The following is a 142,361-nucleotide window of genomic DNA, read 5'->3' on the forward strand; positions in this document are numbered from 1 at the left end:
AGCAGTATTACTCTAGCTGCTGTACAGTTGAGTGATTTTACTATAATAGTTTCTCATCATAATGTTTTTTATCTGTAGCACATAGGGGATGGAGAGACTGACAGAGCTGTAATCTTTCTTTCAGAAGCACGGTGTTAGATGAGCAGGGGCCAAATGAAAATACAACTCTGAAAGGAAGATAAAGCTGGCCTTTATAAGACTAAAGTAAGACATGTCAGCCTTTCAAATGAAAGATAGGCGCTCTGAAAATAACACCGTGTATTAAGAAGAGATATTACACGGGGTAAAATTTGAGTTTACAGGACAAGGCCTGGAGTTTATTTGTTCCTGGCAAAATGCTGCACACAGTTGTGTGAGCTCTGTGTGAGCCTACGGTTGTCTCTGCTGTTTCTTCTTGGTGCAGCCCCGTGCGCGCTGTGTTGAACGTGTTCATGAAGGCTAGCGCCCTGCCCCAAAAAACTCGCCGTTTATTAGACCACATAACGAACAAACATGTTCTCCTGGTTTCACAGCTGCCTGCGTGTACCTGCAAAGCTCCTTCAAGCGTATCGGGGCAAACTAAGCCTGGAACAGCTTCAGCACGGATGGTGGCTACCACTGGAGCTGCCAGCACTCGCCAGGATGCCCTGGAAGGAGCGCTTTCTTCCATTGCCCTCCCCAAGCACCAGAGCTGTCTTTTCTGTGATCTGCAAACGTTTTATGGGCCCTGTGCCTTCCAGCCCAATATCTGCCCAGCCGTGCTGCGTGGTTGCAGTGAAGGGAAGGGAAATACTCCGGTGTCTCCGAGCTATAGCCAGATCCACCACTGCTACCACACGGGCCATCAGAATTTTAACAAGGCGATGAGATTGCCTCGTCCTTGACAGGACGAGGGGGAATGGGCTTAAGTTGAGCCAGGGGAGTTTTAGGCTAGATGTTAGGAAGAACTTCTTTACTGAAAGGGTTGTTAGGCACTGGAACAGGCTGCCCAGGGAGGTGGTGGAGTCACCATCCCTGGAAGTCTTTAAAAGACATTTAGATGTAGAGCTTAGGGATATGGTTTAGTGGGGACTGTTAGTGTTAGGTCAGAGGTTGGACTCGATGATCTTGAGGTCTCTTCCAACCTAGAGATTCTGTGATTCTGAGATTTTTTACACCGCAGTGGATCATCACCAGGTTTCGTGACCCCAGCTATAGTTTTACGTCAGGCCATCACATCAGATCAAAGCGGGGTCTTTGACAATTTTGTCTTTACCAGGTCCATCCGTGGGACCACACGTTGTGCCACCGGGGCGAAACAACCTCAGGAACCGCTGCTGGCGGTGGTTTAGGATGCACTGAGGGGTTATGTGGCAGTTTATGGCGGGGGGATGGATGTGGAGGGCTATGGCGTGAGGTGACGGGATCCTGCTGGGGGTTAGTTAGCAGGGACAGGGGGTCTCGAGGCGTGCCGTGAGGTGACACCGTGGGTTGTGCTCCCCAAACCCTTTGGGGTCCCCGCTCCCCTCACCCCCAGCCCCATGAGGAGCGGGGCGCGGCGCCCACGGGGCTCGGGCTCCATTTTGAGCCTCCCCACGCCCACAGCGGGCACAACGCGCGGCTCCCCCGGGGCTCTTTATTGAGGGGTCGCGGCCGGGGAGCGCCGTTTGGCCGCGGCTTTGTGGTGCTTGTGCGGACACAGGGGGCGGGGGGCGGCCGCCATTGCCCGCGGCGGCCCCCTCAGGGCGCGGAGCCCCTCGCGCCTCGGGCCCCGCGGGAGCGGCCGGCGGCCGCGGCCCCTTTAAGGCGCGGGGGCGCGCGTCACGTGGTGCTCGCCGGCTGCTGGGCGGCGGTGTAGTCCCTTGACCGGGGTGGCAACGGCGGCCGGCGGGGCTAACGGCGGCGGGCGGGACTACAACTCCCAGCGCGCCCCGCGGCGGCGGGGGCCGTCTGCGGCCGCGTCCAACCCGCTCGCGCGGTGCACGCCGGGACTTGTAGTCCTTCACCGGTAGGGATAGATGGAAACGGCGGGCGTGCGAACTCGCCCTCCCAGCGTGCCCCGCGGGGCGGGTTCCCGTCAGCGCCAGGGGGAGCCCCGCGACGTACAGGGGGATCACTTTCCCCTTGTGTCCGCCATATTGGACGGGAACTCCGCTCCGCGGCGCCGGGGCCGAGGCAGCCCCGTGGCCGTGACAGGCGCCGCGCCCCGCTCCTCGCCGCCCTCCCCCCTCCTCCTCCTCCTCCTTCTTCTTCTCCTTCCTCCTCCTCCTCCTCGCCGCCAGGCGCCATGAGCCCGGCCGACGCCAAGCGCGGAGCCAAGCGGCGGAAGAACAAGCGGGGCGGCGGCCTCGGCAGCACCGGCGGGCCGGGGCCGGGCGGCGGCGGGGGAGCGGGCGGCTTGGCCAAGGCCGGGGCCGCGGCCTCAGCGCCGGCAGCGGGAGGAGGAGGAGCGGCGGCGGTGGCGGTGGCAGCAGCAGCAGCGGCGGCAGCACCGGGAGCGGCCCCCGGGAGGGCCCCCGGGCAGGCGGCGGCCGCCCCAGCGAGCCCCGGGGGCGGCCTCCTGCAGGCACCGCCCGCCGCTAACGGAGCCCCCGGGGGCGAGGTGAGGAGGGGGAGGACGTGGGGAGAGGATTGGGGGGTGGTGTGGGGGTGTGGGGAGCCGCCCCCCGCCCCAATTCGGGGGATTTGGGGGATTTGGGAGGTGGGCGGTGGTCCCGAGGGGTTTGGGGTTGGGGGCGGTGCCCGCTGCCCTCCCCCCCCGTTTTCCTTTTTTCTCCCTTTTTTCTTCATTTTTTTCTTCCTTCTCCCCCCTCCCCAGCCGCGGGGGGCTTCGCCTCAGGCCCCTCCTTCGTGGGGGAGAGGCGGCGGCGGGGGGCACGGCCCCTCCTGCGGCGGGCAGCACAGCCCAGCCCCCTCACAGCCCCCTCACAGCTCCCTCACAGCCCCCAACGGGGGAAAAAAAAAAACAGGAGCAGCGCCTGGGCGGGTCGCCGGGCCTTTCTGCCATGGCACTGCCAGAGGATGAAGCCTTAGCAAGGTGTCCTGCTAGCCCGAGTGACAAAGGAGTGGATAAGTTGGTGCTCTGTTCTCCCATGAAGGTTACCTCGTTCTTTTATTATTTTATTTTTTTTTTTACCCGCACAAAGGTTGCGTTTAGGTGTCGTGTTTGCACAAGGATTTCCTGCTGACAGCATCTTCAGGCTTCCCTGCGTGTCGCACAGCCTGCCCGGCTTCCTCTTGTTCTCACAAACTTGTGGTGCACATGAGGGGGGCAGAAGAAATGGCTCCTGTGTCACGGGGCGGTTAAAGCACCGTGATAATGAATGCTTTTTTTTTCATGTCAGTGTTATTTTGTGTTTTGCTGGTCGATAAACGATTTGGTATTTGTAGATTAACTCGTTTTTTCTATATGGTAGCACAAAAAGCCAAGAATTATTTAGTTACCTGAAGCCCACGGCAGCTTAGAGTAACCATTTTTCTCTGTCTGTTCTAACCCGACGCTTATTTCAGGTGTGATTTCTGGTTGGGACAGTGCCGCTTGTATGCCTTAGGTATCCAGCAGAATGATGGACATAATGGTGAAGAGATGTGCAAGCTGTGTGTAACTTCACAAATCATCACTTCTGGTTAAACCTCTTGTAGGAAGGTGCATCCTGTGTTGTTTTAAGTCTTAGATTGCAAGTTCTTGCAGGCCCAAGTTCCTAGGAATAAAGAAGGGGAGTACAATGAGCAGCGGGGCGATGGGCAGGATGCTTCACCGCTGTGATTCAGAAAGGCTCCGCTGTCCCTGCTGGTTGGATCTCTTGTATCTTGTGCTTAGGTGCAGCCCAGGACTTTGGTTGGAGAAACTGTACTGGATCAGGTCTTTTTCTGAAATTCATCCTCTAAGGGCAGCATCACTTCTAAATGTTCTGCTTCTTATTTCTTCCTCCTTTTAGACTGGGTACTTCTTAATCACATTTCTTAGTCGTCAGCAGTCTTTGCTTGGAGAGTGAGTCTCCCAAGTTAGATGCAGTATTGCAGCGCTAGATTTCTAGGAAAATACATTGATATATTATTACTTGTACCAATACGTTATTTGTACTCTTTCAAATATGCACAACATGTTATTTTGAATGCATTGTGAGTTTGTCTTAGTTGAATTTTCTTTGCCTGTACTCTTAGATGTGTATGTAATTGATCAGATGTTTGTGTTTTACTTGTCAGTATGGCACAAGTGACCCAGAAGGCTGATGGACAGACAGGGACTTAACAAATCTATCAGATCAATTAGTTAAGCTTAGAATAAACTAGTGACAGATTTCTTATTTAATGAAACAGTAAACACTAGAAATGGATTATAATGAGGGTAGATAAATCCCAGTGCTCAGTTTCCAAAAGGCAAATGCTTAACCTCAGAGGTACTCCTTTCAAGCTGGTGCTGCTTCCTCCGTGCTGGATTTCGTGACCTCTTCCTTGACATTTTCAATGTCTTTCAGTGGTTGTGGCAAGAATTTGCCAGCAGTGAACAAGATGAAGGTTTTGTCTCTGAAAAAGTTGAATGATAAAGCATCATGAAATGGCTGTGAGGTACTTGAAAACGTGCTGCCCTTAATGGCCAGTAATTTGCTAGTTAGGGGTACGTGGTCAAAACAAGGCCGCGTTCTGTGACTGAAAGCCTACCATATGTTGCTTCTGGATGGAGTTGAGAAAGAAAACTGTGTATTTTACATGACTGATCACTTCTAAATTAGGTGCAATGTTTGTTTTGGCTGCGTGGAGAGTAAGCAACGCGCCAATAGCTGTAAGTAGTACCCAGACTTGCTCTACTTTCACCTTGCTCAGAATATTCTCAAGTTCCTGTTAGTGGGTAAGAGAAATCAGCAGCCAGTTCTCTGCTGGACAAATGTCTTAGGAATTATACATATATATAAAAATATTAATAAAAAGGCACAATTTCTAATTTCCAGTGGTGTTTGCTAGTTGTTAGCATGCTTTGTTTCCATCTTTCATCACTTCCCTGACATAAGGGCATCCATGCTGGATGTTCTGGGCACGTTCTTCTGTTGAAGTTTCATTAAATGCTTCTTCCAAAACTTGTCTGAAGTACAGAATGAAATGAGGGGTAGGAGAAATAATGCTCTGTGTGTTTTGCCTTCTTGTCTGTCAATAACTTTCAGGATAAGGTTTGCATTCGGTACATTTTATGGAAGGGCTTGAACAGAGTTATAAAATGGCTTTATTTATGGCTGGAACTAAAAGCGCATGTGCCACTATTAAAATTCGAGCTGAGACTGTTAGAGCTAACAAATATATTTTAATTGAGGCTTTTATGTGCCTTATCTGGAATATTATTTTTAAGACTGTAGGCTACATTCTGCGTTACAGTTACGTGCTATGTCTTGTTCTGGGCTGCAAGTGGGCAACTCCTAATGGAATCTTCCTGGAAGCGATGTTGCCCCGTGCACATGCTTTAAAGCATCAGAATTCATCCTGTGCAGCGCTCTCAGATGTTTGGAGTGATAGGGAGGTTCAGGATGCTACAGCAGTGTTTTCAGTGCAAGGGAGTATCTCCGCTTTGGAAACCTGTAGCTGTGTCTAATTAACTTGGAATTGAAACTGAAGTTGTTTGTTTCTGTGTGGTGCTCCTGCAAAACTTCCATAGGAGAGAAAAATGAAATATTTGGGGAGTTTGTGTGTCTTTAAATAGACCACTGCCCGTTTTTGTTCTTAATTCTGTAATGCATCACACTGGGCCTTCTGAGCTTGCCCCTTTAGCTCTTTGACTGGCGGTTGGGTCATAACCAACTGCATCTCACAGCATCAGTCTTCAGCAGCAGCTGCACACCCAAGGTTACTCCGTAGAGACCTGCCTGGTCCTCAGCTTGCTCAGGGACTTGGGAGCGAAGGGCTGGAGGTCCCTGGCTGACCAGTCGCTGGAGGTCACCGAGGTGAATAATTCAGTAGCCATTTTACAGTGCTCTCGCTTCTGTTTCTCCAAGTATCATTTCCATCAGTAAACTGCAGCAATGCGTTAAACCTTCTTGCGCTGGAGAGCTGTCGAGTTTTAGAATTTCCATGAGATATTTCACTGGACTCTTCCTTTATTTATAAGATGGTTCCTAAATAGACATTCTGTTCACGGCAGACCATACGTTGCCACCCCATAGACCATTTTTTCCCAACAGCTTTGTAGCTCAGTGCTCCAGTTGATTGCACTTCACTGATATCCGTGCTTGATTTGCTGGAGGTTTTTCTTCTTCTCTCTTCGTCCCTCCGTGAGTCAAACATTCAAAAGAAATAGTGTATAAAAGATGAGCTTTGTCTCCAGCTCAGGAGTTCAACAAATACCCAGCTTTTGTACATAGGTAACAAAAAAGGCAAGTGTATTTTGATCAATTTTTATCAGTGCTCAGGTAAACTTGATAATTCTAATAAAATAATCTTGTAACCTCAAGTTGAGGAAATCGGTACTTCAAAAAAAATCATGATATTTCATGAAAAATAAGTCTTTTGATGGTCCAAGAGCACACTTCTTCCTCTGACTAAATACAATTCACTCCTTTTTTTTTTCCCCTGTACATGGAGGTGTGGTCCCTGCCTCGAAGAGCTTATGCTCTGCTTGGTTTTTAATAGAAGGAGATGTAACAGAACGGGCTGAAGCCATTAAGGCTGATTTTAGGTGGAACGGTTGAGTTACCTTGCTAATTTAGAAAGGGAATCGTATTGCGACTTAGGTTGAAGTGTTCTAGTTAGCTTCATTTAAAACAAGCTTAGTGGTTGCATAACGCTCACATTAATAGCTCTTCCTTAGCATCTTCCCGTGATCACTGAAGGTATTTTTCAGCTAAGAGGTCGGGGACCACAGGCCCACCTTGTGCCCCTCCGTTCGGACCCGGTAACACCGCCCCTGGGCAGCGTGTGCCTGCGTACTCCTGACCTTGACAGATCTCCGATCCCCAATGGCTCCGTTTCTCCCCCACCTCCTGCACCTGCTGCATCATGGTCAATTGATAACGAGAATAATCGCTTGCGAATTGTTAAATGAAACATGTGCAAAGTGTGGCCAAAATTGCGTCTGGTTCAGCGGTGCCTAATCGGGACTGGCTAAGTAGCCTACTACGGCTTTGTTAGCAAGGAGGTGGGGTTCGTTCTTGCTGGATTGGTTGCAAAATGGTTGAAAGAGATTAAAAAGATATTTTTAACTATTATAAAAAAAAAAAAAGAAAAAAGACTGACTCCATTCCCTTCCAAACTTTGGTTTCCTGTCTGAAAATGAAACCTTGCTGATTTCATTCAGAGGTAGGTTAACATGAAATGAGGTTACTTGTCAAGTGGTGGGTATTGATGGCAACAGCCAGGGTTCTGACCAGTCACTGTCCTGCAGGTTTTTGATACAAAACAGCACCTGAAGTGTCAATTTTGTGTGTGTAACACTAGATTTTGTTTGTTACAGTGGGTATCCTTTTGTAGTGGTATCCTGCCATGAGGGGAACCCTTGGATCCCAGTCCCTGCTATGTTTTTTGTAGGGATGCTCCTCAAGAAACATAGGTTTGCTGAAGATGTATTGTTAAGAAGTTATTAGGAGAAATAATTGGAAATGAGCTTGCTTTTGCTTAGGATGGACGGGGCTTCATGGATGTGCGAGGCAGGGTTCCAGCACTCGTATGGGTACAGGTAATCAAAGAAGATTGAATATTTGTTAAGGCTTCTTCAATGTTGGGGAGAGGTCACTTCACTTTTATTCAAGTGATGAGAGCAGCTCCTACATCTTCCTTTCTTGTGCTAAGTTTTTGTTTGAATAGTGACCAAGGCAGCTTTGGACTGCTCTGTTTTGAGGAAGAGTACGTCATATGTGAAGTTTTCCTGGGATAATGGAAAGAAGGAAATACTGAAGTTAAATAGACAGACAATGCTGCAGTTTAACGCTCTCTCTGTTAATAACTCAATCCACAAGTTCAAGTTTCTTCTGTTGCAGATGAGGAGTTCAAATGGGAAATGACATCTGTAATGCTGCTCTTAATGTTATTATGGGAACTGCCACAGTTGAGGCTTGTCAGAGGATGCAATAAAATAAATATGCCATTATTTCTTTGGCATGAGCGTTACTTGATGATTTTCTATTATTAAAATTCAAGGCAGCCTCTGACATTGCTGACCTTCACCTCGTAGCCGTGTGAGCAAACACACCAGGAACTGGATGAAAGCTCAGAGCAGCGCCGTAATTCTCCTGAAGTATATCCTTGGAGCAAATAACTCGGCTGTAGCACGTGCAGCTGCTGTGGTGGTGCAGAGGTCGGTGTGAGCACCGCGCTGCACAGCGGCTTTCGGGGGAATAAATTCCTGGGGTTGCCTCGCGAGGCTGCTGGATGAAGCTGTTCCTGCTGGACTGGTGATGGAGCTGGAGAGAGGCGTTCAGGGAGCACGTGTGCTTATGTAATTAACTGAGCTTCTGCTGGACAGGCTGCATGACTTAGGGAAAATGTGCTTCTTTCCGTCACAGAATTCCTAGTAATGACAGGGGGTGCTCGGGAAGGAGGCATTCCTGCTCTGAATCACGCTGCAGCAGAGAGGTCTCCCTCCACCCTGTATTATTGGCAGCCTGAGGGGACTTGGGTACGAGCTGGGCACCCAAACGTGGGGATAGTAAGGAAGTCTCCGTGAGAGGCCCTATTTATCCTTGGCCTGCTTACTCAGTTATGGCTTCTTCACTTTAAAAAAATAAAACTTGAGGCTCAGAAAGGTTGAAATGAGTGAGCTTCATCACAACCTCGGTCGCTTCTTAAAATTGAAAAAATAGCTTGGCTTGTTTATTGGAAGGAAAGAGTGACTCTACTACGCGGTTCTTGGAAGAAAAGCTCGGGCTACTTCCAAGAAATCCTGCGGTGTGTAGCCTCTCTTCAGACCCAGACAAAGAAAATCAAATGGGCTGCGGATGCTTCTATAGATCTGTCATATGGTGGAACACCACAAAGCAGCACCTCTTGCATGAGTGATCTTTACAGCAGTGACCCTTTAACACCTTGGACTGGGTTATAGGAGCTTCCTCAAGTGTGTGTCTGCAGGAACTTCAGAAACACGAAGCCGCAGCCATCCAGCTAAATAACCAAGTCCTCCCAGGGTTACAGAAATCATCGCTTCAGGACACAGAGCCTTGGACTTCGTTGATGTAGAAAACACATCGGTAATGGCACCTGGGCTTTAGGACTGCTCTTCTCCTGCTGGGCCTGGAGTGTGGCTGCGGGAGGTGACGTCCTGCTGCAGGAGGGGCCGGGAGCTGTAACAAGGAGTGAGGACCGAGCGTGCACGGCTGGCAGTTGCTCTGAGAAAAAGCTGCTGGATTTCTGTAACTGCTTTGGCAGCAGCTCAGTGGTCTGCGTGGAGCTGCGAACAGATGGAGGATGTGATCAGCTGTTGGGGCAGTGTGTGTTGCTCGAAATAGCTCCTCCTTGTCTTCTCCAGGGAAAGGTGGCAGCACGGGTAGAAGTGTCCAGCAGCCCGGGCTACTTCGCTGTTGTGGAGCTGGATCTTTAATACCTGTCTGCGTTTTTCTAGACGCTGTTATGCCAGCGCTGTCAGGGTGTTAGTGAAATCACAGCTCGCATCACAGTGTCAGCTTTGTTCACTTCCATCCCCAGGTCGTTGCTCACTTTGGAAATAGCAGCTTCTCCGCTTAAAAGTTAAAGCAAAGCCAAGCAGTGCAGAGGCAGCGGCTGGTTTATTTCCCATCTGTGCATGTGCTGAAAAGGTGGGTTCCCTACACGTTGTGTGCGGCTCTGTGCATCGCTCCCGTATTAAACACCGTTGAGTGATAGCAGTTTACTATGTGGTGTGAGGCTGGTGTGTTACCTGGAGTAAATAAATCCAGTAGCTGCCCTGTGAATCTGGAAAGGGCCCCGTGGACCTGTAACTATCTGTAGCTTCTTTAATTAGGGATGTAAACACTGGCAGCTGAAGTCTAGAGCAGTGAAATAATTGCTGGGTGCTGGTGGTGAGGTGTTCCTTTTCCCTCCCCCTTAAGGTCTGCTCTCTCTGCATCTTTAGGAGATCCCAGGTGTGGCAGGAGTGACCATGGAGGTTATTCCCCAAGAGTGAAGGGTACCGGGGGCACATTCCCCTACAGAAGCTGGAGAACACTCACAGTCCCACACAATTCAGCTTTCAGAAAGCTTCTGGGGAGAGGCGTAAACCAGGTGCAGCAGGTTGCGTGAGGACCATCCATCTCATCAGCCAGCTTTCGTCTCAGATCGGCCATCTAGGCTAATAAACGATCTGATTCATGGTAATAATCTGCCTCGGAGGTGGACTTTGCACTCTTTGGTGCTAACGTGGCTGGCTGGTGCGCAACCCAGAGCTGGTGTTCAGCCTTGCCCATCAAATGGGCTCTGTGTGCCACGAGGAGCTGGGATCCCAGGTACCTGCCAGCTAGACCAAGGTGTGAACATGACCCAGAAACAGCATCTTCATCCAATTTGGATGTAGCCCCTTTCTCAGGGTCTGCTCTTTTCTTTTGGTCTTCTTGTCTCTTCCCCATCTGTCAGCAGCAGCAGCAGGTGCCAGTCACAGGTTGGCAAGCTGAGAGCAGGGTCAGTCTGGTTTGTGGTTAGTGAGTGGGGATGGGGCCTTTGGAAGGACAGAGTAAGACATGGCATTCTGATTCCTCTTGGATGATGTGGCAGAAGAGTTGGTTTGGATGAGGAGAAAACTGCAAAAGCATGAAATCGGTTGATGTTAGGTGAAAAGAAGCTCAGCCTCGTGAGATAGGTGAGTGAGTTGGTGAAGACTCAAACCTCCGCTGAGCATGACGTTATGTAACCTGCTTTAATTGAACTTGACTAGTAAGCTTTCTACGTGCATCACCTAATGACAGCCTCCAAACCTCTGAAGGACAGGGCTGGAACTTGGTCATGTTGGTGATGTAAGGAAAAGAAGAGAAGGCAGTCCCCAAAATCCCACTTGTTTGCATTAACAGGCTTCTTCCCGGAGTCCTGAAAACCTGTGTATTATGTCATTAGGATTTTTCTCACTGTATGTAGCACTGAAATTTGCTGGAACTTGAATTGGATGTAATGTTCTGGAAAGTGCAGTGAGGCTCTGCCTTGACTCCTGGTCTGCTTTAAGCTCTGTGCTGCCTCAATGCCCATTCCTCCAGAGCCAAAGAGGCAGTTTTAGGCTGGGATGCCACACTGGGATGTGATCTGCCTCCTGCTTCTCCTCTTCGATGCCTCTCTCGCAGGCAGAGCAGTGCAAGCAGCTGTGTTGGTGCAGCTGGAGGCAGGGCACGAACTGGGGGCATTGCGAACTTCTGGCTTTCTGCTGTATTTTGGGACTGAAGTGATTTTGCTTTTAAACCAAGGTGTTTTTGAAAGCCAAAACTGCTGGTTTTCTGTTTTCTAGGTGCAGGAATAGTGGCTTTTGCTCCTAGAGCAGGACCCTTCCAAAGCAAGGAAGGTGGTGCTACCACTGAGCTGTACACAGGCACAGCTCAGGTTTTTTTTGAGTACTACCTGGTCTTTTTCTCCTTCTCCTTGCTCTGGACGCAGCAAGCTAACAGCAGTCATGCGGTGTGAAGGCACTGGGAGTTAACAGTCCTCACAGCAAACTTGGGCCAGTTTGTGACCCTCAAGGAGCTAAGGAGCCTCTTCCAAATTGTGTAGCTGTGTTAACCCCAGTAGTGGGCTGTTCCAAACTTGTAGGGAGTTCATCCCCAAGATGGATGTGAGGCTCTGAATTTGGGTAACACTGCTGGTGACACAAGCCCAGCGGCTCCTATGGACAGATGTGAGTGTGTACTCACGTTCATACACGTGTGTGCGTGGATCCAAGTGGTTTTAAGCATGGCATTCTTCAATGGGGATCAGTGGTGGTGTTGTATGAGTTGCTATGAAGTACCTTGTGGGCATGTGAATGTTTTTGGAACATGTGCTCACCGTGTTAGTGCTGCTCCTAGCCAGACGAGTGCCCAAGCAATGGTTTTATCACTGGGTTGCACGGTGAAGCCAGTCACTGGGAGCACACCAGTTCGCCTTAAACAGCAGATCTGAGCCACAGCCCAATTTTGCCAGCCTTTAGTGTTTAATTGGTGTGGAGTTAATGACCAAAAGATTTCTTAATTGCTGTAATGCTTCCAGGCTGCTTATCTTCAGTAAGCTGCTAGCACAACAGATGGCAAGTCAGTGGCTTAGCTGAGGTGGGCTACAAGTTCTTCATCACTCTGTTTGAACGGCCGTAACTTCCCGATGTGGCTGCAGATGATGGGTAGTCAAAAACAAAATCTCCCCTGGAATAGGCATCAGGTGAATTCAGGTTCTGTTCCATCTCTCAGCAAGGCACAGAGCACTTCTTTACACTCAGAAGACTTTGCAGTTACACCTGTGTGATCATCTTTATTTCATCTTTATTTCATCTCAGCTCCTTTTTCCCTGCTACTCCCAAGACTCATCTCCAGGAGCTGTCACTCTCCGCTCCTGTTCAGGGCGTCCGTGGGGAATTGTCCTGGTGGCTGCTGTGATGGGAGACAGATTGGCACAGCAGGGCTGGAGCTGGGCTTTGTGGCAGCGCAGTGCCTGGCTACAAGGCTGCAACACGTCAGTAAGAACAGACAAAATTAAATGCCCATGGTTTTCAGATGGGCATTGCTTTAAATAACAACAACTGATGTTTCAATGGAAAAAAATGCACAGGATTCTTTTTTCTGTCCTGAATCCAGGCTACCGTACATGCACACTGTTCTCCCCTAGCTTTAATTTTGAAGCATTATGTAGGAGAGGGAGGAACTTTGTACTGAGGAACACTGCAAAGTGACGAAGTTAAATATTAATTACTATTTAATGTTTTCAGAAGTGCTGTCACTGGCCACCCAGCTTACTTGTTCTCAGAACTGTGGGGAAATCATGACACTTAATCATCAGTATTTTGGGATATTATGCTTACTGTGGTTTTAAAACTTGGCTGACACACGTATTCATTACAGAAATGAAGAGGAGAAGTGTTATTTTTTTGGTGCTATAAGTTGTTCTGAACATTTGTTTCCATTTTTTCATCAGGTGAAAAACGTGGTGGTTGTATAGGGTTTGCTTTGGTCCCTAGGAGTTGATCAAAACATCACTAGCGATGGTCTACGGAAATGTATTCCTTAAGTGGAGTTTTCAAATAGGAATTTGAACGAGTGCTTGCCTTTTGTGGCTTCTGCCTTAGGGACAGAGTATGTATATTTATCTCTATTTCCTATTTCAAGTATACATCAAAGTCTGAGGCCAGCTGTGAAGCTCAGAAGTCAGCGGGGTGCTGCTGTTACCTAGTAGTGAGCTCGTCCTCTGGCAGTAAGGTGCTGCTGAAAGCTGGGCAGAAATTGAGGTAGGTTAGTGTGTGGTGGTCCGTGCCTGGGTTCTCTTAAAGCCTAGAGGATATGGACCAATGTTAGTCCTCTCTTTTACTGAAAATAGTATAAAAGAAATCCATTAAAGGAGGTTGTTTCCAACCCTGTTAACGTGTGTGAGCTTTTGTGTTGACAAAATGACTGATAGGTGCAGTGTAATAGTACCAGAGTACTTGAGTTATTGCCCTAATAGTAAAAGTTGCCTTCCAAATAATTGTGTTTTTATTCTTTGTTATCTCAAGTTAAGAATGAGCTCTTCTGATGAGATAATTTTCAATGGTTTCTTTGTGGCCCGTGTGTTTCCTCTTTTTTAATAATAGGAATTTTTTCTTCAGGGTTTTATTTTGTCTTGTCCCATCTCAGACACTTCTGCCACAAGTGTGCTCTTTCATATAGTTTGCCCAAGTAATATAATGTGTAAAAATTAATTTTTTTTTTTAGTGTTTATATTAGCTGATGATCAGAAAAAAAAAACTCAAAGGAATTTGCGTTGTGTCCCCTTTCCTGGGATTTAGCAGAGCGGGAATCCCTTTGGTTAAACCACAAGAGGGTCACTGGAGGAAGATGTCTTTCGGGCACTTGTTGCACCTGCCCCTGCAATTTGTTGTGATTCTTCCTTTTCTCTTAAAATTAATAAATAAATCAAAGCTCACTTTTCTGGAGAGCCAGCCCTCTGTGCTCTGCTGTCCTGTCCTGTGTAGTTGGTCTACCTGCAGGGAAACTCATTGGGAAACTCCAACTCCTACAGGTGCATTAAAATGCTAGAAAACAGTGGTGGGAACAGCAGAAAGGATGGCTCCGTGTCCCAGGGCTACTCTCTGTATTTATCCTTCTCATTAGCTTGTCTCTTCTCCACCTTCCAGGCCTGCCTGCAGGAGGGAGGGCACACAGGTGGGTGAGCAGCACGCAGCTGATGGCCCCATTTCTTCCCCTGGGGAACTTTGTGGAGACCTCACTTACTCTAGAGCTTTGTCACTTTTTAAAGTACCAGTGGACACCAGGATTGGTAAATATTTACCTTGATACAAACTCAAAAAGTGGGTGATTAATCTCAGAAATGCCATTCATTGACTCGAAGATTGATTTTTATTATTATCATCATAATTCTGCTCCTGGAAGCAGACCGAAATCCAAGCAACCACACGTTACAGTGCTGCTTATAACCATGCTAATTGAATTATCATGCTTTACCTTTTAAACCTTGTGCTAGCCGAATAGCCAGCCTTGCTGCTAGTCTCAAATAGACTCTTACTTTGTGAAAAATGCCTTGCTACAGTCTTATTGAAATCCTTGTCTTTAATGCTGGTCTCTAACAAAGATGCTGTTGCTGAATAGCTGGGCAGTAGGTCTCCGAGGCTTTTTTTGTAAGAAGCTGACACTTCATTCTTGTGAAGGTATTTGTGTATTGTAACAGGATTTCCCCTCAAATTCCTCTTTCATAACCTACAATGAGGCTCTCAGGTACTGGCAGCGTGTGCTCTGGCAGCTGGGTAGTGCTTGGGTTCCTTCTGCACATTTTAAACTGTCCTAGAGCTGGATGCGATGTTCCAGAGCCTCCTGTCAGTGCTATAAAACCTGAATTTGAAGCTTCATTCCACCCCTGTTTTTATTTTGCTCATTTCTCCCTCTCCTGGCTGATGGAGACAGCCGTGGTGGTGCTGCTCTTCTGCTGACCTCAGTGCTGGAGACTCCCCAGCCGCACCGAGCAGCCTGTTTTTGTCCTTAAATACATCCTCTGCTGCTAATTTGAGTCAATTTGAGCCAATGTGAGCCTGCCTTGCTGCAATTCCAGCACTTTATTGCTCCTCCTGTTTGGGGGAACTGCCTGTTCCTCCCAGCAGTTGTCTGACCCCCGAGCCTGGTGTCCCTGCTTCCTACACCCCTCCCAGGCAGGCTCCTGTCTCTGGATGTGGTCTCCCTTCTCTCACAGCATTTCTCCCTGCTGTTTGTGCCCAGCTCCGAGCACCGTGCTGGGCAGGAGGTGCACTTCTCCATGGCAGACTTAGCGGAGCGGCATTAGGTGGGAGGATTATGTCATGTGTCACATAAGCTAGGTGGCCCACTGGAGCATTAGCCTTCTTTCCAGCAGGCTGACCTTGTTAACTCTTCTGCATACTGTCCTTCACTTGCTTTTCTCTTGTTTCTTTTTTTTCTATTTATTTAGGGGTCGTGTTGTGTATTTGCTTTAAAGAGAAAGCCAACGTTCACCTTTCTCCAAGCTTCTGATATCTTGGGTGTCTCCTTGAGTTTTCAAAGATAGGATTAGGGATTTCAAGATGGTTCAGGGGGCTTCCTGAACAAATGAGTCAATGTTACCAGATAAAGCCAACTTAATATTTTTTTCTGCTTCAGTGTAGCTGTTTCCAATCACCCTGTGACTCTGGAAAGGTGTTTTTACTCATTAGTTGGTGCTAATTGTGCTCGTCACCTACTTGTAGCTGATCTCTGTAGTAAGGACTAAAGCTGTTTTCCCTCTTCATTCAGCACTGGGCAGATTCTCTCTTGTTATTAGCAGCGTACTTATAGAATGATTTTTCTTAGTAGCCTCAAGCTGCGAATTGTTTCATTCTGTGTCTTTAGCCTTTTTGATTTGTCCCCTCTATTCTCTTGCCATTGTTATGCATGTTATTCATTTTCTGTATGCTTTTTCTGAGTCATTATTCTCTTGCTATGTTTTCTGCTCTCTTGCTGTGCTTGGTTTTCTTGAATTTGTTTGTGTCCTTTGTGTCATTTGAGAATTAGCTCTTCCTTGCCTTCGACTTGCCTTCTCTGAGCTCCTATTTAACGATATTAAATCTGTCTCGGTCTGTCTCTTGCTGTTCTTCTTTCCTTTCCCTCTTCAATAACCATTGACTTTATGGCTGCATCCAGTGAAACTGTCTCACTGTTTACTGGCAGCCCCTTCTTTATTGCTGGCTGAAGAAGGGTTCTCTGGTTGCTTTATTTTTTTAAGAAGTCAAGTTCTTGAACTCGTGCTGGAGTTCAGTGTCCAGCAGATGCCTAGGTTCTTAGGATCTCCTTGTAACAAGACGTCCCGTGCTTTTCTTCATTCCCCTACCTGCTCAGAGAAGGTGTTATCCATCCATCGACCACTTCTCCTGGCAGTAAGCTTGCAGCTTTCGAGTGCTCCTGTGCTTGGTGATGTTTATATCCTTCAGCAGTCAGGCACGACACCCCTGGGCTTTTGGGGATGAGGCAGCTTTTGTTGGTGAGTTTTTTTCTTTTCTGTACTGGCTGTATCCTCTCTTCATTGGTCTCCCAGCTGGGAATACACTTTTAGGCAGTAGATGATAGTCTTGCTCATGTGTAAAGAATTCTAGCTGCTTTTTTCCTGCGTCCTCCAGTTGAATGCACATGGCTAACCCTGATGGATTGGTTGCTGCTTTCACATGAACTTTGAGTGAGTAACTCTTTTCACTAACTTAGAGGCTCTTATTCAGGTTCCTCTGGCTTATCTTTGGACTGTTTTGCTTGTAGCAGTGTCACTGGTACCTGCATGGATGGGCAGCCGTGAAGGGTAGTTGGTGTGATGAGTGAGCACTGAGCACACCTTCAGGGTGCTGCACAGCTGCCTGTAGGTTAGCTGTGATGGCTGAGATTGCTGCTCCTCTTAGGAGCTGTTGCAGGCAGCCACTTGAGGTTTTTTGGGGGCTGAGGGCAGGCAGAGGACAAGGTGAGAAGGGTGCCTGGCTTGTCCTCTCCTCCCTCCTGCAGCTGGAGGTGAAGCACGCCCTGTGTTGGGCTTCAGCAGCGTGCTTCTCATGGCTGCAGGACATTTCAGAAGTGATTTGATGTATGCATGTACAGCAACCAGCTAGAACTGGGCAGTTTGGGGAGGATGAAGTGCAGGGACTGAGATAATTTGAGATAGATGTTGGCTTAATTTGTAGCTGAGCAGCTCGGTGTCCAAAGGTATGCTTCTAACAGATCACAAATCTTATGTTAAAGCTTACTTGCTGCCTTCTCCAGTAATTTTGCTGATTGCTCTGAAATCCAGCTATTAAGTAGAGCTCTACTTCTTATCGATGCTCATTTTGCAGAATTGAAGAGGCTTAGAACCGGGGAATTATTTTCTGCCTTGATTGTCAGTGTCACGTCCACGTACAGCGTGTGATTCACCTGCCAATTCCATCTCTGTTTTGTGGGGACAGAAAACCACATAACTGGATTGAGATACTGCATTTGGTTGGTCCTTCGGGTAATGCCTTTCCCCTTGCAGGGCTTTACTTAATATCCCAGGAGATTTTGCTGTCAGGAGTGAGTCAGATGAACCCTTCACCAGTTTGCCTGATTAACCAGATAAGGGCAGTTTCTTACAACATCATTCCTGTAGGAGGGCATCTACGGTTAGATCAGCGAGGCTCCGTGTAATTCATTCCTAAATGCTTGTCTGCAGCATCCCAAACTCGCCTTGGAAGGAATGCAGCTTGTTCGTAGGCATGTTCTTGGGATTTTTGTTTTGCAGCAGTCCCATTGATGTTCTGTGTTTCTGTTCGGGATTATTGAGGTGTAAACAACAGATTAGATCTCTGACAACTCCGTACTAGGAAAAAAAAAAAGCGTTTGCGCGGTTGTTACTTGCCAGGGCTGGTTGAAAGACCTTTGGGGTGTTTGAACTACCTGCTCGGAGCACTTCTGGTGTTGTACGGGGGGGGAATTGCTTGAATCACCTTCGTTGTTAGCTCTTGGTATTTCTTCAGCACACGCTGCTGCCTAATTGCTGGAGAAGCGTTGAACTTCTTTCTAGTACAGGAAGGGCAGGAACCCGGGAGGGGATGGATCGGCTCTGCTGTGCTGTGTCATGCTTGGCTACGGAGAAGGGAAGGATTGCACGGGGGATACGAGCTCCTCAAGAGCTTGTGGTGTGTCATCAAAAAGAAATCCCCCTGCCTGCGTGGCCCTCGGAAGAGCCTGGGTTCTGGTGGCTGCACGGCTGGGTAGCGCAGACCCAGATCTCGTTCATTCAGGTCTAAGCTTGTCTGCTCTTAAATTAGTTTGGTTGTTTCGTGTATCTGCTCCCATTTCGCTTGTGAGCTGGGGAAGAGCACTTAATGGTGTGCGGAAAACTCTTTACAAGGTAATTATTGTACTTAAATGAGGGGAAGGCACGGTTTCTTCCTCCTCCTCCCATTTGGGCTTAATATTAAATTTGATTTTATTTCAGGTTCAGGATTGATCTTGGAAATTTTCAGTGCTTTTACACTCAGCTTGGAATACTAAATTCTGCTTTAATTGCATAGTTAAGTCGTGTAAGAGCTTTAAAACTATCAGCCCCAATAATAGTTTGTTTTAAGTATCAGGAAGACAAAGATAAGTCACGCTGCAACTCAGGTACAGATATCTGTGCCACTACAAAGCCTTTTGATATCAGTGGGGATAAAACATGATGGGATCTGGGCAACTTTTTTTGGTCCTGTCCATCTGTAGAGATAACAAAATCCCTTCTGGTTAAACCTCCTTTGCAATAGACTTTCACTACCCTGGTTTTCGGTTCTTTCACATGCTTCGTGCTGGGGTTGGTGGTGTTTTACTTCAGGCTGAGTGTATTCCAGGACCTGGTACGTGGCTTTCCCCATCCTCAGCTTAATTCTCGTCTTCCTCCCACCCCTGGTGCACCCACAGGGAGGACTTTGTCACAGGTCTCTCATTGCTGGCCCTGCATGGCTGTCCCTGTGCCTGTTCCAGTTTGTCATCGCTTGAAGCTGGCTGCCCAAATGAAGCCGCTCTGAGGGCCGTGAAGCAGCACTGAGACTTCCCAGTGTCTTCTGAAAATGCAGCGTGGTGCATCTTGGAATTGTCTGCTTTTAGCAGCCTTAAGGTTGGGAACAAGCCGTTGGTAAACCCGAATCCTTTTCGCTATTCATTTCCGAATCTTGGTAGAAAATCGATCTCTGAGACGATGTTTGGTTGCAAATGCAGCAGGAGACACTCATTAAGCCCTGGACTCTTGTGGCTTTTTTTAACGTTTCCTTAAGATGTGAAACTTCTTGATTTGGAGCTGGTGGTTGTAAAATCCTGAGGATCAGAAATGTGAAGTGTAGAAGACAGGGATGAATTTAAGATGAAAGAGAAGACATTCCACAATTATCAGCACAAATCACTAGATGTGTGCACAGTGATGCTTTTAAACTGCCCAATTTCTAATACCCATTTTTCAATTTACGTGCAGTACCTCGGATGCAGTACAGAATACAGAGATGATAAGGGTGTTAATTGCTGCTGGTTTTATTCTGCAAAAATGGTCTTCTTGGGCCAAGTAATGGGTTGCACAAGTATGGGCACGCTGTACTTCCTTGGTTACACGCAGTTCAAGAGCCGAGAGCCCCATGCTTAATGCAATAATTTGGGTTTTGTTCAAAAACATTTCTTTAGGAAAAGAATTAAGATAGCATCACAAACAGGATGAGCATAGGCTTATGTCACGCTTTGCAGCCGTGGTTTATCTGATTTGTATCTGATTTCTGCAAAATGTAGGGATTTGATTCTTCCTGTCCTTACCTTCGCCATTCCTTCCTCCTGATGTCATCGCTTTGTTAAACTAAGTAAGCCCTCGTATTTTTGTGCTAAATCCTGTTTCCACTTGTTCCGCCTCCTTTCAAGTTAAACAGATTTGTATGACCAAAATTAATGATTTTTTTTTTATTCTGGAGGGGAGTTTTTCTTGTACTTCTGATGCTGTGAGGAAACGGCTCATCCAGTGAAGCTGTGATGTGCACGAGCAGCGGTGCTGTGGTTTGCAAAGCAGAGCTTGTCAGTCAGATAAATCCACCTTTTCCCCCCAAGGGCAGTATCCTTCACTTACTGCAGTACAGTATGGATTTCAGCACATTTCTCTAGTACATGTTTATGTACTTAAACACGATGTAAATTGTGATTCTGAGACTTTGTGTGTGTGTGAGTGAGACAGATGGCTTTTGGCTCAGAGGAGGAGAAGGGCAAGATCAGGCTCGCCAGCACAGGCACTCCTCGCGGCTTCGGGGATCTGGCTCTTTCTCCTGCAGCCATCCTTCTCCTCGGAAGGGCAATTAACCATTAACCACAGGAGACTTCGTCAGCAGAGGCTGGCCACGGCCGTCAGCGTTGCTTGGAAGCGTGCGTCTTCCTTCGGGAAGAACGTCTGCGGGGCCGGGCAGCGAGCTCTGCCCGCGGGCTCTGGGCAGTGCCACTTCTGGGAAAAGCAAGGCTGGCTTCAGCTCGTTTCCTTCTGAAGGCAAGGGTACGTTCTCCCCAGGTAACACGAGTCTTCAGGCTTGTTGTCCTGGAAAACCATCAGTTGTTAATTAGCATGGTGGCTGTAAAGGTGTGTACTTCTCTGCGGGTCTAGGGAGCTGTGTAAGTGCTGCGACTCTTCTTGCTGTTGCCTTGGAAGAAAATGTGGAATTTTACTGATAAAATGGCTTGGAAGAGAATAAAAAAGAGCTCTCGGTTGTTAGAGGAGAGCCTGTATTTGCTCATTATGCTACAAATAACCAATATTTGTGCAAGTGTGACCAAATTTCATCTGACCTAGCTAGCCTGACCTTTGTGGCTGCTGTGCTGATGCCATGTACGCAGCTGCACAGTATTTAACATATTAAAACAAAATCCTAACCTGGGCCTTGAATCTATTGACAATGTTATCAAATGGAGGAGTGGGGGGGTTAGTTTGTATCTGGCACTGTATTCCTACCAAATACCCTCTGCTACCTAGCAGGCAGGATCACCGTAACTGTGTTCCTGACTTCCAAGGGCCTGTTCTCTAACCCTTTCCAGTTCCTCAGAAGGCAAGAAATCATCTGTTCATCAGATACAAGTGTCTGAAGATGTAATGAAAGAAGAGCAGTGATTGAGAGTAAACAAATATAATGAAATTTGCTAATTGCTTTTGAGCCTGGATGAATTCTGGTTTAGGTGATTTGCTACTTGCATAAACCCTACTTAAAGATTGCTAGATGGTATCTATCAGGTTGAAAAGGCATCCAAACAGGAAGGTCTTTTGGCCTTTGTTATACAAATTTCATGTGACAGGCAGTACTTAAACATGTTTCTTAAGTACAGCTTTTACAGGATTGGTTTTAGCAGTGGAATTCAACTTGGTGCCTGCAGAGGTAGGTAGCACTGCTGGTAGCATCTGGGTATTTCATTCCAAAAAACAACTGTGTTCATATATATGCATATTTCTTTTTTCCCTTAGGACAGTTTTTGATAGAGATTAGTTGTCACATCAGACTTTTTTTCTAAAAAAAAGAGGAGGGGGCAGGGAGAGAGTTATTGCTAAGCTTGACGTAGGAATGAATATTCTCACCGGTAAGTTTCATGGAATTAGTAGTTCAAGTCTGCATCATTCAAATTAATGTCCAAAGAAGGCATTTGTCCTTGTTCAGTAAATGAAAACAGATGAAAAACTCCTCTTCAGTATCACCTTTCCTTTAAATTGGAAGTTAAACAATTGTAGATCGTTGTCCAATTATCTTTTTAATTTTTCTTTTTGAATGCCTCCAATTTCTTGTCGAGATCCCAGCTGTTTTTCCTGTGTGCTAACATTTTCGTGCTGTTGGCACTATGACCTGTGAACTCCGTATTTCCTAACAGGTGCTCGTTTCCTGGAGGATGTATTTCAGGTTGATTCAGCCAAAAGAAAAAAAAACGTGTGCCGTTGAATAATGTACGGGAGGAAGGGCTCAGAATATATGGGCACTGCTCTCTTAAAAATCATTACAGGATAACAATGTCAGCGTTCTTTTGAAAGTGCTACTTCAAAGATGTCGTTTGTAGGTAGGATTAAAAACCAAAAACTTCTCTGGGATACTTTCAGGCACCTTTATTTGCGGTGTAGCTCAGCTCACTCGAGACGGCTGTTTCTGAGCACAGCTTTTTGTCAATCAAGGTTTGATGGATTGGTGGTTTGTGAATTGAAGTGGCTGTTTGGAGTCGAGTCGGTTTTGATTACTGTGTTAGAGCAGAATTGTTATATCCTCTCTGAGGGCCCAAAGGCAAGAAGATGCAGCTGGCTAATAAACAATTCTGTGTAAATTCACAGGAAGTGTTGCTTTTACCTGTTTTCAGAGGACTCGCATCCTTTAAAGATTTAACATTGCAAGAAGATTGTTGGTTTTTTTCTCTTCTTCTTTGTTCAATGCTGTCTGATTTCCTTCCTGCTCTATTTCTGAGGTTTTTGTGTGTCATCAGGTTAAAAACAAAACAAAACCTTGACTATGTATAACTTTCCAGGGTGACTTTTTTCAACCTATTTATGTATTTGGTCTGGCAGATGCTAACAGTGCATGGCCAGCACTTTTGCAGACAATGGAAGAACACGTGCCTTCAGACTTCTCCAGCTATGAATCCTCATGCCTGATGCTGAACAGCAGGACTGTGTACAGGTCACTCGGCCCTGTGATGGGCATGTAAATGGTTAAGTCATGTTTTCAGAACAAACACCAAAAAAAAAAAAAAAAAAACACTTTTGGCACATGGTTTTGTTGGCCGAGTAACTCGGGCTTGAGTTTTCGCAGGAGGTGGCAGAGGCTTGTCATCTGGGCTTTGGTTTTGGATATCTTCCAAAAAGGGTGAGCCAGGGACAGCCTCCCGACCCAGCTTCACTCCGAACTTGTAACTTTGGCAAAACTGGGAAGTATTGGTCTCCTAGAGCAAGTCCAGTAAAGTCCAGTATACACCTCAGCCTTGCAGTTCCTTGTTTATATCATTCTTCTCCATAGGTTGGACGGTAATTATGGTAGATACTTATTCTGGGAAAAAGTATTTGCTTGGAAATAATATGAGCTTCTGTTGCAAACTCTATTGCCATTTTGCCTTAATATCAGAGGTCCCATTTTACTGTTGGAGAAGAAGCAAATCATATTTGGGATCTCAAGACATCATTTTGTAGGGGCTTTGAGTCATAGTCAGTCAGCTTACTTCGTTATCTATATGCAAGGGTAAATCAAGTTTTCTACATAAAGCCTCCCGGCCCTCAGCTTGTCAGCCCGTTTGACATCCCTTATCCTTGACAATTTTTTTTTATGAATGCTTTTTCCTAAGCTATGGAGATAGTGTTCTGTTTACATCTGTCCCAGTGATGAGTTTTCAGTAATGTGACTTGCTGAAGATGGGAAGCCTTCAAAGAAATTGTCTCGTGGGTTAGTCAAATTCAGTAATGGTGCGGCTTGACTTCGTAGAGAAAATACTCCAAGTCTGTGTTTCTGCATTAACAAGATGAGAATTGCAATCAAATGTCACCAAAATGACCCAACTCTTCCAGAGGATGAATAATGAGCATCTTCCAGGAAATTGCGAACAAGAAGCCTGTTTGGTGAGCTCGAAATAAGTTGACCTGGGATCTCATGAACTTAATAGCAGCACGAGTTAACCTGGAGAGAACAGGTCCTAGGTGTTTTCTGTGGAGGTGCTTGGGTAGAGAATATCACATTTTCGATTTATGTGATGATTGCGTATTGCCAGGTATACCTCCAACTCAGAATAGGCTTAAAATGTTGTTCCTAACATGCTGGAGTAGTATTGTGCCTTACCTTTTGGAGGGCTAAAGGAGTGACCTACTTGGCAGCAGCCTCGCTGGCTCCTTCAGCAAGCGTTTGGTTCTGTAATTGAGAGCAGCACTCGAGCTCTCTGCTCGGCATTTCCCCATCTCTGCTCGTCTTCACAGACAAAACAAGAACAAATTCTCTCAAGTCTGATGAATCATCTTTTTGTGGTGCCAGCATTGTCTCTCTTCTTCCTTCCCCCGTTATAGATTATTTCCTGTATTTAGCCCTTGGGTACGTAAATCCCACCGCCTGGGCCTGATGGAGGGAACGTTCTTTACAGGCAGTTTTTCCAACCTGCTGGATCCACGTGGAGATACACACAGGAGCTTACTTAAATGGGTTCTGGTGGCATACTGCTGGTTATTGTAGCCAGCTGAGGTATCTCTCAGTGACGTGGTTGTCTGCAGCAGCTCTGGTTTCAGTTCCTCCTGTTCCCCAAAAGTCATCTGCGACCTGGAGAGGGTTGGTGATGCGGTTGCTTTGTGCCCAGCTCCGTGGCTGTCAGGTGGAGATTTGGCTATTTCCACTTCGGAACAGCATGGTAAGATGAAAATGGTTTGAGCACGCTCATATGCTGTATTAATGATTTCTTTTAAGTACTGTAGCTATTGAACATAAACGTGCTGTATGTTAGGCAGCGGCACAGCGAAGGATTGACGCGACACATGAGCCGTGTGGATGCGGAGTGCTTCTGCCATCTGGAACCCGTGCCAGATTTCTCACTAACTCTTTACGCCTGGCAGCCGTTCAACTTCTGGCAACTTCTGCTTCTCCTGCGACTTGATTATTTCAGAGCTAAAAGGTGGCTGATCTGTATTTGAGGGTAGCATTCAGATTCTGTATTTCAAATTTTGGGTGTAGCAGGAGTCACAGAAGCCTCGTAACATCCTCTGGAAAGCTTCCACAGACTTCAGCAGAGATTTAAAGGCTTTCTGAAACTGCAAGCACTCCAGTGGCTCTTGAAGGAGTCCCAGGGGACCAACTTCCTACATCACTGACTGATTCATGGATGTGTTTTTATGCATTGAAAAGTTTTCCCATCTCAGTTGTTCGGGCTATGCTAGAATAATTCAAGGTAGGCTGGGAAAAGAGAGCCTAGGAGTTTGTGTTAGAGCCCAAAATAGCAGGCTTGGTGAAATGGATTAATAGCCTGCAAAATGAATCAAGTGGCTGACTTGTTGTGGGTACGCTGATTTTGATGATAATCACCTTATCTCTGCTTTCTCTGCTTTCTGTTTGGAACTCCGAGATCTTTAGTAGAACCAAGATCTGTTCCTGTAGGACAGCTTCCCGACCTTCCCTACTGGCGGCCTTCAGCTGGTGACTTGGGCAGCTGATCAGTGCCCTCCCTGCCTCCTCTCTGTGTCAGCTCACACACTGAGACTCCCTGGCAAGCAGGCATCTGTTAGCAAGTACAAGTGTGTTCTGTTCAGAGTCACTAAAGATGTGCAATTATCACCTAAACATTGGGTGTTCATGGTGTCAATTTCCTAAGCAGAAAACACAACTGCTTCTAAATCAGTGTTGGGCACTAGGATGTTTTGTTTTTATCCCCATGATTACTAAAACTATTTGGAGGTCCTTGTCCACATCCAACCCTCCCCTGAAAATTAAGTTCAGTCTGGTTTCACTGCTGCATCACATTAAATCGTGATTATGCCTGTAGGTAGGAACCTCCAACCTCTTTGCTGCTGCCAGTCCAATATTTACCAATTTACAATTACTGCTTAGAAGCTGTTTGGAATTAAATCAGGATTTATTTTTGTCTAAAACAATAACAAACTCTGGTAGGTTCCTGAGTTCTGTGAGCAGTGCTGTGCCACTGATCCTAAAAGTCTGGGACACGCTGCTGATCACTTTCCTGCTTGGCTTTGGGCATGGCCACTTTATTTTCTGCATACTCCAGTGCTAGGAAGAAAACGAAAACTCTTGTATTGAACCTTTTAAAAATATGGCTACACCCAGAAAATCTGTAGGAGCCTGTGTTCGTGTCACCAAAATTCCCCAGTCCAAGGTCAGTCTGGGCTGGGAGTTTCAAGACCATGGACAGGGACGGCTGCGGCAGGCGGAGGTGGGCTGTGTCACTGCAGCCTCTGCAGCTCCTGGCCCTGGCTGGAGTGCCAGTAAATATTCCCGACAGCTTCCCCTGGCCGTGGCAGTGGTGCTGGCATCTTCTCCCAGGGGATTCCTAAGTGCAGTCCTGGTTGACGGCTTGGCTGATTCCAGGACCTCCGTGCCCTGCTTCTTTCAGGTTCAGACCTTCCTCAATAACTTGGCTAAAATAAAGGCTGAATACACTGCCCCTTGTAGCCCACACCGTGTTGTGCTTTATCAGGCTTGGGCGTTGTTTTGCTTTGGTTTTGCTCTGGGTGGGATCTAGAAGGGCTTTTATGGTGTGCATGGAGGGGATCTGTCCAGGTTTTGGCAAAGAGCTTCTTCAGCGAGAAATCAGACTGTGCTTCACTTTGTCTCGTGGATGGGTACTTTCAGTATGAAAAAAAATGATCCAAATACCAAAATACATGAAAGCACCTAGGGCAGAGTGATGGGGCTGCCCAGTAGATGTGTTTCAGCCCTCGCATCCTCTGGAAAACTGCTCTACCAGCTAGGCGTCACGTGGGCTTGGAAAAAGACTACCAAAGGGAGAAGTGTTGATGGTTGGATGTTCAGGAGCAATGGTTAAAACAATCAAACACACAAAGAAACAAAACTCTTGCTGTCCTAGAGGCCAACGTGCTGCCCTGTCCCACAGGGCTTGGTACTGGGCAAGTGGGGAAGAGAACGATGGAGCATGTGTGGAGTGATCCTTCTGGAAAGGTACCATGAAAACTCTCAATAGCCCGGATAAACGGTATGAGGCAGGCTCTCTCCTGCTGAACCTATTCCTCCTGGTGATTTTTTTATAATCATTCTTCGAGTTTCGACTTCCCTAGTGCCCTATCCTTAAATCAGCTGTGGGCACGGGGGCAGGAGCCTGAACGTCCACCTCCTGAAACCGCTGTCTTCTATCCCTTGGACCGACGGCACAAAGGCATCTTTCTTCATCTCCAGGACTCACGAAGGACTCCGGCAGCTTCATTCATCTGCCAGCAGCAGCAGCCCCGTGCCAGATTGAGCTGCGGCTGGCAGAGGAGCGCCGTGGCTCAGCCGCTGCCTGGAGAGCACCCAAGGAAGAAGCCGGAGCGGCATCGGGCTGCCGGAGGGAGCGAGGGAGGGAGGGAGCTCTGCGGGTGGCTACACGTGGGGCTGCTCCCTCCCCGAGCTGGGAGGTGATACAGAGCATCCCCACGAGCTGGGGCAGGGGGGTTTGGCACAGCAGGTACAGGCGGGGGTGTAGGTAGCGTTGACCAGACCTCCCGAAGGTGTTTTTGGGGAGGGAGATGAGCAGGGTTAAGAGTGGTGGTTGTTTTTTTTAGTATTATGGCACATACAGAAAAATATGGGAATTAATTCAAGTGCTGTGGAGTCACCTTTGAGCATTGTGGAATAAAGTACAGCCTTCGCCTAACCTTCCTCTAGTCTGTGTCTTCCCTCTTGGGCTTGAGAAAGTCCATGTGACGGTGTCAGTGGGATGCTTTCTGTTTTCCCACAGGATAAACGTGATTAAATACGTTGCTTTTCCTGCATCACGTCTCTGGACTGCTGAGGGTTCAGTGATGATGACTTAAATTCAAGTCTGTTTCCCGTGCCTTTATTTTTCCTGAGGTTTTCCTGAGACTCTTTCATCCCTCGCTTTCTTGGTGCTGCCATGTGACATAACCAGGCTTCCATCGCGGGGCAGCTGGCTGTGTTTCCATCTCCTAACTCATCCCTCAGCCCGCTGCAGCTCCCGTGTTGATTGTGACAGACCATTAGAGCAGCTCCTGACAGGCTTTGTTCGAGTGTGTGTGTCAGAATTGCTCGGCTGGGTCTTCAAGGTCATTCAGGTGACTTGAGAGCAGTGCTTGCAGCGAGGCTTCCCTCCTCCTTCGTGCTTTCTGGTGTGAATTACCCTGTGCTGAGGTAGTGTGCCTGCTTTCCAGAAAACTGGGGTTTTAAGGAGGCTGAATTAGTGTGGCAGCAGCTTGCAAGATCTCTTTTTTCAGTGTAAATAACATCTATGGAAAGAATAGACGATGATTTTTTCTAATTAACCTTCCGGTGCAGAGGGCATGCGCGGTTCCTCTTCTAGGGATCGTGACGGTCTGTTGCTGGCACTCACCTTCACAAAATAGTCTTTAAAAACCCCTGAAAATAGGTGTTCAGGACTGTTTAAAAAAAAAAACACCTTGGGGTTGTCCAGCAGTGACAGCTGCCTAGTTTGTCTCTTGCTTCACATTTACCCAGGGAATGGCAGCTGCTGACACACGGCCCAGTAACCAGATCCTGGGCGGCCCTCCTGCCTTTCCGCAGGCTCTTCAGGATGATGATGAACGTGGTGCTGCTGGCGAGCTGCAGCAGCTTGGGCGCTTCCTTGCTCCAAACTTCACACGGGGACAGTTTCCTTCATCTGCTTTGAGAATTTAAACAATACTAAAAAATAAACCAAACCCACCTCCTGCTCCTCTGGTGGCGGTGAGGTATAAAGCAAGCATTTACACCCCGTTAGTGCAGCTCTTCCATCACTGAGCTGCTTTATCCTGAACGTGACCCACTCCTGGTGGTTGGTTTGAGTTACCCATATGCTTACATGCCACCTTTTAGCAGAGCTTTGCTGTGAAACCTCCTCTGCTGCTTCCTCCATAAAGAAAGTTTTCACTGGGAGGATATCTGGAAGCTCTTCTGTAGTGAACACGAAGGAAAATAAATCTGGTGCTTGTGCCATGACCTTAGCTTGTTGGACCTTTATTTTAATGAGAATATTTTTCATTTAATTCAAACCTCACAGGTTCTCAGAGGCTGCCTACTCCTCTTCACAACCCCTGTGCCTTGAAAAAAAGATGTAGCTCAAGTTTTTAGATCTTCCCCTCATTTCCTTAAATTTTGTGAGACCATCTCATTGTATTTTTTTTCCTGTTTAAAACCAGGCAGTTTGCAGTTTGCTATTGTTTGGGCCCCATTTGGACTGCTCCTACGAGATTCCTCTAATTTTTCTCTGCTGTGCTGTTTGGCCATCTCCTTCCCTTGCCTGTCGTGTCAGTGGTGCCTTCCTCCCTGTTCCTGTCTCTTCAGTTCTTTTTTTGCATTTACGTCTCACATGGTGCCTTAAATTTTATTGCCTACAGGCATTTTACTCTTGATGATTCCCTCTGCTTGTTTCTTCTCTTTTTAGCTCCTTGATGTTTGTTCCTGTTGAGATATTATGGTCACTGCTAAGTGTTGGGGGGTTTATACTAATATTTTGAACGAAACAGTGCAGAGTGCCTAGGATCAAGAGATGTAATGCTACTGACAAAATAAAAGGCACCTTATTCTATGAAGCAGTCACTCCTGATAAGCAGTATTTCGTTGTGAAATGTTCTGGATAACAGAAACTTCCCAATAGTTTTATTTTCTTGACGAATTTTTGAGTACCTTAGGTGTGGTCGCTCAGCGTCAGCATGTGAAAATACTGTGGGTGATGCTTTTCTTATAATCAGTGTCTTGAATATAAGGCAGATAAATGTATTTCCTTAATGAAAACGTTTTTGAGAGACTTGTCTTTTTTGAATTTTCTCAAAAAAGATTTTTAGAGCTGCAGCTACTGATTTCATTCTAAACTTCATAACTGGTTTCTTTCTTCTTGAAGGCACACACATCCCTCTGCCCAGTCAGCCTCCAGTACTGGAAGCCCGTTAATTGATGAAGAAGAGTTTTTGTTCAAAAAAATGTGGTTTTCCCCCTTTTTGGAAAGGCGGAAAAAATAAAGCAAACTTGATTCGATTTTTTTGCTCCCATTGTTCTAGATCTGAGGTGTCTGACTTGCATATCAGGGGGGTGTTTCTTCAATGCCCACTCTCCAAAGTTAGTTTTCTTATTTGTGTCTTCTATAATAATTATTTGAAGCTTGTTTTATCCTCTACTTTGCCTTTGGAAAGTCCATCTGTAGACAGTAGCTTTGCAATGATGGGTCTGTAAACCAAGCAGCAGGAGCGGGTAGTCTGTGGATGAGTAGAGCTGAAGGATGCTCCTCTGTGCTGGGGGAGGCTTCATTTTGAGTTTCTGGTTTGTTATCAGGGCAAAAATGTTTTCTGAAATCTGTAAATCTGACATGCAAGATATGTTGTTTGTTTTTAAGGTAAATGGGCTAGTTGTTGTAGTCTTTAAAGCGGTCTTAAAAATATTAATATCAGACAGTAGGTAGAAAATTGGAGAAGAAACAGAGATTAGCACAAACAGAAGAGGTAGAATGAAGGTGGGAGCTCCATTATATCTGAAATTCAAGCGAGAAACCAGTGCTCAAGAACAGGGAGGATGGGGAATAAAAACACTTCCTCCCCCTCCCCTTTTTTTTGCTCAAGTGTGTTTACTTTAGAATCATAGAATCATAGAATATCCTGAGTTGGAAGGGACCCTTAAGGATCATCAAGTCCAACTCTTGACACCGCACAGGTCTACCCAAAAGTTCAGACCATGTGACTAAGTGCACAGTCCAATCTCTTCTTAAATTCAGTCAGGCTCGGTGCAGTGACCACTTCCCTGGGGAGCCTGTTCCAGTGTGCAGCCACTCTCTCTGTCTTATTCTTCGAGGCAGTGTGGTGTCGGATTCTTTGCCACTGTCGACTTCAATTCACACGCTTTCTTAACTTTACTCCTGTTCTAGTGTCGTCAAATAATACTGGATGAAAACACTTGGGGCTTGTGGAAGGTACTTCATCAGAGTCTGGTGTGGTTTCTGTAACACTTGTGGAAAAACAGGGTGCAGAAAAGGTCTTTGAGAGGTTTCTGTGTGAATCAAAGCTGGCCCAAATCACGGCCCAGCGGTGGGATAGCTGACTGCAGCTCCATGGCTTGCTGTGGAAGAGTTCCTGGTTAACACAGCATGCGTCCCTCAGCAGTATTGTATTCAGCTTTCTGAAGGAAGGGATCTTTGGTAATTGTCCCAAGTCACAATAGATGCTTAAAAGCAAAATGCAAGCAACCAAATACAGAAGGAAAAACTTTGTTTTGCTTATGGCTGATTTTCTGTATCAAGTCACTCTGATCAGAGCTGCACTGCTAATAAAACAGCTGTACTACAAAGGGTTAAAATACATAAATTGTTATTTTTTTGCATCTGTAGAACGTTATTGTCGAAGAAATGGGTTTTCCCATGTCTGCAATCAAACAATCATGGAAATTTTAAAAGCTGTTTTATCAACCCTTAGCTTCAGGGGAAAGGTTCTGTTGTTTCTATTTCTATCTTTAATGCAGTTTTTAGCACAAAACTTGACCAGTGTCTTGTTATTTTTTTTCCAGGTTTCGCTAAATGGTACACAGTTTACAGACAATTCTGTTGGATCAGAGTTCACAGGTGTTTCCCAGGTACGTGCAGTCAGATTTTGTGGGTATTATGGAAGCAGTCATAGTATGGGAGAAGGAATTACAGTGACATATAGAGGAAGAATCAATAACAAGATCTAGGTTTTTTGTTTGCGTGAAGGATTTGGCTAACTGAAGCCAGTTCCTTATAACTTCACTATTCGAGCTTTAAAAAGCAGTGCAAGTTACTATTTCTAAAGTGAAATTATATTATAATAAGCTTGAAATTGGACATGGATGTGAAAAAAGCTATGCAGTTTCATGGTAATAAAGTTATTCTTGGAAATAAATCTAAATACATAGCAGAGAGGCAGTTATTTCTGTTCCAGCTTGTCCTAGTTCCAACTTTCTTTTATGAATGTTATATCTGAACATGTTTCAGAGGGAAAAAGTGAGACTGGATGTTTTCTTGCAGAGATCCATCACACTTCTTTTGAAGCTTGACTAGTCAAAACTTCTTTTTTCAAAATGTACACTTTAACTCTGATTTTGCTAGAGACAAATACGTTTATATGACTTTAAGTGATTTCTGGGTTGGATTGGATTCAATTTCTGTTGTAACGAATGTTTGCTGCGTTCTTAATCTCATAAATAAGAAATGGCAATCCATAACTTAATTTTAGCACGACAGAGCTACAATAGACAGCTGTGATTCTTATCGTCTAGATCTTGTCGAGGTTCTAACTACCCTGTTTGAAATAAACTGCCTAGAGACAGCAGCTACATAGGTGACCCCCTCGGTTTTCAGTCTTGAAGTCTGTGTTAAATATAGGCCCAGTTAGGAGACTGTGAGGATTTCCCTGAGGTGTTCCTGCTTTATTTGCCATTCTGTGTTTTGTTTGTTTAATGATGAAGTTCTAGAAGTCCTCACGATGTGGTTGGTGTTATGTGCTGAACTTTGCCTTTGCAAAAGAGCATGAGGTTGTTTTTTGTGAACTTGGACGTTCTTGTCCTCCACTTTGCTTCCTTGTTGGAAGATGTTCTGCAGCTGATGATGGTTATAAGGATTTGCCTTCAGAAAGGTTGGAAACATGTCTTCATTATACCAGCAAAGACTTGATCCTGGCATCAAAAGCATCCTTCAGGAAGGAAATGTTCAGGGCTAAGGGGGTGAACAGCCATGGTGGTCTGCTGTGTTTTGCAGACAGGGTTTAGGTGTCAGTATGAGGCATCAGCTCAGCCAGGAGCTGTGTCTAGCTTGAGAAATGTGTTCCTGCTTGTAGAGCCATTCTGCCTTTAAGGAGGCAGAGCAAGTCTTGCCTTTTAAATGATGGACCTGAAAACCTTGAGTGACACCTGGAGAAGGTGTTTGTCTTGCCCTAGTGCTTAAATGTGAATACTTGAAACGGCATCAGTGAGGGAGGAGATCAGCTTTTCTTACCAGATCTCTGACATTTCTCATGAATTTCTGAAAGATAAGATATCTGGGGAGATGATTTCAGTGTGTCTGTTATTAGTCCGGAGTTCTCAGTTCTTTCCATATTATTGAGTCAGTTTTAGAAACACAAACCACAAATCAACTTCATAACGCTGTGCTGGTTCTCTTCAGATGTCAACAATAGGGAATTCATTTGTTCTTCCTGTGAAGACACGAGGACAGTCAATTGTGTTACAGCTCGACTTAGTTCCTTGCCCTAGAGAACTGGTTTGATATGTGCTTGTGCAATATATGCCTACAGGATCTTTAAAGCAGTGTTGTGTTGGTGTTGAGCAGTATTTAGATGGATGCTTGAATGACTAAAATAAAATTTAAATATTTTGCCTTTCCTTTGAGAAAGAATGTGGCTGTTTTCTAATACCTAGTAAGAGGCCTACAGGAAAGCTGGAGGGGTGTTCCTTATCGGGTAGCATAGTGATAGGACAAGGAGTAATGGCTTTAAACTAAAAGAGGGTAGGTTTAGATTAGATATAAGGAAGAAACTCTTTCTTCAGAGGGTGGTGAGGCCCTGGAGCAGGCTGCCCAAAGGAGCTGTGGCTGCCCCATACCTGGAGGCCAGGCTGGATGGGGCTTTGGGCAGCCTGGGCTGGTGGGAGGTGTCCCTGCCCATGGCAGGGGGCTAGAACTAGATGATTTTTAAGGTCCCTTCCAACCCAAACCATTTTACAACATTGAGGCTTGCAGAGAGGATATTAATCATTTAGGCAGGGCTAGTAGCTGTAGCATCAAACACATCTGAAATTCTGCCATTAAAAGATGTTTTGTTCCTTCAGTTACAACTTTGACTTCCTGTGAAGTTGTTCTTGCTTGGCTTGTGCTGCTTGACCTATTTTAGAGCATCAGTCATGGTGAACAATCAGCATTTTGTGTCTAAACCATGATTTCATGCACAGTAGCATGAGAAGAGAAGTGAGATGAGAGATTTTTAATTGCCTTGGTCCTCATAAGTCAACAAGTTTGCTTTATTCAATAGCTGATTGTGGATTTAAGGCCTCACTGATTTATTTTTTTTTGTTAAAAGCAAGCTAAGTTTCTGTTTTGCAACAAGCTTAGCTGAGAGTGTCTTTGTTTCAAGAAATACTGAACAGGAAGGTGACGGCAGACTTCAGAGCTGTTATTTGCCTGTTCACTTCTGAGAATGACAACAACAAAAGGAATTGTAAGATTCCTTTTTTACTTGATAGATTTTTTGCACTTAGGTTCCCCCTCTAAAATAATGCAACCTGTAGTTCATGTCCATTAAAAGCATTGCTCTCTTTAAATGGAATTTATTCATAATACCAATTTGGCAAACAATTGTTATTAAGACTGCAGTCTTTGATCTTGAGATACTTGAAATGTTTACCATTTACTAATGACTTAGATTTTCAGTTTGTTTTTAAATCTCAGAGTAACTTTTTCTGTTGTGTTCTCTGAATAACCAGTATGCTCTCAAAACCTTTTTTTGTAGACACCATTTACCTTTGGCTTGGGCCAAAGGGCACCATATACAACTGGCGAGCATTGTCTTCTTTGTAGAAGTGAACGAAAAGATACTTCGCTTTCAGAGAGCGGGATAAAAAATTCTAGCAAAACAGCACTTTCCACATCTCCAAAAGCAAACAATGTGCTGCATCTTCCACTGTGGGTGTGTCCAGACTGTAGACGAACAGTCGAAAAGGAGGAGAGGCATGCTACAATAGAGCAATCTCTTGTGGTGAGTTGAAGTAATTCATTTTGGTACACTAAGATGTTGTGCTACAATGCGCTGAATGCTGCTCTGTGCTTTGGAGCCACTTAAATTGTGAGTGCTTGGGAAGTATTTTAGGTGATCTCGAGTTAAACTGAACAGGCAGGTTGTTCCTTGCATTTGAAAAATGAGGAGGTCTGTTTGGGATTTTTGAATACAGAAGGGTCTGTTGCTGTTCTTTTGCCCTTTGAATTTAGTGGATCTCATGCTTGGTCCTTTCCCCCTTCTTGAATTTGGTTTCTTCAACTCGTACCAGTGCTACTTCATTCAATCCAGTGTTTTCCTATTCTGCCTGCTCACATGTACTTCCTCCCCTCTGTGGTCTATGAAGTAGACCAAGTTTTCCTTGTGCTTCCAGTGTGCTTCCTCTGTTCTTTCACGGTGCTTAGAGTCTCTGTTCTGTCACTGTCCCTTTCCTTTTTAATAAAGAAGCACTTTGCATAGTGTGTGTGTAACAATCACTCATTTTTGTATCACTGCAGGCACTGATTAATGCGCGGTGTTAATATTCAAGCAATGGTTTTGTTGTTCTTTTTTCAATTAAGTGTGAAAAAGTATTTTCAAATGAGAACTCAACCTCAGTAAGAGCAGCGCTCATCCTAACAAACAAAGTTCTATGTCAGGTCCAGCCAGGCCCCATCAGAAGTGAACTGTAAGGCTCTGCTGAAGAACCAAATAATCACAACCGATCTGGGCAGCCTCAAACTTCCAATAATTGGAAGCGTTATAGATTCCAGCTGACATCTCTGTGTAGAGAGCTAACAGACTGTTCGCAAGCCTGCAGGCACATGCAGATCTTATTTCAGTAAACAATTCAGTGTGAAAAAATGATTGGCTTTGTATAGCATAGGTTGTGAAACTCATGCTAGCGGCTCAGTTAATCCTTGTTTTAATAAGGACGGTTTAAGAGCATATCGCTTCTACTTAGTTATTGTTTACTGATATTCTTGCTATTAACAAGGGTTAACGAAATTAATCCAAAAAGATAACATTGAAGGGGATTATATCAACAGCCTGATGGTGAACATGTTCTAGAGATGTCAAAATACAGCAATCCTGAAGCACGTAATTGTTCAACTGAGTCAAAAGTTTTGACACATTGCATTAAAACTGAGCTCAGATAGTAAAGACATCATCCTAGGAAGGCAGGCAGGATTGGCTTCCTAAAATTCTTAAGTTATAAATACACCAGATCAAATCAAAATAGATGGTGTTTAGCAACTGTTGCCTTGTTTCAAGAGTGATTTTTCACAGCAAATAAAGTATCCAAGTCTGCAAATTTAACTTAAAGCGGCTAAATGGATTAGGTGGCTAGTCAAATTGGGGAAAAAATGGGGGGAGGAGGTCAAAAATTCATTATCAGTCACTGCAAACCAGTGTGTAAGTGGCTTTGTACAGATGTTTTTGTGCTCTTTCTTCTGTTGCTGTCATTACCTGGATGTTCTGACACTTGCATTGCTTGAGCACCATCCCCAGAAACTGCTCTTGTTGGCAGTAGGTGCAGGCAGGTTTGGTGTAACATCTGCCTGCATCCCGCTCCAGGATGTGGAGCAAAGCACAAAAAGCCCTCTGTCATTCTGCTGCTGTGGGAGAGGTTTCTGCCTGGCATTACAAACAACTGGTGGCAGCCCTGGGAGGTGCAGGAGGGGCAGCGTGCTGTACTAGGGTTGGAGCACAGAGGAGAAAGAAACTGGAGCCCAGAATACCAGCAGGCTGCAGAGAGGGGTCTGTCATCTGCTAGGGCTGAGCAGCACTGCACGCAGGAGGTGGGAAGCTGCTGGTACTGGGGTTTGGTGCTGACATCCATCATGGCACAGCACTGCGCCTTGCTGTTATAAACAAGGAGCCTGCATGCTTTCTGCTGGAATGGCTTGTTAAACTGCAGAAGTCAAACACACTGTCAAGGAAGAGACGGAAGAGAGATGACTAGTTTATATGGTTAATCGTGGATGATGCAAGCTTCCCCTGAGCTTAGTTCATTGTTTATGCTGGAGAGCATAAAAGTGATAATTATAACCAACGTGCATCCATTATTAGAAATGGAACTCTATTTACATTACTGGCTTTCTCAGTCCATCTCATGCATTTATTGGTCTTTTCAAAGATAAATTCTCTGTGCCTGGTGGTCTTCTCCCAAAATATATTCAGCACTAAGAATTGTCATATTATTTGCCTATCTATTAACATTCTACACTTGTACCTTACAAACCAAAGTTGCTACCAGTGTTTTTTTCCTTTCAGAGCCAAGACTTCCTTTTGCACATGCCTCTTGGAAACAGTGGATCACAGCAGGAATCTGTAGGAGGAGGAAGGATAACTGTTGGTGCGCAGACGGTGCCTGCTGCAGATCTTAGCAATTCCTCTCCTTCAGACATAGCGTGCAACTGTGAGGCCTGTAATGAGCGCAGGTAGGAACTGAATTGAAACTCAGTAGCATAATGCCTGTAGCCAGACCTTCAGCAGTATTGTGTTTTTTATGTTTGTGAGCAGATGAGATGCGTGAACTACTCATCTGACAATAGTAGTGACTCTTATCTAGTTTTGTGCTGTATTTTCACCACGTACTCTAGTTTTAGACATTTTTAGACACTTGAGGCTTTTCTTGAAGAGCATCTTCAGAATAGTAGGGATCGATACACCTATGTGATGTACACATTGACAGTAACTATTTTTGTCGTGATTTGCAGAGAAATTTCAGCAGAGACTGAACGTGAATCTCAGCAGCTTCAAAATTACTGGTCAGAAGTAAGATACATGGTTCGATGTATATATCGCCAAGCTGGGACCCCTTTGGCAGATGACCAAGACCAATCTTTGGTACCAGATAAAGAAGGAATGAAAGAGCTGGTGGATAGGTATGGCACTTTGAAAACTATATATTAATTACTGAGAGGATATTTTTTAATGAGTTCCAAGTAACTTGGAGCACTGCTTTTTTTAATAAAATGTTATTTACCATCTCTAAGTCAGTTGATTTAGAATGGTTGCCTGTCCATTAGAATTAAAAGTCAGAAGAGTTTGCTGTACTTCACATGGGATTTTAAAATGCTAGACTGAATGTATGGAAAAATATTACTTCTGTATGCTATTTGCAATAGGGATATTAATGGATAATCATGGAAGAATTCCAAGAATCTTATTCCTCAAAAGATATTGAGATGATTACTGTTAATAATAAGACCCTGTTTAGCTTTCCTCACATGAGGATCTTACCTTGTTGAACAGACTTGATTTTATAATAGTCATAGCATGTTATAATGGTTGTAACATCTAGAAGATGTTTTTGAGCTTTTCTAGGTATGAAGTCACAGATGTGCTTCATGAGCTTGCTGGTTATTTTTTTTTCCTTGTCAGAATATTATCGTTGTCCTTGAACATGCTGGAGCACTTCATTGTAGCTTCTATCCAGCTGAAAATGTGGGCAGAGAATAGGTTCTCTCAGTGTATGTACTTAATACATGAAGGTCTGACTGATCTAAACTGTAGCTTTTTAGCTTCAACAAGAAACTGCTTAATTCTGGCAAGGTAGAGAAACTTTTGAAAGGTAGTCACATAAAGCTATATTAGAAGGCTATAGTTCTGAATCAGTCTTAACAAGTAATTAAATGATTTTTTTGCACTTCTGTTATATAAAAAATGAGTGTTTAGTTTTGAACGTGTTGTGTAACTGCGGAGTAATATAGTATGCCTTATTAGTCACACTTTGTTTATTCAAATTAAATGATCAAAACACACAACATAGGTTTTGAAATCAAAGATTCTTAAATACAGTCATGCTTTATTTAAATTAAGTGATCAAAGCATACAATATAGGTTTTGAAATCAAAGATTCTTAAATGTAGTGTGTAGGTAATTAAAACTGAATCACAGCTAAAATGATTGTTTATTTCTATACAGTTTCCCTTTAATGGAAAAACTTTGGAAATTTTAACACAAGCTGGACAGCTTTCTTACATATGAGCCTTTCTCAAGAACTGTTCCTCACTGTTGAGAGATTATGAAAATGAAAAGGCAGAAACAGTGAAGGAAATGTTCAGTGTTAACATGATTTTGCATTCTTTGTGGTCTCCAAAATATGAAATAAAATTAGTATACTAGGTTTGTACAAACTGGATTTGTGCACACACGCGTGACTTCAGTCTATGGTACTAAAATTTAACAGAACTAGTCAAAGTAGGTACTGAAAGGTATTTTTTCTTCCTTTCTAGAAAGGAAAAGGAAGAAAGAATGTCGGTAGTGTGCCAAGTATCATGCTGTGGCCAAGTAAATCTTTTTTTGAAAAGGCAAACTCTTTATTACTAACTTCACACTCAGCTCTGTTAGAGAGCGCTGGCAAGAAAAAAACCTGATCTGCTTTTTCTTGAAAAGAAGTAGTGGTGCCAAGTAGTGTCCCTATTGTATGCTGGTCACTTCATGACAGTGTGATAGCGCTCTGTACTGAGGGAAGAGCAGGGACTAGGGACTAGTGGACTTGCACAAAGCTGTAAGTACTTAACTAATGACTTTCTTCTTCCCCACTCCTCTGAGACAAATGCTTCAAGTCCATGCACAGGGCTTTGAATTGTACAGTTTCACTGTGAAGTGCTTCAAAGCAGCCGTCATGTTTTGGTAGAAAGCAGTGATGATGGCTGACTGAAACCCTGTTCTTGGGACTGAAGTGCCCACTGAGACTGAGTTATGAAGCCCTGCTGGGGGCTGGTGCCTAAACCATTCTGTTAGGTATTTGAGAGCTCTCAGTATACAGCTGGGAAAGAGTGGTGATGGTGATGCTGATTTTGCTCTGTATGCCAGCTCAGGCTCATGCGTTGCCTTCTCCCACCAAGGAGCTGTATCCCGATGCACACATCGCAGAAGGCAGCCCTGATTTGTTGGGCAGTGTTCAGACACTGCTTGGAGCTGCAGCAAAAGATTCTGGTGTGTGGGAACTCCACGTGCAGCAACCACAGCACCTGCCCAGGATCCACAGAAGAGTTTTTCCTTTTCTGTGAGGTGGTTCAAACCCACTTTTCATTTCCAGAAGAGTATTAGACCTAGCCAGCTCTACACTGTCCTTCCCAGGAAGCCCTGACCCTCTCAGAAGCTGTGACTTTGAGTAGCTGCAACACTCACTGCTGCGTGGCTAAAAGGATGTGTAGAGGGCAGTATGTATCTGCAGCCTGAAGGTTAAACTGCTTCCCTCAGACAAATGACTACCAAATTCCGGTCTAGATTTTTAGTCTAGATTTAAAACAAGACCCAAGAAAGTCACCACTCACTTCTGATGATTGTGGCTTAGGTGCTACTGAAGTAGTACCCTAAGCTGTGTTCTTAGAAGGACTCTTAAAATGGCCTTGTGAATCCCACACCCCTCTCTTCACTGACACAGCTTTAATAAAAAGTGCAGTCATTGTAGAGAAGACCCCCAGCTTGGGGTAAGAAACTCTCAATGAAAGTGAGAATGATTTTGAGTGAGTGCCTTAAAAAATTGGGATTTGTGTGAAATGCCATTCTTTCAGTTGAATTTAACAACAGAAGGGTCCCTCAAAGCAGTCACAGAGCCCAGTCTGGTTAGTATGTGTTTACACATGGGCTGACTGCCTGATGAGTCAAGCTCCTCCAGTGGCTTGAAGTAAAGGACTGTCCTTCTGCATGTGTTAATTGAGCCCAGGTCTGGTTATTCCAAATAGACACTTATTAGGGTCGTATGTAAGAGAAAGAATGAAGAAGTGGGAAAGAAGCATGTCTTTAGAATCTAGGTGCTTGTTGGGTTGTATACCAGATGAGTAAGGGTTTTTAGGCATGCCAGATGAGTAAGGGGTTTTAGTTCACAAGTTGCAGTGAAGTCCTGAGGTCCTAAATTAGTTTGCTCAGGGGCAAACATCCTTTGCTAGTCCTAGTCTGAAAGCTACACAGCAGCTGAGTTCCAGAGCAGTAGGGAACTGGGCTGTTCTCCCAAATCCAAGGTAGTTGTGTAAATCTTAATCACTGCTCCTTTTCAATAACAATAATAATTATCTATAACTGCTAAGTATTTTTAGGAGAGTGAAAATTGTTGCTTATTTTCGTGTAATTTTTTTTGTCGCAATTCTTCTAAAAATACAGGCTTTGTGAAAGAGATCCATATCAGCTTTACCAACGGTTGGAACAGCAAGCTAGAGAATATGTACTTGAAATGAAGGTTCGTCTGCTCAGACACTTGTCGCTGGGGTCTAAAGTTGCATCAACATTAGCAATACAAGGGCCACCCCAGGCACATCAGTTCATCTCACTCCTACTTGAAGAATACAGTGCACTCTGTCAGGCAGCATGCACAATCAGCGCCTTCCTAGTTACTCTGGTAAGATTGAAAAAACAACCAATATGCTCCAGCTTGCTAGGGGTAATGACAGTAGAGATGTTCTGGGTTCTTTAAGAAATCAGCTGTGATTTGTAAAAATACTTGGATGTGGGGATATTCTGAAAATGTGGCTTTTGCTTTTCAGAAGTGTAGGTTAGGCATCTCTTACAGTGAATCAATGAAATTAGCCTCTGTGAAAGAAGAGGTGCATTGCTGTTTGTGGTACTTATTCTGAAGCTAGCCTTTAAGGCAATCTTCTACAAAATCTTAGGTAATTTCTTGGAAAATGGGTGAAACATTTGTTTCTCTTCAGTGATGTCTTGAAAAACACATTTGAAGGACACAGACTTGTGTGTAGCACTAACATATTGTTCTCATGTTCAATGTTTCTTTTCCTTTATAAACAAGAATGGATACTGGAAAAGATTATCTCTTCCCAGGAATTAATATGCAGCCTAATTGTTTCTAAAGTTTTTGTTCTCAAATCCCTTTTTTTGTCAGCTGATCATGCTGTCAGGTTTGGAATTGAATTGGCAAGTAGAAAATGAGCAATAGCCTTAAACCTGTTCTTGAGTAACTGTCCATCATGTGTGAGTCATACAGGAAACAAACTTGGTAGTTGTTTAAGGACTGAGGTTATTAATCCTGTTGTGTTCAGAACCTTTTTCTGTTCATCCTTTTCCATGACCATTTTCCTTTTTCTTCTTGTGTAAACTTTACGCAAGCACAAACTTAGTCAAACTGGTCAATTTTTTTATTGCTGATTAGCTAAAATGACTGCCTGGGTACGTTAAGAAAGGGAAAGAGTGGGCAGTAACAAGATGACCACAGGTGAGAAAGATAAGATGGAATGGAAACTGAATGTCATCACTGAGGTGGAGGCTGTTAGTGTGCAGAAAGTCAGGCATATCTGGTACTTTTCCTGTTGTCAGTAGTCTGTATTTGTTGTTGTCCATATCATCTTAGCAAGCTTTATCACCTAGATACAGATAAGAGGTCACTATATAACAACAGTGACAGATAAACTGCCACCTCCATTTTTTTGGCTGCTTTTAAGTCATCAGCCGTAGGTGTTTGAGAGAAATACAAAGTAAAATACAATTCCTGTTGTGTTTAAAAAATAAATAAATGGCAAATAAGAAAACTCAAAGTGCCCTAGACTACTCTTAACCTTTTCTTCCTGCAGCCCAGTAAGTACTGAAAGCTTCATTTCTACTAAGCTATGACATTGAGAAGTTGAAATGTGAGACTTGGAAGTATAAGATACTTTTCTCTTGTCATACATTTGGTAGATTTATTAAGTGACCTTTTCATTAAATAGACTGGTATGTCACAGATTTCAGTACAGATAGCAGGGTGACTAGCCCTTTCAGTGTGCATGGTCATTTTCTCTGCAGATGCTAGCGCACTATGGAAGAATGAATCTTTTCACTTGAAATACACAAAAGGCAGTCAAGATCTTAAAACGTTTTTTACTGCAGCCTTCCTTTTAAAGGTTAAAACCTTTGCAAGTTGCTTGCTGTACAAAGACTTACAGTGCCTTGAATTTCTACCTACAAGGAGATAATTTCTCTGTGAAGTTATGACTGTCCCACCTTCCAAAGGAATCCAGCAAATGTGCAAAGTGAGGAGCAGGAACTAAAGCCTTTTGCCTTACCGAGGAAGGAAAGACTTTGCTGAAAGCAAGCTGGAGAGACTGGGAGCGGTATAGAAAAGCCCTTGAGTGTAGAGACCTCAGTATAATGGTCTAGAAGGGAGAATTTACCTAGTATTTTTTGTGAGAAATACTGTTCTCTTCATAACCAGATACACAAGATTTTGTAGGTAACTGTTGACCGTCTTGTTCACAGCATAATATAGAAATTGCGTTGGTTATTCACCTTTTTCATTGTTGACCCTTGAGAAAGTATTAGCAATTCATAGAAATTCATTAGCAATTCATTAAGTATTTTGAAGACGTAGCATTCAAAGTGAAAGAGTGCGTGTCTCTTGTGCAACTGAGAAAAAAATGCCAATTCTACACAGTAACAATAAACCAAGTCCTTGATTATTTTTGAATACTGATATTCTACTATTTATGTCTGATGAATATGTATTAATTTTTAACTCACTATGTTTAACAAAACTTTGAAATTCTAAAATATTTCTGGTTACTCAAGGTTATGGTGCGTAGGCTTCATCTCCTGGTCTGATGGTCAGAATGCTTGCATTTAATTTTGCTGTTTGAGGGAAACTGCTGTAGAAAACCTGTTTACTCCTGTTGATACGGAAAAACCTAAGAACTCAGAAAAAACACATTGTGCTTATCTTTGATTCTGATGTTTTGATAATAGACTTACTTTTTAGGCCTTGAAATTAAATACATTTGTATGTTAAGTAATCCTAAATAGAAGAACATTCTGCTTTTTAGAGAAGTGAGCAGTTGGTCTCTTGGCTATTTAGAAAACTTGCATTTTTCAAAAAAGAAGTTGCACTTTGAAAAACCTCTCTACTTGATTAATGTCAATTTTGATGGCAAGCTATAATTTTTATTCCTATGTGTCTGTTACTGGATAAGTTCAAAGAACTGAAAAACAATCACAAATGAGACAACTTGACAAGAGAACCTGAGAATAACTGGTTCAGATCATAAGATACATATTTCAGTGCAGAGAGAAATAGGAGCTTTCAACAACACAGTCTTTCTTTTTTTCATAATCCATGCTAATTTAGAAAAACAGAAAATGAAGCTGCATCTATTAAGCCATTAAATAACTGTTTCATAGTACGAATATTAAAACTGAGTAATGTGTGAGCTGAATAATGAAGCCTGTAGGCAGGTGGGTTTAATAGAAACTAGACTTAAAAGATTTTGTCTTGAGACAAAAGTATTCTTTCTTTGTTTTATGACCTGAGCTTATTTCTGTTTATTTTTTTTATTATAGGAAAATGAACATTTGAAGAAATTTCAGGTGACGTGGGAATTGCACAATAAGCATCTGTTTGAAAATCTGGTATTTTCTGAGCCACTCCTGCAGAATAGCTTGCCAACGTTAGTGTCACAGCTAAGGTAGAGACTTCAACTTTTCTCCTTTAAATAAGAAAAGAGAGCAAAATCCTTGTTTGCAACCACTGTGTTTAAAAATAAAAAATTGTTCTGGTTGTCCAATTAAATAGGTAAAAAGTCTTGTCAATATGTTTGGAAAAGGGTCTTGTTGATGGAGCAGGCTGCTGTCATCACTTGCTTGTCAGAATTACAACTTCAGTCTGCTTACTTGTGGGTTATCTAGTAAAATGTCAGTGCCCTGTGAAAATGCTGATGTCTTGATTGGAACAGTAGTCTCCTCATCAGGCACTGGTACTGTATTCACACCTCTGCAATTAAAGCCTGAGCACCTTCCTGCTTCTAGTGGTATACAAATAACTTTTTTTTTCACTTTCTTCAATGAACAGATTGCTTAAAGAAAACCCCACACCCTTGTTGTATGTTTGTAGATCTGATGGCATGTTGCATTCTGTAGATCTGATGGCATATTTCCTGGGGCTTTAGAATATGTATTTTGTTAGTAAAATTGTTCTGCTTGTGGTTTGTGTGCCTGAAAGGGCTTTTTTTTTTTTTTTTTTTTTTTTTTACAGAAAAGGTGTTGTATTTATTCACAGAAATTTAATTCTTAATCTTACAACCTTAATTTCTGATCTTCTTAGAGTACAGCCATGCATGGCTCACGTTGACCTCTCACACTTATTTCTGATGAAACCGTTAGTGCTCTGCATGTGCTTGTCCTAAAGGCAGTGTCTTGGATATTTTTTTCCCTGCTACAAGAGCAATATGATTAAATGTCTCAGTTGCAAGCAGTGTTGCTCACAGCAAAAAAAAAAAAAAAAAAAAAAGAAACTTCGGTGTTCTCCCTTTGCTAGCTGATACTCAAAAGGAAAGCAGGAAAAAGCAGGAAAAGATGCTTGCCACTGGGCTCAGCACTGGGTTGGTACTGAGACCCCTTTTCAGACAGGTCTTTCTGTTCCTGTGTTCTACAGCATGTTGTTCAGTTGCATGCTTGTCCTTTGATCTCTTGATTTGTGCTTGACTTCCCAGTGCTGCTTTCACTGACTGTCCTCAGGCATCTTGCAAGTTTCCTACAAAGGTTTCCCCCCACCTCTTACTACATCAGTCCTGGTTGTATCGAGGCTATTTATATTGTCATTCTCTATAGAGATAAGACTGTTAAGAAGTGACCTTAAGTTTCCCTTAAGTCCAAAAATGTTGGATCGTTTGCCTTTACCTGTTGTTCTCAAGTGCTACTGGAATTCAGATCAAAGCTGTGTTTCTCTGAGGAGCTTCACTGTAGTGACAGCTACTTCCAAGGCTTAAAGTCAGAATCTATTCCTGCAGGAGCTGCTTTACCAGTACATCAGTGCTCCCTGTATAACGTTTGGGTTTTTCACTTAAATTGTGGTTTTGCCTAGATTGAGTGTTCTTTGAAAGCAGAGGTTCAGCACAAGCTTTTCCTGTTCCATGGTTTCTAGTTTATAGACTCTTTCTTCAGAAAGCATAAGCTTCTGCCGTTACTTTTCACGTAATCAGATTTTTTTTTCTTACGAGATCTCTGGGCCTTAACCATCCCTAAAGAAATGTGAATAATCCTACCTTCCATTGGGAATTTGGTACCATATGGAGTGGAGGAACATTGCAGCAGAGGCCTCGCATGGGGGAGCATAAGCATCAACCTAGTCTCCTGATGATTTCATCTTGAATAGTAAATGAGGATTGGCTTTTTGCACTCTTCACTGTTGATTTCAAGCCCTTGAGGGCTTCTCTTTGAAGGAATACTGAACACTTTACAAATGGTCATTGTATAAATGCACACCAGTTTGTGAAGCGTAAATTCTAGTAGAAATTCTCAAGGATCTGAGAAGCAAAACCATCTCTGAGAGGGAGGATCTCTGAATGGTCTGTCTCCAGCAGATAGAAATACAGGTTGTGGTAGATCTTATGGCTAAAGTCCTTGGTTATAAGTTTTTTTTGTGAGCACTGAGGTTCCTCAGTGTGATCATTGGTCTTATCTCTAGGTGTTGCATCTGTTGATGCTTGAAGAACCCTGGTCTTGCTGTTCTGCTGGTTTGCAAAAGGAGAAAACTACTTGGTTGTACTTGGTTGAGAGTGAGCTCTAGAATAAGTCTTTTCACCTAGTACAGGACTATCATTAAGCTCAGACATTAGGAATAGTAGTTTAGGGAGGTCTATTTGACATGCTACAAGATTTACAAGACACTCAACTTTTAATTGTTTCTGTAGTTGCCATGAAGAGAATATAGTCTCTGAAATTTTCAAAAGTTTGTGATTTACCTGAGTTTCTTATTAAAGCTCAGCTTATGGAGCCTTTAGAAATGCATAGTCCAGTTTAACTGCACAGCAGTAAAAGAGCCTTTGAAGGATACAAAAGTATTGTGTTGTCTGTAACTTCTGAAAAAAAATCTTGGCTGTATATATAACTTTCTAACCAAAAGCCTATTCCTTGTTTCAGTTGTAAGAGTAAGCACCTGGTTTTCTTCCAATTCCTTGAAGGAAAGGCAGCCTTCTGGTTCAGGATACAGAGCTGACTTTTTTGCAACAGTCAAGACTCCTCTGTAGGCAGACCCTTTCACTTCTTCTTCCCACCCCCCAAAAATAACAAATGGCCACAAATTGATATGGAAGGGATGTTCTGTTGGGTGGTTATCTTCATTGATACTTATCTCTTGTCCAGTTTTGCCTTACTGTTGTTAGCCTTGCTTACAAGCAGTAGAGAAGGTACTGCTGGAGTTCTGTGACAGAAGATCATTGGTCTCATTGTTTTCCGTACCTGAAACGTGAAATATTTCATATTTCCTTCCTGAAATGTGAATATTGAGGCATCCCAGCTTCACTTGGGGTTTGAGTGTTCACCCTTTCTGTCATCCCTCATCTAAATGACTACACCTTTTGTACATCTTGGGCTGTTTCAGAATGCGTAGTTTGTGTGCTGTGGTTAACTCTGAGGATATTTATCAAATGTCTGACTGTAAAAGATGCTTGCTTAGTGATGATGCTCAACCACAGCAAGCTTGAGGGGAGGTAGGATAATGAGCTGATACAGGTGGTCAGCTGTGCCAGGTCTGGTCCTCTTCTCAGGGTAGACTAGAGGGCCTTAATGGGCTGCAGCTTGTTCTGTTACCCTGGGTTTCTTTCAGAGGTACATTTTGTACAATCTGCAGACCAGCTATAAGAGCTGTTCATGTGCTTGCAAACAATTATTTAATCAGCAGGGCTTCTAGATCAGACTCTACAATTCATAAGGGTTTATTTTCATAATCAGTATTTAAGGAAATCCTGTCAGCCGTTGCTTTACAGTTGCCTCGGGGTAACAGTATATTTGCTAGTAGCATGTAAATACTTGTTAATCTGTACTCAAGAACACAGTAGAAATTGAAAGTATAAATGCTGCTGTGTTGTTAATTGAAAATTTAAAAAATGAAGTTTACTTCTAACTTGAAAGCATATTTTGAAAGGATGTTTGAGCACAACTAGTGCTTCTAAGTGTACTTCTATTCAGCTGCAGCTGTGAGAAATTCTTGACTTCTGTGTGGTAAGAACCAGAAATTCACATCATTGCATCATACCAAAAACACAAGCTTTAGGGAAAGTGATTGTGATCTAGTGACTGGAACTGACAGTGCTGAAGTCTTTTTTTGTACCCTACCAAAAAAGGACTTCCCAGGTTTCTAATGAGCATAATTGCTTACGTAGCCTTCTAAGGTGTTTGTGTTGCAAGTTCTCATCAAAAAAAGACATGAAACTCAAGTTCATTGGGAAATGGATACTAATGACTATAACTTGATGCTTACTCTTGTCAGTTGACTCTTTGCTCAGCTCTTGTTTATGCTTAATTGCCATCTTAAAATCAATGGCTCAGTTCTTTGGCAGATCATAGACAGGGCTATGTAGTTGTTGGTTTGGGTTAGTATCCTGGGGCAATGGAAATCTGTAGCAAACCTTCAGAAACGCTGTGCCTGGGCTTTAATGTCAAGTGTTAAGATGTTCGGATTTTGGTTTTGTCACAAGCTTGTTGAGCCTTTGACCAGCCACACAAACTTTGTGCTTAACCACGCAACCTTTATGCTAAATGAAGTATCAGCCACTTTTCTCTTAATTACTGAGCAGGAAAAATGTTGAAAACCTTTAGTCTATTTGTGTCAATTCACAGGTCATTACAATTCAGTGTGCTTTAAACTCACAATTTCTAAGAATTCTGTTGTTTCACTGTTTTTGAAGTCAGGATTTAGGGAGCTTGCTTATTTTCTTAAGAGTCATTGTGATGATGTGGTCTTATGAATCCTTTTTTAAGGCATTTGCCGTACAAAAACGTAGTAGTAGAAAGGAAATTAAGTCTTTATCCTATTTCTGGGGCTCCTTACGGAGACAGTCATCGGTGAATGGCATAAACACATTTTGAAGTTGATGTTGCTGCTCAAGCGATAGTAGATTACTGCATGCAACCAAATTCTCTCACTTGTGTCATTCCGTAGCATTTTCCCAAACTGGAGGTAGTGTAGTAATCTTTTTAGCATTGATCATGAGGGTTCTGATTAACAAGCTTCTAGCTTTATTTTTACCATTTTAGCTCGTCAGTGAATAGTCAACTTGTATATTTACCCTTTAGAATTTGGAAGGATAAATATATCAAGCAATAAAATTGGAATAAACATGGCTCAGTAGGGTTGACATCTGGTTGCCCGTGGGAAAGAGGCTCTAGAAATGTTGCACTTCCCACATTCTTGCTATTATTGGTTACAGAGCACTGGAACAAGCAGTTGTTGGTTACTTTTTTTTTGAAAAATGACTAAAAATACTCATTTTGGGATACAGACAGCTATGTGGGCCTAGGTATATCGATAATGTCACTTGAACAACATTTTACAGGCTGGCAGAACTCGGTGTGATTTTCAATCGAATGTCTCTTCTGTAACAAGCACTGTTTGAACTTCCAGGGTCGGAACAACACACGATTCCTGTAGTGAAGATATGTATAGTACCTTGCTACAAAGGTATCATCAGCTGGAACAGGAAATGGGTCAAGTTGCTGAAGCATGGCTTGAATGCCAGAAAAGAATAGATGACTATGTCGATGAACAGGTAAGAACTGTGTAAACAGTTTCATGACTAATCATACAAGGGAGCAGCTCGTGCAAGGCTGTGCCTCCGGTGAAGAGTTCCTTTGGTATTTTTATCTGGAGCTTTGAAGCTACACAATGATACTTTTTTCGGTTTTCAGTGATGTCAGTCTTCTGGAAAAGAGAAAAGAATCCTAACATAATAAAACATAATGGTGATTGTGCAGAAATATCTTCAAATTGTTGCAGCAGATTGTTATGCCCTGTTTTAGAGATGGTCTTTGAATATTTTGCAATGAATTCAATGTGTGAATTACCCATAGTGCATTAACGTTGAACTTTCTTCCCTAGACATTGCTGGTTGGGGGAGGAATCCCCAAAAACTAGGCTTCCAAAATAATTGTATTAAATGAAATTCATGGCGAGAGATTGCCTTGAAATGATTTTTAACTTCTTTATACGTGTTGCGTATTGTGATAGGAACTTTGTCATATCACATTCAAAACCAGAACTTGCAAGTCTCGCTACGTAAATATTTGTGTAGATGTACAGTGACATCTGTAGCTACCTGCTTTATAATTGTGTGTTCTAACTGCTGATTCTTCTGGGTCTACAAAAAACTGTGTTGTTATACTGTCTTCATTGTCAAGAGCTTACTTTTAAGAAATGCTGGCTATTTGTTTTGAAAGTGGTAGTTTATGCTCTCCCAAAACGACTCCCTTGCTTTTTGTCTGCAGTTCAAAGATCTCAAATTGTTATAACACCTTAAGGATAAGGCTTTGGATAGTGTTCAGTTCAATCAAGGATAAGAGAAGAAAGAATTTATCTTGAACTTAAAGTTTTATAGAACATGTATTTTAAAGTTCTGTGAGCATTACGAGTATAGAGATCTCATTTGAAACTTAGTAATGCTACTTTAGTCTTACAGATAACAGGGTATTTTAAGTGTTACAGTACAGTGTAAATGTCCCTCCAGAGGATCTTTCCTGCGATGAAGATTTAACTAATTTTTTACCATTAATTCCTGTACCTTCAATTGGGAAGTTTAGGAAGCTTTTCTCTTGGTCAGGCTGCTTTTTTGCACCTGAATAATGGATGACATCTCAGTGAAATTTCAATTATCTCACTTGGTGTTACTAGAATCCATTTTCTCCATGGTGTCTGATGCTGCCTCTCCAGTAAGAAAAGGAAGTCAGGTCCCTTCTCATCATGCACTAATTTTGCCAAAAGATGGAATTTGTGTAGAGTTGCATCCATATTGAGCTTATTTGATCTGTATGCCCCTCAATATTTACTCTTAACTGATTTCCTGTTTCTCTGTATCAGGTGACCATGCAGTTACCACAAGTGCTTTTTAGAACATTTTTCATCAAAATCCTGTACCCTGATGCAGACAGAAACCCTTTGTCCATTTGGGGAAATGTAGCATGACATTATTGTTAGTGAATTAAAAAACCTTGCAAAGGGCTTACGGGGGACAACAATTTTTAAAGTAACCAAATTTTATAGGATGTATTGATAATTATACATAGAAAAGCATTTCATAGTCCCACCTTAAAGTCTATGGTGATGTTACCTATGACTATTCTTGATCAAAATCACATCGTACCTAAAATTGCAGTGATATTTTTGTCAACAAGGTAAAAATCATAAAGCCCAGCTACTATGGAAACTGTGGATCTGAACAGTGAGTGCATGTTGATTATTTGTTGCTTCTTGGCTTAACAAAATTATGTGGTTTTGTTGCTGGTATATCAATGGTCAGAGCATGCAGACCAGCAGCTAGTAGAATTTAAGAATGGTCCTCCCTTGTCTGCTGTGAAACTACACCCAAAAGTTCAGACAGGACATGAGTGGGCAAAATTAATGGACCTCTCCTACAGTGTGTGGAGTTACTTGCTCTTGGGTTGAAAAATGAACAGCTTTTGCAAGCAATACCAATAATGCATTTTTTCTGAAGACAGTAAGACAGCTGTGTCATGCACAGGCTTGTAACAGTGACACACTCTTATATTGTGCGTACACCAATAAAACTCAGGAAAAGCATTCATTCATATCAACACCTTTATCAGTGACATGTTAAGATGACGTGAGGAAGATGCTCAGGGTATCTGTAATACAGCAGAGTTTCAGTACGTACAGTCTGTACCTTCAGGTCCTACTGTTTACCAAATTTAGACAGCATTTAACTTGGGAGGTTGTAAATGTATTTCAATCATTTCCGGCAGTGAAGGCTAGATAATCATATGTACTTTGTGGGTGTTTCCTTTTTTTTAATTCTGCTGGCTCCCACAGAAGAAAGGAATATGGAAATGCCTCTGCCCAGTTCCACAAGAGTGCAGGGAGAGCTTCTTGCTCACCTCTTCCTATTCACAGGTGATTTGTTGCAGTCCTGGCCAGCACAGTAGAAGACAGACTTCATAGTATTTTATGGGCATAGTTGTTCTCTTGGCTTTGTGGCACCTACATATCTAAGCATATCTTTTGCTATGTTTTGGTGCTGAGAATTTGCGATAAGAGGATTTTTTTTCTAGTGAAACAGGCTAGGGAAACAGCTTAGATTCACAGGTAAAATTTGGGATGCTCAAAGGTATTATACGCATCCAATAGAATTTAAAACTTGGAAACAGCAAGCATCCTGTGATACACGTTCAAGCATCAGAGTTTCTTACAGGTGGTCTACTGTAATGTGTCAGTTGTGACCAAACTGTTGTTTTGCTTCGTGTTTAAATCTGTTTGAATTCACGTGGCTGTCTCAGTTCAAGATATCTTGTCTGATAGATCTCAAACAGTTTTTAGCCTTAGATTAGAAAAAAGAAAGGCAGAAGTTAGTCATAGTAGACATCTCTTCTCAGCTGGGCAGCAGTGCTAGCATATTCATTGCAGATGCATGAGGCTGGAGTGTAAATTTCTCATTCTGACGGCATCTCAGTTTCTGTATACCACTTCCCAAAAGATTTCTTAGGCATGAATCGTGAGGTTTGTGTTGAAGATGCTTTGCTCTGCTGAAATAGCAAATATTTGGGGGTGGGGCGTGGGGATGGATGGACTGATTCCCTATTATTTATGGAATTAGTAAGTTAAGATACTTGCGGACGTGGTATAGGAAAGGCTGCTAAGGTGGAAGTAGGGAAACTAACTTCAGCCCATTAATACTTAAGAGTACCAGGATTTAAGCCATGCTATTTTCCTTGATAGTTTCTTGGCAGACTTGAGTAGGTAGCTCCCAGTTAATGCACTGGCTGTTTTTAAACTTTAATTCTTTGGCATCAAAATCTTCTTTCATAATGTATAGCAAACGTAGGTGCTCAGTTTTAGTGGTGAGTCTTCAGCTAAGTGTCTGGACACCTAAAGCAGTGAGTGCTGCTGTTTTTAATTGTACCTTAAGGATACTCAGAATCTGATAGTATAGCTGAGATGAAATCTTCAACGTTTTTGGCTTTAGGCTCTGCAGTGCTCATTAGTGTGCCTAGGAAGTGGTACAAATGGTTCAAGAATGTTTCATGCGTGCTGTTTAAGAACACATGATAAACTCCTTTTTTGTTGCTATTGTAACCTCCCTGGAGTAAGGGGAATAAAAATGCACAGTAGCAATTAGAATTATATGCTGCTAATTGCGTCAAAAATCCATTAGGCAGAACTTTACCACTTAATGCAGTTTCAAATCCCCAGCTTTAGATTTTCAGTTTCCCTAGTTAAATAATGGTAATAGCAATAACATGCTTAAATTAATATTAAGGCTTATAACTTTAGATCAAGGGATAAATATTTGGAGGCACAATTTTAAAGAAAAAAGATTGCTAGTGGCATAACCTACTGCACTTTGGTTTGTTAACATGTTTTTATGAAGGAGTTTGGTATATTCTGTTGCTGCAATTCTTTTTATTAGCCAGGTAAATCAAAAAGTAAAAGAACCTAGATAATTGTTTTTCCTTGCTGATGAATTAGTGTTCTTAAAAAGCTGTAAGGTACAGTAGGAGAAGCTTTGTTCCTGTGTTTTGCTATGTTAAAGTTCATGGAAGCTTTGGGGTTCTGTCAGTAAGTTTGTTTGCTAAATCAGAATAAGATGATTTGTCTACAAAACATTAGGAGCTCTGTGCACTTTGTACAGTGTCATTCAAGGTCAAGTAATTATAAAATTTTTTCCAGCCTTAAATAAATCATGGGAATGAAATCGATTGAGATAAAAGCAGTAAATAGTGTTAGTCTAGGTTGCTACTTAATCTTATGTTTGCTCTTCTAATTTTTTCACTCAGATTAGATGGCTAGTTCCACGTGTGGTACAGGAGTTTGCTCTGCGCCTATACTGAGGCCTTGCTAAAACTTCTGGCCCTAGATTCTGATGGATTTCAGTGTATCTGGGATGTTAAAGGTTTAATGACAAAAATTCTATGAAATTATGTAGCTGGAGGAAAAAAAAAATAAGTAACAATAGTGGAAAAATCTTACTTAAGAGTAGTGTAAATGAATATAAAATCTTTTACTTAAGGGACCCAAATCAAAGGATTAACAAATAAACTAAACATTATGTTGACTGAGTATGCAAGTACTTTCAAAATGGTGTAGATGAGTTAGATTTCATGATACTTTGATAGACCGACTGACCACAGCCTACAATTTCTATGATTAAACCAATGAGTTTTCCTTAAATTCTGTTTTAGATGGCAATGAAAACAAAGCAACGCATGCTAAAGGAAGACTGGGAATTTTTTAAACAAAGGCGTTTTATTGAAGAGCAGGTAGGATTTGTTTATACCATACTAAGTTATATTAATGTTTCCTGTATATTTTTAAGATGCAAACATCCAAGTGTAGAATATTGTGCTAGTTTTCTATGACCTAATTCTGTGACTTTGCCAGGCTTGAAACTTGGTCAGCTAAAGTACAGAAAGCAAGATCCAAGACAAGTATGTAAACTTAGTAACTAAAAGGTAAAAGATAAGCGCTGTAGTCTAAAAATTGAATACGTGATGTTAAAATTCCCTATGAAATCAGAGGAATTTCTGATGCCTCAGGATGGGATCCAAAACAGCCAATACATTAAGTGTGGAGCTGCCGTGACACACGGGGTAGGGAATATTGTGTTCAAGAGCGTGTTAAATTCCCTTGTGTGTGCAGAGCTGGGGAGTGTGAGCCGCAGCAGCAGGGTGACTGACTGCATCTGTTAGGGCTCTGGAGATGGCTTGTGCATCTGTTCTGTGGGGTCAAGCCTGAGCAGAGGTACCTGCTTGTTTTTAAGGTGTAGCCGAAGAGGGGCCACTAGCAGATACCACTTCAGTATAAATTATCTGCTATTTAAGACACACCACTCTTTTCTCTAGCCTGGAAGTGTTCAAGCACATATTGTGCTTTCTGTAAGAGTATAGAGTGACTAGGCCAGAGTCGACACTGGATGGGGAACCTGTCCACTCCTGTACCACTATACAGGAAAAAATGCTAGTCTTGAGCCAGACAGAGTATGATTGTACATTTTTATAAACTTAAGTTTAAATTGGCAATGTCTCAAAACAGTCACCAGTACTTTTTTCTTTAAGGAACATAAGCCTGTGTTAACCACAAGTTTGGAACGTCTGTTAAACCAGGCCCCTCAGAGGGACTTGAGGGAGAATCCTCTTTTTACTTGATCCTAATTGGGCTTAAGTGAGCTTGTAAGCCCATGGCTGCTTAGGTAAGGGTCAGGTCTTGGCATCTACAGAAGGGGAAGCTTAGGCACATCCTTGTTTAACCTAAGGTTTGTGGGTATCTAATGAAATTAGGTGCTTTCAGGATTAGGCCTCTGCCAGTTGGAGGTTATTTAGATTGTTTTTTCACTAATGTGGTGAAGTCCTGTTTTGGGCAGCTGCTTTGTTTCTTGAGTCTATCCCATTGTGACTGCAGAATTAGTCCTAATTATTTTTTGCAAGCTAAAAGTGAGTTTGCATTCTTTCTCCATTTGTCAGCAGTGTCCTTTTGTGCATACCATGAAACATGACAAGAACTGCTCAAGTTGAGTGTGTGTCAGCAGAAATACCATGCGGGGTGTATTTACAAATGAGGTGGACTTGTCTGTTTTACTGTTTCAGTGGAGAAACATACTTTCTTTGAAGAGCTTCAGTGCCAAAAATTTGTCTGTAACTTAGTACCTTTTTAGTTGCGATCAAAACATCACTTTCATAAAACTGTATCTTGTAAAATACTTCTCCTAATGAACCCTTTTTGATTATGCAATATGTTGACATGATGTGCCATTGAATTGTTAATGGAAAGATTTGCACTACTAAAACATTGCCTTTATAATTTACTTCAGCTTAATAACAAGAAAGCACTAGCTGGGGAGAACAACTTCACAGACACAATGAGACACATGCTGTCATCACGTTTGAGCATGCCTGACTGTCCCAACTGTAATTATAGAAGAAGGTGAGATGATGTTTTTAACTTGAAATCATAATACATGATTAATTTCTTGTGTTAGATGAAAAAAGGACTTATATTGCTGTAAGAAAGAGTCTGGTTACTTTAAATGAATGCTTCTCAAACAAGGTCATAAATATCTGTAACTTTAATTCTTGAACAGATGTACTTGTGATGACTGCAGCCTTTCACACATTTTAACGTGTGGCATCATGGATTCTCCTATAACGGATGATATCCACATTAACCAGTTACCACTACAAATCGATTCTGCTCCAGATTATCTGTCTGAGATCCGCCCACCTAGTATGTCTTCAGCAAGTTCAGGATCAGGTTCCAGCTCGCCTATTACCATTCAGCAACATCCAAGGCTGATCCTCGCAGACAATGGTTCTGCACCAACTTTGTAAGTTCTTCTGTTTTAAAAATTTGAAGCAGTGAATTGAACTTAATAAGGCAAGTTACACAGGCTAACCATCATTAGGTAATGCTATTTTTGCATCAAAGTAATTAATCCTGATACTGTATTCAGAAGATCACAAGTCCAGTGCTGTATGCTGTGCAAACGCCTGAAGAAAAGCTTTTAAAAACTTCCAGAGATGTTGACTTAATACTGCTCGAAATGTGTTGTTCTCCCTGTCAGAAGTATCTGCCACCCTTTTTCTTCATGGAGATCACAGTGATCCTTAGATTTGAGGCCTTAGGCTAATGGTAGGCTTTTGCCTCTTCCATAATTCTGAGGGGATAAAACTGGTTGGCTGACTTCTGTATGTGGTTTGGGTGGATCTAGCCAGCAGTCTTCTGTCATGTGACATTCTAAAAGAATATTTTAAAGAAGGAAAACAAAACAAAAAGAAACCTCAGTACCAGTGGGAATATTAATTAAGTACTTAATATCAGTCGAGTCAAGGAATTGTCATCAGGATTCTGTGTTAATATCATGTGGTGAATGAAGAAGGTGCAAATGCATGGGATGTTTCTGAATATTACTTCACTGAGTTCAGTTTTCTTTAAATGTTTACTATTTAACACTATGATCACTATGATCCGTGGTTTAATCTTTAATAGTGGGACTTTGGGTCATGTTTGAAAACAGGCTATATGATAGTATGGTTAGCTACATAAATATGTGTTTTGTAATTTCTGTAAACTAGATTTGGTGCTGAAATGTCCAGAATTGGTAAATTTGTCTCTTCAGAAGCTAATGAAGTTAAACTCAAGTATTACTTGCTGTAAAAAGCCCCTTTTTTTAGGGAAAAGCTACTGCTTCTTGGGGAAGAGTCATTTTATTTCTTGTATCGGACCTAAGTCTACTTTTTAGATTTGCTCTTTGCACATTTTAAGTGTGCCTAGTGGTGCCATCACATAATTCAAATTCTGGTGAAGTGTCTCATGGAATGCAAAAAGATACGGTGCACAGTCTAAAAGCTCTTAAGAGCTCGGGGTCGGTTATTTCATGTTTTTACAGCAATCTTTGCAACACTTGCCTGGAGTGGGGAATAAAACATGCCTGTTTTAGCTGTCTGTAAGAAGACGTTCATTAAGCATTTTAGAGGAGACTTTGAAAAGCACACAGGTGTGGGGTCATCTAGCAATTGAGAAACTTAAGATTTATTATGACACGTCGAATATTCAGTACTTATACTGACTGGTTTGGAACTTAATGATGGAAAAAGTTAAGTTCTACACTGTGCTCTTTGCCACTTCACACTTTCTGTAAATGAAATAATTGGCACAAGAAGGCCTTTTCATCAAATTCAAGGTCATTTGTATCCTGTCATTTTTAAGATAACAAATTTCTTGGTCGTAAGACATTGTTGGAAAACATTTTACATGGAAAAAGCAGAGAATCTTATTTTCAGTATAGATCTTGTGTTCAGGCATGCACTTACTGCATTCAGTAGGGCTATACAGCAGATTATTTGGTTTTGCTTGCTTGAAAAAAATACGGTCAGTTAAACAAGTCGAAAGAAAATGCTTTGACTCCCAATTGGGATTTTAATGTAAGTGATATTCCATCTTATTTCATTTTGGTAACTGCTTTCACAATAACCGAGGTTCCTGAGCGCTGTGATTTACCTAAGCCTCTCTTCCCCTCAGTGGTAGTGATGATGAAGATGTTGCACCATTATCAGCAAAATTTGCTGATATCTACCCACTAAATAATTATGATGATGCAGAGGTGGTAGCCAACATGAATGGAATTCACAATGAGCTAAATGGCGGAGGTGAAAACATGGCATTGAAAGATGAGGTACAACATTTACATTGTCCTACTTTTTTCTGGCAGTTGGACTTTTTTTGCTAGAGAAAGGCTTGTCCTTCCCTTGGATGTTAATAAGTTGATGTTGTCTAGTCTCCTCAGGTGAGCAGTACTAGCAGCAGTTCCTCAGAAGCAGACGATGAAGAAGCAGATGGGGAGAGCAGTGGTGAACCACCAGGGACTCAAAAGGAGGAAATGTCTCTAGGAAAAAGGGCATTAAGGAAAGATGAAGCAAAAATGGATAGTCCACCACCTTCCTACCCTAGTCAGCAGGTATAGTAATCTACAAAAAAATCTTCCAGTAAATGGACTTCTGAAATGTGGCTGCTTGAATGATAATAGTTGTCTTCAATTTTAATTATATATTTAAGGCTAAATGCATTAAGTTACCTGTGGTTACCTATGATATCTAAAGTAAGTTTCAGTTGATTGTATACTGTCATGGTTACTGTCTTCCTTTCTCACAAACGGATGTTACTTATTTTGAAGGTGTTTTCAGTAGAAGGGAAAAGAGTTTCTTCCTGCCTTGTATGAGTGAGAAACTCAAACGTTTCTTCTTGGAAACTTGGTCTTTGCTACGTGTGAATGTTGTTTGAAATTACTGTTGTGGGGCATCCAGTGAGAGTGCATGGTTAATGAGCGTATTATAATCCTATATCTGAGGACTAATTTGCCTTGTTGAAACCTCATGTAGGGTCTGTTGCATACAGCATGACGTGTGGTTTGTTGTTTGGGTGGTTTGTTGTGTTTTTTTTTTTTTTGGTTTAAGATTGAGCTCTTTACTGTAAGGTCACTAAACCACCCAGAGTATTTGCTCAGCGGGTAGCAGTGTCTGGTTTAACAGCTGAACAAATAGTTCCATGAGCACCAAAGCAAAGCATCCCCTGGACTTGTCTTTGTGTGGCTTTCAATCTGAGTTATCCTGCAGCTCTAACATGGGTTCACTGCTTCGAGAGGGAAAATATCAGTCACTCTTATTGCTTATTGTACAAAAGACTCTGCACTGGAGGGGGCAGCTTTGAGGGCTTAGATGATAGTCAGGTGGGAACTCCCATTCGATGTTCCCCTGTGGTTCAGATGTTTGTAAGGCCCTCTGGTGAAAGGATTTTCTCCTGTGTTATGGGTATTAAGCTACAACGTCTCAACATGCTCACTGAAAGAAAAATCTTTTTTTTCTGTGTGTGGCTGACCAATGCCATAATGCTTAAATGGGTTGAGACATCTGTCAAGCTAGCTTGAAACTGGCAAACAGATCCAGCTTTTGTTGTGGAAAATCAAGTGCTGCTGAGATTATATAAGGTTGCTTGCCTTGGGGAGGTAAACTAAAATGCAAGGTGAAAGGGAGCATTTAACCTTTCTCTTTTTGTTTTCTTGGAGGAAAAAATAATTAGGTACTCTGAAGAGCTCTGACTTCTTTTTAGCCTGATAATCAGGGCTGAGTGTTTACCTTGTAATGCTACATGCATATGATTAATTTCACACATGTATTTGAGATCTTTTGGCATTAATCTACTGGAGTTTCTCATTTTGCTAGATCAAGAGAGGTGATCCTTCCCCTCTACTTGGCATTGCTGAGGCCACCCTTGTAGCAGTTCTGGGCCCCCCAGTAGAGGAGAGACACGGACATCCTGGAAAGAGCCCAACAGAGGGCCACCACGGTGCTGATGGGCCTGGAGCAGCACTGCTGTGAGGAGAGGCTGAGAGAGCTGGGGCTGCTCCACCTGGAGAAGAGAGGGCTCGGGGGGATCTTGTCAATGCCTGTAAATACCCAAAGGGAGAGTGCGAAGAAGATGGAGCCAGGCTGTTCTCAGTGAGAGCCAGGACAAAAGGCAGTGAGCACAAACTGGAGCACAGGGGGTTCCCTCTGAGCATCAGGCAGCACTTCTGTGCTCTGCAGTTGATGGAGCCCTGGCTCAGGTTGCCCAAAATACCTTGTGGCAAAGGCTGTAATGCTGTTAAGTGAGCATGAGGTGTTATTTCTTCCTGAGAGGAAGGTATACTGGAGAAAGATACCACCTGTCAATTCTTTTCTAGAAAGCTAAGATGGTAATGTTGTTTCCTGGGGGAAAAAAATCTCAACTATCATATTGCTGGGAAGAAATCACCACTGGGAAGTGTTCCTGGTATTGCTTCCAGTAAAACTATCTTCCAGTAAAATGCCAAATGAAAGTGGTAGGAAAAAACACTAATTTAAAGAGGGAAATGGAGCTGCGCTTTCCTGGGCTTTTTCTCCTCCAGAGTATTTGAATCCTTTTAAGACAGAAGAATGATACATTGAGGTCAGTTAAAGGGTCCAGTAAGACACAGGTGTTACAATGATAAAAATGACTTGTTGTAAGAAATGTCCACATTACACAACTGCATGGTGGTTGAGTTTGGAAGGGACCTCTGCAGATAGTCTAGTGTGACCTTCCTGCTCAGAGCAGGGCTGCCCAGGCAGGGTTGCTCAGCCCTGTATCCAGGTGGGTATCACTAAGGATGGAGGTTTCAAAACTGCTGTGAGTAACATGTTCCAACGTTTAGCCATCCTCACAATAAAATCAGTATGTAAACACTTGGAGTAGAATTTTGAGCCTGCATTTCAGTCTATGCCCATTTTTTCATGGGATACCACTGAGAGGAGTCTGGCCCTGCTGTCTTTACCCACCTTCCACCCCTGCAGTCAGGTATTTATACACACTGGTAAGATCCCCCTGAGCCTTCTCAGTTGAGGCTGAACAGTCTTAGCTTGCTCAGCCTCTCCTGGACAGATGCCTCAAGGCCTGAATCATCTTTGTGGCCCTTTGGGGGACTTGCTGTAGTACATTCACATCCGTCTTGCACTGAGGAGCCCAGCACTCGACCCAGTAATCCCGCTGTGCCCAGCCAGTTTTTAGCAGAGGGAAAGGATCCCGTCCTTTAGCAAGCTGGCAATGCTCTGCCTAACGTTGCTCAGGACTTCTTCCAACTTTATCAGCTAATCAACCCTTATTACTACTTTCAGTGCATACTGTTTTTCCATATACTTGGGAAATTATGGAAAATAAACATCTAATCCCATTTACCTAATGGAGTAATTACCTAGCAATTGCCTAATGTTGTCAAGGTTCCTGTTCCTGTCTCTCCTTGACAATTCTTATCAGTGTTTTGCTTGTTGTCACTGATAGTAGACATTCAAAATTTGGTATCAAATTGTGTTAATCTTTAGGATGTTCCATGCTTAACTGAGATAAAGATCCTTTATTAGTGCTTTTACTTAATAGTTTCCCATAATGAAAGAATTCAATGGATGCTCTGAATTTATTAATTATGTATGCAAAAGTAATCGTTTATAATTATGAAGAAAAAATCATGGAGGGAGCTGTCTGACTGTATTATAAAATACATTGATTTTGTTTTTTTTATTTTGCACTTACAGGCTGACCAAGGCCCAAACGCTTGTGAATGTCACGTTTGCAAACAAGAAGCTTCAGGTCTTACAGCCTCTGCACTTGCAACTGGACGCCTGCCTGCTGGCCATCAGTTCATGAATCCTGAAAAACCTGCACATCCCGCACTTCATCTTTATCCTCACATCCATGGACATATACCTTTGCATACAATCCCACACCTTCCTCGTCCACTTATCCACCCTACCTTGTATACAGCTTCCCCCTTCACACACAATAAGGTAAGCCTGCCGAAGCAGCCACGTTCTGGTCCCAGGAGAAATGCTGTACACCTGTGTAAATTACTAGGTGACAAAGTGTCAAGAAAACCGTAAAAATCGCTTTAGTGTGTGGTCTGTTTGTAGGAGTTTTTTGGAAGAAATAGTGTGAGGGGTAGGGAATAGAACAGATTCAGAAATGGTGAAAGGTTCGTACAGCAGAGCTAAGAGCAGCTATCATCAGGAAGACTTGACAATTTCCTTGCTGTGAATAGGAAGAATGTAGAATCAAATGAGTCTTGAATGGTAGAAGAGTAATGGGGCTTTAGTCAGTGTAATAGGACTAATTAAATCTTCATTTAATATATACTGGAGGTTAAAATTTAATATTCCATTTTGGTGATAATATCCTGAGGTTTCTAGTTCAGTATTAGTAATTTTTTGAGAAAAATGAGGTATTAAAAATTCTCGCTTTTCTCTGCTTTGAGAGAACTTGATTTTTTTGCAGGTTCTGCAAAGTTCTTTTGACCCAAGGCTTTTAAGTAATGAATGAGAGAGATGCAGAACAGATTGAGACCAGGTGACTGCTTTTAGAATTGAGTCAGAAGCAAGAGCTAACATTTTTGTGGTGCAGTTTCACGTAATATTTCATTGAGTCAAAACGGGTCCTGCTGAAAGGGGCAAAGACTGTCATTAGCATGACGTGTTCCTGTCATCTCCCGTCTGGTCCGGAGGTCCTGTGGTTGCAAGTAGAGTAGATTAGCTCACTGAGACGATCATTAATGAACTCTTGCCATTCTCCTTAATATCCTCATTGTTTTTCCTGTCGTATTGGTGTCCTTTCCTTAGTTCTGTTGTGATGCAACAGTTCCTTTTGTCATGCTCCAGCCTGACATTTCTCAACACCCACTGGTGATCTTCTGAAATCCTTAACTGTTGTAATCTCCACCTTTTCCATCCTTCTAGCACTTGTCCCCCATCCCTTTGTAGCAAGTCCACTCAAGTTCTCATCCGTGCAGTACCCTGATCTCTGCTCTCTTTCCTTTCAAAAGACCTTTGCATAGTGAAACATCTGCAGCGTATTGTCAAGGCTCCACCAGAAGCCCCATGCAGAGTGGCAGGCTGCTAGCACTGAGTGGCTTTATTATGCTGGCCAGATCTATTAGTTTTGGCACAGCACCTGAACCAGCTGGGCTCCATGTATTTATGTTGTGCGGGAGCTAGAAAGGCATATGTGGAAGCTGAAGCTTTAGGGAGTTTTCACGTTTGAAGAGCCAGATGAATTCAGCAGAGCTGGTAGTGAAGGAGCTAATAAGCCCGACTGCATCAGGCTTGTTTCATCGTGGAAAGGCTGTTCTGTCTCTGTGATGTTTTTTCTACCCACATGTGCAAGTTTTCTTTTATGGAGGGTATTCCTGCTGCTCTGGCTTTCACCATTAGTCAGATAATGAAAATCTGTCTGGATTTAAAAAAATAAAAATAAAAAGTCCAGGTATACAAGTTCTCTTGGTTGGGAGTGTTTAGGCATTAGTTCCTGAAATTACTGGACTCAGGTGACATTTTTAATATTTAGATCTACACCTGTATAGCCTTTCATTGCATGAAATGTGGAGGAATAGGATGATCACTTGGAAAAAGCCAAAGAAAAGGTGACAGTAATTGAACGTAATGCTGGAATTGCACAAGGTTTCTGGAAGAAAGTTACATTTTAGAATGTGAATAAACAATTTCAGCTAGAAGAAATGGGGTGCGCCAGAACAACTTGCCTCTATAAAACAGGAAAAAGTATTTTATTGGGCTTATTTTAAGATGATTTTTGGAATAAAAGGGTGCATTCATTGCCTGTTAAGTTTCAAGCTGGGAACCTTTTAGTACTGGAGGTGAAAAGAGTAGACAAATACAATCAAGCTTTTAAAAGATGTTTTCAAATAGTAAGTGTTTAATTCTTCTATTGTGCTATTTCCAATCCTGAAGTTTGTAATCCTTTATCACAATTGTTTTATGTGGTAATGGTTATAATGTCAGAGAAATGTTTTTGGCAGCCTAGGCTTTGAAAGGTAGTAATTCCTAACAAGTTCTACATTGAAATAAATATTTTTTAATGAAAAATGGTGACCCACTGATCATATATATTTACCACAGTGTTTTTGGAGAAGGCTTCTTGGTATTCATCTTCTATCTAAATCCAAAGGAAATGTTTGTGATTATAAAATATATACATAAAATCTGTGTAATAAGTTATGTACATTTAAAAAAAAAAAATAAAACCCATCTTTTTATCATTCTGGGAAATACTGTTTATTACCCTTAGCTTTTCACAATGCCTTTCATAATTGAAACAGTTTATGATTTGAATGTTGCTGTTGGAGTGACTGTGTAAGCAAACAGAATATTAATGAGGAAAATACTCTTTATTTTTGTAGGCATTACCGCCAGCTCCAGTTCAGAATCATTCAAACAAGCATCAAGTATTCAATGCATCTCTCCAAGATCATATTTATCCAAGCTGTTTTGGGAGCACTCCAGATTGGAATAGCTCTAAATTTATAAGTCTCTGGGGATCAGAGATGATGAATGACAAGAACTGGAATCCTGCTACATTCTTGCCTGATACAATTCCTGGTGAGGTTTTGGTATTATTTCACACTGACTAGTTAAGTCTTATATTTTGAGTGGAATGTGGCACTTTTTTTCTGGGAATGGTAGGCTTTATCATCCCGTTTCTATAAGATGGGTTGCTGGCAGAGACTTGCTGCCATTTGTACTTCAGTGGGGCTGAAAATTGGAAAATAAGTTCCTATGCATTGGTGCTAGGACTCTAAAGGCAGAAGAATAGCTTACCATTTTTCACCTATGGTCATTGTAGAGGAATTTTTGTCTTTGGATGCTTAGGGTTGCAAAGAAATTGGAATTCAGGGGAAGCTTAAGGTATTTTTATTCTTCTGTTGTGAAGGCCTGCTCATTTTCTACAGGGTCGTAAAAGCACTGGTAGCATGGTACTACAACCTCCTTACAGTGCACAGAGATAATGCCATTCAAACAGAGACATAAATCTAGCAAGTGATTTATTTAAGCCTGGAAGCCTTTGGAGATGTTAAGCGTTAAAGTGAAATAGAACAGGCTAATAAATAAATAACGTGTATATCTTCCATTCACATGATAGCAAATATAAAAATGCCCTTTTAAAGTAATTTGTATAAAAAAGGAAGCTTGGTTTTGTGTTTTGGCGTTTTTTTTTTCCAGACTGATCTGCTGCTAACTTGGGTCAAGCTACTAAAGTGATACTTGAAAGGGAAGACCTTAAAAACTTCCAGAAAACTTCCCCAGTAGCATAGTTCATCTCCATACAAGCGTAGTTATGAGTAGCTGTTCCAACAGATGATTAGTGGCAAGCTTGTGTCAAAGGTCTGATCACAAAGGGGTTACCGTAGTTGTCTGGAATTACCAATAAGTAAAGATAAGGTTTATAACACCACACTGATAGGATGTGGTGTTCCTGCCTATGTTGTAATTGTTGCATGGACAACCTGGACTTCCAATGTTGAAGCTTTTATACTTAGGATGTAAAAAGGTATCCAATTTTAATTTTTCAAGTATAAATGGCTATAGGTATCTGTAGCATCTTTGCTACTTGTTAACACATTTGGCATGTAACTTACAGGGTTTTTTTACTTCTGCTCTGGGACTTCTTAACACTTTCACTACAGCTGTATTTGGGGGGGAGGGAAAGGGAGTGGTACTGGGGAGGAGAGGATCAGTTCACTAATCTGACCAAGCCAATACTCACAGCATATCCTTGTTCATCTTGCAGCACTACGTCTAAATTATGAAATGTTGAGTTCTAAATACCATAAAGACAATTCTGTAATTCTATGATTCTTAATTACTGTGTGTGTTTCAATTGAAGGGAGTGATATATTAACACCAGCACTCTCAGAAATAAGACCTGAAGCACTTCCTACTACATCTAGCAATGAAGCATCAGCAGTTACTGACAGCAAAGAGAAGAAAAATGCTGCAAAGAAGAAATGTCTGTACAATTTCCAGGATGCCTTTATGGAAGCTAATAAAGTTGTCATGGCAACCTCTTCTGCCACTTCTTCTGTCTCTTGCACAGCTACAACAGTGCAGTCAAGCAGCAACCAATTCAAAGTATCGTCCAAGAGACCTTCATCAATAGGTAAGGAGTTGTAATTCACAGCTTAGTAACTGACTCAAATATATTTAATCATAAAGATCTAAATGTTTATTTAAGTAATGTTTTGTGTCTTGAGATTATCTTTAATCAGTGTGCTTACTACTCTTGAGTTGTGTTCTCTGTACTCATTCTATAATTTGGTTAAAGACCTTGGTATTTGGGCTTGGGGACTGGTAATTTTGTTGAAATACCCAGTTTTTACAGAAACTGAGAACATCTACCTCTGAGTGATTTTTTTGGGTGGTTAAATGGAAACTTATCTCTTTTTAATTGTAAGCAGTATCTTTCTTTCCCCTCAATTTAGGTGAAGTGTTCCACAATATTAATAAAGAGGACCATAGACATTCTGCACCAGTTGCACCACGAAATAGTCCTACCAGTTTAGCATCCCTTCCTTCACTGTCTCCTGCTGCACTGTCTCCAGCTTCTACACCCCATCTTCCAAATCTTGCTGCTCCTTCTTTCCCCAAAACTGCTGCAACAGCCCCTGGATTTGTGGATCCTCATTCAGGTCTTTGTCCTGCTACGGTTGCACCTCCTACTTCTACCACAGACAGCTCTGTAAGTGCCCCGCCAAGTGTCTGCAGGTAAGTCTAGCAGCTGAGTGACAGAACTAACGAAGCTTTGATTTCTACAGAGCTGTATCTGTTATTTCCTAGCACACTATCCCACTGTTTGGCTGGGCACTGCAGTGCTAACTCTCAACAGGGAAGAAACAGCAGTACTAGGATTGCTCAGATAGACTTGCCAGAATGTTTGTGCTGTCAGGTACCTACTGTTACATGTAATGGTTGTGCATACCTTTTCCTTAACTAGGATACTGAATTTTGAGCATTTTTTCTTTTGCCTTGCTCCCTAATTTTTGATAAAGGTACTTTTTTTTTTTTTTTGTGGGAGGGCAGGGGGTGAGTGAGGAGTGAGCTTCAGAAGGAAGATTCACATATGTTTTGCAGATAGGACAGATGATGGTATGTTTTCACTTTTTTAACATAAGAACAAATGCTAGATGAGTTTTATTAAATATTTTCTACAGTTAAAGGAAAACCACATCACAGTTCCAGAAGAAATGAGCAATAGATGTGTTGGGCATGTATTTAAGCTGTCCTTTGGAGGGAATAAACTGCTGTGTTGCTGCTTATTGGAGAGACATACCATGTTTTCTCCTTTAAAAAATTAAGGTACAAACAGGGTAATGGCAACATCTTGTTTTTTGCTGATGCCGAATTTTTTAAGTGAGGGACTTGAAAATCTGTCTACAACCAAGGGGATTTTAGAAATAAGCTTGGCATTTTACAACTGCATAGTTGTCTTCAGACCACAAGCAATGAGATGGCAGCTATTTCAAAACCATTCCAAATTAAAGCTAAAAGTTTCTGCTTCTGAAGTTATTTTACCCGTTTTAAAAACAAGGAGGAACACTTCCACAGCTCACTCTGTTGGCTACTTATTCAGTGAGTCACCTACTGAGTTTTTCATAAATCACTTTGCCATGCATCATCAAGTCTCTCTTTTTGGTTTTGAGCATCTCCATTTGAAAGCTACTGTAAGAATGCCTTAGGATTTGATGCATCACTGGTGGCTGAAATCCCAGTTAGAGAGGTGTTCCTGGTGGATGTACATACAGCTGTACATGTTTTTTTCAGTGTTACTTGTATTATAATTTAGAGTTTGTAAAAACTTTTTCTCACTTTAACACAGTGATCCTGATTGTGAGGGCCATCGCTGTGAGAACAGTAACACATATGATCATCAACAGTATGATGGAGAGGAGAGCCAAGATGAAGACAGCTGTTCAGAGCATAGCTCAAGTACCTCAACATCCACAAATCAGAAGGAAGGAAAATACTGTGACTGCTGTTACTGTGAGTTCTTCGGCCATGGCGGAGTAAGTTGCTGGATTTCCAGTTTTATTTTTTCTTTGTCATGAATTCATCAATTGCATGTGACATTAATGCCACCCCCTTAGCTGCAGTGTAGAGCTTGCTGAAGAGATGAGTAGTAAAAGGAAGTTCAAAGCATGGGTAGCAAATAATTTTCCTCTTTGAAATGAAGAATTGAAACAAGCCTTTCCAGTTGAAAGCAGTTCAAGGGTAATAAAAATGGCTAAAAGATTTAGGAAGCAACTGACTTGGATAATAGATACCATGTTTGACTATGACATTGCAAATGGGCATTCAGCCATGTAAGTAACTTCACAAGATTCATGCGTTCATCTATAGTAGTGTAATTATAAATATTGTGGTGAGTTTGGGTTAAAATGAACTTAATGTGGGATGTTTAAAAAAGAGAGTTGGCGGCAATTTATGAACCGTTCTTCTGTCCACAAATCTTAGTTCTCCAAGTACCTATTTTAATGTGATACTAAAAAAAAAAACCTCACCTGGAACTCAAGCAGAGTTAGTTTAAATTATATTTTCATAAAAGGAAAACCCAAGCTGCATTTTGCCTATTTTCAGTATTACAAACAATTTTCTTTGCTGGTACCTTTTGATAGGTGCTGACTTGAATTTGCCTTTATAAGGTGCTTTGAAGTATAGAGTTTATACAAAATCATTTTTCCCTATTGTTTTTTTTTACTCCTTAAGGATTTGGTTGGAGCACCTTGAAGTTTTCTTTATACCCCTAACATAGCTAGTGATTCTCCTAATGGCCTTTTCATTTTCACAAGCGAAATGGCAGGAGCTGTTAAGTTACCACATCAATTTTTTTTTAATTTTTTATTTTGTGCTGGCCTTACTTGTACATCTGTGCATATAGTCTGTTTTAATAATCAGATTGCTAGTGGGATTTGAGTCTCTGGCTCTCTTTTTCCTATTTGATGGTCAGCTGCAGCTTCATCCTCAAGCCTGAAGTGAATTTGTAGCCCCTGCCCTGTGTCTGGAAGAGGCAGAGGGGGCATCCTGTGTCTTGCGTGTTCCCACGATGCCTGTGACTCCTCTGTTATTGTCAGTAGTAGGATGGCACAGTGAACTATTTGTTGTGCTGAAGAGACTGAACACTATAGGAGTTTTAGAAGTTAATAGGCTTTGCTTTGTTGGTTTAGGGAGTTGAACTGGTGCAGCTGCAAACAGGTGGGCACCAGATCTGCTGCAGGAGGGGAGCGGGGAAGGCAGGCAGGAGGACCAAAGAGGAGTTGAGAGGCTGGAGCTGAGGTTGGAAATGCAAATACGAAACATGGTTCAGGAGTTCATCTTACAGCAGTATTAACATGTTATTGATGTTCTGGGAATACGCTGGTGTGCTTTGGTGCAGGGTATCAGCCCTTCACAGTGATGGCCCTCAGGCCTGTGTAGCCCAAACCCTGGAAGAGACTTGATAGATCATGGAAATGGCAGCAAGGGTCTGCTCTCTTAAATCTTCAGATGTAGCATGCTGTGCACAAGGAAATATGAAAGTCTCCTTTCTTGCTTTTAAAGGCCTCTGTCTTCTCACTTGCACATTCTTCTGCAAAATTGGTCATTCTTCCAATTGGAAAATAAAGCTCGTGAGCTAGCAACAAGCCTGAGAGATCTGTTCCCTGTTAAATATCCACTCAGATGCACCTACACATGAAGAGTTCAGTATGCAGGTTTTGACCTTCAGTTTGGACCTTGAAGGTCTCTAAAACTTCAAAATCTCAAGAGGATTAGGTCAGTGAAACTTTTAGTCACTAAATTTTTGTCTGATGTCCATTAGCCGCCAGCTGCACCAACCAGTAGAAATTATGCAGAGATGCGAGAAAAGCTTCGTTTGCGTCTAACAAAAAGGAAGGAGGAGCAGCCGAAGAAACCGGATCAGATCTCCGAAAGGGAAAGTGTTGTTGATCATCGAAAGGTGGAGGACTTGCTACAATTCATAAACAGCTCTGAAACCAAACCAGTAAGCAGTTCTCGGGCAGCCAAGCGAGCCAGACATAAGCAAAGAAAGGTAAGATCTGAAAGTGTGCTTATCCTAGAACCTTACATTTGCATCTAAGTGTGTTTTGTGCTCAATCTTTAAGTATTATGGCTCTGTACTGATTTTATAATAATGACCTAGCTATTTTCTATGTAGTTTGTGGTATTTTGCCTGTTTGTGCATACAAAGCTTATTTATCCATTTTGATGCTTAGAAGTTACATAGAACAGGAGGATTTGTCACAATGTCCTTATTGTGTATTTTGCTGCAAGTCAGCTTTATAGTGGAATTCCCTCACTTCAGAAAGTTATTTCTAAGTGTCAACAACAAGAATTTGATAGCTGTATAGATCGGACAGCTTGAAATTGGAGGAAATTAGAAAGCTCATGTTTCTTCATTGGAATAATGGTTATGAAAGGTGACTATAAGAAGCCAGGAAACACATGGTCAGTGCTTTCATGAGGGTGGAGAAGTTAAGTTTTGAGTTTTGACATGTAGAATGATTGTGCTGGGCACCTTGCTGTTCCAATTGAAAGAGGTAGAGTGCTGTGCTGTGTGAAGGCCTATCTGAAGTCAGAGTGAAGTGGCAAGCTGCAGAGAAGAAAATAAAAATTAAAGGTTGCTTTCAAGCAAATAGGCAGAGACATTTCAAACAAAAACATCTTCAAAGTGTAATACAGAAAATATTTTTTTGAAGATGACAAAAACAACACTTGCTGAGTTAATAGAGGAAAATGATTTTTCTAAGTTAAATAAGCAGAAAAATTGCTTTATTATTGCAGTTTAAGTATTAACCTTAACATACTGCAAGCTCAAATTGTAATGAGATTGATTGCTGAATGTTTTTGAATTCTGGTAAGCGCATTGTGTGACATCACTGTAAATATTTCATGTTTGTGGATTTGTTTGCTGGCATGCAGTCTGTGTGCTTTAAATGCTTCCATGGGTTTGGAAAACCTGATGTTCATGTTACAGGGTTATGGGTTTTTTGCATGACTTCTGTAACTGTGAAAAGGGAATCCTTTATAGACACTTGTAAATGTGCAGGAAAATAACTACATGGACAGGATTGTTCTCAGTGTACAAATCCCATTTTGCTTGTTACAAAAGAATAGTACTGCACAGTTTTAGTTACTTTCAGTAACAGCTGGAAAAAAAAGTCCTATGTCTTTGTTTTACATGGTTATGGACTTAGGGCTAACTGAAAATTTCACCATCCTTAATATTTTTGACAGTTTGGAATGTGTCTTAAATGTGCTCAGTGTTTTGCTTTTAGTGACTGCTCCTCCTAATGTTAATAAACACTGAAAAGAACGTCTACCAGAAGGAAAGAACGTGTAAATGATGCAACATGCCACAAGCATGAGTTACCTTTGTAATTCACAGGCAGTTGAGAGAATGAAGCTGAATATTTTATTTTCAATGGGGCTTGGTGATTATAGTGAACTTTGATATGAAGTTAAGCTTAGCATTAGTTTAAAAAAAAAAAAAAGAAAAAAAAGATGATGAATGGTGGTTGGTAGTGACAATAGTCAAATGGGGGTCAGATAAGCTGGTAGGCTAACGCCTTAAGACTTAAGCTGTTCACACATACAACCAACAAGGATACTTAAAACTAATTTCCAAAATTTGTGTCACTTCCAATAATCCAACTGTTCTTTTGTAGCTTGAAGAAAAGGCTCGACTTGAAGCAGAAGCCAGGGAAAGGGAGCATCACCAGTTGCTTGAAGAACAGAGGCGGCGAGAAGAAGAGGAGGAGGAGAGGCTGAAACAAGAGCTACAGCGGCTTCAAGAACTTCAGCAGCTGAGGGCTGTAAAGAAAAAGAAGAAAGAACGAACAAGTAAAGACTGTCAGAAGGTGGACATGCTTACTCGAAACTGCGAGACAGTGAAGGAATCTGTCCCAAATGCACCTGAAGACATTCAGAATGGTACACTTGAGCAATCAGAAAAGATAGAAACCTCCTCTGGTTCACTGTCAAGACATGTGAATCACACAGAACAGAGGCCGGTTTCAGAGGCAGGCTGTGAACTATCTAACCCCGTAAACACTAGAGACTCAAAGCTGCTTTATCAGAAGGAGGGGAGTGTAAAGCAGCATGAGCCCCTCTCTTTTCTGCTTGATATTATGCATCAACATAAAGAAGGAAACAGCAAACAGAAACTAAAACAAATAAATAATAAACCATGTGCTGAACAAGTGAAAAAGCCTGTTGAATCCCCCAAAGCAGCTGAGATTCAGACGAAAACCAGAAACCAAATAGAAGCCAAAGCAAAAGCAGCAGAGCTCCCAACACTTGCAGAACCTAAAAAAGAGGAGAAGAAATTAAACAACAACAACAAAAAACAGTTGAACCACATAAAGGAAGAGAAAGCCCCTGTACCAAGTGAATCCCCTTCACCAAATGAGCAGCAACAAAATAATAAGCTAATACTTGCAGATTCTCCTCAACCAAAAGGCAAGAACAAGAAAAACAAGAAGAAAAAAGGGGACAAAGTCAACAACTCCATTGGTAAGTGCATAAGAAAGATGAAGAAATCATGGTTCTTTATTTTGTTTTTTTACTACTACCACTTAAGTCCAGAAGTTTATCCTTAGTCAGCCCTGCTAATGTAAATTAGAGAAACAGAAAAATAGGTTTTGGGAAAACTCAAGCCCCCGTAATTATAAATTCAGTTTGTTTTCTGGGATGCTCAGTGGTGTGATGTACGATCTTAAGTTACTTGTGTGCTTTTAGTAAACACATATACTTTTAGTAGAAATGTGGAAGAATAAACTAGCACATGCCACTGTTTTTGTGTGTTTTTTATCAGTAGAGAATGAGTTTATTTTTTGTAGTCTGTCTCTTTACTGTTTAAGAATATTTAGAATACTTGAGCAGTATGTGGAATTCCATTTTGAACTTGTTTGAAAGCAAAGCTGTTTCTCATACAGCGTTGAGCACAGTCTAAAATTGGTCTTACCCTTTGTGCAAGGGAAACCAGGGGATTCTGCAGCCAAAGAAAAATTGTTCATGCATATTCATTTTTTCAGTGGAAAATATTTTCTTGCGTTTACATTGACAGGTGTAGTAAATACAAACTAATTCACTGGTTTTTATTTGTCATTGTGAAAATTTAGTGGGATTATGTAACTTAATAATATGGAGTGTTTTTACTACATGAATACCAGTTTGTGCTAGTAAATAGATTTATCTGATAGAATTAATAAAACAACAGAAGTTGGAGGTGACTCAAACAAGTTGCACTTGCATAGTTTTCTTGCCATTGAATTTTTTGCTTTATTTCGTTTTCCTGAAAGCATCTCATGCTTAATATCAAAGCTGATGAATGCTTGCAGTGCGAGCTGGTTTGCTCTGTCAACATGCTCATCCATGCGCTCTTCTCAGGCACCAGTTTGCTCCTGTGTGTGCTTGGTCCCTCCTGGGGCTGCCTGTTGGGGTGGCAGTTTGTGGTGCAGACATCTGTCTGCTCAGAGCACCCGGTCACTCCCCAGTGATCGCACAGGAGCTGAGCAGCAGCAGTGCAGAAATTAAATGTCTGTTCTCTAGAATGATTTAGCACAGCAGTGTGAACTGCAATATTCTCGGATAAGCACATACACCTGCCCCATCCTTCTGTGGCAGTCTGTGCTTGAAGACACATGTTTCAGTATACTTCTATTTCTTAAGCTTTATAGACATACAAACCAAGCCTCTGGTTGTTGTAAGCCAGAAATGGAGCCTCGCTTTGTTTTTGTGGTTTCATGGCCAGCTTGAGTCAGCCCACCATTCTTTCTTTTAATTCGTATTTTCTCTGTTTCAATTTTGTGTCAATCTGACCGTGATACAGCCCTGAATATTTTTCTCTGAGACCTTAGTTCTTGTGTACACGGTGTTGTGGTGCAGTCTTAATTCCAGTCACTGGAAAAACACAAAACTCCAGTCCGGTTTCTTCTCCTGGTCCTACAGACCTGTGAAGGAAACCCTTGAATAGGAGTGGGTGTGTAGGTTGCTGCGGCTGCTTGCGTTTAGGTACTTCCCGCATCTCTCCTTCTCCACGTATCCACACTTACGCACACCCCCATGCTTCTTTTCTGCTACTCTAATAAGTACACTTACAGGTTCTGAAAGCTAATGTTCAAACGTGAGGAAGTACAAGGACGTTATCTCTTTATAAATTCAGAGGCATTGTGCTGCTCTCCGAAGGATCTGGACGAGGCAGTCCCTTTGCTTTGAGTCGTTCTGACTTTAGAACTAAAAGATGATGTAATACAATTTGCATTTGGTTGCAATTTCTTAAAGACATAGGATTGATGTATTAAATTAGCAAAGGCACAAAAAATGAACTAAGGAAAAATAATTGTAAAAAATGAAGTGTTAAGGCAGTGAACACTGCTTCTCTTGTGATCTGTTTCTTCAACTTATTCTGGCAGGATTTTCCAACTCTTCATTATAAAGAGGCTGAAGAAAATAGGGTACAGGGAGCCCTGTTTTACAAGGCTTTCTGGTTCTTCTGAAGTAAGTTGCAAGGCCAAGGCACACAGTTTTTGAACCGTCAGGAGTGCCTTTAGAGAAGTCATCTGTTCTCTTAGATCCAGGGGTTCTGGAAAGCTGCCCTGTGTGCTAGGTGATTTCAGTTGTGTTCTGAGTTTCATGGTTTTTGGAACACTTTCTGAGGCTGCTTCAGAGGTGAGAATGGAGTATACATGAGGTGAGAATGGAGTACACGTCAAGTCAGAAGAGGCTTTGTGAAGAAAATTCTCAAATTTCTTTCTACAAAAAGCTTTACATTTCCTGAAGCGTGTGTTTATTTCAGCAAGTACAAGAGGATCATATACTGAGACAGTATAATACACCAACGTGGTTACAGTGGCTGATGCCTAAATTCCTGCCATGTTAAAATATTAGAAAAATGTTAAATAAAAAAAAAATAAAAAAAAACAAACTAATTGCACATGGCATGACTTGCAGACAGAGCCTGATAACAGTGTCCAGGAGGAGTACAGCGTCTCTACAAAGAATTCTTGAAATTCTTTCTTTATGAATACTACTCTTAAAATGCTTCTAGAGCTGTTTAGTTAATAGCCAGGCCAACAAATTCCAAGCAAACAGTGTTCTTTTGCTGCCGAATTTGTCAATGCCCTTGTATAATTTGACCTTTCTCATTGGTGTTCCAGGTTTATCAGATCTTTTGCAATCCCTATGATCAGTACATTTACTGTTGATTTGTCTCCTCCTTACTCCTGTCTAATTCCTTCTAAAGGCTGAGCTGAGAAATACTGGTATAATGTTTTTAAGAAGTGGCTTTTCTATTATAAATTGCTATTAATTCAGCCTAAATACAAATAATGAGTAGTCCACAAGGTTCAGACAGTTCTTTAAAAGTGTCTTTAATGCAGCTTGTTCAAGCTTCTTCCTTTCTCTGTCCCTCCTCCCCATGGAACCTAACTTAGTGTAATCCTTTTCCCTTTGCAGATGATGTTTTTCTACCCAAAGACATTGATCTAGACAGTGTGGAAATGGACGAAACAGAGCGAGAAGTGGAATATTTTAAAAGGTAAAGTGCTGTAACCTCTGCCCATAAAGCTGTTGTGGTGCTTTCAGTGTATTTAATGACCAATTCCTTGTCATCGTTTTTATGTAGCTTTATGTAGCTTTCAGAATATCCTCAGCTACCATTTTTTCTATAAGCAAAATTTGAAAATGTTTATTATTCACACAGACAAAACACTTGCTAGTGTTTTTTTTAAATATATATATATAAATGCAATGTTAGATGTTAAGTACTGAACAGATAAAAACTTCTGAATTTCAGTGCAAAATGTTATTTCATGAGGGTTGTTTTTTGTTTGTTTTTTTTTTACACGTTTAGAGGAGCTATTGCTTTAGAACTTTTTATTACGCATGAAATATAGATGGCACAACTGCAGGTACTAGCTTATACTAATGCTTAAGAGGGCATGCTTACACTAGTGCAGTGTCAAGAAAAAGAATGAACGGATGTTTGTGAAACTTTGTTCTTCTGTGAGTTTTGGTTGCTTTGCCGGGGGTTATGCATCACATATTTAAATTATTCAGATATGGGAAGACAGCTCATGTGTGTGTAACAGCACGTGTTCTTCAGTAATACCATAGGTTACTCAAATTTTTCATCTTTAATGGTGACTGGGCGTGCTCGTTTCCCATAAATACTTCTCAGTGAGTCTTTCATTGTGATAGTCAAAGCTGAATGGCTACAGATCCATTAGCTTCCTACCATTGAATAATTTTGGAATCAATACTAGTGTTTCACAACTAAAACCATTTGATTAAAGGGTGTTTTTTGTTTAAGCTCAGACGTGCAGTATGGATTTCAAATGTTCTCTGAACTCATACTTTTGATAGACAATGTGCCTGGGAAGCAATGAATATCTGAGTCTTGCAAAGGACAACTGCTTCTCTGTGCTGGTTGTTTCTATATGAAATCCATGTGCCAGATTTAAATTAATGTTAACATGCAAAGAAGATGAAATTTCAGAAGTACAGACTCTATTCTTAAAAAGTATTTTTCTAAGTTGTGCCAGTTAACAGACTTTGCTATTTAAACTAAAAGTCAGATCTTATGAATTAAATGTGGCATACATTAAGTAATGCTATTGTTGGCATAGCACAAGCACTGTGCTACAAGCTGCAGGTAATATTCTTAGCTTCATTCAAGTTTGCAGTGTCTGTGATAATAAAACAGGAAAGTTCACCAATTCTTTACTCTCAATAAGATAAATGACAGAAAGTGTCCTTTACTTGCAGAAGTGTTGCTGAAGTTTGGAAATGAGTTTGTCACACATGATTCCAAATGAGCAATTAGAGCTTTTATAACTCTACTCTTTTATAACCAGTTCAGTGATTGATATCATCTACTCCTTTAATTTCATCTGTTAGGAAGTGCCCAATTCTTTATGCATGCCTGCAGTGCCCTGCTAGATGCTGTTTAGAGGAATGCCATGAAGGCACATTGAGTGTGTTCTGTCATTGGATAGTTCCTGATACAATCAATGGCAAGCCAACAACATTGGTGGAATTCATACTCTTCAATGATAATTTGTTAATTTGTCATCCTTTCTCCTTGCTTTGTTAGTAGGATGATAAATGGATACATTAATTACACCTTGACTTCAGAATTGATTTTGCAAAGTGCTTCTACCTTTGGCACGGGAAGAACAAAATAAGTTCAGTTCTTCTAACCTTCCCCCATACCTTTTTTGTTTCTCTCCTTCTGTCTGCTCCCCTTACTTGGCTTTCAGCTGTTACAGAAGCTGTGCAGCCTTTCTTTCAGAGAAGGGTGCTACAGATGGAGCTGCCTTGAAGCTATAATGGAACTTGTAGCCTAATCAAGCTACACCATACCTTGATAAAGGATTTAAACATGAATTAACTGTCAATGAAACACCTGTTCCTGAGCACATACCAAGCTCTTTCAGAAGTTCATCCATAAATGTGCAGTGTGTCCAGTGAAAGCTACTAAGTGGATTTTTATTTTTTAAAGATGCTTTTTCCAGTCCAGTCCAGTGGACTATTTATCTGCTAAACAAATCTCCTTTCACTAGGCCTTTGTCTCATGTAGTTTTGCTGTACTCAGAAGATTGGTGTTAGAAAAAGCAGTGTCCAATGCCATTGGTGCTTCTGATCTATAAATTACTTAGGTTCTTACTATTACAAGGGTTTTGGTAAATACAGCTGTGTCAGCTCTGGTTTTAGTTAACATTCAGCTAGCTTCTGTGTTGCTAAGTATGCAGTGTTCTTTGCTTCTTCTCCCAATTGTTGGTAATACAGGGGTGTTCAAAGAAATGGGTTTATGAATAAGGGGCAAGTAATTTTTTTTCATGGTATGATTTTTTTAAGCTTTGTACTTCCGAATTGGAATGACCCTTCAGAAAAGGGATACCATCAGTGGCTTGATTTTTTTTTTTTTTTGAAGAACATAAGTTTTACTCTATCACTTTTTTTTCAGATTCTGCTTGGATTCTGCTAGACAGACGAGGCAGAGACTTTCCATCAACTGGTCCAATTTTAGCTTGAAAAAAACCACCTTTGCTGCACATTGAAATGACACAATATGGGGAGGGAACCCTGCAGGAATCAATGAACGACAACTCCACTTACCTGTCCTGCTGTGCTGAGAGCTTATCTGGTCTTGAGCCAGTGCTGCCTTGCCTTGTCCCCAGTGCTGTGTGGATCTGCACTGAACCCTTTGGCCTGATAATTCTTGCGGACTGAAAAATTGCCACTTTCTACCTGAATTTGTTAGCTTGTGTGCTTGTAGTCTGTGAGTGAGACTTACTTGATTGTAGCTGTATGCCGTTGGAGTTGGAACAATAGCTCTTTTCCATCTCCTTCTGAATGCCTTGGCCTCAAAGACTTTAAATTGCTTAGGCTTGGGTGGAGGCCAAAATACTAGTTTGCATCATCTGCAGTGGCTCCTGTCACTTCTGCATTTAGCTATGTTTTGTCATTCTGACTCCTGACAAAGGAATGGACCTAGTCAGTTGTGCTTTCATCTGCTCCAGAATTCTCCTGACATGACTTCATGAAAAAGAGGCTCTTATGGGACAAGTATTTCCTCAGTTCTTTCACAATCTACTGTTTAAGAGTGTACAAGTTACGCTATTTGTGTTTTGATTTTTTTTCCTGACTTGTAGCCAGCTTGTGTAAGAATACTTGCAGAATGAGAAAATTTAAAAAGAACAGTACTCACACTATCAAATCTGTTATAGAGTGTATAATTGTATTAACACTGAAGCCTAACTGGCTACTTTTTTAACATATTGTTAAGTAATATTAAAATCATGTCTTTCTTTTTGAAAGATGGAATACATTAGTATGGCAGAAGACTTGTGTCTTGCTTTTTTCTGCTTGGGTTGGGTGAGGGGAAAAACAAACATATTGCAAAAAAAAAAATAATGGTATTCTAAACAAAATCTAATCTTGTGCCAGAATTGGTCAGTGAATGCTGCTTCATTTTAGTGTATGTCTCTCTGAACACTTGTTTGCCACCTCACCTGATGGGAAAAACTGTCCGCTGGAGCAAGGAGGACTCCTGCTGGATGCTGGAATTAAGTTCGCAAATTCTGTGAATTCCAATAATACGACTATTATAATAGGTACTTTATGAGAAACAAGGTAATCCAAGTATTTTCAATTTCTATGTTGGTATAGAAATGAAACAGGTAGGCTTGATGTTGTTGTGTAAGTATTTAACAATATAGTAACGTCTTGTGGGTTGCTTAGTGTTGTCCAGCATGGAGGAAAAATGGTGTTTTAGGATTTTCGTCTGTGTAAAGATATAATGCACTTAGAAAAGTTTCTCTGATACTGTGCTATTTATCTAGAGAACATTTCAATTTGATGACCATATTTACCCAGACACCCTTTCATTTTTATAAAGAAAATTAAACTTCCATTCAATATATACTTAAAAGGACGATGCAGCTTCAAAGCCCACTAGCCTCCTCCAGAACTGTTCTCATGGTTTATTTCTGCTGCTTGTTAACATGTGTTTCAGTGTGATACAGCCACTGGGCTTGGGTCTGCTTTGCAAGACGCAGTGTAATTCTACAGCTTCAGGCTTGAGAAGCTTTAAGAAATGATTGCTTCCACATCCCCTTTGAGGCCAGGCAGCAGCAGGAGGGTTGGTTTGGCTACAATATCTACATTTTCACTCTTCATCTACAATTTCACATCCCTCTTTAGTCAGTCCTGGAGCTCCTGTCCTAGCGTGTGCTGCTGGTACAGAATGTTGTTACTCAGCTAAACCCAGCTGCTGTAGGCAATAAACCCAGCTGCTGCAGGTAACTGAGATCTCCCTTGTGTAGAGGGAATGATGCAACCTGTTACCAAATTATACTCCAGGAGTTTAAAGGGGACAACTTCTGTTACTCATCAATTGCTCATCGGATTCAGGTTAAGGAAGGGAGTAATGGAGTAGTCTCACTTTTTTTCCTCCATTGAAGTATTGTAACGTATGTATTTGCCTGCTGGAAGAATAGGATCTCAGACCCAGAAGGTGGTTATCTGTGCCATTCTAGCACCAGCTGTCTCTGCAAAGACTGTGAGCTGCTCAGAATAGCTGCATCAGTTAGTGCAGGAGTGACATTTGCTCCTTGGGGCCATTGAGGCTTCCATCTGCTGCAGCCTCAGTTGCATAAAAGTTTAGACACTTCTATTATGGGACACTGGCTGTGGAAAATGTGGTTAAGACACCCAAAGCTGGATGTGTGTGGTATCTCTTCAGGCTTTTGTGGTTCCAAACCATAGCACAAGGTGGCAGTGTGTGTCATCAGAAGGCATTGCCATGGCAGTGATCTGCAGCTGAGGCAGGGGATGGAAAATCGAGTTGATGTCACCTGGCTGAATAATGGTGCAGCTTCCAGCTCCTCTGGAGGAGGAGAGCTTGGAAGAGTTTTGAGATTTCTCTGATGGTGCTAGAAAACTCGTAGCATTTGTTTTAACTAATAAATGGGGAAGAAAACAAGCTAAGAAAGCTGTTGAGTGATACATGACTATGATGTGTTTTTCTTTACATTGAAATTCTGGATTAAGAGAACAGAAGGACTCTTTTTGTACCTAGGGAGTGTGTCTGTATTTATAATCTTTTTTGAAGATGCTTGTCTTATGCTGCATCATGAGGTATTGATGCGACTGACATGACTGCATGCACTACACAGGAAGCGTAAAGAACAAATCTAAACCCATCTGCTGCTGCACCTTGAGGAGAATCTGAAGGCAAGTTATATTTTTCTGAGTTCATAATTATGTGAAAATGTGTGTGGACATATCTGGGAGCCAGGAGATCTAAAAGTACCACTGTTGTGGCCTTGGGCAAATGAGTTAGTGACTGTCACTCTACCCATTAAGTGGTTTTATTAAGGATTTGCTGGATTATGAGAGTGTTTCTTTATGCCCAAGTAGTGAGTTGAAGTCTGAAGTGCAATGCTAAAACCTCTTACTGGACACAAAAGCTCTGCAGGTTCAGGTGTGTTCAATACAGATAAAATGTGTTCAGGTATAAGAGGTTGAGGTATCTCTTCCAATAGAGGAGACCTCTATAAATACGTAATTCAGTACATTTTAGTTCTTAATGAGAGAAAAGAACAGTGCTGGCATTGAGTGCTTTAAGACTGCTTTTACACAGGGATGCAGAATCTGCACTTTGTATTCACTGTTGCTGCTTTCTGAGGCAGCTGTGGTTGTGAGGAGGATGTTTTCCATCTTTCTTGTCTTCTGTTTTCCCCACAAAACAAAGAAATAATGCCCCATAACCTTTGGGTGTTTCTTTTCTTCAATCTGTGTGTTCCGTTTCAGCTTTGTTGCTGCTATCAGCTGTAGAGTTGGGCCTCCGTCAGCTCAGTGCTTAGAGATACAGAAGAATCTGCCTGTTGGTGCACAGTGAATCTAAAACTGTTGACAAATGTGCCAGGTAAAGCTTTGGTTTTCTGTAACTGTATTCTCCAGGGGAAAATGTAGTGCTGTGCCTACAAACAAGACGGATACAAATTGGATTTTAAAGTGGATGGTGTCCAATTCCTGTCCCTGTGGTTTATAAAACACATAAAGCAAATTGAGATGAGGTATATACTGATAGTTGGTTTTTCTCAAAGATGTTCCTGTAAACATTTTACCAGTCTGAATGTTTTGTTTTTAGAATGCCTTGAAACATGTTTTCACACTTAAATTACAGGTCTATAGCTTTTAATGTTGTCTGTTTCACCAGATATTCTTTGATCAGAAATATCTTGTCTTATCATTTCATTAGCTATCCATTGCAGAGTCACCAGGAGAGGAGACAGTATGTAGTCTGGATGTGCAACCTAAGTTTTCATTCCAGTACATCTGTGTAGCAGAAGTAAAGCAATCCACAGATCTGCATAGATGCAATGTGGCAAGAAAGCTTCTGGACAGTTCTTTTTAGAAATCTCCAAAAGATTATCTTCAGCCAACGACAAGCATTTGGGAATCTTGTGTCAACAGTTTTCTTCATCTGTTTTCCTGGAAGCTGAACAGAAAAGCCAACATCTTTGGCAGGGCCCTAATACCCATGAAATGACAATTTCAAGTATGTTAACTGTCAAAGAACACATGAGAAGTTAACATTTTTGCTGTAAAATCCTTATATCCAGCTTGTCTTCTATGATAAAAGGAGGCTGTAGGCAGATATAGTATCTGTGGAGAAGAGGAAAAAGGTATAGTATTACATGGAATAATAAATAAACTTCAGTGATCTATGTGTAACTGATTATCTGCAACTTATATTGTGTTAACTAGCATTCCACACCAAGTATGTCACAGAACCAGCTTATACAAGTCTGACTTTTTCTGAGAGAAAGATGTCTAGACTTGCTTTCCCATTCTGGTTTCCTTTCAACAGGCCATTGACTCAAATCAAGTTAGCACGATGGGTTGGGCTAGTGGATTTTGTTGTTTTTTTTACAAGCAAGTAGCATGTTGTCAAAGGTTGTTGTCACTGGTGACCGAAATACAGAATTTAAAACCAGGGCTCTGGAGTGGAAAGCTGGGATGTTGAACTCCTCAGACCAGATAAGCATCTTGCTGCCTGTTGTTGCCTCAGGTTTTATGCTGCAAACCCCTCATCTGCATCAAATATTGGAGAGTGGTTCTATGTTAACTGGAGCTACATTATCAGCGAAGCCCTCTCCTTCCAAAAGATGGGGGGAATGAAGCCTCTTAGTCATTTCTTTGGGTACATATACCCTGTTTCATGCACTTTGTGTTCAAGACCTTCTACCGTTTTTTTATCAGTTTGTTGCTTGACCACTAGCTGGTTTCTATACTATTGTGAAGAACAATTAAGATGACATTTTTTAGAAGCTTTGTATCTTGTTTTCACAGAATTGGAGCCACAGAACGGCTGAGGCTAGAAGGGACTTCTGGAGGCCATCTGGTCCAACCCCCCTGCTCCAGGAGGGCCTCCCAGAGCAGGGTGCCCAGCACCACATCCAGGTGGATTTTGAAGATCTCCAAGGAGGAGATCCCAAAACCTCTCTGGGCAGTGTGTACCAGTGCTTGGTCACCCACACAGTAGTGAAGTGCTTCCTAATGTTCAGAGGAAACCTCCCGTGTTCCAGTTTGTGCCCAGTGCCTCTTGTCCTGGTACTGCTCATCACTGTGAAGAGCCTGGTTCCATCTTCTTTGCACCCTCCCTTCAGGTATTTATGGACACTGGTAAGTTTTCTGTTAAGCTGTGGGCAAATCAGAAATAACCAGTCTGTAAGAGAAATCCACTTGGAACAATCTTAATGGGGAAAGGCTAACGGGGAAAGACTGAGTTGTACAAAGCATTATATGAGTCTCTTCACTTACATGTGTTGGTTATATCAGGGTGTAGTTCTTTGTTCTAGTGAGTAAATGCTCATTGTCTGGAAGTGAGACCACAGTTCTGCAGTCTTGCTGACTGTGAAAGAGGTGTGATTGCTTGAACTGCTTCTTGAAAGTAGGAGGGAAGGAGAAATTGTACTGGTACACTAGCATCCTATGTAGTAGTAGTACTGTTGTCTTCCTCTGCACTTTTATGCAAGACCATCTCTTACATTTCTTAATTGAGCATGCTCTTATTTGCAGACAGTTATAGGAAGTAGGAGTCTTTGCCGTCTAGTTAGCAAGTAAATGGACTTTTTCACTTGAAAAGAGCAACGGAAATAGATTGCTACCATTCATCTTAGTTGGGACTTCTACTTGCATTGATGACAAAGAAAGAAATAAGCTTTAAAGGGTAGCCTTCCCTTCTGAGACTGAGTGCCTGTCTGAGAAGTCCATTTAAAGAATCAGTGAACCTTTTCAGTAATGTAACTGTTGCGTGTCGGTTGCTCAAGCCATTTTGTGGTCTGCAGTGAAATTCTGTCATTCATTCTGCCCAGCTGCCTCTGAGTCTGTCATTTACATTGATCATATTTTATGTATTTCACCGGATGGGGAAAAACTCTGAATGCTGTTTTGTAGAAAACCCTATCCTTCCTGTGTCATGAGTTACATTCTTTGAGTCAGACATCTTCACTGCATAGAATGGTGTGTTAACTTTTTTATTATTAAAAAAAAAAAAAGAAAAAAAAAGCCTGTAGTATTCTTCATAATCCTGGGAGAAGATGGCATCATGCTTGCAAAGATACATGGAGGGGATGAAAACAGAATTGTAAGGCAAAAGGCTTAAAATTATGTAACGTGTGTCTCCTTATTGATGCTGCAAAGGGTTTTGTTTAACACTTAGCATAGCAGTTTTCTGCTGGCAGGTTGTTTGATAGCTTCAAATACGTCACTCAGCTGCTCAGGACTAAGTGCACTGTTTTACTGTTCTGGTACAAAGGCACAGTTGGTGGTTGAGCACTGGTGAAAGAGGTATGTAAATGCACATGTAAGATATAAGAGGTTTCAGATGTTTCTGAAGTTCTCAGCTGAGCTATAGCTGGAGATGTTAGTGAGAAGAACGAGTGGAAAAGAGAATTAAGCAGGTTGGTGTACTGATAGCATGGTATGAGAAATAATCCTCTTGCCACATGAGAAAGGTTATTCTCTTCCAAAATACTATTTTTAATTTATTCAAAGACCCCCAGTTGTGATCATTATGGTAATGGTTCTTCTGAAATCCATTTTTAACCCTTCTTAACTGGCAATCAAAACTGGCCACAGCTGAGTTGCCAGAGAGCTGTCATGTTCCTGTGTGGGCTGGGCTTGCAGTCTTGCTTTAGCCGGTATAGCCTGATTGTTTTTTCCTCTTTCTCCATGCAGATGCCTTTTTTGGCCATTAATCTACACTTGTGCAATAGGAATGTCATCTGTGCGTGCTTTGGATCATCTTAGGCGTAGGAGCTTGGGGGGTTGCGTGGATTAGGCCTTGGCAATGTCTTGAACCAGAATGTGGTGATGCATGCAAGTAGACTAAACATAGGAGAGAAATCTTAAAGCCATTACCCTTACAAAAGGTATGTTTGTCCTTGAGTTGCAATCCTCTAAATGATGTGGTGCAGGGACAGAGGAGGTCTGACAAGACCTGTTGCTATTTCTTTTCTCATACAAGCAATAGGTGAGCATGAAAAGGTAGGAGATTCTGGGGTAAGTAATCTTGAAAGAGCTAGAGCCCAATTACAGTGTTAGGTGATCTCTGGACTGGCTGGGTGACAGCTTATCGCTCAGTTTTCTGTTTAAACAAAAAAAAAAAAAAACTTTATGTATTTAAACTGGGAGATTGTCATCTATGAGCTAGATTTGTTTCTGATAGCAGTTGACACTCATTATCATGTTTAGCTCTTGGCAACCTTGAACATTGTTATAATACAGAGTCACCCAAACAAAAGTACCCCGATGAGGAAACGGTGCAGCTGGTTGAGAAATTGTGGAAGTGATAGTGTTTTGAAATGACTGGGGAGGAAAAAAACAAAAACTAACGCTTTTTGGGTATAGTTTGGAATGTCTTCTGTGTGTTAGAAATGCAGGAGGTAAAGCAACATAAGTGAGGAAAACAAGCATGCTCCCAATTTCAGTTATGTTTGTAAAATTAGATGTTTTAAGGTGTAATTAAATGGTCTAAAATGGTAATGTCCTAAAGATGTTGGAAATATGTTGGGTTTAAACATTGCACGGAGACGTTGACTTAAAATCCTACTTCCTCTTTGTTTTTCTGCTTGTGGTAACATTTTTTGTAGGCTTAAACTTTATAAAATGTATGATTTTGTGGCCATGGTCAGCAAATGTTGTGCACTGCCCAGCTTCATTGCTTCTTGTATGAGAACCAAAACTAGGTAGCTGTGGCTGAATGAAGAAGGGGAAAAATAGGTGTTATCCGCAGACTTATCTTTAAAAGACTTTTTAAAACATATGAAGTGTTTTTTCTTCATCATAAAGTCTTTAGCATTTCCTTTTTGCATTGTAGCTTAATTTGTAAAGAGTGTAAGAAGTTCTAAACTTTGAGTGCAAGCTCCTGTAGCCTACAGCTTTTCAGAAATGCCTTGCTTTCTTCTGCTAAAGGACTCTCATTTTATTCTCTTACTTTCTTAAATAGCTTTTTTTTCAGCCTACAGACAGCATTTCTCTTTTACTGTTATCCATGCAATTCAGTAGCTAATCACCAAGCTGAGAATTGATCTCTCCTTATGATTATGAATATCTGAAGGGTATTAAAGATGCCTCCAAACCATTGTAGTTTTTTGCTAGTTTCTTATTTCATGGTGTTCTTTGTACTGAATGTTCTTTACCTTGTGTCACTTAGACCACAACACCCCAGTCTTGCCTTTACAGACCTTGTGGCTGAAGTTCCCTGAAAATGCTTATGAAGCAATTGGTTTGCGTAAGTGGTAATGTGCTCCTGAGGCTTTGTGCCAGTACAACTTCATGGACTAGGACCTCGACCTCTAGTTTGTTCAATTAAGCTCTTATCTCACATGTGCCTGGAAGGCTGCCATCACACCATAGTGCTTTTTTTATCATGTGTGGACAGCTGCTTGGCTAAAACCAGATGAAACACCCTTTGCTGTAGGACAGACCATGTTGTGAGTAAGCTTGGTAGGGTCAAAATGAAGTAAAACTCCTAGTTGTTCTCCAAACAGTGTTGGATGAGAGAAAGAGGAGGTTCTTGTTTCTTTAGCTCATTCATTCCTAGCATAGTAACGGGATGTCCAGTGCTGGAGGACGTGGTCACTGGGATGCATAGGAACTCTTGCATAGGAACTCTTGATTTCTTGCTCTGTTGTAATCTCTCTTGGTAAATTTTCATGCAGGGGGAAGCACGTCCCTCACACCCGTGGCCAGATTGCATTCCAAACCCACAGTACTCAGTTTTTCTATGGATTCGTTCAACCTCTTGCTCCTGGTTTTAGTCATCTGTCTTAGCACACCAGGGGATCAGGTTAATCCAATTGCTGTTTTCCATCATATGCGACCACATTTCCTTGTGAGAGTGGGAACTGTGAAATAATCCTAAAACTATATATCACTTCTCTGCTTTTGAAGGATGGCTTACTCATTAAATGCCCCCTCTGTACCTCTGAATGATGCTTACTCTCCAGAGCACAGAACAGAGTTTTGGGGGAAATTTTCATCTGAAGGGCGTTGTGCAAACCTTTAGCAGCAGCTATGAAGTGAGGTGTTTGGAACATTAGATGCTACGGAATGGTGTGGGTTAGATTCTGACATCAGTCCTGCCTGGACTGGCTACCTGGTACAGTCTCACCACCCGATGTATGAAGAAGTGAATCAACTGGCTTACATCTTCAGTGCTTAAGAAGCAGTTTGGCTATGGTGTAAATGTGGTCTTCAGAAGTGCTTGTTCTCCTGTGTACAGTGACAATATCTACCCACTAGAAGTGAATTTCCAGGAAAGCATGTGACTTACGTTGTTCACCTTACTTTCGCTAATAGAGAGAAACTAAGAGCATTCATCAGAAGCAGCAAGTTTTGCATTGAGTGAGGAGCCTTGTCTCATAGCAGATGTACTCATTTGCATGGAGTGAGCTAATTTCAGATGATCAGCTCGGAATGGGTTCATCTAATTCAGCTGCTAAATCTGCTGTTTCCCTTTGAGAAGTGCAGAGAGAATTAAAGTCATCTGTCCCTGTGCAGACAGGGGAAGGAGATGAGGAATACGCAGAGATTTTGGCAGGTTTAGTTAGGCCTCTTGGTCTGGTGAGATAACTGTATTCCAATAAAATGAAAAGTTTTTCCTTAAAGCTTTTTATTGAGAATTCAGTATGAAAATTGACACTTTATTTAAAACTAAAAATAAGCAAACAAAAAAAAAACAACGCACACAATAAAGAAAATTACATGGTCTTGGGTATTTAGCTGAGAAAATAATCTTCCTTTTATCCAGCTGTACAAGGTAGTGGATGCTAGATTTCTGTAAGGCATGTGTGATGCTTTTAGGTAATACGAGAGTTGCCATAATCTGTGCAGAAGATGCAAACGTGCCAGTTGTCGTGCTGCAACCTCAGTGGAGTTGCCAGGGTTGCAACAGCTGCAACTTTTTCAGTGGCAATGGGACCCAAGGGGTAACCTGAAATATTCAAGTGCCTTTGTGAAGTGGGTAATCCTGGGTACTCTTGGGTATTCTTTGGTTTGCCTTTTGTCTGTGTAACTAAGGAAGTTTGGTTACTTTGGAAGCCCAGGCTTCAAAACACAGTAGGGCTGAATATCAGCTGTTAGAAACACCAAAATAATTTCTGCAGATCCCAACCTTCTGGAGTCTGGAGGATATGTGCTGTTCTTCCCACTAGGATGATGTGTTGCTGAAACGCTTCTGCTCCCTTTGTCGTGGCGTTGTGGCAGTCCCTTGTTGTAAAAGCTGCCCTGGAGAGGAAATGCTCTACCCCTAGTGAGAGTGGTGTGGCTGGCATAGAAGCTGATGTGCTCCGTGGCCAAGTGAGCTTCCTTTTTATGTCCACTCCTCTTCCCCTGCTGTTTTCTACTGCCATCAGTCGATTCCTATTCATGTTTAAGGATCAACGTCAGGAGTATTTTTCCCTTTATCCAAATTTTAACTAAGTTCCAGTTCTTCCTCCCTGTTACCCCATGCGTGGTGTTTCCTTGAACGTATCTCAGAGGACAGCACTTAGCAGCTGTGCCCCAGGAGGGAACAAAAACTGAATTTTCAGGCAACAATAAAACTGCCAGTGCAGTTTGATGCTATTTCGCTGAAAGTATATGGGACAACCAACTGGGCTTGGATAACAGCACTGTAAATTCTACCTGGCTCCCCCAGGCCTCTCGTCAGCAGTGCTGCCAGCCAGGAGGAGATGAAGGAACAGCTGACAGCAGCAGAGAGTGGTTTTATGGGTTTGGCTGCAGTTCCGATTGTACTTCTCCCTGTGCTAATTAAGAAAACGAATGATTAGCACAGATCAGTGGAGACTGGTAGCAGCGTGCCCTGGGGAGCGTTAGCCAGATGGATTTGGGGTGGGGGGAGAGGCTGTGCTGGGCACCCAGTGCTGCTGGCGACATGAGGTGGCGGTCGGGGCGAGCCTGCAGCCAGCAGAGGGCTGGCTGCTGCTAATCAGGAAGTGGGCATTTTGCAGAGGTTTTGGCTTCCCTTTCAAATTTTGAACTTGACTCAATTCTGTATGACTCAGGCTAGTTTGACGCTTCCAGGAGACGGGCTCAGGCCGTGCCCGCTGCAGGATGCCAAGGACCCGTGGCCCTGCCCGCTGTGCTCGTACGCAGCCTGGTTACCGACTGGAGGCGTGGGCTGCCGTATTCACAGCAAAGGTAGTCTCTGGTGAGCCCTAAAACCTGGCAGAGCAGTGAAGTGAAGCACGTTACAGCCTGGGTGCTCCTTGCAAGTGATCTCGAGCACCCTCCCCATGCAGACCGGGCCATTCTGGTGCGCTCAAAGCTGCTGCATTACCTGGCAACAGGTGATCACGGAGCTGTTTTCATCTTACTGGGGAGGAAGGCTGACTTTAATACTGCAAGGGGAGTTTTAGTTCTGAAGGCTGCACGTGCTCATGTCTGTATTGCAAGGCTTGAAACACTTGGTCTCTCCAGTCAGAGCCTGAAACCAGAAGAACCTGCCAAAGAACCTCAGAGGAGAGAACCGCAGAGGAGGAGCACAGGTTAGGATAATCCAGGTCAGGAGGGATTTGTGCAAGTCTCTAGTGCAGCTCCTGCTCAGGGCAGGGTTAGCTTTGAGATCAGATCAGATTACCTAGGTGTTGAGCCAGTTTGACCATAAAAGCCTTCAAGGATGGAGACTGCAACCTCTGGGCAGTCTGTTTATGGGTTTCTTAGTTAAAATAAACTGACACTTGGTTATTGTTCATTATATAGCTTTTAGCTCACATTTTCATGTCTCTAAGCTTTCTGTATGTGTTTAAAAAAATCCATGTCATGGATTCTAAGCAAGTTCTAGGGGAAGAGTAGGGGTTAATGCATGCATTTCAAGAATTTGCAGGTGAAGCAACATTCTTCACTTTATTTTGCTTCCCTCTGTTTAAAATCTTTTGTCGCTTATTTTTTCTTCCACAGTACCCAATCCACCTCTATAGCAGTGGTAGAGGAAGGATTCTGTTTTCAGTATGTCCTGGGCTGCTTCTGAGGCTGTTTTAGCACCTTTCCTTTAAGTATCTCAAACCACTTGATGCTCCTTTTTAAGTGAGCTAGGTATTACCTCAATTCCTGAGCAACTGAAGGACGGGACAATTAGATGAGAACAGCATCTAGATCTCCTGTTTCTACATCAGCAACTTTTGTGACACCTTGCATTCAAGTAATGCAGTTCTAATCGTGAACATCAGATGGCTACGTGCCTGCTTTATCTCCACCTTGAGGTAAAGATGGTTCTTGTGAAAGATGGTTGTTCCACAATGAAAATACAGTGTCGTAAGCATTGCGCTGATAGCGTTAATTCATGCCAGAGTGATGTAGCAACTGGCATGCAGGGTGATCTGCTTGTTAGTATTGTTGTGGGCTGCTCTTGTTGACACGGAGCGGTGTTACACGCTGGCTACATCATGGTTCTCTCAGGCCTTTCCCTTTTTTGAACCTACACAATCTGTGTGTTACACTAAGGAAATGCTAAATAAATGGCATTGGGTTTTCCCTGGCTGAAATTAGTTGTTGACCTTAGGCTGCCATAAGCAACGTTTACAGAAAGCCCCCGCTGATTTTCCTGGTGGGCTTGAGGAAGCCTCTGAGCAGCTTTTTGTGAGTTCATGCTTGGAGGAGGAGTGGAAGGGATGGTGTGAATGTTGTGCTTTCTACGCGGGCTGTGATGGTTGCTTGAATGAGTGGACTTCCTGATTCAGAGGTAAAGAATGAATGGGCTCTCCTCATAGTTTCATTTTTATTATAAAAGGTACTTTAACAGCTCAGCGGTGTCTGCTGCCCCACGCAAGCGCTGCCTAGACGATTGTTTCCACTGCTTAAGGAAAAAGTCCATCTGACGCACCAATGGGAAGTCGGTGCTTTCAGTTCATTAAAGCAAGCATCTGTGTGGATGTGCTCAGCTGAGAATACTTCAATGTATAAGAAGGGCCTGAAAAAAAAAACTAAGCTTTAAGTGCTTCCATTGTCTGAAGGCACACAGTGTTCCAGCTCAGCTCCTTCCTGCTGTTGTAGCACAGGGACGAAGTGTGTAGTTGCTCTTTGGTTGTTGCAGCACCCTTGATTTATTGCTTGACCTTGCTTTATTTGAAATGTTAAAAAAAAAAAAAAAAAAAGGAAGTTGCTTGCTATAGTATGATGAATTTGAAATGTATAAAAAGGAGTTATCTGGCCGGTGGTTCAATTGAACGGGCTTGAGAACTCATAATATCCTCATTAGATTTGCATTCATCTTCCTAATTTTTGTTTTCTCTTCACAGAGCTGATTTTCCTGTCTGTATTTGTAGGCTGTCTCCTTCAAACTGGTTTTTACTGTCATGTAAGTAGTTCTGGGAGGTGGTCTTGTGTTTTTTTTTTCCCATTTGCTCTGATAGTTGCTTTGGCATTGCATCAGAACAGCAAAATTTGGATGTAGCAGCAGGATACTGATGAACTGTGGACAAGTTTTCTTAGATTAGCAATTCCATCCTAGACTTAAAGGGAGCTCAAATATTACTGGAAAAACTAGCAAACACAAACAGCAGGGTAAGGTGTCTTCCACAAGGAAACTGTTACTCCCTTTTCAGTCCTAAATGAATTAACTTCTTACCTTACTGTGTTGTTTAAGTACCGGACTTGCTTGCTCTACAGGCTTGAGAGCTTTTCCAACTGGGAGTATTATGGAATTACAAGTCAGCCACCAAATCTGATGTCAGTCCCTTGATGATGGGGTGAAGCAGTGAAGTTAACAGCTTTTCTGATATGTTTTAGAGGGCAGCACAATGCTTGGCCCATCATTCTCTCACCTGAGATGCTGGTGTTGAAAAACATAATTCTAGTAGTTGTAGCATCTGGCAGTGTAATGTGTACAGGCAAGACCTGTTAGTGAACTTAAAAATGCCCATTTCTTGTGTGCATTGCTGTACCAGGGCTTCTGTCCATTACATATTTCGGTTTTGTCACAGCTGTGGCTAAGATGATAGACTGAGATGACATTTCTATCTTGATTTTCCTTTGCATAGCCAAAGATTTTATGATGATCCCTGAGGAATTTATAACCAGAAGAATTCAGGTTGGGAGGGACCGTTGCAGGTCACCTACTCTAGCCTCCTGCTGTCTTTTCCGATACCTAGTTTGCCAAAGTAGTCCCTAATCCACTCTTTCTCGACTCAGGGTTATGCTTTATTTGCACAGACCCTGCCACACCATTTGGCAAGGTCTGAGAGCAAAGTAGGTAACTTACACCTTGGCCTTTTTTGTGCCCTTGTGATTGGACTTTCTTGGGATTGGATTTTCTTTGCTGATGAAATATCTATTGATACCTTCTGTATCCCTTCCATATTTCAAACCCAAACATGCTTTTGCTTTCCTGTTCCCCTGTGTGCTCAGGCTCTGTCACCATATTCCTCCCAAACAGCCTCTCCCCACTTTTACCTTCCGTATACTTCCTTTTAGTGCCTGAGCTCAGTCAGGAGATCCTCCCCACACACACACACTCTGGCCCCTTGTTTGCTTGATATCCTGCCTTTCAGAACAGATCTTTCTTCTGCTCTCAGTGGTGGTTCCAGATCAACCAGCTCTCCTGGGCCCTTTTGCCTCAGCCTCTGATGGGATCTTGCCTTCCCAAACAAGCCCAGAGTTGCCCTTTGGAAGGTCAAGATCTCTACCTGCCTACTTTCAGGATCTTTATCACTGTCTTACGATTGCAGCCAGCACTGATCAACCTTTGCGTGTGTATTTCACTTTGGTCCACGAGTAGCAGAATGAGCAGAGTACCCCTCCTGACCTATCACACTTCTCAAAAAGTTGTCCTCAATGCCCTCTTGGTTCATTGCTTTCAACCCTTCCTTGTTACCCTTCCAGCAGATACTGGGGTTGTGAAAATCCCCGGGGAGAAGCAGGTCTGGCAGTCAAAAAGTTTTATCAGCTGACTGTCTGATTTCATCTGCTTTCTCTCCATTTTGGTGGTTTGTAGCAGACACCCATGCCACTCCTCTGATTGTTGGCCTCCCATCTCATTCTGACCCATAAGCTCTTGACCTTTTTCTTTTCTTCATACCTGAAGAGACATCCATCCGTAATAGCACTGCAGGAATGTCAGCTGTCCCACTGCATCTCTGTTCCTACAGATCCTAGCTCTGCATAGGTGCTTTGTGTCTGCAACTGGACTTGTGATTTCTTCTGTTTTGCTGTACTTATTTGTGTACAGACAGAGCCTTGAGAGAGGTCCTGTCGTGCATCTTGAGAGCAAGAAGGTCTTGGGAAAGGATTACACTGCCTACTGCTTGCTCCTGAACTTTCCTTTCTGTAAAACCGGTCCTGGTGTCAGTGTTTTCATAAACCTCATGAAGGAACTGAGCTCTTTGATGGGTTCAGGAGATTTCAGAATGCCATTGTTTCCAGGTATTGCTCTATCCAGGGAAAAGAACCTTTTGTAAGCCCTTTCTAGGACCAAGTGAGTGAGCACACGAGGATATGTAGGCACTTTGAACTGGCTCCTGCATATGTAGCTTTTATGGTCTGGGGTTGGGTTTGTGCATCTTCAGAATGATGCTGGGCTACTTCTAATGATCTGGTCACTGTTTAAGACAGTCTGCAGATGTGCTGAATCCCAGGTGAAACACTTCCGCTTATTTATCATACTTGCACAAATGTGTTCTGTAATAACTTATGGTCAGACACCTTCCAGCAGGTTTTGCTCATTTTCAGTGTTTTTCTGTGATGGATTCTGACTGTCATGCAGTGGACTTGAGAATTAGTCCCCAATGAGGAAGAGCAGAAGAAATTTTTTTCTTCCTCTCTCCATTGTAAAGGAGCAGAATCAGCGGGCGTCTGTCCTGACACTTCCTCCTCCTCTTCTCAGAAGCTGGAAGACTGCAGTTCCCTGCTCCCACATCCTCATCTCTACTCAGATGTGTGCAACTATTGATGATTATAACAAACTGTTTTTTTCAAGTCCAGGGTTCTTCAGGTGAATTCCACCAAGGCTGTGATAGCTCCTAAGTTGTGCCCAAACTATCTGAAGAGGAACCATCCTAGAACAATTCTTAGGAGGTCAGTATGCACTTCCCCTCAGCACTTCTCCATAGCTGTGGAAGTTCATGTGTACTCGCCTGCTGTACTATCTCAGTAACTTCTCTTTGTCCTTTCTCTTTGAGGGGGGTCTGCTGTGCACAGTCTGAGAGAATCTTTCAAAAGAGAAACTAGCTAGTCATTGTGGTTTGTGGCCCACCCCCCTCAAAAAAAAAACCATTTCTTCCCACTGGCAGGTGGGATTTCTCTTACATATGTTCTTTAAAGCTCCAGAGGAGGCTCCATGTTTGGTAATGTATTGTGATTTCTGTGCTTCTGTAGCCCAGGACTTCTCCTTGTCACACCTGTGCTGTGTTCCCTGTGCTCCGCAGCTGCTGGGATCAAATGGCTCAGGTTTATTTTCTCCTCTACTATGCCTATAGGCAGCCAGGAGAACATGTCTAGTAATGCTTAGTTGTGGCAAAAAATGCAATAAAATAGACCTGAGAGCACTGGCAGCTGTAAACCCCTGGGATGGAGTGCTTTGCTGGGTCATATCGCTGCATGCAGCTTTATCACTGGGCAGGTGTGAAGATGGAAACAGCTCACTAACAGTGGAATGACCTTCGTGAAGGGTACACCTCTTCACATGCTTCAACAGTACAGAAATAGCTTAATGTAGCTTTCCCAGCTTACCACTTCTTACCACTTATCTGAGGGTGTGTCTTGATGAAATCATCACAATGTGTTTTTTGTGTTTCTGCTGTTGAAGTTACCCAAAAGCTACTCTGGTCATCTCTACTTTCTCTTCCGTGGTGACCACTCTGTTCTTGTCTGCTTGTCCCATGTTCAGTACAGGCACTGAGACTTTGTATGCAGAGGATTGTAATATCATTTCCTCCTTTGATTAATCCTTTTTCATTTGCTTTATCAAACCTCTGGCTTCTTCCTGCCAGAGGCTCCTTAAAACATACTCAAATGAGTCACTGTGTTAATATTGATTATACTGCAGCAGCAGGGTATTTGGTTCAAAGTAACTTCAAATATCAAGCTCTGCCAAAGCAGCCTCTGGCTGCATTCATTCTCTCAGCTGCACATTTACCCTTCCACACACACTGAGGATGAGCTTTCACTCCCTCCACTGCCAAGCTAGCTTTACCCTGAGCTGCCAAGTACTCACTGAGCTCTTGGTCTACCACGTGTACCTCTGTTCCTGTTGCTCCCTCAGTGCAGGGAAGCAGGGAGGGATAGCCTTGCATCCCAGCACCTTGCTGCTTCATCCTGACTTGTGACCTCACCTGTGGGGAGCAGTGGAAGAAGAAACAAAGCTGCCAGAGAGCATTTCTGTGTGATGGAAAGGGGGACTGAGCCAGAGGGGGAGGCTGGAGGAATAAAGCAGCAGCCTGCAGCCAGACAGCCTCTCTGCTGCAGGTGCAACATGCCTGAGCTTCAGCCTTGGTTCATCTTGCCCTCAGAAGTCAGTGCTGTGCTCTTCCAGTGGCAGCAGGAGGAGAGGGACCAAAGGTAGGGAGTACCAGTGAAGGATGAGGGATTTTTGTTGTGATTTCTCATTTCTCTGGAGCATACCTCACGACTCCAGTTAGAGAATGCCTGGTGTCTCTTTTCCCATGGTAATTTTTCTCTCAGCTAAGTCCATGCTATGCTTTGAGTGAAGCCAAAGTGTCCTGGTGAGGGCATAAATATGCAGCCCTAGCATGTACGTGAAGTAGCTGAACTGATGCTTTGCTGGAGAAGGGAGTTCCTTAATTCTGAGTGTGCTTGTACTTGCAGCCCTAATAACCTTTCCATGAGCGTTTGTGCTTGTGAACAAGTATTTAAAAAAGAAAGTGCTCTAATAACATTGTTTGACACCTCCATTGTACTTGTCATGATTCTGTGATTCTCAGTTCATGCTGAGGGCATGCTGATGTTCGTAAGATCACCAGGAGGCAAACTGCAAAGTTAAGTGACTTGCTGAAAGCAATGCAGTAAGTCACTGTCAGAGCATGGCACATCCCTGCCTTGTTCACTGTCTCCTCTTCATGGTTAAGTCCAAGACCTGTTTCAATTTGGTCTTAAAAAAAAAAAAAAATGTAGCAAGTGAAGCCGCTAATGCATCAAGCTAGCAGCTTCTGTGGGCATATGCAGTAATTGCTATTCCTGAGGGTTTTCCTGTTTTGAGAAGAAAAGGGACTTTTCCTTCTTCCTCCTTGCCCATCCATAGCTTCACTGTTCCACTTGGAGCAAGAGATTTTTTAAAAAGGAAATTTTGCTTGCTATTTTCATAGTTGGAGCAAAGAAGTTTATAACAACTTCATGTGATTTGAATGCAAAACGCGAATATATTTGGAACAGCAGTCACATAGGATCTGTCGCTTGATTGAAAGACTATAAGGTTTAAAATATGTCGAAGAAATGTGTTTATTTCGATACAAAATGCTCTGTACTTCATTTCGTACAAGATAAATTGTCACCTGCTACAGAAAACTGCAGAGCTTTTTTCACCTAATTTTGAAAAATGGTAGCGAAGGGAAAAGCCTTCTCTCATAATTACTGCAAAGTGGTGTTTTGCCTTTGTCAGATGAAGGTCTTTCAACCAGCTGGTAGTTCTTCATTTTTAGCATTTGATTCTGCTCAAGCTCTTAGCAGCGCAATCATAATTTGAAGCTTGTTTGGTGCCTGTGGTTTCCAGCAATGCAAGTGTGTAATGTGAAGCTGGAGTTGAGCCTAATGAATTGCAGCTTTCTGTGATTTCTCACTGCAAGGAAATCAATTTATGCCGTGAGGCAAGGCAGAGAGAGGGTAAGATCAGTTCGCAGTCATTTGAGAGCCATTAATCTGATACAAATGCTTTCCCCTTTCCTAGCTGATCTCCTTTCTTGAAATGCTGCCCAGTTTTTAGTGTCAAAACCAAAAGAAGCAGCCGGAGCATCCAGCCACGATGCTGCCCCAGGCTGCGTTTCTCAATTACAGCTCCAGAGCCGGAGCGAGCATAGAGCCCATCAACACAGACAGCGTTGAGGCTAACCTCTGCTCTTGACCATGAGGTTTTCAAATCCTTGTGGTGAAGGCTAGCGATGCTCAAACGGTATTCTAACTATTTCCATACTTCGGTTGTCATCCCTGCTATGCAGAGGACCTGTTTAAAATATCAGCATACCTCAACCACAGTCTGGTTGCGGTGGCTTAATCTCGCAGGAGGTCTGGCCAGCTTGGTAATTCCAGCCCGCTGCTCATGTGTAGGTTGCTCATCGAGATTGGGGCATTCCTGTGCCATGATCCCATGCTGACAGTGGGCGTCTGTCTTTGTTCCTGTCTAGGAGGACTTTTGGCTCCGGGTGCAGCCCCAGCTCCATGAGGCTGCCGGTGAAATTCCTGCTGACTCCGGTAGGGTTTGGCATTCCCCAGCTCTTGGTTCCTTCCTGCCCGCCTTCATTCAGCTCCGCTTTGGGGCTCAGCTCTCTTCTCTAGCCCTTCCCTGCCACTCTTGTCTCCTTAAAAGACGATAGAGGTGTAGAAATAGCATATTTTGCAGTCTTCAGAAAGGTTATTTTGTGGTTTCCTGGAGAGTCTAAGCTTGCGTCTAGCTTGCTTGTCAGTACTTTTTTTTTTTTCTTTCTCTTGTGAAACTTATATGCTGAAGGCCCAGTCTCACAGGAAACCATCTTCAACCAAACCACAGCAACAGACGTATCACACATATCCCCCTCCCCAAAACGCTCTGAAAGATCACATAGGTGGCACAGTTTCACAGCCCAAAGAATTTCACCACTTTGCAGTGGGAATGCACAGAGTGAGCAGGAAATCCCAAGACGTTCCACTGCCTCTGCCTCAAAGGGCCAGCCTCGGCTCAGCCTCATACCAATTCCCCTTAGGGTTTTTCTTCTGCTGGGGGTGTGGTGCATGACATCTGCCTCCATCACAGTTAACTACAGTTAGCAGGAGGTCTCCTCCAGGCTGTGCACATGCTGCAGAGGTTGCACGTTAAGGTCACGGTGGGTTTTCACCAGGTTGGACTAAACTTCAGAGCAAGTACGAACCCTTGTGAAGTTGCCACTTGTTGCCCACCTGTCATGATCCTTTTCTTCTGTTTGTCATTATCCTCTGCAAGCCTTGGGTTTATTTTTTTCTGCTAGAAGTTAATGCTGTCTGTTAGTCATTCTTTCAATGTGTTATCTCTGTTTTTAGATAATGCTGTTATATTGGTTACCAATATACAGAGCACAAACAAAATATCACTAAAAAAAATGTGTCAGTAGTGGTCAGTGAGTTTCATATTTGATTGAACTTGCTAATTTTAAGTACTGCTTTTTCACACAAAGACAGGAGTTGTCACAGTTAGTTGGTCACTGTCTGGGATCAGGAGAAACAAATTTCTACATTTTAACTAGGCAGTCAGCTATACTGTGAGCATGAAAATAAACCTGTTGCATTGTATTCCATCTTTAAGGGTGGTAATCTTTTGTTAGCTCCATGTAGTGGTACAAGGAATCATATAAACAGAAGGTAATAGAGGTAACATAAAAAGTTAGGGTGAAGTCAGAATTGGAACTTGGAATTTATGTTGAAAAGTCTAGATCCTGCCTTGTCCAGAGGTTAATGAGCATCTGAAACTGTTGAATTTTTGTCTCATATCCAGGTATATCTGCACAGAATTTACAACATCTTCATAGGACAATAACATAACTTTTATTCTGATTTAACAACAAAACCTCGTGGATTAAAGTAAGAAGCCGTGGGTTTGCGTGACACTGCAGCTTGTTGTTAGAAGAATCTCTTCCTGTGTAATTCCTTTTGGACTGCTCAGACTCCTCGGGTTTATCTGAGTTTTCCCAACCCTGGATTAATTCCATCTTTCTGCTTTTTCTCAAGATTTGTAATAGGTTGGTGAAAGGCCAAATTCTGTTTCTGGTATTGGTTGACAAATTTAATTACATACTCTACCTTTTTTTTAATTTAGTGTTTATTTCTTATAACAAGAAAAATGTTTCTTATCTTCTTAGGCCTGACCACTGTGCTACATTTTTGTAGAATTTTGAATAAATTATTAGTGTGAAGGATTTTTCCTTTCTTTCCATGTCTTTCTGGTGTTTACCCATTCTTTAAAGCACCACTTTTCTATTGTTACAGGAGATTGGAAAGACATGGGGGAAGGCCAAGAGCTGAAGGCCAGGAAATCCCTGTTCCCACTGCTCTGGGAGTCCTTAGCTGCTGGTATCTGCCCGAAGCTGGGGGTATGGGGCCGGTCTGAAGGTGGCTGTTCTCAACACACAGCACCTGCAGCCACCACACCTGTTCTGCAGTGTGTCTGCAGGTGGAAACTCACCTGTGCGTGATACCCATCCTGTGGTCTCCACAGGTGTTATTTGGCGTCTTGCGTAGGCTCCGAAATCTCAAACCCTTTCCTGCAGGCAAGGAAAAAGACCAGAACCACTTGGATTTAACACTCTGCAGCTTCCACGACAAGGTGAAGAAGCCTGGGAGGTGTTGTGTGTAAGGAGATAATGCTGCCATTCCTGTTCTGTTCCTCATCCTTCGCTCAAGTTTTTGCAGGGTTGTTGCTTTGTATATCTGTCTTGGCAGGTGGCTTGTGCCAAAGTAAAAAGGGAAAACTTTTAAAAGTATTAGGAGCAGACTGAAGCAGGAGAAAGATGAGATTTGTATGGCAGAGGGGGGATTTGATGTAGGGAACGTGGCAGCTGTGGTCATTTCTCTCTTGTCCATGCACTGCTTTATCCCTGCCCAACATCTCCAAAGCCTTTATAACTTATATACCTTTATATCTTATATACCTTCATACCTTACATACCTTTATATCTTATATTCCTTTCTACATCTGTCTGCGGGGCTCAGAAACATGACCTGGAGCCTCGCTGTGCTTCATGGCTTACCTACAAAAAACATAACCAAACTAAAAACAACTGTCATTGTTTGTAAGCCTCTGGCATGGCACAGCTCGATGGCAGGGTGGTGAGAAGCACGAGGGACCTGTTCAGGATGGGTGCTGTGCCCCACGTGGCCGGGAGATAAGGCAGAGCCCTGGCTGCATGACTGTGAAATAACGTCTGGCACGCAGCAGCGCTGACTGCAGGTACAGACCGCAGTAGCTGGATGGGCAGACGGGGGGAAAAACCCAGAAGAATTTGAAAATCTGCTCAAAAAAAAGAAATGGTTGGCTCTCTGCACCGTGCAGTAGAAGGAACTGCACACGTAACAGTTCGAGTAATGAGCCCGAAGAGGCCACACGGCGAGATCAAAGATTTTTTTTGGCGTGATGTAGCAGTGATGAAAACTGCCGGAGGATGTCGCAGTCGATGACTTAAGGATGGAATTTCCACACTGCTTGTGAGCCCTCTTGGTTATGCAGGGGTGACGCCAGCCCTGCAGGGTGACTTGAATGCTGATGGTTTTGTAACAGCCTTCAACACGCAGCCACTGCATTTGGGTTGGGAGCTCAGCGCTCCTGTCTCGGGAGTGAATTGGTGACGTTTCCACGTTCCTGTCCAGGAAATGAGAGAAATCCTCGCCTGTTCCTGTACGGTCAGAGGAGGCTGAGGAGAGAGGAGGGCTTGGATAGTTCTCAGAAAGAATGAATGAATCCGCCCAGGGATGTTACACTGTCTGGTGCCTTTCTGGATGCTCTTTGGAGCACATCCAGGGATGGATTTCATCTAACAGGAACGAGGAGCTGTAAATAACTCAGCTTTTGCAGTTCCCAGTTACATTGCTCTGATGCTGATTCTGGTTGCTCTCTGAGCAGAGACGAGCAGACCTGTGCTGGTGGGTAGCACTGCAGTAACACAAAACCCTTCTGCCAGAGCTTTGTGTGTCTGGGTGTCTGCTTTCGAGGTGGGCATTTCAAGGCTCGCTCCTGCTCTTCTGAAGCACGAGGTGAATGTGTCTAAAGAGGAGGGTGGGGGGGAGTAGGTTTCCTCATCCATAATTTCAGTATTTTGGCTCCTGATGTTGTTGGTATTTTCACAGGGTCACCTGAGGTCATTCTTACTGTAACTTCTTGGAGGACTTCTAGGCTATTTATTACGTACATGAAATGTGTCCCCCTGTGATATACAGACATTATGGTTTCGCAGTGACTAATGAGACTAACATTTTTGTTTCATTCTTGGAATGGTTTGCAAACCTCTGGCCAAATAAAAGCTAAGCTGGACACTGAGATTTCACTATTGCATCGAATTTTGTGGCATGACAAGCTTAAAAACATGGTGTTCCAGGAAAATTTCATCACTGCAGCAGTAAATACTTCTATCTGTCAGCCCAGGTTTCGTGACAAATCACTGTGTTCGTATGTGTGCACCTGTCCCTGCTCATGGCTCCTTGCAGAATTGGTTTGAATAAGTTAAAGTGAAACACGTTGTGCTGTTGTAGCTGTTATCCTTTGGCTCTCATTAAAAGCTCTCTTCTGAGCTTCCTGTGCAGAGCCCTGCAGCCCTGCAGCAGGCTGCGGGTGATGAAATCAGGGAATTTCAGCGAGTCAGAGAAGGAAGTGAACGTTCAGTTCTCCTGCACCAGCGTGTTCAAAACTACCCTGGTAAAACAGGGGGGGTAAAACAAGCTGAAATAACTCCAGCAAGCAACTTCTTGTTCCAGCAAAGAGATGCCATGTCACTGCCTTTTCCAAAGTGAAAATCTCCAAGAGTGTGGAGCTTTGTGAGCTGAGTCCTAAGGCAGCTGTGCTGTCCGCATGGCTTTTGGTTAAGGTTAGCAGCGAAGCAAATGCCATGTTCTGGTGCTGGCAGGTGGTTAACCAGAGGGAATTTCACTTTGCTGCGGAGATGGGAAACCACAAGACGTGCGCCTTCCTGCAGGCTATGCAGTGGGCATTCAGAAGAAATCCTGGGGGTGGAGGATGTGGGGAAGATGCTAAAAATTCAACTTGAGATTCCTCTGCTCCATTCAGAGAAGCTGTAAGATTTCTCAGGTGGGTGGGGAAGGATGTGTGGCACCACACGTCTGAGAGCTCCTTTTGTTAGCCAGATCAAGATGTATACTTGGGTTATAATGGGTTCACTTGAATACAGAGGGCATTTCTTCCAAGCACCTTCACCAAAAGCTGTGCCTCGTGATGCAGGTGTAGTAAGACTATTAAAAGGGACCTATTTGAGTAAGGCATGTTAAAAGAATTAATAGAAAACTGTTTTGGACCAGGAGCTTTGTGGTGATGACACAGGGGGCTGCTCTACTGTATGGCAAACACTGAGCAAAACACCATTGTCTCCTGAACAGACGAGCTGAAGGTGGTCTGCAAGTAAAGAAAACCTAATTGGTGATGTTTTATGTTTTGTCTATCAAGAGTAGAATATTTGGAGGGGTTTTAAGGGAAGGAGGCAGTGTAAATGAATGCCAGAAACCAGTTGTTTTTGCTTGCTTTGTACCGTAGGAATATCTATCCTGTCAGTTGGATTGCTACCTATATTGGCCTTTTTTGGCACATTTTGGGGGAAAATTTGAGTGAAGATAATCTGGATGCAAAGAACATTCTGTAACATCACTTTGCAATTTTAATACGTCCTTCAGACAGTTAATGCTGGAGAGGTGTTGCATGTGAATGACCTGCTGGTGTACAGTCATCAAGATGAATTTCATCACTGCTCATCTGCTGATTTCTGCTCTGATATGTCAATTTTGCAGGTACTCAGGTCTTGTTAGAATGAGTGGGATTAAAATCAATTATACAACCCCCCAGACCAGATGAACTTGCTGTAGGAATCTCCCCGAAACAAAGTGATGTACGCAGCATTACTTCCTTCCCGTGCCAGCATAATGAACGTGGAAATGAGTGTCCTTGATGAAGAGCCAAGGGGGTCAGCCTCTGACAGAGGCCAGCAGTGGCCAGCATGGTGAGGACTGTGTTTGCCCTGTTTCTTGAGGATTCCCTGCTGGCTTTCATCAGCTGGTGATGGAGGGACTCCTGAGCCAAACGATGCACCCTGGCTTATGCTTAAAAGCAAGCAGACCTTTCTTCTTTCAGTTGGTCTGACCATTTTTGAAACCATTCATACTTCTGAAAGCTAAAACGTCCTGCTGCATTAAGTTAGCAAATCTGATTATGCGTTTTGTCACACAGTAATTTTTTTCACTGGCTCTCAAATTTTTGCCTTATGAAAATCAATGGCAACTGATCTTCTGTTCATCTTGTTCACTCATGATTTTTTTTAACCCTCAGACATCAGGTATCTCTCTTCCTACCTAAAAAGGTTGAGATTAGTTAAGCTTTGTGTGTGAAAGCTGTTCTGTATCTGTGTAAATCTAGTTCACTTTCTGTAGCTTTTGTGCTGTCTGGATCTCCTTTGTCAGGAGGTGACCCAAGCTGTTCACTCAGTGGTGAGAAATGGATTTATAACTCAGCCCAGTGCCCTCGGTTTCCGAGTCTGACCCTTTCCTAATTCTTTTTGCCTTCCCAGTGGTGCCCAGTCCCTGCCTCTGTATGCTCAGGAAGCTCAGAACTCAGAGCTCGAAATGGTGAGGGATGTGGCATTTCCTGCCTGACTCAGGACAGGTACTATTCTGTGGGTTCAGGCTTATAGTGGAAGGAAGTGCCAATAACTATCAGTTAGGACATGGATTATTTTAGTTTTTTTTTCTAAAAGCTGACTTATTAGAGAGGGAGAAAATGGCTTTACGTTGTTACAAGCTGTAGTATAGATCGTCCCCTCAGGTCCATGCTTGTTTTCCCCCTTTTCCTGCCTCCCTTCCCACACCATACAACTCCCAAGAAATGGAAAGGAAGTCGTTCCTTAAAAATGTTTTGGTTCCCCTTCTGATTCCAGAGGAGGATACTTGAGTCATCCTTCAGAGTTCCAATAATTCCCCTGATTACAAAAATCACATCCTTTTTTTTAGGAAAAAGAAAGTTTTGATTTTAAGGGGAGCTTAGAAGAAAACAGGAAGCTGGTGCTGGCAGTCTGATCCGTGCTGCATGCGAGGAATTTGATTTCAAAAGTCTTCCCAAACATAAGCTTAAGGGTCGCAAAGTACCTGGGTATTTGCAGCAGCTTTTTGTCACTGGCAGCAGGAATTTTGTCACTGGCTTGCACTGCTCTAATTTTTGAGGGAAAGTAGAAGCATAAACTGACTTATATCAGCGTACACAACTGAGTTTATCATTGATCCTACAAAAACTTGAAGCGTGAGGTTTCTTCATGTATGTGCAGGAGTACTTGAAGGTCCAAGAGTATGCTAAGAAATGCAGGTCTTCAGAAAGCACCAGCAATTCCCAGAGCCTCTAATTGAAGCTTTTCATGACATTTTGAAGGATTTTAATAACTTAAAAAAAAAAAAAAAAAAAAAAAAAAGTCTTATTCTGAAACTATTCATCTTTTTGATTTTTTTGGAAAAACTGTGGGGGAGAAATTGTACCGAATAATTCAGCCATAGCACAGGTAAGGACACTGCTGGGGTCAGCCTGTCCCAGGAAATGGGACAGGCTCTTTCTGTTGTGTGGAAGAGTTTGAGACAGGCTTAGCTGTTCTTTTTCACGGCATTAGTTGGTCTGATACTGTATTTCTACATAACCCTGTCTCAAAGGAAGCAGCACATCCAAAATAAAGACATCAGACCTTTGTCTGCAGCATTTGTCTTTGATTTCTGAAGGATTTCGTCTGTCCCCTTCCCTGCTCCGGGCAGTCTGTGGAGTTGTCCTGTTTGGGCTGAGGCAAATACACTTTTCCTTCTGTTTCACCTGCTTTTATTCCTTTTTCTGGATGATTTTGTCTGGCATTGCTCTCACCAGACAGCATCCCCTTTGTTTCCCTGCCTTTTACATTCAGATTCCCCAACCCCTGAGTGTTCAGGGGCATTCAGGGTTGGGTCACTGCAGCCTCAGCTGTCTCTTAGTGCAATTACAGACGCGTTAATCACTGCAGGTTATCAATAGCAGCACTGCCCTGCTGCTGCGGGGCCACCATCTAGAAAGACAAGTCTGAGAAATTGGATCCAGTCCTTACAAAGCTGGGAATGTTGTTCACTGGGTTCAGGGGGGTTTCTGATAGGGCTAGGTGGCAGAGGGAGTGTGCTTCTTGCCCATCCTATTGTCTGGTGTTAGTCACCGGTGCTGATTAAAGCCTAGCCCAGATTGGAGATACTAAGGTGACTACTACCAATGTGTCAAGGAAAAGGAAGGTGTAAAATGATAGGAAGATGCAGTGGCTGAATCCCACCCTGCGTGTACAAAGCTGTCTGTGCGCCCGTCCACCCAAAGAAACACAGAAACACATCCTGGAAGGATGGAGAAGGGGGAGAACTGGGCCCAAGGAGGAACAGAAGAGCTGGAAAAGGGGATCCAGCTTCTTGAAACTGCGTCGTAGGAATATCTTAGGTGTGCACAGCTGAAGGCTTGGGGAGGCTGGAAGAGCAGCGTCTCCTGTCTTGTATTAATTTCAGGCAAATGGGGAAGTTAATTTGCTGGAGGTCCTGACTAATGCCATGGTGATGCAAAGTTCTCTGTATTTTGTGTCCGCAGGTTGGAGGCAGCATGTCAGTGGTGCAGCTCCCAGACAGGTGCTTTGCAGAACGTGGAACCAAGTCATTCCCAAATTTTAGTATGTAAAGAATCAATTCAGACAGGGTTACGTATTTGAAGTGATTGAAAATACTTCCAACTGGAGATACTTGTTAGGTTTCAGGAAAGCTCGTTGTGTCTTGGAGAAAGCTGACCTAGCGGAACCAGAACTGTTATTGAAAATTAACCTGTTAAACTGATGGCTCTTGCAGGGGAGACGCAGGAAGAAAGCCCCTGTGAAAGAGCAGGCTGGGTGAAGAGTGAAGAGTCTGAAGGCTGGGAACAGTCAGGTTCAGGTCTGCTTCCACACAGCCCTCCTGTGCCCATCATCCATGACATGCTGGGGGAAAATCTGTCCTTCCTCTGGGCTGAACGAGAGCCATCCCTGAGCATCCCGCTGGCTGCAGCACTGCCCTACAGCAGGAGAGGTTCGTGCCCCAGCTGCAGACACACGTGTCCATGCTGCAGTCACACTCTGTTCCTTCTATGTGTGTGCATGGATTTGGGGGTGATGCTCTGCAGCTGGGCTGGGAGGCAGTGCATGGCATGGTTTGTCTGTGGCTGGTTGCAGAAGCACTGAAAAAGCACTGAAAAACTTTCAGAAGTCTGGAAGGCTGGGGTGGCAGCGAGCCTCGGCCGGTTCTGCTGTCCCAGCTGCTGCCTGCGGGTGTTGGGAGGCAGGGAAGGGCATTGCTCCATCCCGGGGAGTGTCTGCACAGGGCTTGGGGATGCTCAGCAGAGCCAGGCAGGGCTGCCAGCTGGCACAGGGCTGCAGTGCCGTCACAAAGGAGGGACAGATCCGCAGCACAAGCCCCAACAGGGCAGAAAAAGGGAGAACTTGTCCTGGGGAGGCTGCAAGGGGGTTTCCAGTTGGGGCAGCTAACGGAATTTGGGCTGGAAGGAGGCTTCCTTGCCTTCTGCAAGGATATAGCCTGGCTCCCCTCAGCCTTCTAACCTATTGTCATAGTTTCTAATCATCTCCTAGAAACTCCCATGGTCTTTTGTCCGTTTTTGCTGTCTTTTTCTCAACAGTTTTCAAACGCTGAGCACCACAGAGGGATTCCTTTGTGTCCAGCTGCCAGCGCCCCTGCTTGTTCCTTGCTCTCTGGTGCCTGGCTCCAGTTGCAGCAGCCCGTGACTCATTCCAGCCTCCGAGCTGCTCGGAGGAATTGCCCTGTTAGTGATTCCTCTTCGTGGCTTTGTGCAATTCAGGAGCCCTGAAATTACGTAACTTTGCAGTTGTCCTTGCTGAGCTGCCTGCGTTTTACAAACCAGTGCTACAATTTGCCAAAGCTGTTCTGATTTCTTTCACCAATGTGCCAGCATCTCCTTTTACCTTGAGATCTGCATGTGAATTTAATGCATCTGTCCCATCCCCCATCAGTGGAAATGAAAATAACTGCATGTTCAACCCAGGACCAATCTTTAAGTCTCCTAATTTGATACATTCTTCAGGACTGATTTTTGTACCCCTTGAGATAATTTTTTTTATAGGTGGCTTATGGAAAATTTGTCACAACGCTATTCAAACTCTCAACTTATCTCATGCTATCTACTATTTTTCCCCGTTCTCAAGAGCTGTTATCCTGTAAAAGGAGGAAATTATCAGTTTGACCATGAGTAGTAGCCAGCGTGGATTTGTCAGGAATAAATCACTTTCTTGCTGTCAGGTAGGTATTTGCAATTCATCTGCTTGTTCCTTCCTAGAAGGTGAGGGGAATTAAAGTTAGATTCTTTTTGTTTCTGTTTTCAGGATGTTTGTTTTTTCAGAGTCTCTGAAGTTTCATCTGTTCTCCACGACTTCCCAAACAAGGCCAAAAATGTTTGGGAATTCAAGAAATTCAGCCAACTTTTCGTACGTACTTGGTGATGAACAGCGTCAGCCCAAACACTATGAAAAAAATCCAGTTCATCCAAAGAATCCCCATTTGTGTTCACCCTCCTTTGTTATCACTGGTGTTTGTTGTGTTAAGTGCCCTGGTACAGCCGGTGCTTGTGAAGGAGGCAGGAGCAGAGTGGTTGTGCCCTTCTTGCATCAGATGTCAGTGCTTTTTGCTTGAGCAGGGCTTAACTCCTTCTTTTGTCTTCCTCTTTCAGTTTAATATCAGGGTCCCAAATGCAGTATTCACCCAAATGAGATTCAAATGAACCCACAAAGATCAGTGTAATTATATACATCTGTCAGACTGAGAGAAATTCAGTAACATCGGAGTGAGCAATGCCCTTCAGTACTTCACTTGAAGCATTGGCACTTCAGATCCTTGTTCAGAAATCAACAGAGGTGAGTTTGGTCTTGTTCTAGTCTTGAGCAGACAAAGGTCAACACCTCGGGGCTACCTTCGTGGGGCCTAGGAAAGCACAGAGGCTCAGGGTCGCATTTGTGATGTGCTCACAGACGTGGTGAGTTTCCAAACTGACTGCTTGGTTTTAGTCAGTGCCCCTATTTCCTCACCTTGGTGAGCAAGGGACTCGACATGGGTGTTTTGTACAGCGGAGGGAATGCTACAAAAGCTGACATTAAGCGTAAGGGATTTTTGTGTTATCGCCTACTGGTGTGCACATGACCTGCGGTGATTCATAGGCTTCACAAAGGGGGAGAGCAGCTACAAAGAGGGCGATTTTCGAAATACCATCCCATTGAGCTGTGAGGAGATCAGACCTAAACAAATGGAAACAGTTGCTGTACCCCGGCCTTACCGTAAGGCGTTCACAAGCTGCAAAAAATACAGAAGCTGTGGACTGGGAAGTCAGGAAGGCCAAGGCAGCAGTGGTAAACATGCAGGGAGGACAGAGAGAAGGCCTCATATGTGGAATTGTGTTGTCAGGGTTTTAATTTGCTGTGATTTGGGGGCCCTAGGTATCAAACAGGTACCTGCCTTGCACCTCGGAGGCTTTTGAGGTTCTCTTGCTAACCAGTCTGTTGGCTGGGTTTTCAAAACAAGCCTGTGCATTCGGATTGAGGAATTTACTGTCAAAAAAAAAAAAAAAGGATTTCTTTCCTGCCTCATCACCGTCCTTCCCTGCAATGGTCAGTGTCATGTTTCTTACAAACACTTGTAGTGTTTGTCCTGGAACCCGTGCCAAAGGAGCCATTTTTCTGATTTAACACCGATTCCTGTGAGAACTGTGTCACTTCTGGTTTAGCTGGGGGTTTTTGAGGTCTCCTCTGTATGTCCATGGGATATTTATTTATCCATAGATCTTGAATGCTGTGAGTGTTAATAAGCAGTTAAATAAGCAAAATCCCTCTCAGGTGGTTCACGGGAAAGGGAGAAATAAGTCTTTTTTGGCCTTCTTTTTGGGGCGGAGGGTTGTCCTTTGTTAAATAGCTCAAATCCAAGAAGGAGCCATGCAGATGGAGAGAGAAAAGGTGGGAGAGAGACTGCGCAGCCTGGAGAACCTAAGGCTCAGGGTGAGTCTTCCCCATGTGTACCAACACCTGGTTTGGGACAGTGAAGATGAACCCAGAGTCATCTCAGCAGTGCCCAGTGCCAGGACAGGAGTCAGTGGGCACAATTCCAACATCCTATAAGGAAAACTTCTCTGCTTTGAGAGTGATTGAACCCTGGAGCAGGTTGCATAGAGAGGCCGTGGAGCCTTCATCCTCAGAGATGCCAAAATCCATGGGGCTGGTCAAACCCTGCCTGCCACGGCTGGCCCTGCTCTGCCGTGATGGTTGGGCTTAGCCGATCTCCAGAGCTTCCTCCCCCCCGCACCCAACTATTTGGTGATTTTGCAAACTTGCCATTGAGTGTGACAGTCATCAGTTTGCTTTAGAAAAACGCTTCGTGCCTAGACCTGCTGCCTTCCCCCAGAAGTTCCAGTAACTTTGCTCCTGCGTTTCCGTTTGGTGCTGGCTCCCTGCCCGTGTCCTTTTCTGTAAAGTTTAGTTCCTATCAGTCCTTTCTCATGCGACAGAATTTTCCATTATTATTTAATGAATGCCCAAAAGCTATTATACTGTTTATTTCCTTAAAAAATATCTTAAGAAAAACCTTGCTTTGTGGTCAGTCTTGGCTTCTTAAGTAAACTTTTATAACCTTTTGGTGTGTTTATATTTCCCTCTTTTTTTTATTTGACCTCTCACTTGCCAGGAGGTGGAGTGGAAATCCCATGCTCCAGACAGAAATGCAGTTTGACATTTCCTGAACCCGTGGATGCTTCTGTGACTTGCTTCGAAGAGATCCTGGATTTCCAACTCGAGGGGCTGCAGTGCTCACGCTGGCACCTGGGCTCGTCACCTGCCTCAGCTGTAAGCCTCTTGTGTAAATCACCCACCTTGATTTATAAGGAATTGCATTGGGGAGTGGAATAATTGCAGCAGTATAAGCAGAGGGGTAGCTCCAGGTTTGTGCTGGCCTGCTTGTTCTGTATCAGCCATGGGGAAGAAAATCATTGCTGCCTTTCAAACGGGGGAAAGAAGAGAGACAGCAGAGCCCGGAGCCTGTATATGAAGGTACTACACAGATGGCCTGAAACTCAAGCTTTTAGCGTGCCTAGCCCAGGGCTTCCTATGTGAAATCACAGCATTGTCTCACCAAAACTGCGTCAGAGCAACTGCAGACTTTGCACAAACCTCTCCTGGTTTGTGTTAGCACCATCTCTGTGAAAACAGCAGGGTGCCCCAGGGTTTTGCAGAGTGCCCCGAAGCTCGGCACTCCCGTGAGTCACCGCCATCTGTTTTCCATGAGCTGAGCGCTGCACAGTACAGGAGGAGGGTGGATTTTGATTTTTCAACCAAACGTCGGCTGCTTAGGATGCAGCCTTACAACAGCATTAACACTGCCCTGTAAGCAAACAGCTCCAAGACTGCAGGGGGTCACACCAGGTACACAAAGCCAGCTGCTTGCCTTATTGGGTCCTTTCCTTTAGATGCTGGGGGCATTATGTACCCCTCTGGTTAGGGAAGCAACATGACATCAGCTTTGTGAAAACCCCTATTAGATGCTGTTATCTGTTCTCACGATTTGTTTTTGCAATTGCAGCAAAAGAGAAATCCCTGCAAGTACTCTTAGTGCAAGCCAGCTGTAGGGACTGACTCGAAAGCATTCAGTTAAGCTCTAAAAGGGGGCCAGCTCTGAATTTCGACTGCAGGAACTGGGTTCTTTACAGCTGCTGACAGTGCCAAGGCATGAGCTGGCTGCAGGGAAGAACGAAAAGCAGCCCTTTACCTTTCCTAACTGCGCGAGTGGCTTTTTCTGCTTAACTGTTTCCCAACCTTGTTGCTGTACCACGTTTGCAACAACTGATATTAATGCCTGCAAGAGCATGGCAGGGGCAGAAGGGAGAGTGTCCTCACGCTGTTTTGCAACACTGCACATTTGCAGTTCCTTAGCTGTGCAGAGAGGAAGTGGTTACTGGCTTTTGCTGCCGTTTCAGGAAGGATGGAGCTCCAGTAAACTTTCCCTGAGAGAGTCACCTGGAAACCACAGAGATAAAAGTGCCTGAGAAAGGAGATGCCACCGGCAGGAGACGGAGTGTGGAGGGCAAGGTGAGCACAGACCCTGGCCCTAAGAGAAAGTCAAGACCAGTGAAACGTCCCCTGGACTATTTTTGCCTCTATTTTAGGAGCTGGAGGCTTTGACATTCTGTAGGAGGGGACGCAGCGCCGTGGGTGTGTAGGTGCAGTGCAGCACAGCCTGAGCAGGGCTCACCAAACCCGCTGCCACCCGTTTCTCGGGGTGACGGCGGCCTGGTGGCTGTGCTCATCAATTTTTTCCACTGCACGCTGTGCCTCCCTGGGAGCTGCCGCTGCGCGGCGAGTTTAGGGGATTCCACATCTGGTTATCAAAGGATGGATCTTGTGTGGGAGGGGAAAGCCTGCCTGCACCTCGAGCTGGCTCCTCGGCTCCGCCGCAGCAATTCATCTAAAAAGATGACTGAGTAACTGCCTTTAAAGCTCCCTGCTCTCGTCCCTCTGGCGGGTCTCAGCACCACCTCTTTGCCTTCGTGTCTCTTTCAGGCCAGCTTCATCTTCTCCTTCCCAGTCCAGCCCTGCTCCCTGGCACTGTGGGCAGCGGGTGGCTGCGCAGAGCCCTCCCCTCTGCGGGGATCAGTTCTGGTTTGCACACAGCGTGTGATTTTTGGGGCTGTCAGAGGCCTCCTGTCAGTCCCAGCACACCACCTGGAGCAGTTTTGGAATCCTTCTCCTAGGGCCAAAAGAGTGGTACTGAAAAGGTGTAAAAACTTGTGGGTGCCCCCGGGGAACGTGGTGCTGGTATCTCTGGGGTTGAGGTGCCTCTTGATGACCACCCCTTAGATACAGAGGTACAAAAGGGCAAACAGAGGGTGCTTTCGGAGCTGACCTCTCTGTCTGGGTAACCCTTCTGGTGGGGTGGGTGATGTCCAGGGCACTGGGTCTTGCCCCAAGAACTGTTTTTGTGTTAGGGTGTGACAGGAATAGGGTAAAAGTGGGCTCTAATCAGTCAAGTGGACGGCTCAGAAGAGAGAGAGGACTTGGCTTCCTCAGTCCTATTAAAAGAACCTCTGTGTGGTTTTAAAGCTACTTCAAGAGTCACAGGGGAGCTGTCAGAGCTCTGTTTTATAAGAAAACAAGGTACAAGCTTGGAGGCAGAGCTGCTTTTGCATCATTCACCTGCTGGTGAGGACCAAAACCCCTTCTTGTCTCAGCACAAGCACCTCCCCTGGGTTGCGTTGCTCTGTGGGAGGCTGCTCTTCTGTGGGATCTCGGCGTGCTGTGGCTCGCAGCTCTTCCCCTCTCGCCGTGCTCACCCAGCCAAGAGCATCTCCAACGAGGGAATGCTGGTAACTGGGGGGCTGTTGCTCCAAGAGCAATTCCCAGCATTAGAACAGATAACTGTGGGCCTCGTTATTCAATTCTACAGTTGCAATAAATAGACTTTATATCTTCTCCCTCCCGCAGTTGATAGATGCAAGCTGTAACGACGTGTAGAGCTCGGTGCAGGCACGTTCTCTGCAGACACTTGGGTTTGTGATGCTGCCCCTCCTCTGCACAGCACAGCAGTGAGGCACTGACAGACAGACAGCCTGCACGTCTCTGCTTCGTCACAGGTGTGACAGGGGACACGTCCCTCACCCAAAGAATCATCTCATGTGCATTCACAGTGGGTGCCTGTTTGAGTCTGAGCTGCAGGAACGATTTGACCTCCCAGGGGAAGGTTTGCTGCCCTCCTAGCAGAGAAATGTCACTGAGAAGGAGACCTTCCCCAGGGCCGTGCCCAGGTGAGCCTGCCCTGAACACAGGGAGAGGTGGAGAGCACGTCCTTTGTTGTGCCTGCTGCGTGTGTGTAGCAGGTGCTGTGTAAGTGATGGCAGGAGTGGGGGGGGGGGGTTCCTCTGTGGCTGGCTGAGCTCCTTCCTTTACTCGTTTCCCCCCTCCAGTGACCTGGGACGCCTTGGTCCATGGATATCCCAGCCCCTCTCCCCTGCTCCATGCATGTTCTGAGAGGGATGGAGCCCCTGCACCGCAGCATGGCCTGAGCCATGCGTCCTGCCTCCCCTGGGCAGGAAAAGCCCAAGCGAGGGCTTGGGTGAGTGGGGTCTGTGCTGGGGCTGCTCCTGGGGCTTGCTTCACGAGCATCGTGGTTCTCCTGCGGGCTGGGGACCAGGTGGCTGATGCAGGTGGCTGGCACGCTGCGAGCTGCAGCTGTGGGGGCACAGCTGGAGCCACGCACAGCTTGGTGCCCTGTCCTCCGTCCTGCAAACCCTGGGCTCACCTAAAAACACGTCCTGCCTCTGAAAGCTGCCTGTGGTGTGTGTGTGTGTGTGACCCAGGAGGTCCCTAGCAGGGCGATGGAGCAGGGGAGGTGCTTTTTGTATCGATACAGACTGAACGAAGAGATTTGGGTGAGTGCAAACAGGGGAGGGAGAGCGTTGTGCTGGGGACAGGGAGGGGACGGAAGAGGATCTGCCGGTGCCCCAAAACTGGGTCCCACAGCTCTTTCCTCCCTCCCACTCACTGAGAACTGGGGGTGGAAAGGCGTTGGGTGAGGTGTGTTGGGGTGACAGCGGGTGGGTGGGTGACAGCCTGAGCAGGCAGCTGTCCAGCTCACTGCTGTGGCCTGCTCTCCAGAAGTGGTGCTGTCCTGGGGAACAAGTGTGGGTGAGCCAAGCACACGCTTCTAACGGTGGTTTGTTGTTTTTTTTGGCACCTTCTAGAAATGAGCTTTCTCATAACCCACCCTCAGGTCCAGTGCTGTCCGCAGTGGAGCTGCTTGTGCAATGGAAACACCACAACCTCCTGAGGGAAAACATCAGCCCCTATCCACACAAGACATCCAACACGTGTCTTGAAGGGTTCTTGCACCCGTGGCTTCTCACCTGTAAGTGCAAAAAGAGGAGGAAAAAAATTGATGTAATAAAGAGAAAAGGGGGGACTGCACTGAACAGCAGCGGTGCTGTTGGGAACCTCAAACCTCCGCTGGCTGTGGGAGCTCTCCCGACCCTGCTGGAGCTCTGCCCCCCAGGCAGGACATGCCTAGAAAGCCTCAGTGGGTGGGCTCAGCTGGGCTCTGCACCTAGCGAGGAGCTGAGGCATCAGGTGAGAAGGCAGGAGCCCACCTTGACCATGAGCACTGCCGAACCTGGTGCCGCATCGCTGGGGCTCTGCTGCTTTGACCTAGTCCCTCACAGGCATTTCTGCAGCTTTAGATCTTTAGCTGAAAGCCGCAGGCTGGTACCTACTGGAGCACAGTACTAGGAAATATTACTGCAGCATACTTTGAATTCACATTGATTTTGTAGAAAAAGAATTTGAGACTTCCCTTTTTTGGACCGAGCAGCGCTGTTCTGAGTACGCTGGTGTGCTGTTTGGAATTTCCCTTGCTTTCTATATATACACATGCAGCAAAGCCACAGGAAATAGAAGCTTAAAAAAATACCGTCAAGCATAGGTATCTTCTTGAACAAACTTTATTCTTGTCATTGGTATTAATGTCAGTGAGCTCTTAATCTTGAGGTATCGCTTAAGTCTTGGTTTGAAAGTTCTGATGTCCTGTCAGTCTTTGGGAGGGGAAACAGATGTGGCCTTCCAGTTGCCAAAGGTTTGAGAGGACTTTTAGGGTATTGGTTCTGTAGTTCAGTACTTGCCATGCTCCAGAAGACAGCTTTATTGTTGACCTTGACTCTCCCTTGGGGCTCCTGGGGTAGGGACCAACTTCTGAGGTTTCTCCTGGTTGTATTTTCTGTGACTGTGAGTCAGTCTTGCCTACAGCTGCTGTTGTGGTGGTGTGCTCAGGGCCTGATTCTGCACGGCAACCAGCACACCCTGGCAGTATTAGCAAATAGCATTTACTTGAAAATCCCACCCAAAATAAGGTATGATTAGATGCAGGAGCAATGAGAAGCAGCTTGCCAGCACCTGGAGTGAAGCTGTGGTCTGAAAACCTCGTTAGTGATGAGATGGCTGCTTGTCCAGGGTCTGGACTCACACTGTTCTGCAGGACAACTTCAGGAAGGTAATGGTAAGGAGGGAGAAATTAAGAGAAGGGATGGATTAATGATGACAATAAATGGACAAATACATCTTGGCATCTCATAACATGCTAAGACATGATCCTCTAAGTCCCAGAAGAGAGTTGTTACACCTCCATCCAGCCTCCCTGGACCTCCAGGGGTACCTCTGTCTGCCTGCTAGTATGGCTGTGGGAGAGTTACACAATTTGGAATGGGCCTGAACAGGGTTCAGGTACCTTGGATGCCTTTTAGTACCAATGCAGCAAATAAGGAACTAATCCTGTGTGGTCTTGTAGATCTCCTGCTTTAAGAGTCTCTTGGGTGAGGAATTGTTTCTGCAGATCTGAAGATGTTTTGAGTGAACACAGGTCGTACAAATGGCTAATGAAAGGTCATAAAGCTGATGGTGTTCTTTTCGTTTTATCCAGTTACTTCTTACTCATCTTTATCACTTTTTCACTTTGTCACTATCACTTTATCACTTTTACTACTTTATCACTTTTTGGGGGGAAAGGAACTGGGTTGCTTTTACTGTTTGGCCAAACAAGACACCCACTCCTTGGACGGCCATCCAAGTGGCAGAGAAAAGCAGTGTGAGGCCAGAAGGAGCTCTCCTTAATTTAAAGGGTTCAAAAGCTGCTGAGAACTTCTGGCTGCTTTCACTTCAGCGTTGGGGCAGTGGAGCTGGCAGTTTCTGTACATTCAGTCTGCAATTCGAGGAACCTGAATTGTGAATGTGGATGTTGGTAATAATTGCATGGGACTCATGGATGTGTGTGCTTTGCCTGCTGGGAAGATTTCACAGTATTTTTTCAAGAGATCTGCCAGTGACTTTGCTGTAAAACTCCATGCACTGGCTAACAGACAGGTTTTCTTAGGACAAATAGTTTAGGCCTTATAATTTAAATCAAGCATTTGTAGTTTTAGTAATCAGACACTGGTAGTTCTACACTGTGTAACTGGTTTCTTGTTAGTGCAAAGACAAAGAAATAGGTGAGGCTAGGCAAAGTTTTTTTTTTTACCAGCTTAGGGAGGGGAAGGAGGAGTTACACAATAGGAAATTGTAAAATAGCTCTGAAGATGAGATTTTTTTTAAACTGAAAAGCAGTAGATCTGTCCTAGATTTTTGCCACTGGTATTCAAATTGTAGACTCTTACTGCACCGCTTTAGGTTAGGCTATAGGAGACTTGCTGTAATCTGGGCGTGATTTAGAACTTCACCAGTTTGCATCTGTTGGGCCAGCATGGTCCTCTTCAGAGCTGTATCCAGTTTCTCCGCGTTAAAAGGCCTTCCTTTCTCAGGGTTTGGGTTCTGCTCTCTGCTTTGACAGGGGACTGACTTACAGGACTTGAAACCGTGAGAATATCTTCTGTTGATTTCTGTATGCTGCATGATGTAGATTATTATTATCTTAATTCTTGCATCTATTTCCAATAGCTGAAGGTCAGTCTGTCCAGCTGTACCCACAGAGATTAACACATTGGAAACCCACAGCAGGCTTGAGCTTCTGACTGATGTGTATCAATGTAGTGATCAGCTCCAAGCAACAAAAAAAAAAAAAAGGAATGCCAAGATTGAATTTACTGTTCTATTTGTCTTTTTGTAACTGTTTTGCAGAGTGAATCACTTAAAAATAAAGAAAAAACCCTTATTGTACTGGATTGATCACTGGCAATATGGTATAGATGTACATTGAAGTCATAAACAAGACTTGTCTACTGAGAACAGTCAGAAGAAATAAACTGCTGCGAGATTAGTTTATGCCACAGGAAGCTTAATCATATTTTTCTCAGCCTATATTGTGTGGGCTACATCTGATCTCTGAGACCTTAAAAGGTAATGTATAAAATGGTCACCCTAAAAAAAAAAATCAGTGCATGTTTGTGCAGGCTGTGTTGGGAAGAACAAACCAGTAATCACTGGTTTACAATCGGTTAAAGATCACACCATTAAAAACCATTGCACCTGCAGGCTGCATGCAATCGCCCACCCATCTTTTTTTGGTAATATCCCACCTGAAGCAACATTGGCACATACAATCAGCTTCTTTTGGGGCTGTAAAAGGATGATGAAATAATAGAGATGTGCTTAGAGATCTGTAGCTGTTCATCACAGAATTTCGTATGTGCCTTCCTGGATTATGAGATTCCTGGATTCCTGAGATGAAGTGGGCTCACTGCTCTGATACAAGCAAGCCCCAATGTCTTTTTTCTTTCAAAAATTTGTTTTCCTTTCATCCAAGGAAAACAGCTGTGACACCACAGTTCTTTCAGCTGTGCTGTAACCCTCCAGGTTCACACCACATTAAATATGGGTCAGACTGCTGCGTTGCTCGGTTACCTATTTTTTGGGAAATAGGTGTGTGCTATGGCCTTATGGTGTTGTGACCCTGGAGCACAGTGAAGAGCATCTTCTATGCTTGTGCTGAAACCGTGGAAACAGTGAAAGGAAGACTGATCAAAATTCAGTGCTGCTTGGAGAAGTAAACAAATAGGGAGGCAGGCTTTTACTCTGAGCAGGCTGATGGTCATCAGGATAAATGTGCTCTATGGGAGACTAAGAGTTCATGCTGTAGGAAATCACAGCAATGTTTATTTTGGAAGCACTGAGGAAAGAAGGAAGGTAATAGAAATACAGAAGGGTAAGCAAAGTAAAATATTCACAGTCCTCTGAACTGGAAAGGAAACAAAGCAGAAGATGGGTGTTATACAAAGGAAGGTGGCTGGATCTTTTGTTTAATTATGGAAGGTCATGGTTAGAGTAGGCCTTTAACTTTGGCTGTAAAGTCCTTAACTGCAGCTCTTGCCTAGTCAGAACTACCTGGAGCCAATGCTGGGAAGAAAAATGTAGCCCCATTATGTTTGTACAACCTTATCTCTAAAAATACATCTCAAAACAGTCCCTCAGCTCTATGCTCAAGCTATCTCCAACTTAGAGATGACAAGAAGAAAACTAAGTTATCAGTGGCCTTGTCACAAACATTGCCTGGCAGGTTAGTGCATTAAATGGATTCTCATACAGCTGAAAGATCATCTGTCCTCTCACATGAGTGACTCTCAACCTATTTGAATACAGTTTGAGACACTGGTTGTCACTGCAGTAATGGAACAACTCATACCTGAAACCATGACATTTAGTTAGCCCTGAAGTGTAGTTACTTGTACTATGATGCACTGAAAGAGACATTTTTGACTACATTAATACAGTAAAGCAACTTCACAATCACTTTTATTATAAAAATAACACTTTGGTAGAATTAGAATTCAATCAATAATTACACAAATACATGTTATGTGAAATATTTATGGCACAGAAAAAAAAAATAAATATCCCTGTACATTGTCTGTGCAAAAAGACAGGCTAGTTTTAGTTAACAACCAGCCCTTGTATGTTTTGTTTTTTTTTTTCACTTCTCCTGATTTCATTTGAACACAGGGATTTTCAAATAAGATGTCTGAAAGTTCGGTCTCAATAGCCAAGAAAATATTCTCTTTTAATCCAGATAAAGCACAAGAGGTCTTTTTCTTTCGTCAAGCTGTTCCTCCCCCATTCTTCACACTATCTTTTCAGAAGAGAAGGAAGTTTTCAAGTTCAGTGACTTCTTTTCCTAAGCCTTCAGACTGCTGTGGATAATTACTCTCCAGTAAGAGCCAAGCTGTACTCTGAAGCTAGCTACCGCTGTAAGTTTCATTTTCTTTAGTCTGGAGTAGAATTTGCATTATGCTTGCCTGCCTTGTAGTTGTCAAAAATAATTCTTCATGAAAATACTTTGCTTTACCTTGAAGTCTTTTGTACAGTCCAAGAGAAGGTGAAATCAAATAAGAGGTAGATACTGTTCATCTTCCTAATTACTAAGAGGTGTCCATTTGTCCAAGTTTTGCAGTCTGTAGAGTAGTGATTTTCTTATGTGCCTCACATCACATTGTCACTGACAACATTCAGTAACGTGCTTGAGAAATTCATCACTGAGTTCATCGTTGAAAAACCTCATACAGTGAGGGCATCGAAGTTCACCCTGTCCCCTGCCCTCTGCTCCTGAGTTTCCATTGTCTCCAGGTGGAGAAGTCTGTTCAGACTGTGAAGGTGTTTTTCTCGTGCCTGTCTGGCCCGGGCTGTTGCCTCGTAGATGCTCAGTGCTCGTCTGTACATGCGTATGATTTTGGTTACCAACGTGAACTCGGAAATGAGTACTTGTATCTCTTGAGTCCTAGAAAGAGAAAGAAGAGCTTTTGAAATTGAAAAAAAAACATTCTTTAAAATAAAATATCACCTTTATTTGAAACACTGCCTATGGGTTCACCTGAAGATTTGCAAATAAAATAGCCATCAGTTTTTGCAGTTTTATTTCAAAGAGTCATAAGCACGCTTCTAGACAACAGGATATAGCTAGTATGCTACTTTCCAGATGCCACTGTTAACACAAGTCAGTTGTCCTTCTCTCCCTTATGAGAATTCACTGTTATTGTGGTCAACAAAAAGAGGGAAAAAATGGACTGGAAAGGAATATGTATGTATTGGCACGCATCTCTGCTAGAGCTTGACTTTCAAAGAATACAAGTTTTTGATAGCCATTTCAGTTCAGTGCAGCTTTAGAAGTACTGAGGTTTTTTAAAGGTATTTAGAAGTACATTTTAGTCTTGAATCCTGATGAGATATACTTACTGGAGAAACGAGAATTTTGCTTTCTTACCTGTCGTCTTGCCAGCTGGTGTTGCAGACATGCGACTTCTAGCTGAAGCTCTTGTATTTTACTCTGTGCTCGTTCTCTGTCTGATCTCTCAGATGTGAAATCGTCTTTGTAAACCAGGACCTGAAAAAGAATCATTATGTTAGCATTTGATGAAGTTAGAGCATGGCAGGTTAGATTACATAGTTGAGGCTGAGATTCCTTTTGTTTGTAAGCACTTATTCCCAGAATCTCAATATTATCTTCTCTATCATATCTGTGCTTCAAAGGCATTCGTATTTCTTTTTCAGATCTGTACCACAGAATATTAAAGCCAGCAGACCCACATGTAGTTTTTTAAGTGGTGTTTCTTTCCAAGTGTGGCATTAATTACCTGTATATCCAAATGTGGCAAGACAAGTGGTAAAAGGTATAAAAAAATAGTTTGATTTTTCCCCCCACTAGTTTTCTGTGGTCTGAGAAGAAACAAAATTCCCACCTCCAGGGGAAACAGAAACTTTACTAACCTGTTGCTCCAGCATTTGTATGCGCTCAGTGTCTCCTTCACTAGCCTTCTTCACATCTTCTAATTCCCTCCTTGTTTTGATGCACTCATTCATTTTTTCTTCCAGTAGCTTGTTTAACCGGAATATCTCCTTCTGCATCAGCTCGGAATTGGTTTGTGCTGAAGCTACACCGTGCTGCTGCTCCAGCTGGGACTTGAGCTCTTTTAGCTGCAGGTGGAGCCGCTTCACATACTCATCCCTGCTGGCATCGTATTTCTGCCATTTTGCATTTAAGTCTTCCACCTGAAAGATTACACAGTGGAGTCACAACACGAAGACACAAACATCCAAGCCTCCATAAGCTGTCTTTGTTAGCAGGACTAAAATTACATATAATATATAATGCATATATATTAAAGTATATAGGTGTACTTTTGTTAATATATAATATGCTAACTCAGCTACTGAGTATGGATGAGCTACTTTGTGTGAGAGGGGAAGATTATGCCATATGCCAGGCTCTTCACAGGCACCCATCCCTATTTGCCAATCCACAGAGACAGTATTAATAAGGAATAGGAGGGGTTGGCTGTCACCCTATGGCTAGTGCTGTTCTTCTGGAGTAGAATCCTGATGCACAGAAAGGACAACATTTTTTTTTCTGCAGCACATTTTTAAAAACAAAATATATTTAAAATAATAGGCTGCTCTTAGCCAAGGAAATAAGACTGTGCTGTGCTTGCACGTCATGTGCTTTATGACTAAAACCAACTTGGGACTTGCATTAAACTACCCTTTAATTAGATTAACCAGGCCCAAGCTATTCCCAAACTTCCTGTAATTCAAAATCAATTTTTAAGCTGTACAAATGAAAGTACTCACGTGTGCTACTTTTTGTTTTAACATTCTGTTTTCATCTTGCAGCTTGCAGATAAGGGTTTGAAGTGAGGTTTCATTGTCTAACACCTGTAATTTTCAGATAAAGGAAGCATTATTTTAACATAAGAATTCCGGATGTTACTTAGCTATGCTGTTGTACTGGAAGTCAGCTTATATGAGTTTCTTCTAAAAATACTTGCCATCACTGAAATATGTACATACATGAGCCTGCTTGTTTCTATAAACTGCATTTCTTTAACACTAAAAGCTGCATGCTATACTATTTGCATAACAAGCAAAATGTAGTCAGGTTTTACAATCTTAGATATCTTTTAGATATGTCCACGTGGTGTCATAGAAACGTCTTACAAGCTCTGACCACACTGAAGCCAACAAGGAAAATACCCCACCCTTTACATGCCAGAGGGACTACCCTGCTCACAACTGTGCTTAACAGTTGCCATAACATCTTTGGAAACTGCATTTCCCTCTCCAGACAAGAACACATCCATTCCTGCATATTACTTTGTTATTACTGTCAATTTTGGCTAGGAATAAGAAGTTACTATAGAAAAACCTGTTTGATACATTGTGTGAAAGGATACTCTTTTTTTTTTTTTTTTTTTTACAGTTGTGACATCTGCTTAAAAAAACCCCGGTGTACGTGAGTAATACAGAACACTTTTGTACAAAATTCCCTAGAATCAGCTCGTACTTGCATCTGAAATTTCTCTTCTTCAACAGGGAAGTCCCCGCTGGACAAGGTTAGCTACTTGTTACATAGATCAAAGCCAATCAAGTTTCCTGTCTGTCAATTACACAAAGCCTGATAATACTAAAAGTTTCAAGTTTCCCTCAAAAAGTCCTTTTCTCTTACATCTACTTCACCTCTATTTATTAGAGCTAGTTTTAACGTAATTATATTTTCTTTGGAAATGCTCCTGGAACATTTCAACAAGTGGAAGTGATATATGCATATAGTTAATCATAAAAGCATAGGTGAGTGGTCATCTGGAACACAGCGTTACACTTCACAACCATAAAGTCATGAGAAAATTATTCTTTTTTTTTGTGAGAACTGTTTATAGCACCCTATTCAGTATTCTTATCTGTTACTGGAGGCAGCACCTCAAATGTTGCTTGCTTATAGTATCATGAACTACCTAGTGACTGAACTGTCATGATTTGTGGAATAATAGAACAACTCTGTCTATCCTGCACTGAAAAGCTTCAGCTAAGGTGAAAGAAAAGGTGTTGCAAAGCCACAGCTAAGCACAACACAATCCATGTGTTTCTGTCCTTCTCAGTGGCATTTCTGCCACTTCTCTCCAGCACACGCGTTTAGACAAACTGCTTCAGGACAGCAAAGTGCTACCTTGCAATGGGAGGGCAGAGGGGAACCCCAGAACAAAAATAGGTGAGACACCTTGCCCAGTTCTTCCGAAACCAACTTTCTGTAGGTCTGTACTACACGTGTAAAGCCAGATCCTGACCTGAGAAGACCACATGCTCTAGATTTTAGTATGAAAGCTACTTTTAAAGTGATTTTTCTTTGTTTTGTGAGTTTAGATGCTTAAACAAGTTATCAGCATCTTCAAAAACATAGCACCATCTAGTGATGCACACAGACATAAATACGGTACTTGGCTGCAGTACCTGCAGGGAAGGATTGCAATCACGGAATGGCTAAGGTTACAGAGGACCTCTCAAGATCCTCTCCTCAAAAAAAATATGTTTGATAAGGAGATAAACACATGAAATAGCCAAAGCACAAGTGACTGATGACAGCTTCTATCCTTAGTTTTTGGTAATCAGTTATTTAGAGGTTGCCATGGTAGCCTTTGCACCACACATGGAATTATTCAAAGGGCTGTTTCTCTCTAAGTTTTATGTCGTAATAAACACCTTAGAAGCTAACAACATGTGCACAAAACACAGTAGCAGTAAAACTACCTGATTAGAACTTTCAGTAGCAATCTGGTCATCTGAATTCCCCTTCTCTTTTCTTTGCTTCTCTTCTAGACATTTTGCCAGATGTTGACACATTTCTGCTGTGGACGCTAATTTGCGTTGAAGTTGGTGGGTTTCATCAGTGAGTGAACGGCACAGAACATCACTGGTGGCTTGAGCCTTCTCCCGCTCTGCCAAGCTCTTCTGAAGTCGTAAGATTTCTCTCTCCTTTTCATATGGAGGCTGATTTATCATCTGCTGTATCTCTCCATTTTTCTCCTCTAGTTGCTGATTCAACTTCTGCACTTCCTAAACATAAGGGGGAGGGGAAGTTACTTAAAGTGAAGTGAACTCAAAAGCCAAAACATTTCTAAGGTTGAATTTCCCATTGCAGCAATCCCATACTGCTCCTACGTTCCCTGCCAAGTACTTAAAAAGCAAAAATCCCATTAATGTCTGTATAAACACTCAACCTTAGAACTGACAGATCAATCGATCAAAAACTACCCAGACAACTATAAAAGCACTTCCTGGTCAGCAGAATGATGAACTCAGAAACAACAAGCAAAAGACTGTGAAGGTTTTATAACAATCTTGCATCGGAGCTAAAAATTAGAAATAAACAAGCAGCTTAAAAGAATAGCTATGGAGACTGAGAAATGCTTAATAGTCCTACATTTCAAATTAGCAGATAGTAGAGATTTGCCTCAAAAAATTGGAACTGGAAAGATACCAAAAAACAGTGAAGCATAGTCATTGCCTGGCACTGTGACAAAGACAAGTCAGAGTGTATACACAACAACTTCCCCACCTAGAAAAGGAGGAGTGGTAAGGACAAGCAAAGATTAAATGAAATCCATGTGGCAGCAATCAGTATTTTGTCCAGAGCTGGCTCCATGCAAGGGGGCTTGATGCATTCTTACAAAACAAAGATGCATCTCCTTGCTGCACCCTCTTGTTGGATTAGAAGGGTCTGGGGGATCATCCACACAGCATCAAGTTAACTTCTCATCTCAGGTGCTTTGAGAAGGAAGAAGTCTGCTCACAGCCAGGTACGATCACTCAGAGGTACCATGCACCTCGAGTACGCCAGCCCTGACTTTGCCACAATCAGCTTCTGCTTGTCATCCTCCAAAAGTAAAGGCTGCTGGTAGTCCAGACCTCTGCTGAGCTGTTCCCCTGGGTACCAGCACAGACCACGAAACAGAGAGGCTCAACTCTGCTCCAGTTCTTCGGCAGCACTAACAGGGCCATAAACCACAGGAAGCACTCTGCCAGCATGTAGGCATCTGACTTCAGAAAGTACCTTGTTGTTATTTTTAGCGACGATGATTTTGTTATTTATGGCAAGGCATAAAACGGTTATTTCTAAAATAAATTGTTAGGCTAACTTACAGAAGGAGCATATGCTCTTATTGCTGATGTTTACACTTTCACATCATGCTGAATTTTCCCCACTGCCATAGACTAAAGCTATTCTGCATCAGGCTACAGCAGGCATTCAGATGCCACCGGTTTGTTATCTGTCTGCAAAGTGTCACCAAGATCATCTCTCATTACGAATTTCCAAACTTGAACATATTTAAATGTACTGGAGGTGAGTGTCATATGTGGAAAATGTTTTGTATAAGCATTAGGTCAAGAGATTACTTATGACAAAAATACTTGTTTCAATTTTAAGTACCACTTCTTGGTTTGGAAATTCCTTCACCCAGCTTCATACAGAAAGAAATGCTTCAAAATTCATTAAGCCCTTCAGACCCAACATGGGAAAGTCTTCACGGCAGGACCAAAAATAGAGCTGGTGGAGGGTGGGAGGGGAGGCAGTTTTGTGACTGTTTTGTCACAAGAGAGCTCCTATTTCCCCCTGTCTGTCTCATCACAGTGCAGACTTGCTGGTTCCTTCTTCAAAGCACGTATTGAGGCAGGATCTCAATGTCAACACAGCGTCAGCCATTTTTTAAAGTGCACTTTTTTAAAAAATATATATACTTGAATAGAAAAAAGCTGTGGCACCAGTTGTTTGTCTTAGAGTTACATCTGATAACGAGGAGGGTCTTTAATTAATAGGGAACTTCCACACTTAGTTTGTGGGCTGCTTATTTCTTTTTACTACATTCTCCTGCTGCTGGCAAAAGCAGTTCCGTGGAGATTTCTAACGCCACCCTATGCTCCTGCCGCGCGGCTGCGTTAAAAAATATATTCAAAATATTAAGAATAATAGGAAAATCCAGCCTGTTTTCAACCTCAACGAGGCGGAGAGGGGCGGCGGGGCTGAGGGGGCTCCGCTGCCCGCCTCAGGGTCCCGCCGCCTCAGGCGAGGCACCGGGGCCGGATCCGAGGGGTCGCCCCCCGGCCCCGGGGCCCCCTCGGGTGTGGGTTCCCCTCTCTTTACCTGGCTCAGGGTCTCCATTTTCTGCGCCGAGAGCCTCTCGCTGTCCCGCAGCTGCTGCCGGGCCTGGCCCAGCTGCTCCAGCAGGCTGTCCACCAGCGAGCGGGCGGGCTCGGCCCCCGGCTCGGCGGGCTGCTGGCGGGCCAGCCCGCTCCTCAGCTCCCGGATCGTCGCGTCCTTGGCGGCCAGCTGCAGCTGCAGGTGCTTCAGCTGCTGGACCGACTCGTGGTACAAGGTGCAGAGCGCGTTGTAGCGGGGCACTTTGCTCTTCAGGCTCCTGTTCTCGCGGTGCAGCTTCTCCAGCGTCTCCTCCACCTGCCTGAAGCGAGCCACCAGCGGGTCCGTGCTGCTGCCCTCGCTCACCGAGCACATGGCGGGGGGGGACGAGCCTCGCTCGCGGCGCTGCCCCTTCTTCTCTCTCTCCTCCGGGGCGAGCAACAACCCGGCCAGGTGCATATAAACCAGCGAGGAGCCAGGCACGGCCGGGACTATTGCTGCTGGTAGCGCTGCTGTCGCTGCTTCTGCTGCTGGAGCTTCGCCCTTCCGTCTTCCCCGAGGCAGGCAGGGGGCGGCCGCTGCCGTTTAAGGGCTCGCAGGCTCCTCCTGCCGCCCTGCCCCGCTGCCCGCCCGGCCGCCGCTGCCCTCAGCCCCGCCGAGGGGAAGCCGGCAGCGGGGGAGGGTTGAGCTTCCCCCGGGGCTTGCTGCCACCTCGGGGCCAAAGACACCCGGGGAAGCCCGGGGAGGAGAAAGGGCGGCCCGAGGGCGCTGTGAAGTGGTGGGGGGAACGGGACTGAAAGCCGGGGGCAGGCTGCGGTGGGGCGAGGGGGAGGCAATGGGGGACAGCACGCACACAACATGGCGCCTGAGGGGGAGAGGGGCTGCGAGCCGGGGCTCGCCCGGCCTTGCGAAAGCCCCGCAGCGCCGCGTCCCAGCGGGAGCCGCTCCGGGAATTTCCTTGGCGCACCGAGGGGACTTTCCCCCGACTTTTTTTTTTTTTTTTTTTTTAATTCGCCGGCGGCGACCCCCTGATGGAGCCCGGGAGCCCCCTGCCCGCTGAGGCGGCTCCCGCCCCGCGGAGCTGAGCTGAGGCGCCCGGCCCGGCCCCTCAGCCCCCCGCTGCCCAGCCGGCCCCACAGCGTTTGTTATTTGTGATAACGTTTATTATACACATGTATGTATGTGTCTAATTACACACTAGGGAGCTCTATATGCAGACACAAAGCGCATTGCACTAGGTTCAGTGCGGTCACAGAAGATGCGCCTGGACCAGAAATTACAGATGGAAATGCAGAGCTAAAAACGCTGGATGCCACTGTACCAAGGACAAAAAGATGACTTCAGGCAGTGCGATAGAGAGCAGACTGCCTGTGTTAGCACCTTAACCACTCGCAGCTGTCACCGTAAAGGCACAGGGATGAATTTGTGTGAAATATGCAGGAAATATGCAAGATGAATGTAGAGGAGCCTGAACTGCAGTCAAGGTGCTCAGTGCCAGCAGCAGTGGATCAGAGGCCTCGTGATAATGGTGAATGTAAAATGCAAGGTAAAACATTTACACCACCTTCACAAAAGGCTAAAATTGAAATAAAAAGTTCTAATAGGATGCAAGGAAAACGTCTTCCTGGTTAACACAATACAGCATTGGGACTGCTTTGAGCAGTGTTTAGAGACCTCCTTAGGACCCTCCCAATTTTGAATTATCCTCTGATTCAATTCCGCAGTAGCAGAAAGGCAGGAAGTCATTGTTTTGTCACCTCAATTATGCTAGAAAGGGTTATCCAAAAGATTGGGTGTAATATGCCCAAAATGGTCCATTAGTTTTGTTATTCTTAAAGATATGACTGAATTTTATGGGGATAGAAGGCTCTGTGTGACAGAAATGATAAAACACGTGCCTGAGACACAAGTCTGTGGTGCATTTATTATTTCATCCTATAAATAGTATTTATGCCCTGTGATTACACACTGAAAATCGTATGTGCAGAAGATGAGGAAATACAGTTCTTGACTTTATATTTGAAGGACAGAGTTGAGTCCTGCTACCTTGGGACACTTTTTGCTGGGAAGAAAGAAAAATTCCTCCTTTAAAAATGCCAGCACTTTGTGGTTTTCATATCTGTTAGTAGGAAAAGCAAGAAGCAATGTAGACTATATTTTATATTTTCAGTATCTCTGTACTACAGTCAGAGCTAAGTGAAAATATTGGAGCAAAGTGGGAGCAAAATTGCTTTTTGGTAAAATTTATGCTGATAAAATTTATTGAAGAAATGAATGGTGAAGTGCTAGTAATGGAGAAATCTCTTTGGTTTCTTGCCAGTTCAGACAGCAAATTACAAGGAAACAGAATTGAGAAATCCCAAGTGTCTGCAGATGTGGCTGTCATGTGCTTAGACCAAACGTCAAGGAGTTTTGGTAGCTATCAAAAAGGATAATTTACAATAGTTTTATTTGTTATATAGTACCAGAATATTGAAGTCAAGCATTGCATCTGGTTACTGAAAACCTGACATTAATAGATCTTTGGACAAAGCAAGCACTCCCCCGAGGAAAACACCACTGACTTAAGGGAAATTTGACCTGCGTAAATCCTGAGTAAGAAACTAATCCCATATGTTCTCGGGAATGCCCTTAGATGACTGTTTCTTTTTGTCAATTCTGAAACGTGGAGGAATTCTTGGGAATTCAGTAACTGAAAGCTAGTGCCAAAGAGTGAGTCAGCTCTTAAAACGTGTTTCGTAGTGTACCTGGCTTTTCCTGGATTGCCTTCAGTGTGCTGTTCATCAGATTTGCTGATAAAGCAGCTGGTTTGCTGAGCGGTGTGTTTGTCCTTTCTCAGTTTTAGACAATGAAATGATGGCTTCCTAAGTACAGTAATTCTGATTAGCAAGTAATTGCACGTACACCAGGTATGCTCTGTGCTCCTTTATGTAATGAAAGCACTTTATTTTGCCATGCCTTACTAGTCTCAACTTGAAATGTGAGGTGAAGTTCACTTCACCCTTTCTCAGTATAGGATATATCAGTATATTAAGTAAAATCTATCACGTGAGCAAAATCTAACCTCAAATTAGATCATGCTAAAAAAAAAAAATCTTAACATGAGTTATTTTAAATAAGTATTTTTTTTGCATATTGTAACCAACTGTTATAACATGAGGTGAATATGAGCAGAAGTGATCAGATACTCCCTAGAAACAAAATGGAGACTAAGCAGAGCTTAGGAAACTAGGAAGGGGGAAACGTGAACAGTCTAGATAGATTGGATTAAGTTTTCATAGCTTTATTTTTAATTCAGTTTGAAACTTTTTTTTTTTTGTAAAGTTGGTAAGAAATGTTTTAAAAATGATCAACTGATTTCAGTTTCATATAGGTACGAACTGCAAATAACTCCTCTGAATTTTGTAGTTCTATCTGTAACGTTAGTGCAAACGACGTAAGAATGAGTCCTGCGTTTGGAGATGATGTTCTGTGTGGATATGGCCATAGAGCACGCTGGGGTGTGGTGGTTCTGTCATTTCCCAGATGGTGAAGTATGCTTGCTTTTCAGGGAACCATACTTTATTTTTAGCTGTGAACTCCAGAAGTTGTTCAGCCGATCAAGCTGGGTTTGTTCCAATTGTCTTACATCACTGCTGATGTTCCTGGAGGGCAAGTTATGATCTAACAATTCTCATAAAATGTTCCATTGCCTTAAGCTCGTCTAACTAAGCAGAACAGATTAGGAATTAGCAAGTGGTCCTCCTGTTGCTATATGATGAAAAATCAGGAGCAGTTCACTTGTCCTGTGCTGTTAACTCTGCAGGGCCACCAGGAATTAAAAAAAAATAAATGCATAGTGGCTTATTTTCCCCACTGAAATCATCTGATATGTCTTAGCATACTCATTGCTACGGGAGATGCCCAACTCAGAGCTCCGTGTGCATCTGAGAGTCAGATTTTCATGCTGAACAAATAGGAAGTTTGTGCTCCTCTGACTCATAGATTAACAGTCATTATAATCTGCTGCCATGTTTACAGTTCTGATGCGGGAAACGGTAAACATCCCTTGTATGCATTGCTACACTGGATATTCTCATAATTCACTCTTCTTCGTGTCTTACAGTTGGAATGGGAAACTCACTGCGAGGGCGTTGAGGACTACCCAGGCTGGTGAACTCCTTGCTGTTACGTATGTGTGGCTGTGTCCCTGCCTTGAGGTTCCGATCTGGACTGCCACGCTGTTTTTTTCAGTCTTGATTTCAGTTTATGCACATAAAATATTTAGGGTCGTCAGGAGATATAGCATGGTTTTTATTTATTCCTGACGTAAGATTTTCCCCACGTGCTTTATGCATGGGTTGAGCTTTGGAGGATGCCAAAACCAGAAGTATTTTGATGCTTAGGGCAAAGTCCCAGGACCTGTGTTTGGAATCACATGAGGCTGAAATAAACAGAATGAAGAGCCACAAAATTAGATCTGAAGCAATCCTCTTGCTTTTCGCTAAGAAGTTTTTCTTTTGTGTTTATTTGGACCAGGACTTTTCTGTTTCATCTTTATAGGTGTCAGTAGATAACAGGATATGCTCTTGTATGTGTCTTATTTAAGTCTTCCGATCACTTCTGGTCTATATCCAGGCTGTAGGCATCTGTTATGCTCTGTAATTCTTTAATGCTTTAGATCTTTGCTGCAATTCAACCTTTCTGTTCAGGCTTACTGGTTCTGTACTGTCTATTCCTTCCACACAGCAAATATTTGGCTATTTCAGGCCCTGTTTTAGTTTCTTCTTGCTTCCTTTACTTTTTGCAATTTCTGTTTTGTTTACCCGCGGCTCAGTAGTACTGGTTCACTGGGACTGTCCTAACGATGCTCTCTCTTGGTCTGAGAAGTTCCAGCAGTGTGCTTGGTCCTTTAGGCAACCCCATCATGACATAACTGATTTTGAGCTGCAGTTTTATTTACAGGAATGTAAATGGCTCCATACTCACAGATTTAGCTAACTGCAGCCGCCACTTCTTACTGAGAAGCAAATTACTTCTTTGAGCTTCTTGTTTATAAAACGTAGAGGGTTCACAGAATCATTAAAGTTGGAAAAGACCTCCAGGATCATCGGGTCCAACCACATATGTGTTTATTCTGGGTGGGCAGTGAAGGATGTGCTGGCTTATATTGGTCGTAGGATGCTTTGTCCTAAAAACTGACACTTTGAAATGCTCCAAACAATCCTGTCAGTTGCAGGAAATCCTCCCCAACTCTGAAATTCTTAACATGTGATCTGTACTGCAGATCCTTTGGGGATCCTACACATACCAATTGAATTTTCTGCTTTGTTGAATATGGAGTGCCTCAACTTTTCTGGTTTCCGTTACCATTCCTCAAACATCAGGCAGTTTTAAAGGTAAATTGGGGGGTGGGGGGTGTTTAAGTATGACTAAATGCTAGGCTTTCAGTTGCAAGACTGGAAACAAAAGGTTGAAGGTGAAAACTTAGTTGTTTGTGGCTGTGTCTTAAGCATTAACATTGCGTAATGCAGATTCCTAACGCAGGCTCCATGGTGTCTCTGATCCAGAGCACCCATTTTAAAGAGAACAAAATCAGTTTACACGTTTCTGATCTTTAGTTTTTCTGATCTAGCGCTTGACAAGAAAAACGTTCGGTTTAAAAGATTTATTTTAAGTGTTTTCTGTTAAAGGGTGATTAAGAAAGGAGATTTCCTAAGACTATCCAGAACCTTAAAACAAATCATACTTGAGTAGATGGTTCTATGTGTAAAGCAGGGAAAAAAGAACTGTTGGAGGTTTCTTAGCATGTCCATGGTACTAGATGTTGAAACAGTTTTCAGAAATGGGATTTTGAAGAAGGGTTGGGAGGGATCAAGTGAATGTAACGTGAAAGTGGAAGTGCCCTTACCATGCCACTCGCTCCCCTCCCACACACCATGCCATTGCCACACAAATAACAACATTTACCAAAATTCTGCTTAGTGTCCCACTGAGAGGCAGGAAACTGCATGGTGATGACGTTCCCCTGACACTCCGTCTTTCCCAGTCTCTGCAAAGCAGAAAATCCATCAGTCATCCTGGTAGAAATTTTCAGCAGTGTTTTAAATTCAAGCCATCAATGCAGTCTTTTGTATGCTGAAGAAACGATGCCATATAGGTACCAACTGCTGAAAACTTCAGCTCTTGTTTGAATGTTTATTTTACAAACAAGAGTATGCTTGTTCTTAGTTGTAGAAGTGTGGTCCATCATGCTTTAAGTAACGTTCACACTTCATGCTGTCAGAAAGAATCCACAAAACGTGGTAAAATAATATATCCAAGGAGTCTGTGTACCAGAACCAATTCAGCCTTAGCACAATAAGTGAGTCTAATTTGGACATGCAGGTATGTGTGGGTTATAGAAGATTAAATCAGAAACGATAAGAAATAATACCAGATTAATTGAAGGCATTAACTCCTTTAAAAAAACATTGCAGTATTTTTAATGGATGTCCTTCAGACATGGGCACTTACACTTGCAGAACACTGAAATATGCCTCTTTCAAGAGGAATTAATCTTGTTTGCTTTGGGTAAATGCTTTCTCTAGCTAATTGTATTGATGCAATATGTTGTGATTGTTACTGAATTAATGTTCATTTTAGGGAAGATGACTGGCAAAATTAGATGGCAAAATTACCATCTTTTGGCCCTAAACTTTTGAGCACTGACCACAGGGACTCCTAGATGTATGGTTTTCTTTTAAGTTTCTGATGAGAATTACAAATGTATTGAACTGAACAAATAGAGAGCTCGCTATCTAATGAATTGAATTTAAGAATGTAAACTGAGAATTGCTGCTCTGCTTTCTAGTGTCTCTTCCCCTGAGTTCACTGCTGGACTCTGAGTAAGTCTGCTAACTTCTGCTTGCTTTGCCATTTGAACCTTGCAGAAATAATACTAATGGCTTCTTGTTGCAGATGGTTTAAAGGCAAAAAAGACTGCAGATTATTAAGCATTTGGTTTGTAGAAAGAAGGTCAAACTCAGGTTTCACTTAGCCTTACTTAATTTTTAGACAAAACCTCAGTTTTGACTTAAAACTGCTGAACAGAATGACCTATTGTATTATCAATGGATGTACTAATCTGCTTATGACTGAAATGCTAAGGAGGCAGCAGTGAGAAAGTTAATTGCGTGAGGCCTTGCACAGACAAACTAACAAATGATCTCTGTTCCGAAATAAATACTATTCATGTTGTTTTCTGAGGGTAGGGAGCTAGTCTTGAGTAAGTAATATTTAGTGTAATTGTGGCATTCCTGTCCAAGTGGATGGAAATACACAGACTTGTTATAAAGTACTGGTTTCAGAAACACTGAAGTCATGATTTCCATGTAACTGACTTAGGAAATATACTTGTTCTTCTGAAGGCTGGTTGAAATATTGTCATAATCTTAAATTGACTGAAATTACACCATTTTAGCAAGCTTAAAGATGTTGGTGCAAGAGAGGTTTGGCTTGGAGGGAAGAGAATGATTTTATTAGATCACCTGGTACAGTTGAAAGCAAACAAAGGCCTTCTGAGACCATCTGTGCCTCCTCAGATTGCTTTGTCTGTCTCCCACACACACTTTCCTTCTGTTGTGTCTGTAGACAACCACATTAGCACCATCACTGCCACCACTTCTAGATAAAAATAACTTTTTATAGCAGTTTTATTTGAATTTCTGAAGCAATGATGATGGCCATTAGGTGACCCAAGAGCTTTAAAAAATGAAACATGATCTCTGTCATCTTGTGTTTCCTGTGAGCTATCCAGGAAGTGTCTCAGAATGAAAGAAAAGCTATGAATTCGCCAGAGAATGAATCCGACTCTTTGTTCGTGGTTCTTTCCTGTAGGCAAAATTATAGGTTTCTTGTAAACTTAAAGGAAGTGGAGTGAAGGAGTTCACTTGTGTGATAATGAGAGTAGCCAAATGATTGATTAGCGTGTGAGGAGAAGGTTGTGCTTTGGGCATTATGGATCTTCAGGGCTTCTAGAGAAGACTATTGGGTTGCCCCTGGCTGGCAGGTGAGCCCCCACCCAGTCACTCCCCCCAGCGGGATGGGGGAGAGGATCGGGAGGGCAAACGCAAGGAAAGCTCACAGGCTGTAAGGATGGTTTAATAAGGGAAAGGGAAATAAACTCCAAGTGATGCAAAGACGATTACTCACCACCTCCCACCAGCAGCCTGACGCTGGTCTCTGACCAGTGGCTACTTCTGGATCGCCACCAACCCCTGCTGAGCATCCCGTTGTGCCGTGTGGATTATCTCTGTGCTCCCTGTGGGTTAGCTCAATACAAGGAGTAAATGGCAGCATGTTTCTCCAAAAAGAGCTTGGGAAGGATGCCAATATTTTGCAGTATTTGCATGGCTCTTGCAAGTTTCATTTAACAGCAGGAAAGGATTTTTTTTCTCCACTCTAGAATGAGGAAAGCTGAAACTGTGGGAGCAAGAGATTTGTTCTACATTGCATATAGTATCAAAAGACTATGAGCTGAAGAAGCATGAATGCTTGAGCAACAAAACAGTGAAAAGTGTTTGGAAAAGAGTGCAAAGACAGGCAATTTCATAGATGGCATGTCAGATAATAATAGGATCAGAACTCCTGTATGACTACTGGTAGTAGAAAAAAAAATGGTGTTTAGAATGGCAAACAAAATTTGTTGCTTTCCCAGGTTCCCTTTGTATTAATTCCAATCTGTACTAGAAGATTATACTTGAAAGAAAATGTTCAGCCTCTCCTTTTTCCATCTGTGGCAATAATGTCTCCAATCTCAGCAGACTTCTCAGGGTACATGAGAAGTACATTTCTTGCTGTATAGCTGAATGGAAGCAGACTGTGGTAAAGATTTACCAGCAAATCTCCACAAACCTGCAGAACATTTTTTCCACAGGTGCACCAGGATACCTGTCATGTCAGCAGCTTTTCTGTAGCTTTTCCAGCACAGCACGAGACATTCAAAGTGCCGTTTTCCCTAGGTTGCCCCTATGTGTTTATTCCCATTTTTGTATGGCAGTGAAGTGCTGTCCCTGCTTGCCATGCAGCCTGTGAATCCCATGCTGCTGTGTCAGCACGGAGCTGCTCTGTCACGGGGCTGTCAGGAGCTGATCCTCACCGGTGTGTGATTGCTGACCACCACAAGAGTTCCTCTCAGCTGCTGGTGCTGGTTTGGTCTGCACCTCTTGCAGAAACCTGGGATCCTCAGGACCCATGTGGGCAGCTAGGTGAAGAGGACCCTGCCCTCCTCTCCAAGTCGCTCTGCTCCAATTCTTGGGTGCAGAGCTGTCCCTGGGTGTGGAAACAAATGGTGTCCATGGTTCTGCCCAGCTCTGAGAGCATCAGCCATGCTGTGACTGTGCTCAGCCCCTACTCGTCTGTGGGCTGGCTTGTTTAACCAAATAGGTCGTGAGATGCGGTGGGATGGGGAAGTGAAGCCTTTCAGGAAGTGTCCCATGCTCAGCGTGACGGGGGGTGGCCGCTGTGTATTGTTACTGTTAGTGCAGGAGGGTGATGCTGAGTAATTGGAACAGATGTCTGCCACTGACGGTTTCTGATTTCAAATCTCAGTAGAAGATGTGATTTGTTTTCCCAGCATGTGCACCGCTGTTTTGGAAATTTTATGCTGCTCTTCGATTCTTGCAGAAGATGAGATGGGAAGAGGTGTGCATGTAGCAAGTGGTGTGGAAGCAAAGTGGGAAATACCTGTGGCTCTTGTGTTTCACACAAGTCACAAGTACGTACCCTTGGCTGGTGGTGCACCAAAGCACGATGCAGGCAGTTAATAAGCAGAAGCCATCCTGACTCCAGTGTGGCACCTACCATTCAGAAAGGCTGCTTCTCCATAATTTCCCTCCTTTGCTGAAGCAGAGAAAACCACCCCTCAACACTGCAGAGGCATGTAGTGACAGGGCCTGTAACAAAAGGGGCTGAGAGCTGGCCCTCTCCACGTATCTTGCCTCTGTGAAAGACCAGCAGGCAGATTGCCCTGCTGCCCAGACCAGGCAGGCAGCCTTGGCTGCAGGCGTTGGCTGGATTGAACAAATCTGACATAATTTTAAAAGTGTACATACACACAGTCAGTCTGTGGTTAGCATCCCTAGTGTTTGTGCAAGGAGCTCTTAACTTTTTCAGTTTCAGTCCCTACAGCCCATGTTACCTGCTGTTGGAGCTCCAGGAGGAGCAGCTGCTCTGATCCTGTTACCTGGGTCCCGTGGGACTGCGGGATTGGTGGTTGAGGACACTGCCCCTGCCTGCTTTGCTGTCACCCTCGGTTTCCTGCTCATCCTCTTTGTGCAGCCACCTGCTCGTGTTGCTCCCTGGTGTACAGGTTTGGACATATAACTCCTACATTTGGCACACTCCTTCACAGAAGGCTGCTAGCAAGGCTACTGGAAGAGAAAAAACAGCACAGTCCCGTGCGTGCTGTCTGGGCATTGAGCAAATTGTTCCTTCAGCTGCGCTCTAAAAATTTCCTTATTTTATCTCCAAAACACACCCAGGAGCACGCTAACGCAGATGCAGTTTGGACAATTGGTCGATGAGGTTGCAGGAGTAATCCAACTTCATGATGAAATAAATTCCCCAGCTTTTTATAAGGAGCTTCCTTATAGCATTGGAGTTTCCCCTAATAGAGCACAGTGTCAGTAGAGTATTGGCAACATTCAACACTGTCACTCCTCAAGCATTTCAATATAAATTCTAACAGGTGGTGCTAAACATCAATAAATTTATGTCAGGAGGTCAGAGTACACACCCTGACACCCTGCCATCTGTGTATCCTTCCAGAAATTATGCCAGCTCTCTAAAGCGCATGTCTATTTGGATTCACTGAATTTTCATCTTAATCTGCGAGTCGTGTTACTGTTTGGTTGAGTGTCTTATATCAAAGCGATCCACGTGCAGTGGCCAGGCTGCTCAGAGTCTGTTCAGTGAATCAGGTGCATTGCTCCTTGGATGCTTACTGGGAAAAGGAAGTATGATATACTTGTAGGATGGGGCGTTTGATTCTGTTTGGTTTGCAGTGTTCTGAACTTTGTTTTCTGTTGAATTTGTGTAGCAGCACACAGCGAGTACTGTGAGTACGCAGTGAGTCTGTGTGCCAATCCACAAAAAAGTAGAAGTTGTAAGAGGGCAGTCTGAGCTCGTGGGTTTCAGAGCTTGAGAATATGTCACGTTTCTTGCTCTGGATCCCCCCTGTTCAGTCCTTGATGTGTCAGCCAGGAAAGTGGCAGTCACAGCTGTGCTCATGACTTCCTGAAATTTTCTCACCACTGAAAGACATTGTCCTGAGACTGGACATAACCATTAGGGCAATTGCAGGAAAATTTCAGAGAAGATTTGGTGTGGGTAAGGGCGATCAGTCTGAAGCAGATACTGAGTCATAGGCTCTTGAAAATTTGTAGGATACTCTTTGTGTGCCTTTCCCGTTGGTATGACGCTGCAAACCAAGAGAAGTGATTCCCCGCGCTGTGAATGACTCTGCACTTGTGTGACTGCTCTACTGAGCTAGGTGGCTGGCGATTTAAAAATAGCTCTGCTTACTCAGATGCAGCTGATGATTGCAGAAGAATACTGCCCTGTGGTGAAGATGGAACATCTAGCGATTCTTTCCCATCGCCAACAGCAAACAGAAAGCAAGGTGAAAAAAACTACGGAGATCATTTACAGTTTGTTTTCAGCATTCTGGGTTTTCTTAATCCTTTTTGGGGGATCCCTTATTTTTTATAGGGCATGGAAGTTCCGACATCTCTGATTCCGCTGCTGTTTGCTAGAGTGATGCCGATCCTTCATTTTTATAACTTGGGATCTCTGTGAGAATGAGCTGGCTGTATTCCTTCTGATGTGCTCATCTGAAGTGGCTTTAATGGGCACTAGCATGCCCACTGGCATCCTTGCAACATATGGAAGATCCCATTGCCTTAGCGTGTCATTTCCATGTAAAGATAGATTTTTCCCATAAAAAATAATCACAAAGTTTTTAAAAGAAATAACCACTTGATATGAACATTTCAGAGTCAAAACTTTGTTTACATCGTATTTTAAAATATTATATGGAAATCATAGTGTAATTGTAGGGGCTGGTTTTATATTATCAGTTCACACTTATGCATGGCGTATGCCTCACTGTGAAGCCTTTGCATATATAGTGCAAGACTGATAGAATATATTACAGAAATCTAGATGATAAAGTGGATCATTCTGTGTGTTCAGGGCTATCAGGTTTCTTCCCTGTGTGTCAGAACACTACCTAAAACAATGTATTTCGGTATGGCAGAAATAATCTAGCCTTGTTTGAAACAATCCCGTACCGAAACTTTATAGATCTCATTCCTAATTCCTTACACCCATTTACTTCACACATCCCCTGAGTCACTACACTGAAGAGAAACTGAAACCGAAGTCATCCTACTAATATTTTTCTCAGCGATTTTTGCTCCAGTAATATTTGGATAGTTCACTAACAGGTCAGGGATCAGAGGCCGTTCCTGTGTGTTACTCATCCGTAATAGATCAAGGTTCCAACTCACCGAGTGCCAAGATGAAATGGTCACATTATAATCAGTTTCAAGATCACTTTCTGGTTATTTTTCTCCATAAAACCAGAAAGGATAGGAAGATTACTTTAGTTATCAGCAGGAAAATGACCTGTGAAAAATCTTCGAGCTAGATTAGTCACAAGAACGAAAGCCTGTGGTTTTTATTTACTTTCAGCCAACAGGATTTTATTATTTACAGGAGCATTTCCATAGTAGTTCTTGGTGAGAAAAATTCTTATTGGGCTTCAAGAAACAAAACAAGCAAGTTCTGGAAAAGTATAGACTTTTATTGAGCCGTCACCCTACTCAAAACAAAAAAGTTATTTCAGCGTTCAATACAGATGTATGAATGCTGTAATACAAAGAGGACCAAATCATATTTTACAGTAAGTTTTGTAAACATTTCCCCATTACTGATTGTTCCTTTTCTCTGTCTCACTTTTGTACTTTTTTGTGATCTAAATAGGGGACTGTGACATGTTTGGTTTTCAGTAAGCTAAAAGGAAGTGCATACAGTGAATTTACCAAGCTTGTCACCCCAGGCTAATAAATTGACTTGCCTCATATATGTAGAGGCCAGATTTTCTGAAGAATTTTCTTACGCAATATAGAAAAGAAGAGTCCCTGTAGCCTAATTAATAAATGTGTTCGGTAGAGCCCTTTATGAAATGTTGAATAAAGCAGAACAGACATCTTAACTGGTCCAATTACCAGGAAGTTGAAACTGATTTCATTTATCACTGCTTAATTATTGATATTTGTCCAAATTATTGATTTATGTGTAATAATAATAAAAAAGTAGTATGTTATGTGGCTCATTCACATTCCCCTTTTAGCTTTTAGTGTTAGTAAACCTTGCATGAAGAGAAATTAAGGGACAATTAGTAACATAAGGTGAAAAAATCAGGTATATTAAGACATAAAGGAGCCAAAATAGAGAAATGTAATCTAGGTATAAAATTTTGGGGTGCTGATTTTTTTTTTCAAAAAGAATGTGATAAATAAGAGACAAAGTGAATCCTTTATAATACCTGTTAGTTGTAAAGATAAGTAGTTCTGTTTCATAAGCAAGTTCTGATAGTATCACTTATTTTTCCATACTATTTCCGTGTGTTTTTCTCTAGAAAGAAGATAAAGGTGAATCAAAAACGCAAATGCCAATGAACGCTTTCACATCAACAGGAGAATGTGCTCCTTCACAAGTTTCGCCCCTCACCATTTTCCCATAGTATATTTTACATTCTACATGCTGCCTCTCGGTTTCCTTCTTTATTACCAGTAAAGGCTACTGTGTTTTTAGTAATGCTATTTACTGTAGCCAGGGTAGGAAAAACCTCCACTTTTGTTCTAGAGAAGGAGGCAAACTGTGCACCAGAGATTCAGTTCTTCCTCTCACAGATTTTTTTTTCTCTCATGTCATTTCAAATAACTCTAACCTCTACTTCAGAACTGGTTAACTTAAACTTACTGCTGGAAAGCCATTGAAAGTAAATTTATCATTCATCAGAGTTTATACTCACAGCCTCAATGTGATGTCCTTTCCCACAATTGCTCAAGTTTCTGTTTCTGTCCTGAACTCTTTCATTTTTAGCCGTCTGCCACTTCCCTTCTGCTTTGTTACAATAGTACCAAACCTGTTGATGTATATTAAAATTTTATACTGATTTATTTTAAAAGAATGAAAAGAGTCTCCATCCGATGGCTGAGAGGTCAGACTGAGTTTATGGGGGAAGTTAGAAATGATGCTGTTAGAAAAAAAATAATAAAAAAAAAAAAAGCTGTCATCAATTTCAGGAAACTGAAATCAGAAGAACATCACGCAGTGAAGTGGTGTGGCAAACTGACAATCATCTTCTTGTGTGAAAGTGAGATTTTTCACAAAACATCCTTTACAATAATATATTGACAACGAAAAGCTACATTACATCTTTTATCAGTTTCTTTGCTTTCCTTGTGGCTACTGTCTTGGGTGAGAGTAAGTAGCTGGGACTCCTAGGAAGGAGAAAGGAAATGGCTGGTAGCAGAAGGAACCAGTGGAAATTCTGACTGCTCAATTTCCCTTCCTTTTCACAGCATTTTTCTGTTCTTTGGTGTTGGAAACACAGATATGTTGTATTAAACGTTTCTTTCCTGATCCACAGAGAAGTTCTGGTATTTTTCCAGGTTGTTGGCATCTGGATGCACTGGATTTCGTTTTCTGGTTCTTTCTGGCAAGAACAGCACGCCCAGCAAGCAGACAGCTGTTTTGCATTTTCTGCTCAAAAGCAATTAGTACCACCTTTACGTAATCAGTGCGCTGTGTGATATCCTCATGTGCATTTACCACCTCATTAGGTTAACTCAGTAAATGAAACGCAGAAATTGCTTTAAAAATAAACTGATAAAATGTAAGGTGGCGACCCAAAGCATAAAACTCTGAGCAGATCAGATCTTCTCTCACTGCAGTGGGTCTTCTGGGAGCTGCCTTTGACACCCAGCACAGAGCACTGATCTTTGCCAGATCTGAATTCCTGCCTGATTAGAGAAGTCACTCAGTCGGAGCACCCCCACCTCTGAAGTTTGCATTTGATGCAAATGCACGCTTTTGATCTAAATCCACAAAGCGTCCACGATTGATCTTCATGAAACCATTGCAGCTCTTCCATTGCTGTGATTAATGCCTTAAAAGCACCTTTGACTAGCTGTGGAAGGCAGTAGTCGATTCAGACAGCCTAAAATTTGGGTTTATTAATCTTCATAACGTTGTGCAAGGCCCCGCTCTGCGCTGTGACTTCTCATAGCTCTGCTGTCATTTTCCACCATCAGATGGGTGCTTTCCCTTGCGCTGGGTTGTCCTGGGAAGGACTTTTTGTGATCTGTGCGAGTAGTTTGAGTAGTTTCGTGTTACGTTTACGTAAATGTAACACAGCATGCACTGCGAGTGTGTCATAAGAGGACATCTGTATAATTCCTTCTTGTGATTGCACCGATTTGAAACTGTTTCATTTGGTAAAACTATCATATGATTGGGGTGAAAGTGTGTGGTATCACTGTCTAAACAATTTTCTGTGGTGTATTAGCTGTAACCTTCTAGTTCATGTAATTACTGTGTGCCTGTTTCTCCAGAGCTCTGCAACGGGCAAGTCTGATTCAATTGTCAGAAAAAATTAGGTGCTTGGAGCACCAGCATTTGGTTTAAGATTGTTTTGGAACATGGTGAGATTTAATCCACTTTACTATTTAAATTAATTCTAAAATTAAAACTTTTTAAATTAATAACAAAAAAATACAAATTTAAAAAATAATTTTAAGTGTTTGCAGAAATTTCAGTGTAGATTCATCAGCCCACTTCAAAAAGATTACCTTACGTTAATTAGTATTTTATGATCCCTCAGGCTACTGTAACACCTATGCTCTTAGTCATATACTCCAGATTTTCAGTGTATTTGCCTCGTGTGTCTTTCTTCATAGCCTAAGTAGTTTGGACTTCAGAGTTTACTGATCTGACATCAAAACAGCCCTCTAGTTTACCACCACCTTCCGTTCCTTCAATTCTTTACCATTTTGTCTATTTTATCAGCAGACTCTTACCTTGTAAGGTCTTGGAGCACAATGGAAATTAGATGTGTGACCCCTCTTCAAGACTTTGCCCTAGAGTAAAACGGTAATAAGTAATGGTAAGAACTGATCTAATCATTATCTTTGCTGGGAAAAAAATTGTTTTCAAGAATTTTCCTTTTTATGGTTCAGCTGGGATCTTGCCTGTCAAATAAATCTCCAGAACATGAATCATGATAATACAGACAGGCTTTAATTTGTTTAATAGTGGCCCATTCAAAATCATTTTGTGCTACTCGGAATCATAATGTCAATATTTTCTGTAAGTAAAGTTTTTTGCAAGATTATAAGGCCTTCACATTTGTGCTGATATTTTTATTCTTATGAAATTATATTTCAGTTAACCCTCAGTAAAGGCCAAATAAAAGCCTAGGAGGATTTTAAATTGGATAAAGCTAAGCCACCACTATTCAGCATTAAATGTACTTTTACAGAAAACATTTTCTAGATATTTATTTATTTATTTCGCTTCAACTGCCTGTCTGTTAAATTAATATCTGCAGAGGGCTGTAGAATAACCATATGTTGGTCCATTCTTTTCACAGCCTTGTGGAGAAGGTTACTGGGGAAAAAATGCCATGCTTGTGAGCCAGAAGCACTCTGAAGTCATCGTGTGAATATGTGCCTGATGGTGTATGTGTAAATATACATAAACATAACGCAGGAGTTATAGAATCACAGAATGGCTCAGGTTGGAAGGGACCTTAAAGATCATCCTGTGCCCACCCCTGCCATGGGCAGGGACACCTCCCACCAGCCCAGGCTGCCCAAAGCCCCATCCAGCCTGGCCTTGGGCACCTCCAGGGCTGGGGCATCCACAGCTTCTCTGGGCAGCTTGTGCCAGGGCCTCACCACCCTCTGAGTGAAGAATTTCCTTCTAACCTAAATCTCCCCTATTGTAGTTTAAACCCATTCCCCCTTGTCCTGTCATTGTCTGATTGAGCAAAAAGTCACTCTCCGTCTTTTCATAAGCCCCATTTAAGTACTCAGATCCCATTCTTTTACAATTCTTACTGTACAGTGTGTTTTTTTGGAGGGAAAAGTAATGAGTATAGCATTTGGAAAAACAGAAAATGTGAAAATCCACACAGAAAAAAAATGGTAAAACCAGTATTTCCCATGCTTCTAATCTTGTTAAAAAGATTATTCTATTTGATAAATAGACAATAATTCTTTCCTTCCTTCTCTTTGCTAGGGGGCCACACTCTACTGAGACCTGCCTGCAATATGAAAAAAGAAATGGAAAGAAGAAAGAAATGCCATTTCTGGGGCCTGGGCAGGGAGGCCGCTTGCCTCAAATGGAGCCATGGGACGCTGGAGGCCACAGGACACCAGAGCCAGATGCTGCCTGGTGAGCTCCCCACACCATTCTCCCCCTCCCCTCCTGCACAGAAAGCTACAAACGAATGGCCCCGGCCTTTCTCTCATCTGTGGGGATCTGCTGAGCGGGCAGGAGCAGCAAAGGCCTCTCTCCACCAGAGGGATGGGCTTTGCCTCTCCAAATCGCACAAACCACAGGCGGGGCCCAGCTGCCATGCCCACACACTGCCCGAGCAGCACGAGAGGTGCTGGGGAGGGCTGAGGACATGCACCTGGGGCTGAAAGCAGCACCAAACACAGTTTTAGATATAT

At 42.9% G+C, this 142,361-nt stretch overlaps 2 protein-coding genes and 2 long non-coding RNA genes across 8 annotated transcripts in view; 3 read left to right on the top strand and 1 right to left on the bottom strand.

The window, feature by feature from the left end:
- Positions 1-2,062: 2,062 nt before the first annotated feature.
- FAM193A (family with sequence similarity 193 member A) lies at positions 2,063-78,048 on the top strand. 2 transcript variants are annotated; one of them, XM_068679724.1, is made up of 22 exons: positions 2,063-2,560; positions 31,196-31,261; positions 34,147-34,392; positions 36,667-36,833; positions 37,113-37,280; positions 40,507-40,741; positions 43,666-43,790; positions 48,725-48,869; positions 53,509-53,586; positions 55,134-55,246; positions 55,404-55,646; positions 57,341-57,494; positions 57,597-57,776; positions 60,901-61,152; positions 63,552-63,750; positions 65,036-65,308; positions 65,631-65,913; positions 67,025-67,211; positions 69,002-69,232; positions 70,869-71,715; positions 74,659-74,740; positions 77,171-78,048. In XM_068679724.1, the coding sequence occupies exons 1-22, from the start codon at positions 2,246-2,248 to the stop codon at positions 77,262-77,264; spliced, it is 4,683 nt and encodes a 1,560-aa protein (XP_068535825.1). In that variant the 5' UTR covers positions 2,063-2,245; the 3' UTR covers positions 77,265-78,048. The 2 variants fall into 2 exon arrangements, with proteins under 2 accessions (XP_068535825.1, XP_068535827.1); XM_068679726.1 differs by lacking the exon at positions 53,509-53,586.
- A 12,542-nt stretch (positions 78,049-90,590) lies between these two features.
- LOC137855532 (uncharacterized) lies at positions 90,591-115,859 on the top strand. Of its 4 annotated transcripts, none has more exons than XR_011095788.1 (9): positions 90,591-93,291; positions 96,570-102,107; positions 102,672-102,766; positions 104,729-106,437; positions 106,521-109,019; positions 110,147-110,258; positions 111,651-111,970; positions 112,907-113,070; positions 115,641-115,859. It is a non-coding gene; the product is annotated as an uncharacterized lncRNA (long non-coding RNA). The 4 variants fall into 4 exon arrangements; XR_011095789.1 differs by lacking the exon at positions 90,591-93,291 and having other exon boundaries at positions 93,302-96,636; positions 97,889-102,107; XR_011095790.1 differs by lacking the exon at positions 90,591-93,291 and having other exon boundaries at positions 93,302-96,636; positions 98,380-102,107.
- A 1,545-nt stretch (positions 115,860-117,404) lies between these two features.
- On the bottom strand, positions 117,405-125,191 carry TNIP2 (TNFAIP3 interacting protein 2). The gene is made up of 6 exons (XM_068679727.1): positions 124,600-125,191; positions 122,208-122,513; positions 120,258-120,341; positions 119,397-119,678; positions 118,894-119,013; positions 117,405-118,410 (listed from the first exon to the last, which is right to left on the bottom strand). Exons 1-6 carry the CDS (start codon positions 125,050-125,052, stop codon positions 118,129-118,131), a joined length of 1,527 nt encoding a protein of 508 aa, XP_068535828.1. The 5' UTR covers positions 125,053-125,191; the 3' UTR covers positions 117,405-118,128.
- A 13,998-nt stretch (positions 125,192-139,189) lies between these two features.
- Positions 139,190-142,361, top strand: part of LOC137855540 (uncharacterized) — a 21,199-nt gene continuing 18,027 nt past the window's right edge. Inside the window, exons 1-5 of the long non-coding RNA XR_011095796.1 lie at positions 139,190-139,576; positions 140,238-140,327; positions 140,695-140,788; positions 141,275-141,362; positions 141,925-142,080. This is a non-coding gene — a long non-coding RNA (uncharacterized lncRNA). The remainder of the gene's footprint in view (positions 139,577-140,237; positions 140,328-140,694; positions 140,789-141,274; positions 141,363-141,924; positions 142,081-142,361) is intronic.

The sequence above is a fragment of the Anas acuta genome, chromosome 4 (assembly GCF_963932015.1).
Source record: "Anas acuta chromosome 4, bAnaAcu1.1, whole genome shotgun sequence".
Lineage (NCBI taxonomy): Eukaryota > Metazoa > Chordata > Aves > Anseriformes > Anatidae > Anas > Anas acuta.

Coding starts and splice junctions, on each gene's coding strand:
- FAM193A (XM_068679724.1), top strand. CDS start 2,246: ATGAGCCCGGCCGACGCCAAGCGCGGAGCCAAGCGGCGGAAGAACAAG. Junction 40,742..43,665: donor GCGCCTTCCTAGTTACTCTG/GTAAGATTGAAA, acceptor TTTTTATTATAG/GAAAATGAACATTTGAAGAA. Junction 48,870..53,508: donor ATGACTATGTCGATGAACAG/GTAAGAACTGTG, acceptor ATTCTGTTTTAG/ATGGCAATGAAAACAAAGCA.
- TNIP2 (XM_068679727.1), bottom strand. CDS start 125,052: ATGCACCTGGCCGGGTTGTTGCTCGCCCCGGAGGAGAGAGAGAAGAAG. Junction 120,342..122,207: donor CTACTGAAAGTTCTAATCAG/GTAGTTTTACTG, acceptor TGAAAATTACAG/GTGTTAGACAATGAAACCTC. Junction 118,411..118,893: donor ACCAGCTGGCAAGACGACAG/GTAAGAAAGCAA, acceptor TTCTCTTTCTAG/GACTCAAGAGATACAAGTAC.